Source organism: Cornus florida, unplaced genomic scaffold (assembly GCF_030987335.1).
Source record: "Cornus florida cultivar Cherokee Brave unplaced genomic scaffold, ASM3098733v1 CherokeeBrave_3.0.0_Hap2_Chr11, whole genome shotgun sequence".
Taxonomy (NCBI): Eukaryota; Viridiplantae; Streptophyta; class Magnoliopsida; order Cornales; family Cornaceae; genus Cornus; species Cornus florida.
The window spans coordinates 140,295,801-140,400,670 of record NW_026775581.1 but is presented as its reverse complement, the minus strand read 5'-3'; the positions used below and the strand labels follow the sequence as shown (position 1 = coordinate 140,400,670).

The 104,870-nt window shown below is 36.2% G+C and overlaps 2 protein-coding genes and 1 non-coding gene across 5 annotated transcripts; 1 reads left to right on the top strand and 2 right to left on the bottom strand.

Annotated features, from left to right (window-relative positions):
* Positions 1-24,135: 24,135 nt before the first annotated feature.
* Positions 24,136-24,242, bottom strand: LOC132287341 (small nucleolar RNA R71). The gene has a single exon (XR_009472999.1). It is a non-coding gene; the product is annotated as a small nucleolar RNA R71 (small nucleolar RNA).
* Positions 24,243-40,093: 15,851 nt separating this feature from the next.
* On the top strand, positions 40,094-62,021 carry LOC132286918 (acetyl-coenzyme A synthetase, chloroplastic/glyoxysomal). Of its 3 annotated transcripts, none has more exons than XM_059789351.1 (18): positions 40,094-40,762; positions 40,867-41,010; positions 41,944-42,099; positions 42,200-42,322; positions 42,427-42,595; positions 43,964-44,046; positions 50,301-50,402; positions 50,488-50,576; positions 50,689-50,779; positions 53,709-53,822; positions 54,339-54,415; positions 54,521-54,599; positions 54,682-54,750; positions 54,862-55,037; positions 55,185-55,241; positions 55,349-55,439; positions 55,533-55,631; positions 60,545-60,643. In XM_059789351.1, exons 1-18 carry the CDS (start codon positions 40,277-40,279, stop codon positions 60,626-60,628), a joined length of 2,289 nt encoding a protein of 762 aa, XP_059645334.1. In that variant the 5' UTR covers positions 40,094-40,276; the 3' UTR covers positions 60,629-60,643. The 3 variants fall into 3 exon arrangements, with proteins under 3 accessions (XP_059645334.1, XP_059645335.1, XP_059645333.1); XM_059789352.1 differs by lacking the exon at positions 60,545-60,643 and adding an exon at positions 61,740-62,021 and having other exon boundaries at positions 40,095-40,762; XM_059789350.1 differs by lacking the exon at positions 60,545-60,643 and adding an exon at positions 61,057-61,609 and having other exon boundaries at positions 40,097-40,762.
* A 13,427-nt stretch (positions 62,022-75,448) lies between these two features.
* On the bottom strand, positions 75,449-86,679 carry LOC132282845 (WD repeat-containing protein LWD1). Its single transcript, XM_059784653.1, has one exon. It carries the CDS (start codon positions 86,461-86,463, stop codon positions 85,429-85,431), a length of 1,035 nt encoding a protein of 344 aa, XP_059640636.1. The 5' UTR covers positions 86,464-86,679; the 3' UTR covers positions 75,449-85,428.
* Between the last annotated feature and the right edge of the window lie 18,191 nt (positions 86,680-104,870).

The following is a 104,870-nucleotide window of genomic DNA, read 5'->3' as shown; positions in this document are numbered from 1 at the left end:
GGGACCAATGGATGCGGTCTTGGACTTAAAAGAAGTCTTGTTGGGTTAATTAATAAGGGCCCATGGTTATAAATATATTTAAATAATTATATTTGCATAATTATATATATATATATATATATATATATGTAATTAATTAATAATGATTATGGAAGGATATATCTATAATATTTATTGATATATGTGTGTGTGTGTGTGTGTGTGTGGATATAATTTAATTAATTAATGATTAATTATGGAAGGTAATCTACATGTATATATATATAATATAATATGTGTGTATATATTTTATAGTATTTGATAATTATTATTTCTTTTATTTGGTAGTCCTACTAGGATTAGGATTTTGATTTTAATGTTTTATAAATTATACACATAAGGTTTAGGGTTAAAAGGTTTTTACGTTAGAAAAATAAGAGAAATAGAGAGAGAAGAAAATAAGGCTGACAAGGAGGATACCGGATCAAAGAAAGAAGACGCCGGAATTAGAAGAGACAATTAAAGCTTGAAGCGTAAGTTTCGTTTCGAAACCTTTAAGCAAGTTCTTCGCTATCTTTCCTCTTATAACTCATAAGAATTTCACCTTGAGTATCAAAATTTTAAGTTAAATTTATTGATTAAATGATGGTTAGAATGGAATATTTAAAACATGAATTATTATATTTTATTTTTGGAATTTTAGATTTTTATTGTTGAATCTATGTGTTGTATATTTTGTTTACATCAACTTATAAGCTGGATGTGATACCCTCGATTCTAGAGTCACGGGTGATCAAGTCCGAGCACAGATCCAAGGAATACCAAACAATTAAGTATGTAAATAAGCATAGAATACAAAAAGGATTTATAAATAAATAATAAATAAGCTGAAAAGAATTCTAAATAAAACACCCTCAAAAGTTATAAATTATTATAATCCATACTTTCCAAAACATCCAATACGTACAACTCGGGAATCCATCTAGTAAACCCCTAATAAAATCCCAATAGAAAGTAAAGAACTGAAATAAAAACCAAAGCTAAAACATAAAAAGAAATCCTACGTCGTCGGAAGAGTGAATGACCGTCTCTGCTCAGCACGAACAAGCTCTAAGACTAAAACCATCCGATACCTGAAAAATGATAGTGGGTCAGACCCACGAACAAGTTCTATTCTAACTACAATCCAAATAGAGACCCTATACGCAGATACATCCTAGATAACTCAACAATATCTATTTAGTCTATACATATATATATCCACACTAAAGAACTCTCACTGGACTACAAGGGGGGTCTCAACCTGAATAGAAGGTAACATGTAAAGCGCATCAGAGGTGGGCATGAGTACCTAGACCTAACAGGATATACCTCTAACATCATAGCCAGTTATACATCCCAATGCATATACGCTCCCTAACCATCGATCCTAAGACTCAAGCTCATATCGTGGTACCATAAATATATATTTAAAATCCTATCATATCCATCCATAAGAAATCCAGTTAGTCATTCAACTTGTTCAGCTAATCTGACTTAAATATAAGTAGGATTTTATTTTATAATCCGTTCCCTTATTCCAGAATAGGTAGAACTTAGCGTTTTAAGCTAATCCATCCCTAGCATGCCACCGTCCCATACCGATACATACAATCCACAACATCTATGTAATTGACAGAACAGAATTTAATAGTTCATCAATTAAAAATCCAAAACAAACATAAATAAAATTAAATATCATGTAACAGTCCATTAAATTGCTAAAATAAAATTAAGCAATAAAATCCCTTATATTCGTTAACAGCATGCCAAATTGTTTAAACTTTCATACTGTTCAATCCATTAGCATATAGATATAAATTATGCAATATGGGGTTTTATATTACTAGAAATAATGTTTAAAATCCTTAATATTAACCCAGAATAGTTCAGGAACCCCAAAAATATCAAAACAGTACTTAAAACCACGTCTAGTACACATTTAGGCATGAGAGCAAGCTCTTAAAAGTTGAGAGCCAGCTCTCAAGTAATGGGAGCTGGCTCCCCTACCTTGGGAGCCGGCTCTATGACTTAGGGAGCCGGCTCCCTCAATCCATGGAGCCAGCTCTCTCTCTCATAGAGAGCTGTGACCAAAAAAAACTTAGGAAGCCGGCTCCATTCCCTTGGGAGCCGACTCTGTCCCTGCTTCCTGTCATCGTCTTTGTCTCATACGATGTTAAAAACCCTTTATAATGTCTTAGTTTAAGTTCCTAGAGGTCCAACTATGTTCCAAGTCATCCAGAAAAAAAAATTATAAAACCCAGTACGCATCGTTACAAGAAATTTAAAACATGATTGAAACAAGTTATACAGAAAATCAATTTCAATCATTCAACACATATATTACAGTTTAAAATCTGAATTAACATGCATACTTAATCAATTTTAATATCCGTTTAGTTCCTGGAGACTACCTAGGCATACACAGAACACAGGTCAAAGGAAAAGAGCAAGAAATAGAACTTGCCTCTGATTTCAGTTTTGAAACCTTAACGTTGTCTTCTCAATTATTCTGGCAAATCCGAGACTGTCCTCAACTTCTTTATTGCTCCTGGTTCAACCCAGAATCAAGCTTCTAATACCCCTCCTCAATTCAGCCATTGTCTTAGCCAAACCCCAACTTTCCTCTCTCTGTTTCTCTCAACCCTTTCTGTTCATGAATATAATTTGTGTTTTAAACCCTAAGCAGACTTAATATGATATATATATATAGGCAACTCTGATAACCTAATTTTTAATTAGACTTAGAGAAGGAAAACAAAACTAAAATAAAATAACCAAGTCGGCTAACCCTTGAAAAGTATAAAAATCCTAGAATTGCATTATTCATTAAATAATAACTAATCCTAATTTAATTATTAATAATTTCTAATAATTAAACTAACCCAAAAATACATATATACCCATAGACATATGTATAATCATCCATTAAATCCATCCCATCCAATCACATCCTTAAAAAAAATGTAAAATAAAATAAATCTTTAGAACTACCAATTAAACTTCACATCATTACACAACAGATAATTCAATTAAACCACAAATTTCATAAACACAAAAACAATCATCAATAAACAATTAAACAATTTAAACAAATACCAAATAATCAAATAAGTGAAAATAAAAATGCACTAAAAACATAAAATAAATACCGAAACTATCATTTTAAAATTAGGGGCATTACACTGGATCTAAACCCAAGAGAGTTAATATGGGTTTCTGGAATTTTTGAGATTATTATGAAATTTTGTAAAAAAAATTTAGATTTATTTTATATTTTTCAAAATTATTTTAGTATTTGTTTTTAATATTTTGTTGCATAATTTTATAATTATATACACACCGGAGGCGTCTGTAGTATTGGCGCAACAATAGGGTTGTAATCCAGTGTGGGATGGCGCATGGAATGATGGTGCACGCTGATCTGGGCTGTTGAAAGATTTTAATATAAGTGGATCAATCCGGTGCATCGCGGCGCATTGAAATATGGTGGGCATGTGAATCTGGAGCATGGATTAGGTTTGGTCAACAGAAGATTGATCTAGTGTGGGTGTATACATGTGAGCTCAGGTGAAATAATTTACTGTGGGTGTATAAATGTGAGCTCAGGTGAGCTAATCTGGTGTGGGTCCATTTGTGTGAGCTTAATGATATAATCCAGTATGGGCGTGCTCACAGTAGCGTTTGAGCTCAGCCTATTATTTTGCATGTTTGTGGCATAAAATTGAAACGGTCATAACTTAGTCATTTTAAATCGAAATTAGGTCATTCTTGAGCTTAAATTTAAGAATTTTTCGTCCTCTTTCCAATGGTACCAATTTCATTATCAGATTTCTATCATACTAAGAGATATTTACATTTTAGTAAGAAAGTGTCGAAAAATTATTTAAACCGATATAGAGTATTTATGGGAAACCATTTATGTCAATATTTAGTAGCATTTAATTTGCGTAAATATCCTTAATTAATAGTTTGGTGATAGAAGGAGTTATATATATATATATATATATATATATATATATATATATATGTTTGTATATATATGATTTAAATAATCAAGTATTATTAAGGAAGGTGTTATACAGAATATAAGTGTATTTGAATATATCATTTAAGATTATTATTATTATTATTTTTATTTGGTATATAGTATGGTTGATTTAATCATAATAGACTGGTTATTAAATAAAGTGATATGCTTATAATTTACATGAGATGTTCTATGTATGAATTAGTTATCGTTGAGTCTAAAATTTGTACATAGTTGAATTGTAGGCATGGATAAGTTGTCATAGGCGTAAATAAATTGCCTAAATATTTGTATGAATAAAATACATACATGGGAAGTATGGATGAGTTGCTAATTAAATATATAAATAAATATATTTATAATGGCATGATTGATTTGCCAATGTATAAATAAATATACTTATAGAGGCATGATTGAATTGCCAACGTATAAATAAAAATACTTAAGGAGGCATGGTTGAGTTGTCAATATATAAGTAAATATATTTATAATGGCATGGTTGATTTGCCAAAGCGTAATTAAATTACTATGTGTTAGATGATTAAAATGTCATCCATGGTTATTGTATGTGTAAGTTGAATTAGGATTAGATATTCTTATATTAGAATAATCTAGTACTTACAGGTTAGTTATTATTTTATAATATTAATAAAATAATGTTTGTGGAGACATGGTCGATTTGTCAAGGCATAGGTATTGGATATGTGATTTAAATAAATAAATCATTATTGGGTTTTGAATTAAATATAATATTCTTTCGTTATAATTTATTGTTTAAATAATTAAACAACTGTCTAGGATGGAATTAAGGTTAAGAAAGTTTCTCTTTAAAAGAAAAGGAGATTTTGGATTGGTTTAGGCATGATTATGTTTTAATCATGATTTAATGGTTTTGAAAATAATGAACTTATTAATGGATATGATTAGTGTATTATATATAGTTAATTATATGTATGTGTATGATCGTATATTAAAGATAAAAACTTTATTAGGTTTGATTTTGATCAGAGATGATCTGCTTATTAGTTTTCAGAGGCCTGGTAGAGAGAGCTTGCTCGTAGGGTTTAACCCGCGATTTGTTTTTCAGGTTATTAAAAGTTTAAGTCTCAAGGTTGAGGATCCGCAGCTGGAGGACTTATTGTAATACCCCTAATTTTTAAATGATAGTCTTGGCATTTTCATTTTTTCTTCTATTGCATTTTTGTTTGTTATTTTATTTATTTGCTTTGTTTTGTGATTATCTGCGTAATTCGTTAATTATCTAATGCTTATTTAATTGTGTTAATTGTTTATTTTCTGTAATTGTTTAATTGGCTTCATTAATTAATTAGTTGGATTTTCTTTGTTTTTTTACTGCTATTATTTGCTACATTATTTATAATAATATTTGTTTTTAATTAATTAGTTAAATTGATAACTGTGTATTTAAGTTGTGTATCGTGACTTAAGGTTTAAGGGTTCAAAGTGTCGCCGACTTAGTATTAAATTAATTATGGTATCCATTTCATTCTTGGATTACAATTAGAATTAGGGTTGAGGGTTATAGGTCTATATATATATACGTATACGTTCTGCCCAGCGTTGAAACAAACCTTATTCCCGGAGTGAGAGGCAAAAAGAAACAGAGAGCGAAAAATAGAAAGGTTACCAGAGAGGTTCAAAGATAATTGGACGAGGTGTTTCTAGGTTAAACCAAAGCACTGGAGGAACAGACTTGCAGTTTAGGACACAAACGTATCATACAGAAACTGTGGAATTAGAGTTTCAAATTTGAAACTCAAAGGCAAGTTTTGTTCTTCTCTTTCCCAGGAATTTGTGTTCTGTGCATGTTTGGTTAGACTCCAGGAATTAAACTAAGTTTGAATTACATTGTTTAAACATGTTAAATCAGTTTCTAGCATCATTGGATTATAATCTGTTTCTCAGTTTTTACAAGTTCAATTTTTATATGTTTATCGTTGCTTTAAACATTGATCTGTAATTCAATTCATAGATGTATAACTTTGCTTTGTGATCAATCTGGGATGAGGATGGGGCCTTAAAACATGTAATAGAACTGAATTTAAAGACTGGAAACCACCGGAGTCGGAGAAAACACACACAGACACAGCCACGGCTCTTAGAAGTGAGAGCAGGCTCCAAAAATGGATGGAGCCTGCTCCCAAAACACAAGAGCCGGCTCTCACCTATCTAGAGCTAGCTCCCAAGGAAGGGGAGCCGGCTCTCCTTGTTTGGAAAAGGCTCTCTGAACTCAGAGCCTTCTCTTTCTCTAAATATTACGTATACTGAGTTTTAAATGCTCTGTTTGGCTAAGTCTGAGTTTCTGAAACTATTTAAAGGCTGTTGAATGATGTAATATACTGCTTAGGACTTATAAAATAATTGAGAAGCATGCTTACATTCAGGAATTGAGGACAGAACTAACATAAGTTTGAACAAGGGTCTATATGTGGATACTTGTGCAACTGACTTGTATTGCAGACTGATTTGCAAATTTGATTTCTCTGCATATTCTTAGGTATTTAAAACATATTTGCAGTTCTGTTATAAGCATCCTGTTATTTAATTACATGCATGCTTAGTTGGGATTAACTGATAATTAAATCTGTTATAAATCTCATCTGTTACGACACTGTTTGGAGGAGGAAATTTCATAGTTGGATTCTATCAAGTTAAAGGACTGGGATTTGTTTTCTAAATCTATTATTGGGTGCATGATTCAGTTTTACACATATTAAATTGTATTTGTGCTTATTTTGGAATGTGGTTGATAACTATTTAACTGTTTGGTCAACTGTGGCAAATGGAGGATAGTATGCACCGGTATGGAACGGTGGCATACTAGGTACGGATTAGTTCAGAAACTAAGCCTACCTAAACTGGATTGAGGTTCGGATTAACAATAAAGGTTAAGTCCGACTTCTGTTAGTGTCAGGTCAGTAAATAACTAAATGACCTATTTGGATTTCTGGGATGAATTGTTATACAGATATCAAGCCACTATATCAGATGGATGATATTCTGTATTACGAGGATACGGACTTTATATGTTTATGTTATGATGCCATGGTATGAGCTTGAGTTTCATTACCATGGTTAGGGTGCGTATATCGCCTAGGATGGATAGCTGGACAGTGGGTGCTGTTCCCTGGTAGGTCTAGGTACACATGACCACGTAATGTGCGATTTGCATTGTATCTCTACTCAGGCTGAGACAGACCTATTGGACTAGTGAGTGTCCTATAATGTGTAATATATATATATATGGACTATTCTAGATATTGTTGAGTCTATCTAAGACGTATCTACGTATCGGATTCCTGTTTGGATCGTAGTAGATCAAGACTTGCATGTGGGCCTGACCCACTCTTTTATGATTTTCAAGTGCTCGTCAGTTCTAGGGTTAGAGCTTGGTTGTGCAGAGCAGATACAGTCTTCTATTCCAGCGACTACGTAAGACTGCTTACTTATTAGCTTTAGATCTTATTTCAGTTATTTCATTTTACAGTTGGGATTTTTATTAGGGGTCCACTAGATGGATTCCCGAGTTATTAATTAATTGGAGGTTTTGGAGTTGGATTTTATATTCTTATTTTGAGGATTTTTAGTTAGAGTTCTTTTTAGCCATTTTTATTTACTTCTTATTATTTTCCTCTTGTATTCTATGTTTGATTTAAATATTAATTGTTTGATATTCCCTCGGGTTTGGGCCTGGGCCTGATCAACCCGTGTCTCGGATCCGAGGGGTATCACATTTATTCATTCTTTCAGTTTATTTAAAAGTAGGATATTATTATTATTTCATTTGATGTTAGTATTTAATAATGAACTTCTGGATAGTGGATTTTGGTTAAGGTGTCCTTGAGTTACAGGATTTTTGAGTTGTAAATTTTGGAGAATTATTAATAAAACTTTTATTTAATATATTTCCAGTTATTTATTCTTTTTACTTCTTTTTGTACTCTATGCTTCTTTTTGTACTCTTTTTACTTTTTTTTTTTATCCCTTCATTTTATGCACGGATTTGATCAACCCATGTTTAGAAATTAGGGGGTATCACATAGAATATCATCTGTGTTGTTGTGGTCTTCATCGTCACGAACGGCACTTCTCTTCTCAGGATTTTCACCTTCGAAGGTTATGGAAACCCTAAAAGCCGCCACTACAATCTGAGAACTCTAAAATAATATAAGAGAAAAAGGACAATTCTTCTGAAGCCTTGTGCCTTCTTTTATTGAAGAATTAAGGTTCTGGTGGGCTTTTAGGTCTTCTGACCCATCTTGAGTGAAATTAGACTTAAAAATGATAAATTCCATAACTTATAATTCCAATATGTCATGGATAGCTCGAGCTTTTTGGCATGGGCTCGAGGTTTGGAAGCAAAGCTCGAGCTTTCTTAAACATGGCTCGAGCTTCAGAGAATAGTGTTCGATCTTCACTTTTGTACTTAATCAAATTTCTTCAACTATTTTCTAAAGCGTCTTTTCTATCATCACTTAGAATATTTTTGGGTTTTTCTCCTTTTAACAATGTTCGATCTTCTCTTCATGGTGCTCGAGCTTTAGATGCAAAGCTTAAGCTTTTGGCTCAGAGCTCGAGCTCTGAGTGACAGTGCTCGCGCGATCCCTTGAGGTCCGGCACGAGGTCCTGGGAGCATGGCTTTATCTGAAATCAACTCTTCAATTTTTGATGCCTCAAACTCGAGCTTTTAGGCAAAGGCTCGAGCACCCTGAGGTAAGGCTCGAGCACCCTTAAGTAGAGCTCGAGCTCTGAGTTAGTTGAATTTCTTATTTTCCTGCGGAGCTCAAGCCCTGGCACTTGAATTACTCCAAACTTCACCATTTTGACTCTCGGCTTGCTTTGAATGACCGGCAACGACTCTGTAAGCTTCGATATCAGTCTTTTCATCATAAAGTCTCGGTTTTAACCATTTCTTTGGGAAAGTACCTAAAAACACTCAATAAACATAAATCAGTCTAACAATGTATAGAAATATCACTTTAGGTCTTAACATACATATATTTAGGGGTTCGAATATGCAATATTCAACGCTCATCATTACCATCACCACTACTACTACTATTATTAGATATTATTATTATTTGAATTAGTTTTTGATAATTTATGAGCTTTCATAAACTGTTTATAGGTATATAAATCCATCAAGCAACTAATCAAGCAATTCATTTTTGTTATTATTTTAAATATTAATGTTATTATTATTATTATTAGTTATTATCGTTATTATTATTATTATCATTATTATTATTTTTTGATACTTTATGAGCTTGTAGAAATTGTTTATAAGTATATGGATCCATCAAGCAATTTATTTTTGTTATTATTTTAAAATTTTATTATTATTACTACTACCACTATTGTTGTTGTTGTTGTTGTTGCTATTCTTATTGTTAATTCACAGGGGTTCTAAAAGTGATTCTCATATGTTGCAACTAAGCAATTTATTTTTTTATTTTACTATTATTATTATTAACACTATTATTATTATTATTATTATTATTACTAATTTTATTAGTTATTATTAATATTAATATTAACATTATTATCATTATTATTCTTATTGATTTTGTTTATTATTACTAGGCAAATTTTTGAGGAAAAAAAAAAAACCCTAAACTATTGGTTAGTTGTAAGATGGCTCCTGAAGGGTATTATGGATATTGTACATTTTTTATATATTATATATAACTTTTATATAAGTTAATAAGTTGGGGTATTTTGGTAATTTTGACCTTCTGGGCACTGAAAAATATAATTCGGTGATCGAGTGTGATGGCATTGGTTTTACAAACCGGTACGTCCTATGATGACCCGAAAGATAACCTGAAACGAATCCGAAATGCGGAAGCGAAAATATAAGCAAGGTCTCTAGGGAAATACATCATCCCTAAGACACCTAAGCAACCTTCCATGAGGCTATGAAACTCAACGAAAACGTAAACGGAAGCAAGGGCTGAAAATAGACTAAGTATGGCCCCAAGGGCAAAATGGTCTTTTTATACCGAAAACGAAGTCTCTAGAGACGTGTATCATCCCTAAGACATAAACGTGACTCCCTATGAAGCCATGGAACTCAAAGAGACAAGATACGAAAAACTAGGGTTGAAAAAGGCAATGTTTAACCTTAGAGGCAAAATGGTTATTTCCAAAAAAATTGTGGGTGCTACCGATCATATCATTGGATAGATAATGAAAAATTAACGAAGTTTGACTCAAGAATCCCCTGATTTGGAGTCCGAATGAAAAAGTTATGGCCAAAACAAAAATCGACGTCAATGCTGCCAACACAGGGCACCAGGGGCGCGCACTGGTGCATGCAGCCCCCTAACATGCCATGTGGGTCTGCACCTATTTTCCGACTTGAAATGCTATTTTGAAGGCTTAAATGACCTTTTTAAGAGAAAAAAAAAATGGTGAAGCGAAGCCCCCCCCCCTCTCCAAAAAAAAAAATATCATGTTTTCTATACGACCATATCGAAGGAAGTTTTAATTTTCGAGTGAAATACCCAAAATACCCCTTAGATCAGACTTTTTCATGAAAAAGTGCGCGCACCAGAAAATCTAGATCTGCGACTGATTTCGGACACTCAAACGAATTTTTTTGGAAAAGCACAAAGAATAAACCCCCCTTAAAATCATGTTTTCTAGCTGACCATGTCAAAAGAAACTCTCATTTTTGAAAAGAAAACCCCAAAATGCCCTTAAGACCAAATTTTGCATAAAACCTAAAAATGAAAGATGCTTCAAGTGCTCATTTCATGCAATTGTGGTATTTTGTGTAAGGTGAACATGCACACAAATGTAACATGCATATTAAGATGCGCTACAATGGCCCGTGACCTCAAAATACGCCTAATGCAAAATATGACATATCAAACCTTAAGTTTGCAAAATATTGCTTTTAAAGGAAAACATGAAACCAAAAATATATAAGTGGAAGCAAAAGACGTTTTGGCCCTTGGCCACACGTCATACATATACAAAGAGTCACAAAAAGTGTGCTTATACACACTTTACATAATCCGAATTGAAAACGACATGCTAAAACCTCTAATTTCATAATATTGTCTTTAAAGGTAAATTTCAATACCAAAATACATAGACATGAATAAAATGATATTTAGCTCTTGGCCACACCTCATACATATTAAATAAGCTTTAAGGAGTGTATCTCAGTACACTTTACATGTTTCAAAGTAAAAACGACATATGAAACCTAACTATGCGTTACAACTTCAAAAGTGAAATTTAAATATGCTAACACTTGCATATTCTTAAAATTACTTCAAAGTGCTTCAAATGAACATGTCAACCTAAGGATGTTGTGCATCTAAATAGAGTTTCCACACCTGAAATTATCCCAAACAACTAGGGTGAGTAAACAAGTTACTCGTAGGAAATAAACCTGTGTATAACATAAAGTTTTAAATGTTTTTGCAAGTTGATATAAATCAGTCCATGAGGTTCATGTCACCTAACGTCTATATTACAAGGGATCATCTTAAATTACCTAAGTGGTTGAAATGAAATACACAATATGCAAGCATACAAGATACAAATATGTTAAGTGAAATTTAATATACTCGAAATAAATATATAAGGTTCAAGTGTACTAAATGAAATTGAAAGCACAAGAAGCAAGTATACAAGGCTCAAATATACTAAATGAAATTGAAAACACAAGAAACTAATATACAAGGCTCAAGCATACTAAATGAAATTTAAATACACGAAGCAAGTATATAAAGCGCAAGTATACTAGATGGAATTTAAATATACGAAGCAAGTATACAAGCTCAAGTATACTAAATGAAATTTAAATACACGAAGTAAGTATACAAAGCACAAGTATACTAAATGAAATTTAAATACACAAAATAAGTATACAAAGCACAAGTATACTAAATGAAATTTAAATACATGAAACAAGTATACAAAGCGCAAGTATACTAGATGGAATTTAAATACACGAATCATGTATAAAAGCTCAAGTATACTAAATGAAATTGAATATGCAAGCACCAAAACACAAGCTACAGGTACTACCTAATGCGCACTGTAATGATGTAAGGAGAACTCGTACCTCTCATACTAGGACCAAGCCCTAGCCAAATCATTTTTCAATGTCTTTACAAGCTTTCTAAAATTAACAAGTTCATGACATATACTCTACAACAATGCATGAACTACCTACCAAGCACAAGTAGGGTGAAACCACATGTCATGACCCTGTCATTTCTCTTCCTTTCCTTTTTCCTGTTTTTACGGATTTTTTTTTTTCCGTTAATGTTTTCTTTTTCTGAGTTCAAGTTTGGTTCCTTCGTGTTGTCTTGAGTGCTTGGAAATGGCCTCCAACACTCTTCTCTTTTGAGATTTTGCTTTGTTTTGTGAGGACCATGTCATCTTCTCACTTTTTCGAGCATTTTTTTTTTTTTTTTTTTTGTCTTTTTCTCTTTTGTCATTTCCTTCACATAACCTCACAGTTTGTGCTTGGATTTGACTTCCAACTTTACGTACCTTCATTCCATTTGGTTTCCATGGAACGTGTGTCTTTACTTTTGTGGAAAAACACGTTGGTTGTTCACTATGTCCGTAGGGGTATGGATGCAGAGTTTTTTCGGAAACATTTTCTTTTCTTGGGATATTTTTCGTAAATATTTTTTAAAGATATTTTATTTTAGGATTTTTAAGAAAGTATCTTTTGGAGGATATTTTCATTTTGGGTAATTTGTGCAGTTATCCTTTTGTGGAGGGGTCTTTATGTAATTAACGAAAGTTAATGCCAAGTGTCCTATTTTGGGCTTGGATCCTATTATGGGATTTAAGTTCGGGTTTCAAGTTCGGGCTTGGATTTTGGTATTGCCACAAGAGAGTTTGTTGTTTCCCTCACTGTCCCCGTCATAATCCCGAAGTATTGTCGCATTCAGAAAGGTTTCATTTTAGTGTCATTTGAGATTTTCATCTCAAATCGAGGTAGGGGATGTTTTCATGTTTATACCTTTAGTGTTTTATGAGTTTTTAGGGTTTATATAACTTGTATGCATGTCTTTATATAAAATCTAGAATTTAATTTAATTATTCTTTGTGTGAAATTTAATAAACATAGTTGTATCTAGTGTGGAATTAACTTAAGACATGATATTAAATTAGGCCTTGACTTGCTCTTTGATATATATTAATTTGAGAATATTTGGATGAGTTTTGAAATCTAGAGATTTTAATTAAATGACTTAATTAATTTTTATTTAAGGGTTCCATTGATTTAATTAGGTATTTAACTTGATATATGTAATGATATTGACTTGTTCTTTAGCATATATTAATTTGGAATCATTTGGAGTTATTTTAAAATCTAGAAAATTTAATTATTTAATTTAATTAAATTCTATTTTATTATTCCATACCTTTAATTAAGTATTGATGTGATATATGTGATGACTATGATATGATCTTTGACATATATTAATTTGAAACTATTTGGAATTGATTTGAAATCTAGATAATTTCATTATTTAATTTAATTAAATTCTATTTAGTTGTTACCATTGATTTAATTAGGTATTGATGTTGTATTTATGCTTAAGTTATAAATTTGGAACTTGTAATATACTTACATGATGGTATACACATTATAAATTTAACATTTAATGTGCCATTGTAGCTTGAGGGCCTAGGGCCTATCTTGTGTGATTTCTATGACTTGGTTGTGCATGGTATTTGGCTAAGTGCATTGAGTATATATGATATATCTTGTTGCACAACTTATTGATTTTGGAAAGACTTAGGACATTATTCTTTTGACGGCTAAAGCTTGGCTTTGGTACGGGAGATAAGAGCTCTCCTTATTTATAGTGCGCACTAGGTGGTACCTTGAGGGCTAGTAACCCAAAATCACCAACATCTCGGTTTTATTCTGGATTCTAGGTCCAAGATATTTCCACTTTGGTTGATTTCGCAATTTCGTTTCCAAGTTGATAATATTGAGTATTTATAACTTTATATGTTGTATTGGATGTTCCAATTGTGTTAAATTGCGCAAATATTGTGGTTTATGCTAGAAATGCTCTGAGGTAGCTTAGGATGCTCCCTTAGTCTTACCTTGGACATAGACGTTAGGTGGCATGAACCACATGGATCGACTTATACTAAACTTGCAAAATTATTAAAACTTTAAGTTATACGCATGTTCATTTCCTACAAGTAACTAGTTTACTCACCCTAGTGGTTTGGGATATTTTTCAGGTGTGGAGACTTTGTTTTGGGATGCACAATATTCCTAGAATGGCTTGGTTTCATTAATGTGCTTTTATCTAATTTTAAGTACACGCAAGTGTTAGCATGTTTACTTTTAGCCCTTTGAAGTTGTAATGCTTCCTTTGGCTCAATATGTCGTTTTTATTTTAAAACATGTAAAGTGTACTTAGATATACTCTATAAGGCTTATTTAATATGTATGAGGTGTGGTCAAGGGCCAAACACCATTTTGTTCAAGTCTATGTATTTTAGTATTGAAATTTACCTTTAAATGCAATATTAAGAAATTTGAGGTTTTAATATGTCATTTTCAATTTGGATTATGTAAAGTGTGTATAAGCACACTCTTTATGACTCTTTGTATATGTATGACGTGTGGCCAAAGGCCAAAACGTCTTTTGCTTCCATTTGTATACTTTTGGTTTCATATTTTCCTTTAAAAGCAATATTTTGTAAACTTGAGGTTTGATAGGTCAAATTTTGCAATAGGCGTATTTTGAGGTCATGGACTATTTTAGCGCACTTAATTATGCATTTTACGTTTGCATGCACAATCGTTTTGGCACACAACACCATATTGCATGAAATGAACACTTGGTTGCTCTCATTTTCACATTTTTCTTAAAATCTGGTTTAAAGGACTTTTAGGGTATTTCTTTCAAAAAATAAGTTTCGGCCTTGACATGATCCCTTAAAAAAATGTCGTTTCGATCTTGAAAACTCCGCGTCAAATCTGGTTTTCTGGTGCGCGCACTTTTTAAGTTAAAAGTCTAATCTAAGGGGCATTTTGGGTATTTCTCTTGAAAATTAAAAACTTCTCGTAATACCCCTAGTTTATAAGGGATATAATTAAAATTTTATTATTTATTTTATTGTTTTTAGTATTTATTTTATTCTTTTTATGTGCTTACGTGGCTATATGTGAAATTTGAATTACGTGTTGTGTGAATTGACTTGTTGGTTTAAATTAATTATATGTTTAATTTGTATTTAATTGTCTAAATGGTTAATTGTTAAATTTAATTATTTTTTTTTATTGTATTACATGATTAAGTGGCATTGGATTGTTGAATTAAATACATTTGTACGTGTTTAAATGTTTTGTGAGTTTAGTTAAATAAGTTAATTAGGTTTAACTTATTAATGCATTTAAATTGTAATGTTAAATTAGGATTGTAGTCTGGTATCTCACGCCAACTAGAATTAGGGTTTTGTTTCAATCGTGGAGTAGGATTTGGCTTAAGGTTTCTTGATGCTTATATATATATAACAGTGTGACACCTAGGGTTTGTAGCAAACACAGACCCTATTTAAATTCAGAATCATAGAGAGAAAACAGAGAGGAACAGAGAGAGATTGTGAGAAACAAACAGAGCCACTTTGGTGAGGGTTTGGTCGTGGCTTGAAGGACAGACGTAGGAGAAGGGAAGATAGAGCAATAGGAGATTTAACAGTGATTTGGATCGCCAGAAAAACTTAGAATGACGGCAACAGAGTTTTGAATCCAAAACTATAAAAGCAAGTTCTTTCATTTCTCTCTCCCGTTGCCTGTGTTCTGTGCATCCTTAGACTGTCTCTAGGGTTTTAATTGATCATTAATTAAAGTTTACATGCTTGTTATATGTTTAACCAGATATCTGTATGCATGGAATTGTTCTGTTAAAGTTCTTGTATCTCTGGGTTCTAGTCTGCGTTAAAAGCATGTTAAACCGGTAACGACTTTAAATTACTGTAATTGCTTTTGATCACTGTAAACAACCCATGGGGATGCTACTACGATTAGATAAGACTTCTAAGTTTAGTATTGAAGAGAAATAGAGGGGTTAGAATGGCCGGAGATAGAGCAGACGGGCTGAAACGGAGTGCATCGGAGCAGGAGGCTCTCAAAGGAGGTGAGAGCCGGCTCCATAGAAGTGGGAGCCGGCTCCCACACATGTAGAGCCAGCTACAAGGGTATTGGAGCCTGCTCCCAAAGTTTTGGAGCAGGCTCTACCTCAAAACTCCTTCTTGATGTTGTTTTTGACGCACTGTTTTGAATTGTGTGAGGTTTGAACTATTTTGAAAATTTTGGGACTTCACAGAGGGATTAAAGGGTTTATTTTGGGTGTTATTAAGATCTTAGATTAATCATGGTTGGCCTCTGAGTCAGTGGGACGAACAGTATTAAATTGATAAACTTTCTATACTGTTAACGGATGAAAGACGGATTAATTGCTTAACTAAATTTTAGCAATTTACTGGGATTTAGGATGGTTATAAAATCTATTTTTAGATGTATAATAGGGTCATGTATCGATTAGACTTTTTCTGTGCATAAGTTGGATCTTAATTAAGGAACTAGTAAATTCAGTTTCATTAATTAAATAGGGGTGGTTATTTTAGTTATTAAACTGTTCTGTCTATCTTAGCAACTATGGATTAGAGCTATGGATTTTCTGAGTTATATTTTATCTTGTCTCAGATGTGTAAATTGACACTTTACTATTGTTGAGTTTGTTATCTGCTGGACTGTAATATGGGTTGATTGAACTGTAAGTTAGCTGAACTAAAGTATCGATGACAGGGATGGTATCTGGATTTTAACTTGATGAAATATTAAACTTTGTCTCGTTGAATACATGGATGGATTCTTGGTGTTTAGTTGATGAATTGTTTAAATTCTGTATTTAGCAACTATATGGATTATGTGGATTTATTTGATGTACTGCTTAAAATATTGCATCATTTACAGATCATATGCATGGTATGTACCGGTATGGGACGGTGACATACGGAGGGACGGATTAGATCAAAATGCTAATTCCAACCCAATCATACATATGGAATGGATTAACTAAAACAGTTAAATCCTATATGGTTTCATGTCCTGTCAACTAAAACAGTTGAACGACATATTGGATGGTTGTTTATATTTTATGTTAGTAGAATTGATAGGGATTTAATTTAAACATTTAAATCCTAATTTTATGTCGTGTCATGGCAACTAACTGTTGAGCGGCACTACATTGGTTTGGATGGGAATTTATATATATAAATCATGGTACAGCGATCTGAGCTTGAGTCTCATAGTCGACGGTTAGGGAGCGTATATGCAGTAGAATGCGTAGCTAGCTTTGTTGGTTGAGGTATACCCTGTTAGGCTTAGGTAGTCATGCCCACTCAGGTGCGTTTTTGCATGTTTCCTTCTATTCAGGTTGAGACCCTCAGCATAGCCTAGTGAGAATCCTGTAGTGTGGTTATATATATATATATATATATATATATATATATATATATTTACGGACTATATAGATATAGTTGAGACATCTAGGATGTATCTGCATATCGGGTCTCTATTTGGATTGTAGTTAGAATAGAACTTGTTCGTGGGCCTGACCTACTATTATTTTTCAGGTAACGGACGGTATCAGGTCTTAGAGATTGTTCGTGCTGAGCAGAGACGACTACTCACTCTACCGACGACGTAAGTGGTTCTTGTATGGTTTAGCATTGGATTCTTTTCCGATTGTTCATTTCTCAGTGGTGGTTTTATTAGAGTTCCACCAGATGGATTCCCGAGTTGTCTTAGAAATGGAGAAATTGGATGTATCAGATTAATACTTTAATTATAAAAAATTTATTCTGAGGTTTCAGTTTTGGTTTATCATTCTAATTTATTTTCAACAATTTATTTATTCCTGTTTTCTTAATTGTATTCTGTGTTCGTTTATTGCTAATTGGTTTGATATCCTCGGGTAATCGGGCGTGGGCCTGGCCAACCCGCATCTGTAAATCCGGGGGTATCACAGTTGGTATCAGAGCACTCCAGGTTCTAGTGTCCTTAGGGGTGTTTTCGTTATAAGTTTTCCGCATTGCGTCTCTTAAAAACTTAGAGCCATATTAGGAATCGTTGTACTATTTCTACAGTTCATTAGGAGGAGTTGATGTCAATTGAATTCTGTAGATACAGAGTGGTTGACACGAGGAGGAGGATATGGTTCAAGGCGAAAGCGATACGGACCCAAAGGAGTAACGGAATAGGTTGTCGAGTTCTTTGCTAAAAGCAGAACTTAGGATCGAAGGTTTAGTTCCAAGGTTGGCATTACTTATAAAGTATACGCCAAGGAAGGAGTAAGGTATAGGTGTTAGGTCACCGCATATCGGAGCCAACACAACTTCAGTTGTTCTAAAAAAAGAGACAAGCGAAGAGTAGGAGTTTAAAGAGGATCTTAAGGGAGAAGATTTCAGCGTATCCAAGAAAAGGGATATGGAAGTTGGAAGATGAATGATCGCATGAGGGTGCTCTCATTTACCAGCAGTATAGTAAATGATACTAGTAGAGTTGGTGTGAACCAATCTACATATAGTTAAATTTTCATATCATCTCCGGGAGTTATTTCAAAAGATACTCTACTGCAGATTCAGGAATTGATGGAGTTCTTATCAGAACGAAGACGTGATTTCATATCACATTCCGAAGCGTATGGGGATTAAGTTGTGACATTCTAAGTTGCTTTGTAAAGCCACGTTAGATGGTTTGCATTCCGCGTATAAGGAGTATGATGGTTAAGACTTTGAATATTTGCTTAGGCAAACGATTGTGCAGTTAAGCTATGGTTAATGGATAGGTTTCAAGGTTGGATGATTATCAACGAAACTACGAAATGAACTTTGGTGACCTAATTTGGCAACTTGAGTTCAAATGAGGGTTTCTTCTCTGTAATGGAGTATGTTTTAAGTAGAATTATATTTTGGTTGTTTTGTGTATTGTGTGTATCTACGTGTTTCATCTTTAATTGTTATGTGTTTCAGTTTTGTTATTACATGTTTATTTTTGTTAATTAGTCCGGATTAGGAGTATGGATTGGTTGGGGACATAAGTATGTGATCAACCAACTATTATTTTAATGATATAGGGTAATAGCGCTATGTGCGCTAGGATTTGGGAATGTATGGTCATAGGATTGGGTAGAAATATAAACTCCTAGCCAATCTATTGGACCTGGATATGCATCAATATGGTATGCTACTTGGGAAGGGATAGTTAAACTATCAACACGAGTCAAATAATCTACCACGATTAGATTCATATGCTCTATGCTAGGTAGGGATTCGTTAGTACAACGCTATAAAAAAATGGTAGTTGTTAATGTTTTGGGGATTCGTGAAGTTGTGGTAGGTATAGATCACTGTAATGACATTATGGTTTGGATGGAGGAGTTCATGCTGGTAGGTGCTTATTAGAATGACACCGAGGGAGGATAGTGGACTGATGAAATCTTCATCAGTCTATTCGTAACCACGACACTATTTACGAGGGTGTTATTTGGAGGAGTGGCTGATGTGCACTTGGAGGCAGAACCAAAGTTTCTACACTGTATACAATGTGGAATTTTTTTTAAGGTTATCTTTCATAACAATTAGTTGTTGCTCAGACGATGATGACTATATAGAGGATGGGAATAGTTTCAGATCAATTGAAATGAGACAATGAGTTAACTTGACACTTACCTATAATAGAGAAGTAAGGTGTGTTAAGGACAAGAAGGTGAGACCGAACACCTATATAAGGAAGCGATGCACGGTGTGTGTGAAAAAGGTCATAATGAGTTGACCTTCGATGAATGGATTTACCGGTTAATTTTATTATCGGTAAGGTTATCACTGACTGGGGATGCATGGATACAGTAACAAGGTTAGCTTTTGATAATGCTTTGATGTAAGTAATGGGTGCAGACTGAAGCTGGTGGTACCAGACCAGTTGATACTTTTTATAGACAAACGGGACGGAGGATATAAGGACCGAGATTCACATCTCTTAGTTCTTTATTCATCCCGGTGCAACATAAAATGTTTCATGGTATAAAGTAGTTGTTTGGAGGATCGGCAAGCAGAGGGACGTGGTAATTTGGATACCATTTCTAATATGATCGAGATGGACCATTCGAGATTACGATACCCTTATAGACATTTTCTATGTTCAACTGATAGACCCTTTTCACGGATTTGGATAAGGGGTTGCTAACTTTTACAAAAGGTCAGGATTTGGTTGGGATGTTGGTTCGTTACTTTATTAAATCAGCTAAATTCTGCTTTATTGCGAACTGGTGGGTCATCAGTTCGTATGCATAGAACGGATTACAAGACGACTTAGATGCCTCAATGTGGTGATTCACATTTTGCATTAAGTTCTGTCCAGGGGACAGGAATAGGGAGGTGGATGCTTTCAACAACTGATCGGATATTCATATCCTGCGATTCATTGTTGAGTTCACAGTGGCAGTTTCGTTTGTATAACAATGACACGGGCTATTATCATAAGAAATAAGGAAGTCAACTGCACATATTAGGGTTGATCTTCGTGAAGGTGTACCTTACTTAGTTAGAGCTTAAGGTACTGACGGGCGATTTGTCGTTTTGTTAGTGCTGTCAGAATGAATGCAATTTCACAATCGACACTTATTCTCAATGCCCTCGGATGGTTATCAGGAACATCAAGACATCAAATGTCAGTTCTAGTGATCCGGTTTGGGGACAGACATGTATATAACTGTCTATACGAGTAACACTTGTTAGAATGGTGGAACATGGATAACCGGAGATCGTTGAAGATTTTTACCACTGCCAAACTCAAAATGGGAGTAGGAAATAGTTGATTTGGGAAGTCTTCTATATCGGAAGCAAGGTGTGTTATTAAGGAATGTCAGTTTTTATATACTGCATTGACTTTCATGGAGAGTGTTTGATGAGTGCAGCAAAGTGCGTATTTAAACCCCTTAAGCTTAGTTATTTTATAACCTTTATCTATCTTATTTTACCGTCTTATATTGATTTCGTGTTATTTTTCATTTTCAGGTACTTATCCCCAAAATAAGCTAACTTAGCCAAATAAGAGCATAATTGAAGCAATTCTGGGATTAATCAAAGAAAGGAGCAAAGTAGAGCAAAATGAAGCAAATGGTGGAATTTCAACAACTTCGATCGATCTCAAGAAAAGTTCGATCGATCCAACTTTCATCGATCTCAGCACTTCAAGATGGATCTGAGCCATGTTTGTCCCTGTTCAAAGATCTCAAAAGTTCGATCGATCCAACTTCCTTCTTCGATCGATCGAACATTCTTGTCCTTATCCAAATGATTGATCTTATCCAGTTGTACCACCCTACCAACCGCTTTTATCCTTTTCCCAAAAATATCTTCAAAATATCTCAGATTTGTTTTTATCCAAAAAGGCGCCGCCATTGAGGATCGATCCAACTTCAGTTCGATAGATCTCAGCCATGTTCGATCGATCCAAGTCCAAGGTTCGATTGATCGAACTTTCTCCGGTGTGAAAAAGTTAAGTTTCCAACTTACAAAAGTTGTCCTTTATCCAATCATTGGTGAATATTTATTGTACGACCCCAGCTCATTTTGGTTGTCATTTGACCTACCTATATAAGGATAATGATTACTTTTTGTATCATAACATAGAGGATTATATTGTATTATCTCATATCATACCATACCTTAAAGAACTCTTAGGGATGAAGCAAAGAAGAGGAGGAGGCTAGAGACACCATTTGAGACTCTTCATCAACCAATGAGCAAATTTCTTCCATGGAGCTTGCCCTTGAGGGTTGGAAGGCATCATCCATGAGTGGCTAGACATCCTTTTGGGGCTAGAGTTAGCCCTAAGCATGCTTTCTACTTCTTGATTTATGTATTTTTGAAAGGATTTGTATTGTGATTCATGTCTTGACACTTTTATATATATAGATCTCGTTTATTCAATGATTTATGTGGTTTAATGCTTCCAATTGGTCATTTCATTCTATCCATACGTCTATGTATGCTAGAATAGATGTCCATATGTTTGTCTCTATTTCTTGTGTTATTGATACATGTTTATGTGTGTTGATGCTTTGGATCTAGACATTGTCAAGATATAGTGTTTAATGTCATGTTCTTGTGGTTTATTTGATGGTTCATACTCATTGCTTGATGGATTGTGCCTCTCCCTTAGTTTAATTAGTTTAATTTCATGTCATTAGCTTAGTTGTAGTGTAATTGTTAAATGGGAGGACAATCCATGCTTGTTGTTGATGTTCCATACTTATGAAAAACAAGTAACATGTATCTCTAACCTTGTGATATATTTAGATTGTGAGCTTAAAGAAAGGATTAATGGCTTAATTTGATTTGTTGTGCTATCCACCATGTTGTTTAGACAATATATGCTTAATTTGTCATCCATGCTTGATGAAACAACCACACACACACACTTCATTGCAATACATATTCTTCCCCTCATTAATTATTCATTAAAGATGTAAAAAAAGTTATGCTTAGTGGTGATCTCTAAACCCCAAGATCTCTCTCTTTTATTCTCTCTATTGCATTATTGTTTACCTTAGTTCAATTTGCATCTAGTTTAATTCAATGAACCAACCACTATTTTGATCACTCGACCTACTAACCCTAATTTTGATTCCCCAACCTAGTACGACAACTCAATCCCTTGAGACGATCCCTTCTCACTCATACTACATAGTATAGGTGTTAAGCGGTTTATAAATTTAAATTATGGTACCCACTTGACACTAATTTCCAAACTCAAAATTTTGTGCATTGTTTTGTGCACCACCCGAGAAGACACCATAGTTCTTGGTGCCGTTGCCGGGGATTGATTGATTGGCAACGTCGTATTTGTGGAATTAATTAGGAATTAGTACTGTTTTGATCGTGTCTTTACTTTGTTTTCAATTTTTGTTACTTATTGTGTCTGTTCTTGATTGACAAGGAGTATTGAGCTAGGAAGTAAGCAAAGGAGTTAAGCAAGCAAGGAAAAATGCTAAAAATCTAAAAATTTGCTAAGCTAAGCTATAAATTTGGAGTTGAAGTGTTAAAGGACCTTTGTGAGCTTTTCTTTACTCATCCCTTAGTTAAATCGTCGGCCCGCTTGGAGGCTTAAATTTCAATTCTTAGATAAATCGTGAGCCCACGTGGAGGCAATTTACTTTTCTTGCATATTGTTAAAGCATGGGAGTATGAGAACATTGTATGTGGAGGAAGTTTGTTAATTATTGATTTGTTGTGAAGGGGAAGTGTTGTTGTTATTGCTTGTTGTGTTGCATTGTGCATGCATGGTCGTAGATCATTGAGACCCACTCTTATCTCTTTAAATTTTCATCTTGAATCTATTGTTCGAAACCCTAGGGGGAGAGGTAGTTCTAGTCAATCCATTTCATCAATGGAATGACACAATGAGGACCATGTGGAGGATCTTGGTCACATAGACCAACAAGGCATCCTCCACCCTAATGTGCATCATGATAACATACAAGTTCCATTAGACATGCCAAGGCCATATGTTCATCCACTACAACAACAAGGCCAAATTCCATTGGGAATGCCAAAGCCAATCTATGCTCCACTACCGCCCATCATTCAAGGCAACCAAGGTGCCCATGTTATACCTCCAACTGCTAATCCTCCCCTTACTTTACGAGATCACTATGGGCCTAATGAATATAATGCACCCACATGCATTCAATTGCCACCATTTAGAGCATCATTATGAAATCAAGCCACAAACGATTCAAATGCTTCCTAATTATCATGGACTTCCAAGTGAAGAACATTACAAACATTTAGATGAGTTTCTTGAAATTTGTTCCACCATAAAATATACGGACATGCCGGAAGAGGTCTTAAGGCTTAAACTTTTTCCATTCACCCTTAAAGATAAGACAAAATATTGGTTTAACAATCTTAGGCCTTTTTCAATAACTTCTTGGGCAGAAATGAAACAAGAGTTCTTGAAGAAGTACTATCCAGTTTCTAAGACCAATGCCATGAGAACCTCAATTTGAGAATTTTCACATGGGAATGGAGAAACATTTCATAAGGCATGGGAACGTTTTAATGAATTACTTAGGAAGTGTCCACATCATGACACGCCCAAATGGCAATTAGTTCAATATTTCTTTGAGAGCTTATCGGACAATTACAAAGGCATGGTTGATGCTTCCATGGGTAGCTCTTACATTGATAGGCATGAGGATGATGTGTGGCGTCTTTATGAGAGCATGAGTGAAAATTCTTTGCATCGTACTTTAACTTCAAAGAATGGTAGAAATTCTAGTGGTAGGAAGAGCGTTGGCTTACATCAAGTCGATCACTCCAATGAAATTGCCGCCGAGATGAAATCATTATCTCAAAGGTTTGATCAATTTTTAATCAACCAAAACTCGGTGAATCAAGTATCTTCCTTCCCTAACCATTCTCATCATACATCTAATGAGACATGTATGACTTGTTCAAGTGTTTTACATTCTACTTCCAATTGTCACTATGGACATGTGCCAAGTGAGCATCATGAACAAGCAAATGCTGTTTTTGCTAATCAAGGGAACAATCCTTATGGAAATCATTACAATCCTAGTTGGAGGAATCACCCGAATTTCTCTTGGAAAAACCAAGGGGAGGGCTCAAACCCTTCCCAAGGCAGTTTTCAAGGAAAGTACATTTCACCTCCACTACAAGGCCAAGGTTCCCAAGGTTTTAGATCATCATATCAATCATAAGGAAACCAATTTTCAAATTCTCATTTTCCCAATCAACCATCATATTCCCAAGGAAATGTTAGAAGTCCCTCTTTTGAAGAGAAAGTTTAGACCGCTTTGGGCACTTTAGAGGCAAATACACAATTGTTTCATTCTCACTCTCAATCCATTGCTAAGTTAAAAACCCAAGTAGGGCAAATAACGAGTACTTTGAATGCAAGAAAGAAGGGAAAAATGCCTTTGAATGCCCCACAAAAGCAACAATGTGTTGTGGAGACTCATTCTTCATCGGAAAGTCACACAATAAAGCATGTCAATGCGGTGACTATCTTGAGAAGTGGAAGGATTATGGACAACCAAGTGGGTGTGTCCAATGGAGAGAGTGAACCGGTGCAACCACAAGTTGACACCCGTCCCGTTTCATATCGTATTCCTCCTTTATTGCATGTGCATGACCATATAAATAAGAATGTGTTGAAAAGTGATTTTGAAAAGAAAGACGTGCAAAATGATTTGAAAACTTCTTGTGTTGAAGCGACTTCAAAGAAAATTTCCGAAAAGGTTTTTGAGCCAAAAGCTCCATTTCCGGATGCCTTAAAAGGATCCATTTCAAATGACAAGCAAAAGGCCAAAGTCAATGAAATCATGGACGTGTTTAAGCAAGTGAAAGTCAATCTTCCACTTTTGGATGCACTCAAGCAAATTCCGGCTTATGCTAAATTCTTGAAAGACTTGTGCACTCAAAAGAAGAAAAATAAAAGTCAAACACCTAGAAAAGTGGTCTTAACCGAGCAAGTGAGCTCAATTTTGCAGCATAACACTCTCCCCAAGTTTAAGGACCCCGGTTCACCTACCACTTCATGCATCATTGGTGATCATATCATTAATCGGGCTCTTCTTGACCTAAGAGCTAGTGTTAATCTTCTTCCACACTCGGTTTATGTCAAATTAGGCTTAAGAGACTTAAAACCAACGTCGGTAGTTTTGTAACTTGCCGACCGATCAATCAAAAAGCCTAGGGGTATCATCGAGGATGTATTGATTAAAATTGATAAATTCTTTTTTCCCGTTGATTTTATTGTCATTGACACGGAACCGGTTCCAAATCCTAAGAGCCAAATTCCCGTTATCCTTGGCCATCCTTTCTTGGCAACCGCGAATGCCAACATCAATTGTAGGACGGGGATAATGAAAATCTCATTTAGCCATATAAAGGTAAAGTTGAATATTTTTAATCTAACCCCCAATTCATTTGACAAGCATGGAGAGATTAATGTTGTAGAAAAATGTCATGACCTTAAAAATGAAGGAATTGAGTTTTTGTGTGAGACCAAGGTTTCAAAAAATCCATCTTCAACCTTGAAACAAAAGAAAGTGGTTTCAAAATCCTGTTTTGAAAGGGTGTGGAAGCCCAAAGATTGTTTTGATCAAGGACCAAAAACGTCTTTTGAGCTTAATCCAACAAGTTATTTAAAGAACCATTTGTTGGGTGGAGTTCAAAGCACTTATCACCCCATTGAGGAGGGGATGCACTACAAGATGTTTGATCCGGGCTAAAAGAGCCCAACGTCTTACTAGAGACGTTAAAGACTAGCAAGACATTTTATAGGGTGTCAAAACCCTATTCCTCCCTCATTTCTATCTTTAATTTCATTTCTTGCGAAGTCTAGATACTTGTTTTTGGTTCATATCCATTGCTAGGAACTGTGATTAGGATTGCATGCACTTTTATGTTGTGATTGAGCATTTTGCATAAGTTCGATCGATCTCAGATGAGAGTTCGATCGATCGAACTTCGACCTGCATCCAACACTTAAAAAAATTTTCGATCTGCATCCACCTACATCCAAATCACCTCTCTGTCCCATCGTTCGAACTTATTCTCAGATCGATCATAAGTCCTCAGATCAATCCAAACTTCAAGTTCGATCGATCTTAAGTTCCCACACTTAGACAAATTTTTGAACCCAAAAACCTACATATTTTTGTTCTCTGTCAGATCGATCGAACATTTTGTTCAGATCGATCTCTATTTTTCATCTCATTGCTTTGACTTTGTTTGACTTTTTAATTTTAAAAATCCAAAAATATTTTCATTTTATTTTATTTTCCAAAAATCCCAAAAAGATTTTATTTTATTTTAAAAAATCCAAAAAACTTTTATTTTCATTTTTAATTTTCAGTTTTTAATTTTAAAAAAAAAAAAGAAAAATATATATATATATATATATTTTCAGTTTGATCAATCTGAGGTTTCAGTTCGATCGATCAAACTGGTTCAGGAAAGTTTTTTAAAATGAAACCGAGGGTTTCAAAATCAATTTCAAAGATCGATCTAACCCTCTTCCAAACCCTATCCCTCGTCGCCGCTGCACCCAATCTTCTCCATCTCCGGCGACATCTCCGGCGAGTTTCATCTCATCCCGGATCTCTCTCTCTCTCTCTCCTCTTGGATTTCGTATCTCACCCCTTTGAGTTTCCACTTTTCTCTCTTGGTTTCTAGGTGAGATCCGAATCAACCCTTTAGATTCAAACATCTATTTGCTTCATACTTGCTTTAAATGTTAGATCCATGCTCTTTTAATGTTGAAAACCTCCATTGATGAAGTTTGAAGCTTATTGTTTATATATGTATATATGTGTATATATGTGTATATATATTTTGTTAAACTTTATATATTTTATTGTATTTTGGGAGTATGGGCCTCGTCAGGTGAATAGATTGATGCTATGTTGTATTAATGGGCCCACGACCTAGTTCGTGAAGGCCCCGTGTCATCCACGTCACAGATCTGTGACTGTCCACATTCTTCGCAGAGTTCGATCGATCGAACATATTTCTCAGATCGATCGAGTGAGATCGATCGAACTTAGTTCCTTAATTTCTCAGATCGATCATGTAAGATCGATCTCACATTTTTTGTGATCGATCGAACTTCACAGATTTCATATATACATTTCCATGCATCTTATCTTATGTCCATGCTATCTCATTCATGCCCAATGCCTGTGATTTTCCACATTTGATGTATTGTACACTCTTACTGCTTAGCATGTTCACATCATATCACTATTATAGATTCATGTCATTAATTTATTTTGTTTATCTTACTTGACATACATGATTCTATTTTGTGCTTTAAATTCTTTATTCTGGCACTGACTTCCCTTGCAAGTTTTAAATTATTTTTCAGGCCATGGCTCGGGTCAAGACCATAGCTCGCGGACACTATCACCTCCGGGGCAGGCACACTTTTGATGACCAGGCCAGTCATTCTCATGCCCAGGACCCTATATAGGAGGAGCCGGCTGAGCCTACACGGTCTCCTCATTTTGACAGCAAGTTACATTCTGATGTTAACGCATCTCCTTCACACGGTGACGATGAGGTTGAGCATATACCATCTCCACTACAGCCAGCTCAGCCAGTCTGTGAGTTAGACCAGCCATTACGCAAATACTCACGCCTTCCAGTGGCGCATAAGTCAGTCTTTGATACAGATTTCTTTTCTAGATCGGTACTTACCCGATCAGCTTATGAGGATATACTCCGGCGAGGCCTTATAGCCATTCTTGCCCCTGTTACATACCTGGTATACCCGAGGCTAGTACGGATGTTCTTCCAAAACCTCCGGCCTGCACCACGTAACACGACAGAGCTGACGACCTCCATTGATGCCCACCTGATTTCTATCACTGTGGACACATTGTCCAGATCATGCCATTGTCCATTTGACTGCCCTCCCGAGCTACAGGAGACATATCCTAGGCTATACAGGCCTTCATATGCAGATATGGCCGTTCTTCTCACAGGTCATTATGCCGATGGCGAGACCTTCGCCACCCGCACCTATTTGTCAGATGACTTGTGGTTCTTTGACTCAGTCTTGTTCCGCAACGTCTTCATGGCCGGCCATAAGATTCAACGGAGAGGCGATTACTTGACAGCTCTGTACGCTTTCTATACAGGGCATTGGCTGTCTATCCCTGCGCTTATCTGGAGCGTGATGAGGAAGCTCTACGATAAGCACATCAGCAAGGAGAGGCCCAAAAGGGCTAAGTCTCTCCCATTTGGCCACCTCATCACCTAGATCCTGCTAGACCAGCGCTATCATTTCCATCCACAGGAGTACCCTGAGCGAGGATCTTGTCATTTCCTGAAGAACGATTGGGATAAGAGCTACAACGCTCTTATCAAGAGCCTTCAGGATGATGCAGCAGAGACGCTAGAGGAGTTAAAGGCTGAGGAGGCAGCAGCAGCAGCAGACCCAGCAGTGGATGACGCAGTAGTCGATTCGGCTACTGTACATATGGATATTGATTTGGAACAGCCTGCCGAGGACGCAGAGCAGCACTCTCCAGCTGGGTCACCCATTCACGATGCAGAGTAGGCTCAGGATCATCATTCTTCCGATCCAGCCACACCTGAGGCTCCAGCACAGACACCCGATTTTGGAGAGCGTCTTCAGGCTTTGGAGGATGCTGTCGTATCTATCTGCGCCGACACGGTCTCTCTCCGAGAGGATGCTGTCTCCATTAAAGCTGATATTGCTACCCTCCGTACGGATGTCATGACCGCATTCCGAGATCTATCCCGATACATCCGCGGAGCGCGACCTGCCCATCCTATCTCTTCTTCCTGATTTCTCTATCCCTTTCCTCCTATTATTTTATCTCACCATGTTTTTTATGCTGTTATACTATTTTTGCAGTCGTGTCTGTCAGCTCTGATACTGGATGTACTATATTTTGTCTTTATTTCTATATGTTTTCTGTATGGATGTCATATTTTTATATTTTTATTACTATCTGTTTGACTCCATCAGGTGCATCTCAGTGACTTCAGTAAGAGAGAGTATTACCCAAAATTTTCAGGACCACCCTTTTACCTCTCTCTATTTTCAGTTGTTATCCCATTTACACTTGCATGACCACTGTACACTGTTATTATCCCTTTTGTTATCTGATGAGTTTATCCAAGTGCCAAATTTCAGGACCACACAGTTAATCCCAAGTTTGGGGGGCAATGCCACCCACTTTAGATACTTCAGTCCCAGCCATTCTTTGCCTTCATTACACTGGTATACTCTTTCCTTTTGTTCTCTTTGCACATTGAGGACACTGTGCCATTTAAGTTTGAGGGTAATGATGCTTTGCAGTGTTTGTTTTTAAATTCAAAATTTTGAGCATGTCTTGTGTATTTAAGAGATTTTCTATGATTGGTCCATATTAGCTATGATTTTGATCTTTTGAGAACTATATTACTTAAAATTTTAAAATTGCATGACTTGAGAGTTCAATACTCCTTGTATGCCTTGTGGATGCCATTTAGGAGTAAATTTTTCAAAAAATTGATATCTTGCTTATACTTGTGGTCCACATCATCTTGATTTTGTGATTGTTTTGAGATTCACTCTAGGATTTTACACTAGCACAAGCGCACATTAGTATTCATTTGTGAGGTACATGCTTTGTTGATTATTGAATTGGTTATATCCCAATTGGGCTAGTAGTGCATTGAAAGTTTTCATTCTTGATAAAGGTGGATAACAAACCCTTTTCATTGAGTAGCCGGGATTCTAGCCTCATCAAGCACTGAACTTCTCGCGCCGAAAGGTGAAGGCCCCAAATTTTAGGTTAATAATTGAATGCTTACTAAAAAAATAAAAAATAAAAAAGTGAGGACTTCTCCCAAAAGGTGAGAAGTGTGAAATGATTAGATGAAAATTGTCTTGATTTGTAGCCTAGTTGATTTGAGCTTGTAAATCCGTAGGGGTGTTTGAACAACTAGTGCCCTAAAGCCGTCTAGTTTGGGAGTCATTGACCTAACGCTCAACCTCATGAATCGCTAAAAAGTTTAATAGATCAACACATTGCACCATACTTCCATCTTTGATCCTATAATAATAAAATAAATAAATAAATAAATAAAAAATCGAGTGAAAAGAATAAGCGTACCTAGAACAATAAAGTTTTAATAAAAGGTCCACTTTTTGTCTTGATGATCGATACTAGATTTGTGTGCTAGTTTGAGGGTAATGATGTGATCATTTCTTGTAATAACCCTAGTTTTCAAAAAGATAAAAAAGGGAATTTAATTTTGTTTTTATAGCATTTTGATTTAATTATGTGACTTATGTGGTTTAATTGTTTAGTTGATTTAGTGTGAATTTATTTTAAATTAATTGGTTAATTATTATTATGTGTTTGTTTATTTAATTGGTTAATTAAAATTATTTGTTGGTTGGTTTTATTTAATTGTTTAATTGTGATTAAATTTACTTCTCTGATTTATTGGTTTTAATTGACGTGTCTTTGGTATATTATATTTGGTAACTTTTATAAGTTGTTTGTGTCGTAGGGTTTTATTGATTTTGTATAATTAGGTCGCCGACTTATATTAGGGTTTAATTAAAGCCTATAGAGATACAGTTATAATCAGACTTAAGATTGGGATGCCTATATATATATATCCTGATACGTCTGCTAGGGTTGGGAAGAACTCTACTCACTTAATAAGGTTTTGAGAGGAAACCAAAGAGAGGTCTTGAGAGGAAAACTAGAGAGAAGCTTAAAGGGAAACAGAGAAGGTTTTGATGATAGCTTGTGAGGCTAAAGGAGAATCAAGGGGTTGGTTCTGGATAGAATCAAGAAGTCATAGTGGAGGGGAACGGTGGCCAGAAGAGGAGAACAATGTTGGGGTTGCCGGAATTTATAAACCCGGCGTTGAAAGGTTTCAAACCGAAACCTAAAGGCAAGTTTTATTCTATCTCCTTCCTGTAAACTTGTGTTCTGTGCATTCTCTATAGTCTCCAAGAATCTAATTTAATTATTAAAACGGATGTTTCTGCGTGACAGAGTCTCTATACAAATTTTAAACCCTTGTTCGCTTTTGAAACTATGAACTGTTGTGTTTTTGTTTTAAATTTTTGTCAATAATTTCACAAGGAAGTTTCAGGAGTTTCAAGGATTGAATGAACCTGAATTGAACCCTAGAAATGTAAGAAAAATTCTAGAACGGAGGGTTGAACTTCGCCGGACGCGAAGAAGACAAACGGAGAAAACATAAACTATTACGATTATGGTTTAAGCTTTTACTAAGTAATTCATGCTGGAATTAAATACATTTCTAGGCTTGTTAGGACTTAATTTGAACCTTAAAAATCTTTAACAAAGTTGGGACAGAGGATTAAGACTTGGCCGAATGCGAAGAAAGTAACACAGAGGAAGCAGAGAAGGAAAAACGAAGGCTGGAGAAGTGGAGGAGGCTCCACCCTTCAATGGAGGCGGCTCCATTGAAGTGGAGCCAGCTCCACAAAGTGTTGAGGCGGCTCAACCTAAAATTGGAGCCGGCTCAACCTAAAATTGGAGGCGGCTCCAATTTTTGTAAGTGCCCAGTATGTGATTTTTTTGTGATTTTTGTTACTCCAAGGGCTAAAAGGCAGTGCTGAACTTTGATGGGGGGGGTTCTTAAATGATGTTTATAACACATTAAAGACCTAGGCTTATTGGTGTAGTCTATGGGAATGGACATCATGAAATATAGAAAAAATAATATTCATGCTTTCAAAGAAGGAGGAAAATTTAATTGCTAGTTGTTTAGCAAATTAAATAGACTGAATTGAAAGGTAATTTTGGGATTTTATATCAATAATTTATATACAATTATTAAGTCCCAGGAATGTTGGTTTCTACTATAGTTATAGACATCATGAAATTTAGATACTAAATTATATGCTGTTAGGAGTAGTGGAAGTTGTAATTGCTAGTCTCGCTTTAGAAAACTAAATGGACTAGCATGGAGGTGGTTTTGGCATTCAAATAAAATATGTTCAGTTTATACTTCTGTGTCTAAATATATTATGCTCTGGATTTATATTTGAGGAGTAATAGACTTCGTGAAATTTTAAATACTAATTTGTATGTCGTCACGGAATATGGAATGGCTATATGTGAAATTTGAATTACGTGTTGTGTGAATTGACTTGTTGGTTTAAATTAATTATATATTTAATTTGTATTTAATTGTCTAAATGGTTAATTGTTAAATTTAATTATTTGTTTTGATTGTATTACATGATTAAGTGGCATTGGATTGTTGGATTGTATTACATGATCAAGTGGCATTGGATTGTTGAATTAAATACATTTGTACGTGTTTAAATGTTTTGTGAGTTTAGTTAAATAAGTTCATTAGGTTTAACTTATTAGTGTATTTAAATTGTAATGTTAAATTAGGATTGTAGTCTGGTATCTCACGCCGACTAGAATTAGGGTTTTGTTTCAATCGTGGAGTATGATTTGGCTTTGGGTTTCTTGGTGCTTATATATATATAACAGTGTGACACCTTAGGGTTTGTAGCAAACACAAACCCTATTTACGTTCAGAATTATAGAGAAAAAACAGAGAGGAACAGAGAGAGATTGTGAGAAACAAACAGAGCCACTTTGGTGAGGGTTTGGCCGTGGCTTAAAGGACGGACGTAGGAGAAGGGAAGATGGAGCAATGGGAGATTTAACAGTGATTTAGATCACCGGAAAAACTTAGAACGACGGCAAGAGAGTTTTGAATCCAAAACTATAAAGGCAAGTTCTTTCCTTTCTCTCTCCCGTTGCCTGTGTTCTGTGCATCCTTAGACTGTCTCTAGGGTTTTAATTGATCATTAATTAAAGTTTACATGCTTGTTATATGTTTAACCAAAAATCTGTATGCATGGAATTGTTCTGTTAAAGTTCTTGTATTTTTGGGTTCTAGTCTGTGTTAAAAGTATGTTAAATCGGTAACGACTTTAAATTACTGTAATTGCTTTTGATCACTGTAAACAACCCATGGGGATGCTACTAGGATTAGATAAGACTTCTAAGTTTAGTATTGAAGAGAAACAGAGGGGTCGGAATGACCGGAGATGGAGCAAACGGGCTGAAACGGAGTGTATCGGAGCAGGAAGCTCTCAAAAGAGGTGAGAGCCGGCTCCATATAAGTGGGAGCCGGCTCCTACACATGTAGAGCCGGCTCCAAAGGTATTGGAGCTGGCTCCAGGCTGATTGGAGCCTGCTCCCAAAGTTTTGGAGTAAGCTCTACCTCAAAACTCCTTCTTGATGTTGTTTTTGACGCACTGTTTTGAATTGTGCGAGGTTTGAACTGTTTTGAAAATTTAGGGACTTCACAGAGGGATTAAAGGGTTTATTTTGGGTGTTATTAAGATCTTAGATTAATTATGGTTGGCCTCTGAGTCAGTGGGACGAACAGTATTAAATTGATTAACTTTCTATACTATTAATGGATGAAAGACGGATTAATTGTTTAACTAAATTTTAGCAATTTAATGGGATTTAGGATGGTTATAAAATCTATTTTTAGATGTATAATAGGGTCATGTATCGATTAGACTTTATCTGTGCATAGGTTGGATCTTAATTAAGGAACTAGTAAATTCAGTTTCATTAATTAAATGGGGGTTGTTATTTTTTTTGTTAAACTGTTCTGTCTGTTTTAGCAACTATGGATTAGAGCTATGGATTTTCTGAGTTATATTTTATCTTGTCTCAGATGTGTAAATTGACACTTTACTATTGTTGAGTTTATTATCTGCTGGACTATAATATGGGTTGATTAAACTGTAAGTTAGATGAACTAAAGTATCAATGATAGGGATGGTTTCTGGATTTTAACTTGATGAAACATTAAACTTTGTCTCGTTGAATACATGGATGGATTCTGGGTGTTTAGTTGATGAATTTTTTAAATTCTATATTTATCAACTATATAGATTATGTGGATTTATTTGATGTACTGCTTAAAATGTTACATCATTTACGGATCATATGTATGGGATGTACCGGTATGGGACGGTGACATACGGAGGGATGGATTAGATCAAAGCGCTAATTCTAACCCAATCATACATACAGAATGGATTAACTAAAACAGTTAAATCCTACATGATTTCATGTCCTGTCAACTAAAACAGTTGAACGACATATTAGATGGTTGTTTATATTTTTTGTTAGTAGAATGGATAGGGATTTAATTAAAACATTTAAATCCTAATTTTATGTCGTGTCATGGCAACGAACTGTTGAGCGGCATTATATTGGTTTGGATGGGAATTTATATATATAAATTATGGTACCGCGATCTGAGCTTGAGTCTCATAGTCGACGGTTAGGGAGTGTATATGCAGTAGGATGCGTAGCTAGTTATGTTGGTTGAGGTATACCCTGTTAGGCTTAGGTAGTCATGCCCACTCAGGTGTATTTTTGCATGTTGCCTTCTATTCAGGTTGAGACCCTCAGCATAGCCTAGTGAGAGTCCTGTAGTGTAGTTATATATATATATATATATATATATATATATATATATGGTACCGCGATCTGAGCTTGAGTTTCATAGTCGACGGTTAAGGAGCGTATATATAGTAAGATGCGTAGCTAGTTATGTTGGTTGAGGTATACCCTGTTAGGCTTAGGTAGTCATGCCCACTCAGGTGCATTTTTGCATGTTACCTTCTATTCAGGTTAAGACCCTCAGCATAGCATAGTGAGAGTCATGTAGTGTGGTTATATATATATATATATATATATATATATATATATATATATATCTATTTACGGACTATATAGATATGGTTGAGACATCTAGGATGTATCTGCGTATCGGGTCTCTGTTTGGATTGTAATTAGGATAGAACTTGTTCGTGGGCCTGACCCACCATTATTTTTCAGGTAACGGACGGTATCAGGTCTTAGACATTGTTCGTGCTGAGCAGAGACGACTATTCACTCTACCGACGACGTAGGCGGTTCCTGTATAGTTTAGCATTGGATTCTTTTCCGGTGGTTCATTTCTTAGTGGTGGTTTTATTAGGGGTCTACTAGATAGATTCCGAGTTGTATTAAAAATGGAGAAGTTGGATGTATCAGATTAATACTTTAATTATAAAAAATTTATTCTGAGGTTTCAGTTTTGGTTTATCATTCTAGTTTCTTTTCAGCAATTTATTTATTCCTGTTTTTTTAATTGTATTCTGTATTCGTTTATTGCTAATTGGTTTGATATCCTCGGGTAATCGGGCGTGGGCCTAGCCAACCCGCATCCGAAAATCCAAGGGTATCACACTTCTTTTGACATGGTCATGTAGAAAACATGATTTTTTTTTTGGAGGGGGGGAGGTATTACTTCACAACTTTTTTCCAAAATATGTCGTTTAAGCCCTTAAAACCCCATTTGAAACTCAAAAATATGTGCAGGCCTATGGTATGTCAAGATGCTCATCAGGATACTCGTTGGCACCTTCGCAGGGCGTGCTTATGAGGGCCCCCATGGTGCTCTCCCGTGGCAGCCTTAACGCTCTATTTTTAAATGGCCATATTTCCTTCGTCCGGACTCCGAATCTGGTGATTCTTGAGTCTAACTTTACGTTTTTTTTCATTGTCTTTCCAATGGTGTGCAAGGTAGCACCCATTTTTGTTTTGAAAAGACCATTTTACCCCTAGGGTTGCATTTTTCCATTTTTAAAACGTCGCTTCCGCACTTTATCTCTTTGAGTCCCGTGGCTTCATGGGAAGTAACGCTTGTGTCTTAGGGATGATGTACATCTCTAGAGACTTTGTTTCCATGTGAAAAGATCATTTTACCTTTGGGGGCATACTTGGTTTATTTTCAATCTTTGCTTCCGTTTTCATTCTCGTTGAGTTCCGTGGCCTCGTGGAAGATCGCTTAGGTGTCTTAGGGATGATGTATATCCCCAAAGACCTTGCTTATGTTTTCACTTCCGCATTTCGGATCCGTTTCGGGTCATCTTTCAGGTCATTATAGGACGCACCGTGTTGTAAAACCAGGGCCGTCACACCACACAAACCATGTCGTAAGGATTTAAGTTTACAATGGCATACACCATGTCGAATCTTCAATGTGCGATTCGTTACATATGCAAATGTATACAATGTCGAATTTTCAATGTGCGATTCGTTACATGCTATAATGACATTATAATTCAGCCAAATCAAATTACCATCAAGTAAGCTACAAGTACTAAATATTCTACAACTTACTAACAAGCTTCCAAGGTAAATATAGTAGTACACAACAAAATACATTTATAGGAATTAACAAGTTATTAAATCAAATAACCTCTACATAATATTCATAAGCTACGCATGCTTTAAATTTCTAAATATTAATTAAACCAAGTTACTATCATGCAAGCTGTAACGACCCACTCCACCACATGGTATGATATTGTCCGCTTTGGGCTTGAGCCTGTACGGTTTTGCTCTTGGACTTCACCCCAAAAGGCCTCATACCAATTGGAGATGACACATTTACATATAAGTACTTCACCTTTCCTCTACCCAGACGACGTGGGACTTGTGCACTCGTAGCTCGCCAGTGTGGTAGCCTGACAATGTCTCGCACCCGCCCATGGCACACCCGTCCATAAGGTCATCACAATCCACCCCCTTTGGAGGCCCGACGTCCTCGTCGGCACACTTCCGGCTGAGTCAAGCTCTGATACCATTTGTAACGACTCGCTCCACCACATGGTATGATATTGTCCGCTTTGGGCCTTAGCCCGCACGGTTTTACTCTTGGACTTTACCCCAAAAGGCCTCATACTAATTGGAGATGACACACTTACATATAAGCACTTCACCTTTCCTCTACCCAGGCGATGTGGGACTTATGCACCTGTAACTTGCCAGTGTGGTAGCCTGACAGTGTCTCTCGCACTCGCCCACGTCACACCCGCCCACAAGGTCATCACAATCCAACCCCTTGGAGACCCGACGTCCCCGTCGGTATACTTCCAGCTGGGTTAGGCTCTGATACCATTTATAATGACCCACTCCACCACATGATATGAAATTGTCCACTTTGGACCTGAGCCCAGACGGTTTTGCTCTTGGGTTTCACCTTTCCTTTACCCAGGTGATGTGAGACTTGTGCACCCTTAGCTCGCCAATGTGGTAGCCTGACAGTGTCTCTCGCACCCGCCCACGGCACACCCGCCCACAAGGTCATCACACAAGCTACAATTACTAAGGACATAATAATCTAATAATAAGCCTTAAAAGTAACTTTATTATTATTATACAAGATTTCACCAACCCAACAACAAAATCTCTAAAATTTAGAAAGTTAGTAAATAAAACAATTTACTACAACATGTTATACAATATATAAATATACACTAAACATGCTTTTAAATCATAATCACATAAATATGCAACAAGTCCAAATTCATGATTTAAGCATAGAAACAATATCAAATACTTGATTAAATCAAGGGGACAATTAAATAGAATTTAATTAAATTAAATAATTAATTTCCCTAGATTTCAAAACTACTCCAAATGACTTCAAATTAAGATACGTCAAAGATCATGCCAAGATCATTACTAATATCAAGTTAAATACTTAATTAAATTAATGGAGTAATTAAATAAAAATTAATTAAATTAAATAATTAATTTCTCTAAATTTCAAAACTCATCCAAATAACTTCAAATTAATATATATCAAAGATCATGTCATAGTCATCACATATATCAAGTCAAAAACTTAATTAAATTATTAGAACCATTAAATAAAAATTAATTATTTTTTCTAGATTACAAAATAACTCCAAATGACTTTAAATTAACACATGTTAAAGATCATCAAGTCATGGCCTTAAATATAATCATATCTTAGCTTAATTTTCATGCAAGATACAACTAGATATCATCTTAAAATTTAGCTAAAGACATGCATACAAATTATATAAGCCCCAAAAATATATAAAACACTAAGCTTATAAACATGTAAACACCCCCTGCATCACTAGAGAAGTGTTTTTCTAGAATTTAAGGCAAACTTAGGAATTTCAAGAATTCAATCAAGGGTTATGTAGAGGAGGATGAGGGAAAGCTAAAGTCTTCCAAGGCTTAAACTCAAATGTCAAGGGAAAGTGGTTTAAAATCAAGGTTTAAGGCTAGGTTAGGAATTACAACAATGGAGGCTAAAATCAATGTGTATTTCTCCACTACCTAAGGGCTTGTTGGCCCAACACACACACACTTACACCACTTCTCTCTCTCATACACACACAAAACAAGAAGTCAACACTACCTCTCTCACACACACACTTTAAGAATTTGCACAAAATTCCCTCTTCCAAGATATTTCAAAATAAAGTTTGCAAAAAGGTCTTTTTTCAAAATATCTTGTAAATTAAATTGCAAAATGGTCCCTAAGACGAAAAATAATTACAAAATTTAATTACACAAAAACTCCACAAAGCAAAGATGTTTCCGAAGAAACTATGCATCCATACTCTTTACGAAAAAGTAAACAAGTAGTATATTTTTCTAAAAAAGTAAAATTACGGATTTCATAGAAATTAAATATTATGAATGCATGCAAAGTCGGGATCAAATCCTAGCACAAAAAGTGAGGTTACGCGAAGGAAATCGATAAACGGGAAAAAGATGAAAAAAGGAAAATGCTGAAAAAGAAAATGCGAAAATGATGCGGTCCTCTCAAAGACGTTATCAATAAAAAAGAAAAAGTTTCAGGAACTATTTCCGAGTACTCGACAACCCAAAGGGACAAAAACCTGAACTCGGAAAAGAAAAGAAAAAAAAATTCAAACAGAAAAAGAAAATCATGAAAGAAAAGAAAATGATTGGATTATTACATCAAGAGGGTCATTTTTACAAGGCTTTGTGTAAATGAGGGATTGATTTGGAACACAAAATAGTCCAAGGGAATATTTTTCACTTTTATGGTAGTCCAGGAGGATCTTTTGCATGCCTAAGTATTATTGAAAATAAATCTAAAGGGGCTTACTCATAAATCAGCAATATATATTATATTATTTCCTAAGTGCTCAACATTCAATTACTATAAAGTAGGTCTAGATTTATCAGGTTTTTTATTTTTATTTTATAATAATAATAATAAAAGTACACTACGTATAAAAATAAAATAAAAAAGCAATTATATAATTGTCAAATTATCGTGTACCCCCATGCTGGATCAATAGAATTCTGGGCCATTTAACAAGAAAATTACGGATTATAAATTTGTATTCTGTTTTTCGGCCCATTTCATTCCCAATTTTTTTTTTTTTTACAATTGCTTTTTTATTTTATTTTTATACGTAGTGTACTTTTGTTATTATTATTATTTATATATATATATACACACACATACATACTCTTGAGCAGCTCCTCCTTCAACAACTCCCTTCGGACCCTTCCTTATCTCACTCCTACAGTCCTACGAGTACTACTTTTTTGACTCTATCTACACAGGTAAATGGGAAGCCATAAAATACCTTTCTTGACCGTTATCTCTCCTTAAAATAAAAACTTTTGTTTATTCAATATACATCGCATCGTCCCACCATAATAAAAAAAATGTAAAAATAGTCAAGGAAGGATGGCGCTTTCCATTTCTTGTTCATGTCCTTCGTCTATTTTTTATAGTAGTAGTATAATTGGACTTCAAACTGCCTCGTTTCAGATTCAGATCTTTCTTAATTTCAATTCCAACCAATCGGGGCGGGTCAACGTGAAGCTTTCACGGGCCTCAAGATTTCCTACTCCGGCGGCTTCCTCTGTCAGATTTGGCAAACGAATTCATCTTAGTCACCATCGGATCATCAGCGGCGGCGGAGTGGTGATGACGATGGAGACTTCTTCTAATTCTGAAGGATGTTCTTCTAGTCCTAATTCTAGGAGGAATCTCACGACGTCGGATCACCTGCGGCACGTGGAGTCCATGGCTACACTGCCTTCGGGCGCCGGCAGGATACCCAGATTGAACGCCATCGTCCTAGGAGAGGCACTTGCCTCCGAGGAGGATGATCTCGTCTTCCCCAGTGGCGAATTCTCCCGACTAGCTCTCATTCCCTCTCCCCAAAAGGTCAGATTACACTTCACACTAACATCCATGATATATTATTACTCACCTTTATTAAGCTATATTATTATTTGCAACAACAACTTGCTGATGTTGGAAATCATCAGTATTTAGAGATGTATAGAAGGTCAATTGAGGACCCGGCTGGATTTTGGTCAGACATTGCGTCAGAGTTCTACTGGAAGGAGAAATGGGGCCAAGAGGTCTACTCGGAGAATTTGGATATCAGAAAGGGGAACGTCAAGATCGAGGTCTTTTACATCTTTCTATTTCCCGTTCATCTACCAATCCCACCACCCTTTTTATGTGCTCTGTTTTACCTTATAATGTCTGTCTTATTATTAGTTTGCTAGAATGAAAATAAAGGATGTCATATGCATATCTGTCTTATTATTAGTTGTGAATATGATATAGAATTTCTAAATGGAATGAAATTGATTTCTCTAGATATTCATCTTTATGAAAGAATTTTGGTAAAAGATAGCTGAGGAGATCTATGAGGAATAGTTAAATAGGAGGAGAGAGGAGAAGAAGAAGAAGGAAAGGGAGGAACGAGAGAGATGAAGAAAATTGAAGATGAAACTATTTGAGTTTGTTCAGATAACCGATCATGAAAGAAATAGGGAGGAGAGAGAGAGAGAGAGTTAGATTGGGTACCATGATGAAATCACAAAAATGTATAAGCGTCCCAGATGTGAGGGCAAACCTTTTATTTTACATTTCCAAGAACACCTGTTCTTTATCGCAAATAAGCTCAACCAAGGCTTTTTTAATACTGAGTTTCCTCCATCTTGAGTAACAAAAATTAACCAGAAGAAGGACCAAACTCTTTTTTTTTGGTAATAAGATTTATATTTTCTAAATAATTGAAATGAACCAAAAATATGAGTTGATGTAGTTTTAAATCTGTCAGGTTTGGGGTTAAGGTGATGTATATTACTACATGTGCTTAATCTGACCCGAACATTTTTCAGTGTGGCCCAATATGACCCTGCACCTAGCAGATTGGTATGATCCCTTCAGTGATAAGGTGAACTTGACGAGATTGAGAGACTGTGAGATAAATATTTGATTAAGTGGTAGCTTTGTTTTGTTTGTATTGTTGTGATTCTTTGATTAAATGAATTTTAGACAAGTTTTTCCAACTTATGGAATGTGCATTCCAACTTTCTTTTTCTGAGCAGTGGTTCAAGGGTGGTATCACCAGCATTTGCTACAACTGCTTGGACAGAAACATTGAATCTGGAAATGGTGACAAAATTGCTATATATTGGGAAGGAAATGAGCCCGGTCTTGATGGCAGTTTAACATACAGCCAGCTGTTGGAGAGAGTTTGCCAGGTTAGCTTTTGCCTCACCCCAATGCACAAAACACACACAGCTCATTTATTTGATAACAATTATAATAAATGAATTTTTGTTTGATTTATCTTGCCAACAGCTTGCAAATTACTTGAAAGATGTTGGTGTTAGAAAGGGTGACGCTGTTGTCATTTACTTGCCCATGCTTATGGAACTGCCAATCTCAATGCTCGCATGTGCCCGCATTGGTGCCGTCCACTCAGTATTGCTCACCAATATTCCTTGTCCTCCCCTTGCTTTCTTGTAATCCAATCTGTTTGTCAAACATGCAGCCATAAATGATTTCAATCTGGTGTGTTATTTCAGGTTGTTTTTGCTGGATTCTCTGCAGATTCTCTTGCCCAAAGGATCATGGATTGCAAACCAAAGGTTGTAATAACTTGCAATGCTGTTAGGAGAGGGTCTAAGGTCATCTGTCTTAAAGACATAGTTGATGCTGCCCTTGTAGAATCACACCAAAAAGGCATCTCTGTAGGTGGGGAAATTAAGTCACTTACTCGTAGCTTGAGTGTTGCAATCTTACTTTACTTTTATATAATTTAAGATGATTGGTATGCAATTCTTGTTAGTTAAGAAAGTCATGTTTCATTTGATAATGATAAAAAATATAGGCTCCGTAATGTATTTATTATGGAGCCTATATATATATATATATATTTTATTTTTTTAAATGATGTATGAAATACCTAGTTCTTCAACACAGGGAAACTACTTTAAACATGATATGAGTACTGATTGCTTTTCTTCTCTGGAATTGGTGTTTAGTTCATGTTTAATTGTTGCTCTGTATGTTAATATACGTGGCATAGACTGTCAAATTATGGTCTAAGATATGCCCAAGGCTTATCATCCAACAATAAATAAACCTTGCCAAGCTCAAATAAGTTCTGTAATTTCATATGCTTTGGCTAGAAGTACTTAATTTTCATAAAAACAATGGAAATGGCATAAAAAATTAAAATGCTGGACATGTTGGGAAATTATAGACCTATTTAGATGCAAATTATAGTTTGGCATCTTATTGATTGAATGCTTGGAAGGATTATGTGTTTTTTTTTCTTCTCCTGAATTGGTTAGTTGCATTAAAATAAAAAGAAGTATAGTACAGGTGAGGTAGGGGGCATACCCCCTATGATTTATGTGTTATTTGTCTATACACTTTACCAGACACTAATGTGTAATCAAAACGGAAATGCTAACAATTGTAGTAATAATTAAACAGTTCTTTATAATCAGGATTACCGGTACAGTTTCCGGGATAGGATTTGTGGGTTTTTATGATCGCAATGTGGGAAAAAATTGAGAATCTTTGGATTCTACAAAATGGAAAGAATCATTTTTGTTTTTAGAAAATAAGTTTTGGAAAAGTTAAAGTCGTGAGAGAAAATGAGATGCACTTAGAAGTCAATATGAACACCTGCAAAATGACATTTGTAAATTCAATTAATTGGAGCTAATAAGAAATAAAAAGAGAATGTGGTTGATTCTAGCAACTTTTAGATAGCATGTCAGGGCTTAGATCAAAATATTTGGTGTAGGTCTAACGTAATAAATGCTAATGAATGAATTGGAAGTTTAACACAATGTTTACAATATTTGAACTACGTGACTAACCAACATCTACAGCATATGGTTCAGGAAGATGTAACGTTATAAAATATAGCATGATACTTTACTACAAAATACAGACTTTTTTTTAGTTTCCGTTTGGATCAGCCCATTTCTCTGCAGATTATATATTAGTTATGCGGCTTTCTTGATTGCCTCTATGTCGGGTAATTTTGGTTAGTTCATTTACTTGCTTTTTCAAGATTCAAAGGATTTCACTTTCTTTTCCTAGCAGATGTATGCTTGACCTATGAAAATCAATCAGCCATGAAGAGGGAAGCTGCTAAATGGCAGGAGGGAAGAGATATCTGGTGGCAGGTTTGTAGACATCACTGCCTCTACTATATGCTGTTAATTCTATTATATTAATGCTTAAAGAAATGAGATTCTTCTCTTACCAAAACCAAAAGTTCATTCCTAAACCACGTCCAAGATGGAAGGTAATTGCAGTTTGGAGATTAAAGTCAATTTAGTGTCTTTTGTTTTATTGACGGCCTTTTGGCAAGAGGGCCTTTTAGCAGAAATCCCTTAATTTTGTGCATCAATACTTTGCCATAGTTGTTGAGGGTGAAATCTACGCGGTCCGATACGACACCGTTTTCCTGCAAAGAAGAGAATAGAAAATCGATGAATCTTGATGACACCGGTGTGGTATCTGCCAAGAGCTCTCCGACGATCAAGTCAGTCACCGGAGGTCTAAAAGAAAGGTAGGGATTTAATAATAGTTTTTTTTCGTACCTTTATTGACTGGTAGGATCTCATTCTTGTAGCCGTTCTCCCTCAGTTCATTTGCGAGATCAGAGGAGATCCGTTTGTGCGAAATCAGAGGAGATCCGTTTGTTGCTAGATTTGCCGGGGATATGATTTAACCCTTTGACTTTCTCAAATCGTGCCAAGGTTATCTTATCCTGTTGAACCACATCATACAGTGCCCGCGGGTATTGTTCACTGGAACAGTAACTTTTTTTTTTTTGCCCCCGGTTCCCTCGGGAGTAGTGCCCCCGGGGTATTGTTCACTGGAACAATAACTTTTTTTTTTTTTTTTTGGTACCCTTGAGTACTCTTCCTTTGGGTATTCTTCCCTTGGGCACTCTTCCCGCGGGTAAGTAGTTTTTTTTTTTTTTTGGTTACCCTTGGGTAATGTTCTCTTGGGTAATTTTTTTTTGGGTACCTTTAGGTACTCTTTCCTTGAGTAATATTCCCAATGGTTAAACAGATACCAAATCAAGGTTCTATTTTGGAAGGGCACGGATTCAAACCCATGGTCAATGACTCTTAATGATGTAAAATTAGATTTTTTTTTTGAAAATCCAATTTACTAGTTGTAAATTTTATGGGTTTCAATCAGCCCATCGCTTTGGCAAGGTAATAAATTTTACGAGCTTAACTCAGCTCGTCGTCCCTTTAATAAGGGAATTAGTTTTTACGAGCTTCACTCAGCTCGTCCCTTTAGTACAGGATATTTATTTACTATCCGTTATAGTATGGGGATATTGATTACGGGATTCATTAAGCCTGGATCCTTTTATTACATGACATTTATTTACTATTCCTTATAGTATGGGGATATTGAATACGGGATTCATTCAGCCCGGGTCCTTTTGGTACAGAACATTTATTTACTATCCCTTATAGTACTGGGATATTGATTACGGGATTCATTCAGCCCGGATCCTTTTAGTACAGGACATTTATTTACTATCCCTTATAGTACGAGGATATTGATTACGAGATTCATTCATCCTGGGTCCTTTTAATGAGATAAATAGATTATTATGAGCTTAATATTATCACATAGGTAGGTAACTGAAAACATAATATTTTATTGCGTAGAAATTGAGGGCCATCCATCTCATTGGTGATGGTGACTTTATTGGAAAATAAAATAACATGTGAAATGATGAACTGAGATGCCCCCAGGTCTTTATTCTGAATGACTTGATAAGGCTAATTCCAGCGGTGAGACAATTGTTAGTCGGTATACTTATCTGAGTCCTCCTCACGATATGTCCTATCGCTTTGACTGAAGAATGATTTCTTATAGCTAGTTTCCTTTTCATCCCTGATGAGAGGGGCTGACCTCTTCTTGTCCTCTCTTTCCTTTCCCTTCCATGCATTCATGGCGTTTTCAGCGTTCATGTGTTTCTGCGCTCTGATCAACAAGTCTGCTATGCTGGTGGAAGGTTCTTTAGACAAGGCGAACAAGAATCTGGAGGTTTGGAGTCCTCCTATGAAAGCGGTCAAAGCCACCTTGTTGTCCACCTCTTTTACCTGCAACATCTCTGCGTTAAATTGGGTGATGTATTCCCGGATCGACTCTCCCTTCTGTTGCTTCACGGTAAACAGGTAGGTGGCCGGCCTCCTATGCCTCTGACTTGTAATGAAGTGGTTCACAAATTGCTTACTCAATTCTTTGAAGGTGTTGATGGTTCCTGGCTTCAGCTTGTAACTCTTGCTGATCCCTTAAGTGTAGTGGGAAAAGCTCGGCACATGATTTCGTCTGACACGGCGTGTAAATGCATAAGAGCTTGAAAGGTCTCCAGGTGATCGAGGGCATTTTTGGTCCTATTAAAGCTTTCGAACGGGGGCATCCTGAACTTGTTAGGTAGGGAGCATTTCATAACAGCGGGGTTGAATGGCAAGTTGGTCCTCTGCACCAGGTCATCTATGGCGGTAGGACCTTTCCTTTTCATAGCCTGCATTACATCTTCCATTTTCGCCTTGAGATCCTCGATCTATAGGTTGAAATAGGTAACTTTCTCTGTCTTTTCCTTAACACAGAAGGTTGTGCCTATTTGAGACTGGGAATTCTGCAGGGGCGGGGAAGGAGGTTCTCTATGTCGGTTTCCGACTTGGCTTTGTTCTGCCTCGAACTTGTGAGAAGGATTGTTTTCTCGGTCCTTCTCGTGTTGTCCCCCATCATTCAGATTGGGAGGATATGGGTCGGACAATTCTTGTTGAGGTGGTGGTCCCGTTGGGATAAGATGTTGCAGGATCTCTGCATTTTGTTGGATCAACTGGTCCATACCCTGATTAAGAGTTTAGACCTGTAGTTCTAACGCTGCAAGCCGTTCCTGGTTATTCGGGACATCTGGGTGTTCACCTGACCCTTCTATTTGACTGGATCCTTGCAACAATGTTTCTGTTCCAGTTACCATACCGAACCGCAAGTGCATTTACCCAACCGAGTAATTGATTTAAGGGAATTGTCGTTTCCCACAGACGGCGCCAACTGTTGAGGGTGAAATCCACACGGTCCGATATGACACCGTCTTCTTACAAAGAAGAGAATAGAAAATCGATAAATGTTGATGGCACCGGTGTGGTGCCTGCCAAGAGCTCTCCGACGATCAAGTCAGTCACCGGAGGTTTAAAAGAAAGGAAGGGATTTAATAATAGTTTTTTGTCGTACCTTTATTGACTGGTAGGATCTCCTTCTTATAGCTGCTGTCCCTCAGTTCATTTGCGAGATCAGAGGAGATCCATTTGTGCGAGATCAGAGGAGATCCGTTTGTTGCTAGATTTGCTGGGGATATGATTTAACCCTTTGACTTTCTCAAATCGTGCCAAGGTTATCTTATCTTGTTGAACCACATCATCTTATCTTTTCCTTGATAATGAAATATTATCATTCTTATCTAATGAAAATATTATTGTTCGAAAGTAAAAGAGATTTGGCGGCTGGTCAACACTTAGTTGCCTCTATCGCTAGGTCAAGATATGTTAGGTTTATTTTTCCCTATCAATAGTGTTGTAAGGGTATTCCACCGGAGTAAAGAAATGGCAATTAGAAAATTGTCTTTAAATTATTACTTGCACATCCATGCTATTCACTTAGTGATTTAATTTGTATTTGTGTACTATGCCATGCGATGCATTATGGAATTAAGAAGCTAGTCTAGTGCAAGAGGCTCCTGCCACTTCAGGTCTAGGGAGGGTTTGATGACTCAGGCTTACTTCCGTAAGCGAAGAGGCTGTTTCCTCTTTCAAACCCATGACCTCTTACTGTTACGCCTAGGGATGGCAACGGGGCGGAGTTGGGATGGAGTTGGCTAAACCCTACTCCGCCCCATTAAAAAATTCGTCATACCAATTCCGCTCTAACTCCGAGACGGGTTTATAATTGGTATACCATCCCCGCCCCTACTCCGGTTGACAAAATACCAACTCCGCCTCGCATACTCCGTTTAATTGCGGTAAAGTTGAAACTGTTGAATTAATTCCTGGACTTGGGACAGAATACTAAGATCTTGAATCTTTGAAGATTGAATCACGTGCACAATTGTAGAATTTTAGTAAGTAGTGATTCTAGCGAATATTTAGTCAAAATATATTAATAAACACTTAAATTATATATATATATATAATCGGGTCGGGGCGGGGGTGGGGGCATCACTAAATCCGCCCCCGCCCCAAACCCGCTTCGGGTTTTCAATTCTTTTACCATATCCGTCCCAAACCCATTTATGGAGCTACCAAATCCGCCCCATTAGGAGCGGAGCGGGGCGAAAACCCAGCGGGTTGGAAGAAATTGCCATCCCTAGTCACTTACGCCAAGGCTGGCCCTCACATAAGGGAATTGTGGTAGAGTTTCCATAAATGGATAGAATTCCATACTCTGGCAATAATTTATATGGTATTGTGATTTACAAATGCCTTGTAGGATAAATGCCACTAAACAAATCCTTTGTCCTGACTATTAGAATTGGCTTCATGCATCATTTTTTCATCTCGTGGAGTATAGGTCCTTCTCAGTTGTCCTTTTATCTAGTTGTTCTTCAACCTGCTCCATGTTGATATTTCACTAGTACAACCAATGATCTGGACATGTCCAAACCTACTTAACGGGCCCCCTAATTGGTGCTGCCTAGAACCTCTTCCAAAATCTACAAATTACCAATTTTAACCTTTCTTGCTGTTCAACAAACTGAAAATCCATATTTTGGCCATGCTTGTTTGTGCATTATTTTTTAACAGACCAGAAATTGTGCTATAATCCATGGGTATTTTTCTTGTTTACTTGTAAATTTTCCAGTTGATCTGATAGGCACATGCCAGTTGCACATCATTTCAGAATTTTTACTCCACTTTTTCTGTTCTTTTAGTAGGTGTTGCTCCACTTTATTTAGCGTTATGGGCTACAGTGTCTTAATTCTACACCTTGATTGTAAAAATTATCCTCTATGGTATCTCTTGGTCATCAATTTTTTACTATCTAACCATTCTGTAAATTCATTTTGAGCGCTACTTTTCTAAGAACGTTTTTGTTCTAAGACGTCTCTTTTGATTCTAGCAGCATTTACCCCTATTCAGGTTTATCCATTCAATGATGCGTCATCAAGCAGTATATACTATTGGATATGTTCCTAGGTTTTATTTAATTTATTTATTTTATAGTTGAGCCATCATTTGTATTAATAGGCATATTAGCTTATGCTTGCTCAAAATCGATAAGGATTATTTGGAGGTCCCATTTTAGCTTCAACTTTTTCTCACTCTTTTTCAAGAAAACCTACGCGGTACATTGTTCGTCGCATCTGCAATGAGTTTTAGTCTTTTCCTTGAAATTTAGACCTCTAATTTAACAAAATTTTCCTATATTCTTATTTTGTTTAGTCTTTAGTGAATTATTTACTCACAAAGTTTTATTTATAACAAATTGTGTCGGATGGCGAAGGCTGGATTGTTCTTTCATTCTTTTGTATGGGCATTATATTGCCTTTTGCTCCTAACATGCCATTTCCTTAGATGTCAATTTCTTATCAAACAACTTTATTAACTTGTATTTCGCATCTTTTCTATATGCTTTTAATCCTTGAATGGATAACATTTTGTTTCACACCCTTTCTTCTCTTCATCTTTCTATTTTTCGTGCATACCCTACACCTAAGATAGCATAATTTCACAGGAATCTGTTTTCCCTAATATAATGACATAGCCTAATTTCAGAATAATACCTTTTTTCCTAATATGACCAGGAACTTCTTGAAGTACCTCTTCCACTTCTCTTTATTTTTTTATCATTCACTAAACTCTGCCTTATTTTTTTTAGTTAGTGTGGTCTACTCCTCATCCATTGTACCTGACTAAAAGACATTGCATGCTTGGAATTTAGCTTATGAATTTTTGGACTTCTTTCTGTGCATTTGTATCTTGAAAACTTTTCTCATTACATTTGTTTGCCATAATTTTTGTTTCAACGCAGTATAAACTTTTAAAGTCCACTGTAGAATAATGGCCCTTTTCTTTTTCAGGTTTTTTGACATCATTTTTTTTTTTTTTTTGGCGACATCTGACAGAGATCATTGACTTTCACATATATTAGTTTACCCTAGTATTTCTCCCTTTGGATCTTTCATTATTCTCGTGTGGCAGCAATCTTATGCTATTAGTTTCAGCACCCACTCCTTGAACTTTTATTCCCCTCTCAAACTGAATAATCTCTTAGTGTGCATGATTGATACCATTAACTTTAGTTGCATGATGTGGCTCTCTCCCAACATGATTTGTATCTCCTTTCCTAGTAAATGAGTTCACTCAACTTTTACTTGTTTGTCATGTCAATCTTCCAGGATGTTGTTCCTAAATATCCAACTACATGTGCTGTGGAGTGGGTTGATGCAGAAGATCCACTCTTTCTGCTCTATACCAGTGGGAGCACTGGAAAGCCAAAGGTATCTAGGTCTCTGAATTAGTTAACGTTCTCTTCTTCATATTATTTTACATGTGTTCTAATGTAACCTTTTCATCAATAAAAAGGGTGTTTTGCATACAACTGGGGGATACATGATATACACTGCAACAACATTCAAGTATGCATTTGACAACAAGCCATCAGATATATACTGGTATGCTGGAAAAGTTTAGTCATCATTAATGTTTATGGAGCTTCCTTATTGGGGATAAGATCATCAATTATTAATATTGATGCAAGCTGACATTTTCTTTTCTTTGTTTTAGGTGTACAGCTGACTGTGGTTGGATCACTGGACATAGCTATGTTACTTATGGACCTCTACTTAATGGAGCAACAGTTGTAGTTTATGAAGGGGTAATTAATCGAGAACTCATTAATTTGCTTAGTCTGTTGGATAATTGCATTTATTACAGGAATTATATTATCATATTGATTTTTATTTAGGGTGCATATGGTTCAGTGATTACCCCCACTTGTCATAATTAGGAATCAAACTACAAATAGACATTGGTATAGTATATATAGTATAATGTGGTATGATTGATGTGAACTTAGCATCAGCACCCTATAGCCATTTTTTAGTATCATATAATTTATGAAGATTAACTGACTGAATAATATAATTTAATTATATTGACTGTAATGTAAGCAACAAAAAGTAGAAATTTATATGGAACTCTTTGATCAAAGAAAAAGATATACCATGTTTCTTTATATATAATATAAAAGTTTCCGGTCAATAAAAAAAAGAATATGGAAATTTGAAAGTAAGAATATGGAAGTTTGAAAGTATTTTATAGATTCACAAATCTAAAGCACAAAATGCAATTTCAGTGCTTCCAGCATCAAGTATGCTAATATATGTTGTCAGTCAATGGGATTCCAATCCTTGCCTTATATTAGCTAACTACCAAATATAAAATAAAATCAAAACAGGAAAGCTGCTGAAAATCAGAAAACTAGTCAAAAAGGAAAGCTGATGAAAATCAGAAAACTACTCTTAATAAGGAAACTTTCAAAATATGGAGAGTTTCTGAAAAACACAAATTCCACTTGCAGAAATTTGAAATTCTGCCAGCATCAAACCCCGTGATCTCCATGTGCTAAAACAATACCTTTAATCTAGTCATTGCTTGAATCAGACCACACGTCATGCTGAAACTGGCATTGATTATTAGCACGTTGAAGATGGCCACGTTCATTTCCAGCCCTTTCATGGCTGATTCACACAACAACTGCTGTTGTTGGAATTCTCCCATAGTCACCACACGTTCTCCTTGATCACCGTCCATGGAGAATGACTCTAATACCATCTTGATGCAGCGGATCAATGAAAGCAATTAAAATAAGTAAGAATAGCAATGTACTCTTTAAACACTCGAATCCACAAGAAGAGGTTGAGAGAAACTCTCAATTTTCTGATATTGATAAAAGTAATAATTGATCCTAAACTATTACAATAGCTTGTATTTATAGGCCTAAGCAAATCCTAAACTATTATGGAAATTAAGACAATGGGAACTTTCTAAAACAGACAATGAAGACTTTCTAAAACTGACCCAAAACTATTAAGGAAAAACATTGAAAAGTTCCTAAAACATACTCTTAGCTATAAGGTAATTAAAAACAACATCAAAAAGGAAACTAGAAAGCACTTCGGAAAAGAACATTGTTCACGCACCTTTCATTTTTGTACTACATCAATATATGCTTGTGTGATGATGATGCTTCCGTGTGTGATGAAAGAGAGATTTAATTCTCAACAACTGGTCAAAAGATGGTTGGAGGGAGTTAATATCCCGAACAACTGGTACGAGAGCCTATGGTGGGTCAGAGCCTGTGGTTGGTCCTGAAAATTAAAGTCAAAGATTGGTTGTGTGAAGTTTGTCAGAGCAGAGGTTGATTGTGAGGTGCTATGGAGGATGATGGCACGAATGTATGATGATGGTGTGAAGAGTGTGTAGAGAGGTTTGTTGCTTGAGCTATAAAAGCAACTGTTGTGGATGAGGGGAAGTATTATTTATGGGCTACCATGAGGGAGTAATCATGCATCAATGGGGGATGAGTGTATTATTGGTGAATTGCCATGCGTGAGCAATTATGCACCAATGGTGAGGAGTTGTTGATGGAAGGAAGGGAGGAAGGAGGAAGGATTGTGGTTCGAGGTGGAGAGATCTTTAGTCGAGGTGGAGCAATGGAGGAGTTCTTGAAGACGGAATTTCAGCAAAAGTGGAGATTGTTGGGTTTGTGGCTCAAAATCTATGTGTGAACATGGTTCTGAAAGAATTAGACCCGTCCAACTTCTGCAGACCAGTCTGACGTTGTTGTAGACTAAAGATTGAGGTGCTGGTGGAATTGGATTGGTCCAAATATTATGGACCGGTCCAACGGGCTTGATATGCGCGGGAGATAGTTCCTTTTTTTTTGTTTTGGAAGGTTGAAGACTTGTGGTGCAAGGCTGAAATTTGTGGAGGAAGTTGTATCTCATTAGGCTGTTATTTTAGAGTTGAAAATTGTTTTGGTAACTCTTTGTTAGGCAAGTTGCGGGAATTCTTGTCCAACAAGGAATTGGGTTCTGAGACTCTATAAATAGAGATGGGGTTGAGAGGGGAAGAGAGAGAGGGGAAAGATGTAGGGGCTGGAAGGGTGAGTGTTGTGAGGAGAGGGGAGGGTGAATGAATGAATGAGTGAAAGAGAGTGTGGGGTTTTGACATTTATGGTTGTATATTCTCTTGCTTGATACATAATAGTGAAATCTCTCCATCCATGGACGTAGTCCCAATTTGGGTTATCCATGTTAAATATTGTGTTGTGCCTGTATGTGGATGATTATTAACTCCATATATGCTTATGTGATGATGATGTTTCCACTATGTGTAATGAAAGAGGGATTTAATTCTCAACAACAACTGGTCAAGAGATGGTTGGAGGGAGTTAATATCCCGAACAAAAATAATACTTGTCATTCAGGAAAAAAATAATAGTAATAATACCATTTAAAAGAACAAGCTAAGAGACAAAAAGGCAAACCAAAACTAAAATGGGATGAAGTAACAATAAAAGACCTTATTTACCACAAATAAATAAATAAAAGACCTTAAGAAATTAATTGTAATATGAAACACTACTCGCAATGCAGAAGAGTGGACGAAGAGAATTTATGTAGCTGGCGTCATTCGATTTGGATCAGTGGCCTTCATTAATTATTCTTCTTTTTTTTTTGGTAAAAAGGGACATCGATGTGACTATGCCCTTCAATGACATGTCTGTATATTTTCTGCAGGCACCAAACTATCCAGATCCAGGACGATGTTGGGACATTGTTGACAAATACAAGGTGACAATATTCTATACTGCCCCCACGCTGGTGCGGTCTCTCATGCGTGATGGAGACAAGGTAAGAAATTTCTTTAACCTTACATATGTTGGTGAAAAAAATGTGAAGTGGTGTTGTTGATTAAGATTTGTTCCTACAGGTTCTCTTTAATGTTGGTTACTCCAATGTTTACTTTTCTACAGGCTCATAGCTTCTCTAGCTCCACTATTTCACTTCTCACTACCTCCATGCATGCCCTTTGTTTTGTCCTTTTTACTTGCAGCATTCAATGGAAAGAGGTCCTTCCTGAATGTAACCAAACCGTCTCAGCGAGACTCTGTTCTTGCATCTCCATAATCTACCATTGAAGTTAATTATCCGTGCACAGTTTTCTAGCCCAAGCTGCATTTTCGTATTCTTCATCACATTTCGTCCAATTAGAAAATCATAATATATAGATTTATCGATTTCATGCAAGCATAATAGTTTTGGGTATGTTTGAGAGTGAAGAAAGGAGAGAGCACCACAGTGTAGGAGCTTTTTTTGTGGTATATATCATAAGTAATATACTAATTTTGAGTGTTGTTGATTTTGCAGTATGTCACCCGCTATTCACGCAAATCCTTACGAGTCCTTGGAAGCGTAGGCGAGCCTATTAATCCAAGTGCATGGAGGTTCCTACCTCAATTTAAGAAGTGTGATGCAACTATATTTTTTAATGTCAAAAAGAAAATAAACATTTTTTTTTGGTGTGTGCTTGTGCGTGTGTCTCTGAACAGGTGGTTCTTCAATGTTGTTGGAGATTCAAGGTGTCCCATATCTGACACTTGGTGGCAAACAGAGACTGGTGGCTTCATGGTAGTTTTGTTTTCTTTATTTATGTTTCTTTTTCGCATTAACAACCATGGATTATAACACAGTTCTGCATTGTTGCTTACAGATTACCCCTTTACCAGGTGCCTGGCCACAGAAGCCTGGTTCTGCTACTTTTCCTTTCTTTGGGGTTCAGGTACTTGCTGCAGTCTGAATTATTAACACATTGTCTCCACATACTAGTGTATTTTCCCCCCATTAATATTGTCTTCTATCTCATGGGCTTGTTCTTTTTATTTGCGTGCAGCCCGTGTTAGTAGATGAGAAGGGTATTGAAATTGAAGGTGAGTGCAATGGATATTTGTGTGTGAAAAGCTCGTGGCCTGGAGCGTTTCGTACGCTTTATGGGGATCATGAAAGATATGAAACTACATACTTCAAGGCATTTCCTGGCTATTACTTCAGTGGTGATGGCTGCAGCAGGTAAATTATTACTAGAAAATTTGTGATCTTTCTCATTAATAATGTCTGATCTTTCTGATGCTTTTAAATGCTGCTTGCGCTTACCTGAAGCACCACATGCTTTAAGACTAAGTTTTTTCTAATGAGCTAGTGTCAATTTTGTTTCAGGGACAAGGATGGATATTACTGGCTTACTGGAAGAGTTGATGATGTTATCAACGTGAGGTAATAAAATGGTGCATTGTTAACCATTTCGTCAGCAGGAAGAAAGCATGCCTATATTCCTCAGACTTTGTTAATGTTATTTATTTATTTTTTTTCAATATACACAGTGGACATCGTATTGGCACAGCAGAAGTGGAATCTGCTCTAGTTTCACATCCCCAGTGTGCTGAAGCTGCTGTAGTCGGCGTTGAGCACGAGGTACTTTTATGACTTAAGTATGAGCGTTTGTGCGTCTGAAAACTTTCTGGCAATTTTGTTTCAATCATGTTTCGTACTTTTTTGTCTGTTTAGGTTAAAGGACAGGGCATATATGCGTTTGTTACTCTGGTGGAAGGTGTTCCTTACAGTGAAGAACTCCGTAAAAGTCTCATACTTGCTGTCAGAAACCAGGTATATATCAATTCAGTGTTTTTTACAAAAAATCTTTTCAAATGTATATGATCTAGATGCCTTATGGATGGAATTGGTTTATAAGTATGTATTGCTGTGATTTTTGTTCCATTTGGTTTGCTAGTAGTACCTTGTGCATATTAGACTCCCTTTTTGTTTTCCTGAAAAATCTGGTACTTCAGATTACAGCAGTCTTATTGCTTAATCCTTAGAACGTTCAGGACTCCATAGTACCTTATTTTATCACAATTTTATGCATTTTGTTCAAATATATCGAGTTTTCTTGTTGGGTGCAGTGCTAAAACCTCAATTCATCTTGCATAGAGGCTGCCTGATCTAGGACAAGAGAGCTGCCTTAAATAGCTAAGAACTCAAACAATTCAGAGTCTGAAAGTTCTAACAACTACGGCTGAAATTTGGAGGTTTGATAGTAGAAATGTAGGAAATTAAGGAGAATAGAATAAGAGCTGCCTCTTGGCATCACACCAACAGGGTGAGAAACAGATTATGGTTCAAGAGAGAGAAAGGATTTGAAAATAAGAAAAAGTCTATTGGCATCACACCAATAGAAAACAAAAACCTATTGAAATCACTCCAACAGGGCCTAGGTATCACACCTAGAGAAGGCTTCACACCCTCAAAATTTGTGAATCACTCACAAAGAAATCTCAAAAGATATTTTTGTTCATTCATTGACTGCCTCACCAATATTACATTCTACCCCTTTTAGAACATTCTGTGAGTGCAACTCATTACCCTTGGAGTACCCCATAATTAAAGTAATCAAAAGTTGACTAACATAATAAAAGTAATCGCCCCATAATTGAGGAAATCAATACTTGACTCTAGGATTACCCCATAATTAAGGTAATCAATACTTACCTAATAGCATAATTAAAGTAACTAAAAGTTGACCAAATCTCCCAATTATTCAAAACTCCATGTGGACCCATATTATCTGTAGCCTATGCCAGCTTGAATCTTAGAATCCTCCTTTTGGCGCCTTTTATACACCTTTACAGATTTTTGCCATTGATCTCCATCATTTCTCTCCGGCTTGGAAAAACTCGACTCCGATGAGTTAAAGGGATAAAATTGCTCATAAAGGCTGGACGCTAGATATTGGAACTCACTATCAGCAATCCAAGTACAATAAAAAATTGGGCAGTCCCTCCATGTAACAAGGAACTTCTGATAACCACTCTGAAAATTAGCTTGTGCTTTGTGACTCTCATTGCTTATTGCAATCTTCCTTTGAACTTCAGCATGAATATCTTGGATATGCTTACTTAAAGCATCTGTTTCAGCATAGGGTGTGCCTCAATTGGTAAAGGTACCAAGTCAATTGGCTTCCTAGGTTTAAAGCCTATCCCAATCTCAAAGGGGCTGCGCCCAATGGTCCTGTTTACAGAACTGTTGTACCCAAATTCAACAATAGGAAGAATTTGATCCCAACTAGTGATATGGTCACCAACAAGAGAATGAAGCAAGTCACCCAAGCTATGATTAATGACATAGGTTTGGCCATCAGTTTGTGGGTGAAAAGAAGAATTTTTCAGCCTTCTATTCAGCAACTTCCATAATGTCCACCAAAAATAATTCATAAAATTCATATCTTGATCAGAAACAATGGTGTTGTGCAACCCATGAAGCCGGACAACGTCTTGAAAAAGAAGTTTGGCAATGTGGACAACATCGAAAGTCTTAGAATAAGAGATGAAGTGCTCCACTTACGAAAAACGATCCACAACAACGAATATGGCATCATGTCTTTGACTTGGTGCAGGCAACACGAGCAAAATTACCTTCTGACTCATCAACCTCATTTTGACATCCACTTTGCTGCAATTGTGAAATAAAGTGAGTACAGAATACATCAGTTGTACCATGAAAATTGGATATCTGGTACCATTCCGCAAATAGTGCAGAAATCTGATCATTAAAACCGGTAGGATCTGCTTCCTCAGACTCGGCATTGATATAGTTGACCCTGCTTGTAATAGCATGGTCAAAGCCTTTCTTTTCTCTGGATTGCTTGACCCTGTCACCTTTGCCAGCAGCAAATCCAGCACGAACTGCGACATTAGCAGTAAAATTACTTGCAATCTCAATCAACTGTTATAAAGACTCACGAGATCTAGGTTTATTTGCAAGCTTTGCCAAGGCCTCAACCAAATTGGGAAGTGCTGATACACTTACTCTTGATTCTTGAACCAAAAAAGTATGTCGAACAGATTGCAAACTCTGGAGCAGCTTTATTCCTCCCAACATCAAGAACCTTTGCCATGCTTTATTCTGTTAGGTTCAGCAAGTCCTTGCGAATAAGGCCAAGTTTTATTTGTGTTAAACTTCCTCTCCTCTGAATAAATCACTGGAATAGAAATACCATCTACCCAAGCCACTTTGAACGGTTGTAGACGTGGTTGGATTGAAAATTTGAGGCGCTTAATTGTGGTTGTGGAGACAACACTTGTGCAGCCATCACCATCAATAATAGGCCTCCGAGCTTGGTTTCCACAACGAAGTTGGATCCGAAAATTAGATGTGTGCCACCTATCTTCATCTTCAACTTTAGGGTCTTCAAGGATGTGCCTCACAACGGAGATGGAGGAAAAATTCTCTTCGTCTTCTTCGAGATGATCAGTGTTGCATGTCTCATTGTCAAGCAGGTTCTCATTATCCTTGCTAGTCACCATACTCTTTCCTTCAGGATCAGCCATGTTATAATGAGATGAATTTGATCCACCATTTGGAAGCATTGTTGTAGTCCGTTTGCTGTGGGTTCCATCACTTGACTTCTTTGTAATATCTCCCGCGGCATCATGTGGCTCATGATGATTCACCTCTGAAGTATTTCTTGGAAACTCCAACATGGGATGTAGTGGTCAATCAGCCTTCAAATTACACCTTTGCTGAGAGTTTAAAGGCTGTTGTTGCTCGCGGTTTCTGCCATCATTAGTACCAAATGCAGATCCTTCTTCAAGGGCTACCGATTTGTTAAAAGGCCGCAAAATTCGAGCTCCTATCTCATCGCATTGAGCATTCAGCCCTTTAAGTTGTTCCAGAATATGTGACAGCAACTCAATCTCTTGATTATTATCCAATCTTTCGTTTTCCGATCGTGTAAACATAATGTCTACTTAGGCTCTGATACCAAAAACTAATGTAGGACAAAGAGAACAGCCTTAAATAGCTAAGAACTCAAAGAATTCAGAGTCTGAAAGTTCTAACAACTAGGGATGAAATTTGGAGGTTTGATAGTAGAAATGTAGGAAATCAAGGCGAATAGAATAAGAGCTGCCTCTTGGCATCACACCAAGAGGGTCAGATAAACAGATTATGGTTCAAAAGAGAGAAGATTTGAAAATAAGAAAAAGTCTATTGGCATCACATCAATAGAAAACAAAAACCTATTGGAATCACTCCAACAAAGCCTAGGTATCACACCTAGAGAAGGCCTCACACCCTCAGAATTTGTGAATCACTCACAAAGAAATCTCAAAGAGATTTTTGTTCATTCATTGACTGCCTCACCAAGATTACATTCTACCTATTTATAACATTCTGTGAGTGTAGCTCATTACCCTTGGAGTACCCCATAGTTAAAGTAATCAAAAGTTGATATAACATAATAAAAGTAATTGCCCCCATAATTGAGGCAATCAATAGTTGACTCTAGGATTACCCCATAATTAAGGTAACCAATACTTATCTAATAGCATAATTAAAGTAACTAAAAGTTGACCAAATCTCCTAATTATTCAAAACTCCACGTGGACCCATATTATCTAGCCTATGCCAGCTCGAAACTTAGAATCCTCCTTTTGGCGCCTTTTATAGACCTTTACAGATTTCTACAATTGATCTCCATCACTGCCCCTTCTTGAAACCGCTTACTATGAGAAAATAGATCATCCATGCATTGCTTGTTACTAAACCAAGAAAATAAAGAACTTAATTTTCCCTTCTAGTACTGTGAATTCTGGTGACTCCGATATTACACGTCTACTTCCCAAATAAGACGTGGAATGAGAGTTTTTTAAACGTTCAATCTCAAGTTGTAGTCATATGCAAAATATTAATCAGATTGAATATTCAATTATTATTATTATTTTTTTTTGATAAGTAGATTGAATATTCAATTATAAAATCACATTTTGACATTAGTAGCATGGTAAACTGTTTGATGGCCTCTCTCTCTGAGTTCTCATTTGTCACGACTCACACCTCTATGTTCTATGGGTGTTAGTGAATGGTATGACTATGATGCCAACTACACTTAGGGCTGTAAATGAACCAAGTGTTCGACGCACAGCTCGGGCTCGGCTCGACAAGGGATCAGTTCGTGTTCATTTGTTTAGTAAACAAACTGAGCCCAAACAGAATTTTCAAGCTCGATTAATAAATGAGACGAGCTCAAACAACTACCTTCGCAGCTCGTTTGTTCGTGAACACACACACATATATATATAACCATGTAAGTAGGTTAAGAAGGCTTGTGAGTTGTGAATCATTTAACTTCATTGAACTCATAAAAAGTCCAAGCCCAATCCAATCCAACCCACTCATTCCATATTACTTTATCCATACAAGTGCCCAGTCCGCAAGCCCACATCCCCTATACCAGATGTGCTCTTCTATTTAACTCTTCTCATCTCCAATCCGTTAATCAAGTTTTCTTAGTATAAATAAGTGGCCAAAATGCAGTGCAAGTTGCATAATGCCAAATCAACTTGAGTTGGAGTTGCTATAGGGCGCGTCCTTGACTCCATTCTATAAGAGGAAAGTAGGGAGTGATATTTTAGAAACCCCATCTGAGAATAATTAAGTGCATGTCTGCTCCTTAACAATCCAAATAATGGAGTTATTTGCCTAGATTTATATATTCTGAAGCTTTGTGACTCATATTTCAGATTGGAGTATTTGCAGCTCCTGACAAAATCCATTGGCACCTGGTCTCCCAAAGAGGAGTAGTTTTGGTGTCAGTTCCTAAATAAATCATTAAACTTAAATATTCTATGATAACTCCTAGATCTGTGGAGATTTGATGTCAGCACTCCCTTCTCTTATTGAAAATGCATATTTTGAGATATTTCGACATACCCCTGATTTGTGTAAATCGTCTTTAAATGGTAAAATTGAGTGGCTGAAATTTAGTGCAACATGTGTGTGTGTGTGTGGAATTAAGAGGCTGAAATATGAAGCATCATATGTAATACAATGTCAAATCATTGTGGTATCAGTAAGAAGAAAACAGGGAAGTGGTATTTCAGAAAACCTCAACTGAGATAATTAATCTCATGTCTTGCTCCTTGGCAGTCCAATCAATGGAGTTATTTGTTGAGATATTTTTATTTAGTACTTCATATTGATTGATACAAACAGTATTAAGTTATATTCTGAATCTGTGTGTGTCATATATCAGATTGGTGCATTTGCAGCTCCTGATAAAATCCATTGGGCACCTGGTCTTCCGAAGACGAGAAGTGGAAAGATAATGAGGAGGATTCTTAGGAAAATTGCTTCTAGGCAGTTAGATGAGCTAGGGGACACAAGCACACTTGCGGATCCAAATGTGGTTGATCAGCTTATCGCATTTGGTGATTGTTGAAGTTCCAAATTGGTGATCGCATTTGGTAATTGTTGAAGTTCCAAATTTTGAGTTCAGAGAAGTGACTCGGTTGGAGCATCGTCAGTTAAATTCCCTACATACCAAAACTTTTAGCTCTGTTGAGTGAATAAACAATAAAAAATATTTGGTGTTCCATGCTGTTGGTGTTCCATGCTGTTAGCTCTAGCAAACTTCTTATCACTATGTATTTTTGTGACTGACATAATATAGGCAGGTTTATATTTTCCAAAGCCACTAAGAAAATGTTCAACTCCTTGTAGATGGCAGTTACAGAGTTGGAACTAGTGAAAAGAAAATTGCAGAAGAAAATAATAAAAATCCGGATGCAGAATCTTATTTATACTGAGTTTTTCTTGCATTTGTAGTCTTAGTAGTAATCATATTTTCCAATTGAATGTTCTTTTTGGGGAGCTAATTATCAAATATTACAGACTAAAATTTTCTAACTTATTTTTATTTTTATTTCCATTGGCAAGAGGTTGGCATGTGAGTACGGACTAAAATCCTCTCCCATTGTGCATCACTAGCTGGAGGAGACCGAACAGTTAATGTTGTGCAGGAGAGGATTTTGATCATGCGAGTACAAGCTTCGACGTGTTCATGTCATGAATTCTCACAGACCTCTTTTGAGATTTGGTGATATTTCCCGCAAGATCACCACAATCACCCTCTATTGGTGTCTAATGTTCTCGTTCGTACACTTTCAATTGGATCAAACTTTGATACTATTTGTAACGACTCACTACAGCACATGGTATGGTATTGTTCGCTTTGGACCCGAGCTCGTATGGTTTTGTTCTTAGGTTATCCCAAAAAGTTTCATACCAATTGGAATGTATAAATCGTATATGATGTGGGATTGTGTACCTCTAACTCGTCCAGTGTGCTAGTCTGCCAGAGCGTTTTGCACCCATCCACGGCAAACCAGAGTTTTTTGCCACTGGGTTACCACAGTCACCCTCCTTTTGGGGCCCAACGTCCTTGTTGGCTACACTTTCGGCTGAGTTAGTCTCTAATATCATTTGTAACGACTTACTCCACCACATGGTATGATATTTTTCGCTTTAAACCCAAGTCTACACGAGTCCTTTGGCGATGTCTTTGACTAGTCGTCATACTCACCATATGCTTTCTCTTTCGCTAATAAATGGACATCACTATGGTCACCAGCTTCTTGGATTGATTGGGTTGATGGTGGTAGGTTTGTGTGTTGTGATTCTAGGTGGTAATGTGTGGTTTTGAGTGAAAAGAGTTGGCTTGTTTGAATCTGGAGATAGGTCGACTCAGATTTAGGGTGGAGGTGGTGGTTGTGATGTTGGACCTGGGTGGATAGAAGTTGGAAAGCGGTGAAGATGAGATATTGGCAAACAATGACTGAGGATAGAAGTTGGAAAGTGGTGCAGATGGAGAATTGGAGATGGTGGCAAACAATGACTAAAGTGGTCCAGCGATATGGTTACAAAAGCCAGCATTTCCCACACTATTGGTGGGACGATCAAGTGTACTGGAGATAGTGATGTAATCTCGCTAGCGGATTTCACACTACTAGAATGATCATGTGCACAAACGAGGATAAATGTTTGTTGTGCCTTGAATCTAATGAAAAAAGTTGACTAGAGAGAAGTTTGAGATTGTTATGCCTGTTGTTTGTCGTGCAATGGAATTCTGGAATGATTAGCATAGTTGATTCGAAGGATGTGATAGGGTTAGTGTTACAGTGAAGTGTGATAGGTGGAGATGACGATACACTATGATCGGAGGTGAGAAAGATATTTGGAATGTGGTAATGTTAAAAATGGCGTAGAAAGTGGCTCTTGAAGGAGGCATTTGGGTCCCTGAGGGTATCCACACCAGTCTCTCTGAATTTTGACTCTCTAAAAATGTCATTTCAGCTTTTTTAAGAGCCACATCCACAATTTCAAGAGTTCGTCAGCAGCTTTCGCTCTCCAGAAACAGGCACTCCATCAGGCTCTTCGGATTTTCGCTCTAAAAAAAAAAAAAAAAAAATTAATAATATATTTTTAAATATTTTCCTAATGGCTATATTTCTAACTGCTATATTCCTAACGGTTATATTTTGTAACGACTATATTTCGTATACTAGAATTTTATTATGTAATGGTTTTTTAATATTTAAAATGATGAAATTGTTTCTCACGACAATATTTTTCAATCAAACAATATTTTTGCAAATTATTAAAAAAGGTTAGGATTGATATTATAACTTTAAATAATACATTATCCATTATGGATTAAAAAAAAAAAAGAAATAATTAAAAATAACTTAAACAATACAATATCCTAAATTAGAATAAGAAAATAAATAGACCAAGGATAAAAAAATCCTATGGGAACTTTGAGACGGATCATGAATGTAAAGATTTCAATATCTCATTTTATCGCGCAATAATCCAAGCTTTTCCCGCTTCTATTGGTGCCAAATTTGGATATGTTAACATGATGTCCTTCTCTTTAGCTTTTTGTTTCTCTTGAATCTCTAGCTGCCTCGTCTTTTCTTTTTCTGCTTTTGTTACCTCTCATGCCACTTAGGCATCTTTCATTTTCTCCTGACGACCCTCATAACGGCATTTAAGAGCATTAAAATTGGTAACGAATGAATTTTGCAATTCAAATGCTGAAGACCCTCATAATGGCATTTGAGATCATTAAAATTGGTAACGAATGAATTTTGCAATTCAAATGCTGAATTATTTTTTGTTCGGTGTTGCTTCGCCCTTTTTTTTTCCTGCTGGTCGTTGTAGTTGTTGATATACTTCCACACCGGGTGAATCATTTTTCCCTATGTGTGGTGATTCTTCAGTTGAAGCTCCATCTGTCGTGGCTGCTTGACTTGACGGAGTAGATGGTAATGAGTGTCCAACAAACTCATTAATGTCAAAGTCAAATTCACTATTCTTTTTTGGCAGTTTTTTCTTTTTCCTTTTTCTACTTTTTCCAACTTAAATTCGCCACCTGTTTGTCTATAAAACAGGTCTTTAGCTGCTATCATTTACACGAAAAAATTAACAAAAAATTAAAAGCCGACTGTTTAAAATATTTACGAGTTTTATTTAAATAATAAATAACTCACCATATCATCAGCGTTGAAGCCGCTGGGACGATTCATTTCGATGTTAATCATGCACCCGAAAAATTTGCTGATTTTTTTTTGGAGGGTGGACCAACGATTCATCAAAGCTCCTGGATTTCGGGAAGTTGGAACACCAATATGTTGTACATAACATTCCAGGATTCACTCCCATAACTTCTTTTTACTTTGGTGTGCCCCCATAATCGCATTAGAGGTAATGGACATCCATGACCAGCAAAAAGCCTCATTTTTGACCTTGGACCAATTTGAATTTTGGATAATCGGTTTTTTTGTCAAAGGTTGTGAGTTACTTGATTGTAGAACATTAGTACCACAATATTGATGAGAAGGTTAGGATGGTTGTTGAGAAGGAAATTGAGATTCTCCTCCATAATAATTAGAATATAGTTCTGGCTATGAAGGCAAATCGATATTGTTTTTGGAAAATAGCAAAAACTCATCGTTATGAGTTGAATTGGGTGTTGTAATAAAACGGATGTTGATGATCTATAGAATCGAAATGAGTTTGAAAATAATAGCTAAGATTGAGAAAATAGAAGAAGAAATAACTTGAATAGTAGATAATAAGGATGGGTTAGATGTGATAAATGATGGTAGGAGTTGAGGTAGTTATAGAACAGAAATGATTTTTTAATTTTTTTTTTTTTTTTCAAATTATAGTCGTTAAGGCATTGTTTGTGTCAACTAAACAGTACTTTAACGGTCAAATGCACTATTTGTGGCAGAAATTTAAAACTTAAAGCAAAAAAAGTTTAGAAAAATCAATTTTTAAGGGAAAAAAATAAAGGTTCTAAAATTTTTTTTTTTTGCCCAAATCAAAATTTTTTTTTATTGGACAAACAGTGCCTAAACAATTTCTGTTTTATTTAATGAATTTTATTTTATTTTATTTTTAAAAAAATGAGTTCAAGATAACCTATTTTTTTGGTTTTTTTTCCAAAAAATCAAGCTGCCAAACAGTGCCTTAAGGCACTATTCCTGACCGTTGAAGCCTGAAATTTAAAAACAAAAAAAATAAAAATAAAAAAAAAAATAAAGCTTTGCCCAAAACGATGTCGTTTTGACAAAGAAAAAGACAAAAATAATAATAATAATAATAATAATAAAATTAGGTATTCCACAAACCAGATTGCGAACCTATGCGGGCTCGCCCAATTATTGCCAGCCCGTTGCAGGCGCGTTTGGATTGCTCCTCACAGAAAGGGCCGTTTGACTAGCCTGGAAGCTCTGAGTGCCTAAGAATTTAGAGAGAGATGATATCAGATGCCTTTTTTTTTCCTAATAAGGGCATCTTTATCATTTTTGGAAGTCGGCTCAATGAGACTACTGCTAGTAAATTGGCTAAATTGAGTTGAAATAATTTAGGATAGAATATTAATATTTTGAAATTTAATACACTTAATTGTCTTTTAACATAAAATAGAATCTTTCATCGTCCCATTATTGATTATACCCTTCCACTAAACATTTATATTTCTAAAATAATTACTCTGTATATTCAAAAAACAAAAAAAAAAAAAATACTTCCTTTGTGCCAAAATAAAAATGAAAATAACAATATTAATAAATGTTCCTTGTCCAGCCTCTTTTTCTTTTCTTTTTCATTGGCAAGGCTACACATACAAACTTTGGCCCTTGTACAACCTTCAACATTGAAACAAAATATAAAATAATCGGTTAATTACACTCACATCCTCTAAAGTTTATCTTATTTACAGTCAGATGAAAGTTGATCAATTTTTGAATAATGACACTCCTCGGATTTGGTTAAGTTAACAATGACACCCCCTTTACCTCTGACATAAAATAAAATGATATTTTTACCCTTTGACTTGTGAATTGACTAATTTAAATAATAAAATTATCATTTTAACCTTTTTTAAATTATTACACTTTGATGAAAAAAAAAAAAAAAAAAAAAAAAAAAAAAAAAAACCTTGCCCACTATCACCCCCCACCATCACCCACAACCGCCACCACTATCACCCCCCACCATCACCCACAAACAAACAATGACGTGAGGGTTCATTAGTAATGAGTAGTTTTCAATAAAAAGCCATGGCAATTTCTAATCCATCCCACCCCTCTTTCTCTCTCTATACTCACATACTTTCTCTCTCTAAGATACAACCCATTTGGGTTGGAATCATTAAATCCATACACTCAAGATAAATCAGTAACAAAAGCATGAACACCATATATATATACACCCATATTATATATAGACACACACAGCTCAGTCTAGATTAGAAAACCTAAACAATTTGATGCCACCTACCTTTCCTTTGCCCCGATAGAATTATCAACTAATTTGTCATAATGGTGAATTTATGAATCAACAGGGGGTGAATTGGTTCTTCTATAAACTTTTTTTCTTTGTATGATCAATGCAATGTGATAAGTATGATAACAAATTCAACAAGATTCCACACACACTTACAAGACTCAGTGCATTTACAAGGAAAACCCTCTTAATAGGAAAAACCTTGGTTCTTGGTAGGGGTGCAACTTGGGTCGGGCAACCTGAACCCAGCCTGATTTTTTTTGGGCTTGGGCAATCATTTTTCAATTAGGGTTGGGCTTGGGTTGAAAAATCTCAACCCAAATTTAATTAGGGTTGGGCTTGGGTTGAAGTATTAGCAACCTGAGCTAACCCAAATCCGAATTCTAATATTATTTATATATATATTTTTTACTTGTAAATACATTATATATAATATTTAAACTATGATTGCCTTCTTTTTTTTTCAACTTCCTTTGTTAAATCTTAACTTATTTATGTTAACATTTAGGATAATTAATTTTCTAAAATTTTGTTTGTAATTTATTAAAAATATATAAAAAATCTTTAAACTTTTTTCATATTTAAGAGTAATTTAATCTAAAACTAATTCAAGATAATATTAAATTTTTGGTGTAAAGATTAGCCATAGGACTAATCCGAATTAACCCGAAGTTTTAACCCAGAATCTAAGTTCGAGTTGCAAACCCGAATTTAAAAGTAAAATGATGGGTTGGGCTCAGGTTGAGGATAGGGTTAGGGTTGGGCTTGGGTTTAGCATTTCATAAGGTGGGTTGGGCTCAAGTTATACCTCAAGCTTGCCCAACCCACTCGAGTTCTTCGTCTCAGCCAATAAAATCTCCATTAGTTGTATGCAAGTAGTTACACAATCAGTTGTCTTACTCTCTGCACACACCTTTGTATAGGATGAAACACTATCTTTCACAGTTTTTACACACACTAGCAACACAAAGTGCACACTGTACTCCCTCTGTCCACAGCACCCTTACTTGGACCAAATGAACACTCGCAGCTCATAACCAATATATAAAAAGGTTTACAATCAATAATACTTAAGCTGTAATACAAGATTAGAGTGAGAAACAAGCTTAAAGTATCAACACAGGCACCCTGTTTTCATTCTGCTAAAACTAGGGTTAGAGGGGTAAAATTGAAATTTCGTGTCCCACAAACTCATAGATGGGATCCACAACCTTTTATCTTTATTACAGACATGCTTAGATGATAATCAAGATGAATATAGCATGTGTATACAAATATTACTCAACAATAGGCTTAATTCTGCAGAAATTTCAAAACTGGGGTTTCACAAGGTCAAAAACTGTATTGACCTTAATATTGTGCAAACCTCAACTTCAATAACCTTGATTCAGCTACAGAAACTTGCTAAGATGATAATAATGCACCTCATAACAAGGTATAGTGATAATAAGTTCAAATCAATAAGCTAAACCAGAAAAATAAGTTGATACACAGGTTTGAGACATCAAAATCAAATGCAGCTAAAAGATGGTCATAAACATGTTTTCTATAGATGTAAAATATGAAGTTACACTTGTCTCAACCTTGTACAAGCTCCACAACAAGCTCAAACCAAACTTAGACCACCAACACAGCTTCTGTACCAGCAAAAATCACAACTATAGCCTCCATTTGATCATATACACTTGTGAATTCTCTGAATGGTTTTTTGAGCTTAAATCAAGATTTCATCATTACATATAATCTCATAAAAGTGTATTCATATTTAGCTCTCAATTAACTCTCATTGTAGCTCACTTTTAGGGTTCACTCAAAGGCTTAAACCCTAGAATGTTAATATATATATGTATGTATATATATATATATATATATATATATATATATATATATATATTACTTTATCAATACAAATCCCATCTCAAAGAGGAAATGTATGTGTCACCGTTATCCATTCATTGGCCACGGAATAATTTGTAATTTCCTTATGAATGTACCATTATACCCCTGCCACCTTTACAGAAAATATCTTCAATATGCATGCTCATTGACAACCTTGTGAATGTATATGTATAAGAATGTATTGTAATACCCCTAATTTCTGGAAATTTATTTAAGTATTTTAATTGCATTTTTATTTTATTATGTAACTAGCTGGTTATTTGATTTTATATTTAACTATGTGTTTATTTGATTAATTTTTTTATTTAATTGTTTTATTTGGGTTAATTTAAATTAATTGAATTAGCTAATTGTGTATGTGCATTCTTGTAATTTATTTCATGTGTGTCACCAGTATCCATTCATTGGCCACGGAATAATTTGTAATTTCCTTGCGAATGTACCATTATACCCCTGCCACCTTTATAGAAATTATCTTCAATATGCATGCTCATTGACAACCTTATGAATGTATATGTATAAGAATGTATTGTAATACCCCTAATTTCTGGAAATTTATTTAAGTATTTTAATTGCATTTTTATTTTATTATGTAACTAGCTGGTTATTTGATTTTATATTTAACTATGTGTTTATTTGATTAATTTTTTTATTTAATTGTTTTATTTGGGTTAATTTAAATTAATTGAATTAGCTAATTGTGTATGTGCATTCTTGTAATTTATTTCATGTGTGGTGTGTTTATGTAATTCAAGTTGTTTTTAAATATTTAATTGTTTTAGTTAAATGATTGCTTATTTTATTTTTATTTTATTTTAAAAGATTATGGATTTGGGTTATAGCCCATGGACTAACTAGATGGGTCTTGGACTATTTGAGTGGGATCCTAAATGGGTTGGATAGTGACCCATTGGGATATATATATATATATAATGTGGTGTATATATGTATATTGTCATTATGTTGTATTAAAATAATTATTTATTATTATAATTAGTTATTTTAGATTTGTCAGACGTATGTTAGGTCTAGGATATATGTAGTGTATATATATATATATATATATATATATATACACACACATATAGAGTAGATCTAGAAAGAGAAAAGAATGAAAAGAAAAGAAAAATGTGAGGAAGAGAAGAGAGAGAAAATGTGAGGAAGAAATAAAGAGAAGAAGAAGAAGGTCTACTCGTGGGTAGATCGGATCAGCGGAGTGAACGACAGTAACCTGAAGGCTGCCGATGTTAGAGAAGAAGAACAAGGAAGAGGAAGTTTAGTTTTCGATCCAAAAGCTTAAGGCAAGTTCTCTGTTCTACACTTCTTCCTTAGATCTGTATTCTGTATGCCTTAAGTATAACTTTAGGAGTTGTTAAAGGATTATTAAAATATGTGTTCATGTTTAAAATTGATCTAGAACATAGGTTTTGTGGGTTTAAGTTCATATTTGTCTTTGTTAAATGATTTGGTAAATTAATGGCTTAGATCTACTTTAAATTACAGGTTAAATTGATGTAAATTCGTTCATGGATGTTTATGGGACTCAGTAACATGCCTTAGGACCCGTAACAAGGAAGAACAGGGCTAAAAGATGAGTTCTCGAGCTGTTTCTTAAAATAGCGCTTGAACACTATAAGGACAGGGCTCAAGCGCTAATGTGTAATTTTAGGCAAAAGTGCTCTATTTGGCTTCGTATTGATTATTTAAGGTCCCGAACAATATTTAAGGATTGATGGATTTTAATTTGGAGGAAATTGATTTATTTATTTATTAATGTTCTTTTTAGTGATATTATTTCTTTATTATTTATCTTTTTGTATTCTGTGTTCGATTAAAATATTAATTGTTTGGTATTTTCCTCGGTCTCGTGCGCGGACTTGATTAACCCGTGTTCCGGATATCACAAACTTAATCACTAAGCAAAAAATGACAGCTTGCATATTCTCATACAAGGACAACAGTACACGTGTTACAATAGTTCTTAGCAATTATGCATTGACCAAAATGCCCTTACAGTGACATTGCCAATATATATAACCTTCTACAGCTAAAACCGTGATCACTTAATTAACCTATGAATTGAATCAATTCATCACAATGTACCATCATACACAAATGTATTATGATATAGTACATGTGTGAAAAGACCTAATTGCCCCTGAAAAGCTCTGTATCAAAATACCATTGTCTGTATCTTCCTGAGATGCCTGCAGTAAGAGTCTTCAAGACAATGTATCTTCCTTAGGTCATTTGGATAGTCTTCTCAACACTATAAAATGACCAAGCTACCCCTGTGGATCAATTGAATGCACTGTTCAAGCTAGAAACACTTGGAACTCAATGTAGAGAACCTGTGATAGACTTTTTGACATTTTAAAAGGGCAAACCCTAATTCAAATATGGGACCAACAATCTCCCCCTTTTGCCTTTGAATGTCAAAAACAAAATATCCTTGAATATTCACAAAGCACTTAAATAATCAACAATGCATCAATAGAACAGTAATGAAAGCATTTTCAAAGGATATATATATCATTGATTAAGGTCATTTTCTCCCTTTTTGACATTAAAAGTCAAAAGGTGAAAGGATCAACAATATTAAGGGCTAGAAGAGATTAAGAACAGCCCTGAGAAGATATCGGAGAGTTAAAAACCTATGTGGTAACAATGGCATGGTTAAGATATCTGCAAGTTGGTCTTTTATTGGCAGATATGTAATGTTGATCAGCCATTTTTAAACCCTATCTATGAGAAAATGGTATTTGATATCAATGTACTTGTTCCTCCAATGCAAAATATGATTCTTGTTAATGGCTATAGCACTTTGATTATCACAGTAGAGCTTTGGAGGACTTGAGAATGGAATACCAATGTTTAAAAGAGTTGTCTTCATGGAGAGTAACTGTGAACCAGCTTGTGAAGTAGTTATGTACTCACCTTCTGCAGTGGAAAGTGACACTGTGTCTTGCTTCTTGCTTAGTCAAGAGACTATGTTTGAGCCAAGAAGGTAACAATAACCTGAAGCACTCTTCATATTAGGTGAACCACCCCAATCTGCATCAGAATAAGCTGTAATAGAAAAGGAAGGTGAATAAAGATAGTAAAGACCATAAAAGAGAGTTCCTTTGACACATCTGAGGATTCTTTTAGCAGCTTGTAGGTGAAAAACCCTTGATTGCTTTGAAATCTTGTCACTAAACCCACTGAATACATAATGTCAGGTCTTGAAGCTGTGAGATATAATAAACTACCAATGATGGACCTGTAAAGAGTGGAAGGAACATTTTCTATGGTACACAAGTGTAAACTTTGTGTTAGGGCACAGAGGTATGGAGACAACCTTGCTTTCAGCCATATTGAACTTTTTGAGCAATTCAGTGGCAAATTTCTCTTGAGAAATGAAAATGTCACTGGAAGATTGTTGAATTTGAAGGCCTAAAAAGTACCTTAAAGTGCCAAGTATGGACATTTCAAACCTTGTCTTCATAAGGTTTACAAATTCAGAGGTTAAAGAGGAGTTTAAGCCACAGAACATGATATTATCAACATAAATTTGCAGAATTAGGAATTGATCTTGATGTGTTATGACATATAAGGTATTATCAACCTTGCCTCTGAAAACCTTTTTCCACCAAGAAGCTATGCAGTTTCTCATACCAAGTTCTACGGGCTTGTTTAAGACCATATAAGAACAGGCTGGCAAACATTGAACAATTGTGGAAGTTTCAGATTGGATGATTTAGAACCCATTTACCAATCCCTTTTTATTCACTTGCATTTTCATTCCTATCATGGCGTTTGTTGCACCGCCAAGGTTACCAATCCTCTCCTCAGTCGACACACCTAATCGCCCCTTTCCTATCATACATTATACAGACGAATACATATATCGGTAAGAGAATTTTAAAAAACTGGTAACAGATTACAAAATAGTATATATCATTCCAAAGACATGCAATTTATTTTGAATGTTTGATATATAATACATATATTTCATATAATATATTTTGAATGTTTGATATATATATATATATATAATAGACATATACATTTTTATATGTAAGAATTTATTGATAGCAGTAGATTTGTTGTGGAGGGGAATTAGGCAATGGCAGGCGGGTTGCCGATGTGAGAGTTGTGGTGGTGGAAGAAAGGTTGCAGTGGGGTTTTTTTTTTTTAAAAAAAAAAAAAAAGACCCAGTTTCATGGTGGTGGGAGGTTAGTTGTCAGATCCAGTCTCATAAGGGTTTGATGGTAGACTTGTAATTTTTAGGACAATTGTATGTCTATTATTGTATTTTAAACAAAGCTAAGGTAGTTGAATCAATATATAAATACTATTTGACTGGAGAGAGGTTGTTGAACAAACAATCCTAAACTTATGGAAGGTCGAAATAATAAAAGTCAAACGGTCAATTTAAGTGTAATATGATCAAATCTCAGGAGAGATTAGTGTAATTTACCCAAAATTGTTTGTAGATTGGTTATTCAATCAAGTTGCGATAAAGGATTTTGGAGAATGAAGTTATATTCTTGGATTAAACTTTTGAGCTTAAGGACGGTTACACCGGATCACTGGGTTTGGTTAGCATACCAACGATAACCTCTAATCAAAAGTAACTTAAGTTATTAGGTGGTTAACCCTCAACCCACACCACACTCATATACAGTACTGAGATTCTCAAATGTTTTAGAGGTTCTAGGCGTACTTTAAAATTAAGCACCAATCCGGCTCTTTAGAACCTTATTTGAAAAATAAAAGGTTGCATTTTAATAATATATTAATATTAAATAATATTTATTTAAAAATCATCCTTGTGAAATTCAAAATTATTAATTAAATTATTCTATTTAAGTTTTGTTAAAATATACAAATATATAATATATATATATATATATAAATTTATAATAACAAAAATTAATAAAACTAAAAAATAATTAAAGAAAAAGAACAATACCTACAAATTATTCAATAGAATAAATATGAGTCCAAATCGAGAGTAATGTGTTTTTAGTGGAGGGAGACGAGTTGTTGAAAGAGGACCACTTTCCTAAACAACAGTTAAATATATATTTAATATTTATAGTGGATATAACTTACTAAAAAAGAAAATTTTAAAATGCTAGAGAGAGAGAGAAAAAAAAATTTATTTAAGAATATAAATTTTTAGGGCCAATATTAAAATTTTGTACGAGGAGGAGAGAGAGGAAGAGATAGATAGGAAAAAAAAAAAAAAAAAAAAAAGTGTCATTTATGGATATAAATATTTAGGGGCCATATTTATGTATTGACTAGGGTTTAATTAAAAAAACGTGAATGAAGAGGATAGAGAAGAGAGAGAAAAATAAAAATGTTATTTTAGAATATAAATTTTTGACGTCCACTTTTATATTTTGTAGTCACGGTATTAGTCGCGTTGGATTGATTAGGGTTTGATAAAGATGATTTATTAGTGAATGTTGATGAATTTTATTAAAAAAATTTTATATCATGTAACAAAATCAATTATTTATTAATGAATGTTAAATTGCTACCATTATTAAAAATGCTTTGTATTCTACTTATGAAAATAATGAATTAAAATAAACTTGATTATGATGATTTAGCAAATATAATGAATTGTTTATAAATTTATGTTATTATCGTTATTAAAAATGATTAGTAATAATTCCATTTAAGAATTTAGTGATTAAAAATAAATTATGAAAGAAATTAAAAACTAATCATAATATGCATACATATGAGAATTAAAAATATTATTTTATATACATACAAAAATAAAATAGGCATATAATAAAAAAAATTTATAATAAATTATTATTATATTTTGTTTATAATAATTGCAAGTTAAATGGTCATTATTGAATAAATATGAAAATTCTCCAAATTGGAGAACTATGTATCCATGTGTGAATTATGATGGATTGAGGGTGAAGCAATATTGTAATTATGAAAGGATGGTTGTGATAATTTTGTACAAAGGATTTTTTTTTTTTTTTTTAATTTAAAAAAAATGCATTCCAGAGAGTTGTATCACATGCCCTGGGCCCTCTGCTTGAAATTCGTTCAACAGAAGGCAACCAAAAAATAATAATAATGGAGACTGAATGCAATTCATCGAGACGGTAGCCCCGACGACACGGACGAGCGCATGAAGAAGACAACCTCATGAAAAAGGCCTCCTTTTTGCATCTGAAAATTAAATCCCGGAGAATTGTGGTTTTTTTCCTTCTTGTTTTTCATTTTTTTTTCCCTTTCTTCTTCTTCTTCTTCTTCTTTACTATTCTAGATTTCAGATTCTAGATCTGAGGATTTCTTTGCTTTTCTGTAAATGGTTAAAAAAGGGAGTGTTGTTTCATGCTTGGACCGGTTCGTCGGAAAATCGGCCGATTCGTTCTGAAGCTGTTGGTTTTTATGCGAATCCGTAAAATTGGCATGTAACGTCGGTGGCCGCCAATCCGTGACGAATTGGGAACCATGGTTTTAGGTAACGGGTTAACGCATTTAAAATGGGTATAATTAAAGAGCAAAAAAAATTTTAAACTTTATTTAAATTTTCGAATAATTTCATTGAAGTATTTAAATAAAACCTCCTAAACTATCACATTGCATAATACTTAAAATTATATTTTATTAAATGATCAGATTTATTAGAATTTAGGAATATTAAGAATTTTGTTAACACTCCCTTAAATTTAGCCAAATATTACATTAAAATACCTTTTAAAAATTACTATCACAAGTTTGTTTCGTCTTTCACTCACACCCCAATTGTTACACACCCCAATTGTTACATGTACTTAGTGTTAGAGATATAAAATGACTTCAACTTTGTCAAAAGAACTTTTAATTAAAAAAATTAAATAAAAAAACTAAAATATCCCTAAATATTTTGAAAATTTATAAATTAAATTATATATCTTTATTGCTTCTTTTACATATGGGTAGTGATACTCAGATCGACTGTTTTGGCCTATTTCTTAGGCAAAATCCAATGTGGCACTGGCAATGAACCTAAAAAATAGAACAAGTGGGTTTATTCCGCAGTCGTCGACACTGTCAGCGCCGGAGCCAACTTATGTCCTCAGTCATCTTCATCCTCGCCGGACAACCACACCAACCAATCAACTCACGACGGAAATCCATCCTTGCTTGCCGCTACTGTTCAGTTCCTCATTGCATTCTTCAACGCCGACGACAATTCACGTTGGTGATCCCACTACACCGAAACCATCAGTTCGTTGACCCATCCACGCAAAGACCAATTTGGAACTGTAACCCAATGTTCTTCGGAGGCGACCTCCAAACCCGGTCCATCGTCATTGCTGACTTCTCCATTATCGGCAGCATCATATTCACCGGCTTTCTGCCTAAGCCATCTTCTTCACTTAGAAGAAATTGCTCATTATTTTTTGACTTTTTTTAATACCCATGTCCTGTAGTTATTATGTGTGTGATGTACATGATGGGTGTTTGTGCAAATATGTATATAATGTATATGATGGAAGAGAGAAGTTCATCAACATCGGCACGGACACCACCATCCATCGATTAGAGTTCCGCTGCCGACACTACCATCAATTGATCTTGACACCCGAGCTCAAATCTGGAAGATGAATGGATTGCACGCACGCATACACACGCTTTCATTTTTGCCAGTTAGACACCACCTAAGTTTCTGCCTAACAAATCTGCCAAATCCATCAGCGTAAATATCATTTTTCTTTATATATATATATATATACACTCTCCTCCCTCCCACCACCAGTGCCAAATGCAAATCAAGCCTAAAATCACAGCAAATCAAGCCATCTGAGGTAAGCAAAGCAACATAAGAGGCACACCAATTTTTGCACATTCAGAGTAGATCAAAGTTTAAATTGAAATTTGTTTTATTTTTAGCAAGCAAATCATTGACTAAACAATTTATGGGTGAAGTGCAAGAAACACCCTTAATGTATACTTTTGGTAGCATTTTTGCCCCCTATTTGAAAAACTGTGCAACCCCCTTATTATTTTAACATTGTGCGAAAATACCCCTTCAAATAGAAATCTGACCTAAAATAATGTTGTAATGCCCATTTTTCCCTTTTACTATTCCGAAAATGCCCAAGGAAGTTTTGTGTATATATTTTTTTTTTCCTTGATGGGTTGGCCCGTTTCAATCTAGGTCAAACCCAGATCAAAGTGGGCTCACCCACACCTGATCCCAGCAACCTGGGACCACGTGTTCTCTCCACAGCGTTGCATTCCTTCTCGCAACCACCTCCACGCCGAGAAAATCTCCGGATGCAGCATTAACATCTCAATCCTTCTAACCCAATCGTCTCCGCCGCCGCCGCCATTAAGAGACTCCAACACCGTTGAGTAGATCTAAAGCCTATTGATGACTCACTCGAGGAACGATAACATCCCACCATCTATTAATCCTTCGTTGACCTCGTACACCATGTGTGGTGAAATCCGCTGGAGAACAATCAAAATTCTGGCGCCGACAAGTCAGAGGACTATCGGAGATAAAATAAAGACTATTTTCTCACCACCCATGAGTCTGATTGCTTTGAACGATAAGAATTCAAAGGTACGAATCGAAACGAACTTGATATTGAACCCATTTCTCAGCTCACGAGCGAACTGACCCAGATTGTCTCTTAACCAATCCCGATTCGATTGGCACTGTGAGCACCTCGCTACAATGGCTTCAATCTAACATTTTTTCCATATCGTCGCCGATCAAGTCCAATACATTGCCCGTAGGGAACAAAATCTTCCACAAAGATCCATTCTTCACTCCATTTTTAGCCCCTGCCATTGTCAACGTATACCAAACTCTTCAAACACCAGGCTGTGATAAGACAATCAAGCGTTCTTCGCCCCATTCAGCGTGTCCATATTCAGATCGCTGCTCTCTTCAGCACTGTTGTCTCATTCTTCGCTGTCTCATCACTGTTGCCGGAGTATTCTCTGGCTGTTGTATTTGTCATCATTGGAGCTTCCTTCAGTCACCGTCGGTTAGAGAGAGGGGGGAGAGAAAGGGAGACCCCAGTTAAAAACAAAAACAAAACAAAACAAAAACAAAAGCAAAGCACATGTCAATGGCTGCTGTCACGTCGGCTAATTAAGGTGAGTACAAGTGGTCGGGATAGAGGTGGTAATAATTTAATAAAGCTTGAGAGAGAGAGAGAGAATGAAACCCCAATACTTCCAGACCTGAAGTAACTAGAACAAAAAAATCCTCTTCCCCTCATCCTAAAGTAAATTTTGTACACCCGAGCACTTTGCATGATAAGAGTAAAAGCTACCACTCGCACCCAATACTGTTGCCTGGTTGAACCTTGCACAGTTGCTCCATCATATTGTGAGACACACCCATACACCATGCCTCTCACTCCAGCCTGTTACAGCTGGGAACAATACTACTATGAAATGCCAATATTTCAACCAGCAGTTCAGTTCAGACTGGCAAAAAATGTTGGTGATTATTTCAGTGATGAGAACACATCTGGTGATTATTTCAGTCCGTATTTCAAACGGGAATCAGTGAGTTTGTTAACACAATACTTAATGAGTTCTGTTCCTCCTTTGTTCAAAGAATCATAAGATACCTTATTCTAAATATTAGTTCTTTGCTACCATTATGTTCATTATTTCCTTTCGTATTTTTGTCTCACCTATTGGGGTTTCTTCCCTAATCTTGACAGTAGTGATCAACTTTCTAAAATAAAGGCAATGGAGGCTAAATGGAGGCCATAACAAAAGAACTAAAGGCAATCTGATGTGGAATTCATATCAGTAAAGGAATTGTCCAAGATAGTTGGAGTCATTTTGAGGAAACTAAATTCCATTTTTTGAGAGGGGAACGAAGATGAATTTTGTCGCAGAGATGGGAGAAGGCGTCCTTGCACACACAAAGAGGACCTTCACCCTTGTAAATCCTACTCTTGTGAGAAGTTAATAACTGATTTTTAATTTTTTATCTTCTTTAATTTAATAAACATGGTAAACACACATTAGAAGACTATAAATAAAGATCAATCATACAACGAACACCAAAAGTACGTGGAACAAACAGGTCAAATCCATTGTAAAGGAAGGTACTACGATCCTAGGTATCATATTCTAAAACCCATAAAACCACCTAATTACCTTATATCAAGACTCATCCTTTCTTTTAACAGGATGCCTTACTCTGGTGGGCAATAATTTTTATGAGCTAGTTAAAATAATTGCTAAGAGTACTTAACTTCTTGAATTGGTGTTTATCCAACAATTTAAGCCACAAATTGATATTTCAATTCAAACATTCCATCTTTGTGTAACCTCCATCTTGGGTGCTTTGTTATCGTATAATATGAAAATTCAATCTAAAAAGGGCCAGAAGTATCCAAACGGAGACTGGAGGATGAATGTGATGCCTTCCACAAGGAATATTTAAGCACTAATAAGCAACAAATATTAGAAGGAAAAAGATTTCCAGAGTCTGAATGGCAAAAAAGAAATGAAAGGAGGAGAGACTAAGAGAGTGGTGTAGTTTCTCTACCTCAAGGTTTTACTGAAAAAATAAAGTGATTCAAAATGCAAGACTAGCCAAGAATTTGACAAACACAAGCTCTGCATACTCCTCAACATCAACCAACTAAAGCACTATCTTTATGTAATGAGTTAATATTTCCTCGCGATAAAATCCTTCTGTCTAAAATGTTAAACCCAATATATATGGCTCAATCATGTTGAATTGGATTCTGAGCCATATTAATCATCACAGTACAGAGCCAACGGATTGGAAAATTGCCTAAATCCATCCAGAGCATTATAATCCACAAAAGTTCACAAACTCCATCAGTGTATATTTACAAGGTGCCTCTCCACTGCATTTTCATGTTGTGTATTTGTTACTCCTCTAAGATCCTAATTTTAACCACTCATCTTATAATGCCCGAAAGTAGCCTCCAATCAGGTCCCATCAACATTAATAGAAGTCTCTATACTAAAGGAAATTGTTAGGTTCTCGAACCGTTACCCAAGCCTCTAATTATGTCAAAGTGAGTTCTGAATTATACCTAAAAAGGGATGAATAAACTTTCATGGAAATTAATTTTAAAGTTTATCCATCTTCGGGAGTTATGTTGATTGTGATTTTAATTTTAGCTTATATAGGATAGTTCTTGAATCCAACCATCACATACATAATCAAGCATCCATAAAAAGTAAAGGAAGAGTAGAGGAAAAAAAAAAAAAATTACGTGGAAAACACTAAACAGGAAAACCAGGGATTACACCAACCAAGTTACCTCTTGAGACAGACTGACAAACTTTCCACTCAAGTCTCTAGGCCGTCTGTCTGCTCTGTTAACAGAATTTGCTCCTCAAGAATCTGCTTCTCCAATGTTTTGTCCTTCCTTTTGCTTGAAATTCTGATTGATTTAATGGGAACACCTCCATAAGTTGATGAATTCTTCCTTGATTAATATGATGGTGTCTAAGGAAATCCTTGATTGCGTAATGGGGATTTTCTCACACAAGGATTTTTTTCTCACTAGATGATTAGAGAGAGAAACTCATGTTGTATACTCACTACAACTCCATATTTAAAGGCTAATTTATACGTTTCGTTAAGTTGAATCCTTATAGAAATTTGTTTTGAGAGAGTTCCCAAAAATAAACCTTACGTTTATTTGATTGATCAGGGCATTGATTAACACCTACCGTCAAGCGACTTGCTCGATCAACCAATCAGTCGAAGCATACTGAATCCCAATAAAACAATTTCTGGAAAAATTCAATCGATCCACCTATCGATTGATTGATCAATCGAACTGCTTCACACATACCATTTCCCAACAAAAACTTACTTTTTAAAACCTACTCAAAATTCATTATCTTGATAAACAAATAAAAATAAAAATTGTTAAAAACAAGTTTGAAAGTAGGTTACGTAAAGTCTTTTTAGGTTAAATTACATGTACTGTAGATATTTGATTAAGGATGCAGATTTCTCGTCATGTTCTTCGCAAATCTTGTCGGCATAGCCTTTGAAGATTATACTCTTAATTACTTGTGACACTTTGACATATTTCCACCAAAGTTTTGAGTGTGAAGTTGCCAACACATGACTCGATGACTTGTATGCCTAACAATCCTCCCTTTTGACAATTCCGAAACAAAACCCAAATAGTACATATATAAGAATGACTGACTCAACCTAAAAGCCTAATCACCCTTACATGTACATATATAAGAATAACTGACTCAACCTAGAATCCTAATCACCCTTACATGTACACACAGAAATTTTAAAAATATCAGTTTGATCTAATCAACTTCTAAATGCTCTTTCTATTGTCTGCAAAACACAAACAGAACAAACATACCAAAGCAAAGTACTATCCAATAAAGCAATATGGTATAGAACACGTGCAAAACTCAGCTTTATAATATCAAATGGCTCAAAACACCTCTCTCCCCCTTATAACTCGTATATCCACTATTTCTCTCCCTTTTGTTACGGAATTGACAAAAATACGTAGGAAAAACACTTAGGAGAGAGACATAAAACAGAAAGCAAAATATATAAACTAAATACTTTAGCAATTTTGAAATTTTTTATAAAAGAAAAAATATAAGAAGGTTTAGTTTCTCTTTCTTACTATGATAGCATAATGACATTTCGACAATAAAACGACTCTAACAATAGTATGAATCAAAGCATTTATTATTATCAAAAAAGAAAGTTCCAATAAGTTGAAGTCACTTTTCAACCATTAGAAAGATCTTCAACTTTATCCTGAACTAACTTATCAACTATATTGATTTAAGTCTCAACAATGTATATGTCACTCAATGATTAGATTCATAAAGATTCCATGCGTTAACGCGAAAAATTATCATATATGACAACCATCATTTACTCTAAAAAGTTTAAGTTGTCAGAAAGGATGTAACTTCAATATTTATATAATAACGGCCATTTACTCTAAAAGCTTAAGCTGTTAGAGAGGGTGTAACTTTAATATTTATATACTCTAACACGGCCGTCATGTGTGGCTTTCTTTTTGGTCCAAGACATGTTTTCAATTTTAATTATCAGGATGAAAGTGCGGTCTGAACTCAAAACCTTAAGCTTTGATACCATGCTAACCATCATCGACTCTAAAAACTTAAGCTCTAAAGATGGTGTAATTTTAATATTTAAATACTAACAATATGCAACCACACCAATAGTCTTCCTAAGGTATTCAAACCTAATTGAGTCTAATGATTTCATCAAGATAACTGCCAAATGATTTTTAGCTTAAATTTTTTCTAAGCTTATTAAGTTTTGTTCCACAAGTTCACAAATAAAGTGGTGTCCTATGTCTATATGTTTAGTTTTAGAGTATAATACAGGATTCTAAGAAATATTTATAGCACTTGTGTTATCACAGAATATACACATGGTGCCTTGTTTTATTCCATGATTTGCTAGCATTTGCTTCATTCATAGGTGTTGTATAAAACAACTTTCAGTTGCAATGTATTCTACCTCTACAGTGAAAAGAAAATTGAATTTTTTCTCTTGCTAGATCAAGCAACTAAGTTTGTGCCTAGACAGATACATTCACCATAGGTGATTTTTCTACCATCTATTGCCTAATCAACATCAATATACCCCGCTAGTTCACAATTTGAATTAGATGAATATCGCAAGCCATATTCTAGAGTGTTGGAAATTGTGTCTCAAATTCCTATTCTAATTAGGATTCCATTTTTGAGTTGTATTATGCTGGGTGATTTTATTTTTTGGAAAGTTTGGCCTCTTAAGGAATTGTATTGTCCAACAAGGAATTGCATTTGTAACTCTATAAATAGGTACATATATTGTGGGTTGAGACTTATGAGAATGAGAGAGATGTAGTCTCATGAAGAAGTTGATTGGTAGAGGTAGTATGCAGGTTGGTAGAATAAGAAAAACACCGGTGACACTGGTAGCGAGGAGATAGGATCGTGGAGTGGTACATGGTGAAAAGACATTTACGTGGTGTTGGTACTCTATTATTGTAATATCTCTACGAATCATAGTGGAATATCTTCTCATCCATAGACGTAGGCCGGTTTTGGCTGAACCATGTATATCTTGTGCTTCTGTGTGATTGCTTTGTTGGCTTTCAATGGATTTAAGTATTCGCGCGGTTTCGCTGCCCCAACAAATTGGTATCAGAGCCAAAGGTGAAGGAGATCTAAAAAACACAAGAAATCTCAACATGTACTGCAACGAGCTTCGGTTGTAGGTGGAGTCAATCGGCTTGGTTACATGGCATGGAGCTCGGGTAGTCAAAGTGGAGCTTCGAAGGTTTGACTGATCAAGCAACGTATAATGTGGATAATCGGAGTTTTGTAGAAGTATCATCAAGATTGAAGCTCTTAAAGAATTGTCTTCTTCAATGCCGTGGAAGCGGTGATTAGCTAGATGGAATTTGAGCCAAGGTGAAGATTGCGGGAATTGTGTCTCAAATTCCTATTCTAATTAGGATTCTATTTTAGAGTTGTATTATGTTAGGTAATTTCTTGTTTAGCAAGTTTGGCCTCTAAGGAATTGTCTTGTCCAACAAGGAATTGTGTTTATAACTCTACAAATAGGTACATATGTTGTGGGTTGAGACTTATGAGATTGAGAGAGATGTAGTGTCATGAGGGAGTTGATGGGTAGAGGTAGTATGCAGGTTGGTAAAGTAGGAAAAACACCGGTGACACTGGTAGCGAGAAGATAGGCTCGTCGAGTGGTACATGTTGAAAAGACATGTACGTGGTGTTGGTACTCTATTATTGTAATATCTCTACGAATCATAATGGAATCTCTTCTTATCTATGGAGGTAGGCCGATTTTGGCTAAACCATGTATATCTTGTGTTTATGTGTGATTGCTTTGTTGGCTTTCATTGGATTTAAGTATCTGCGCAATTCTATTGCCCAACATAGAGTCCCGTTAACATATCTTATTATTCTCTTAACAACCCTTAGATGCAACTCTTTAGGATTAGCTTGATACCTAGCACATATATCAATACTGAAAGCTATGTCTGGCCTAGTAACATTTAAGTAAAGCAAACTTTTTATACTTTTGCCACGAGAATCTTTACTTAACTTAGCATCCACACTCATTAGAATACTAACAAGTCTGGCTAATTGTAAGCTAAACTTCTTAACTAATTCTCTAACATACTTAGATTGTGAGATGAAGATCCCATTATCAAGTTGGTTAACTTGTAATCCTAATAACAAAGTTAACTCACCCACTATGGTCATTTCAAAAGTTTTTCTCATTTGTTCCGCAAATTCATGAATAAAATCATTATTAAAATTTTTTATGAATCAAATTTTATCACACCTCATTAAATTCTAACAAATAAATAGTGAGTTTTTTTATACCAAGTTTTAGGAGCTTATTTAAATCCGTATAGCGCCCCTTTGAGCCTATACGCATACTCGGGGTGTTTAAGATTTACAAATCCCTTAGGTTGTTCCTCGTAAACCTCTTCATATCATTCAAAAATGCACTTTTCACATCTATTTGGTATAACTCGCCCAATTTCACCATGTAAAAGAGGTTCTATTATCCCTGTTTTTCTACCGAGTGTGTGCACAACAAAACACACACCTCCTCTTTTAAATTCTAAACAATAATTGATGTGGAGGCCCATGAGATTGGAGATATCACTTTTATTGTAGAGATTGAGAATTACTAATTCCAAGACATGTGCATATACACTTTATGGCCATGTAATGAAAATAAGCCTTTGAGCAATATTAGTGTGATATACTCATATACGCTTTCTCTTTCTAGAATTAGGGTTTTGTGATCTCATCTCTAAGAAGCTCCCCCACAAGCATTGAGCCTCCAAGTTCATCAATGGAGGCATATGGTTGATTCCTAAAGGCAAGATATCAAAGTGAAGGTGGTGCTCTAAGGAAGAAGAAGGAGGCTAAAGGGATCTTCATAAGGGTGAACATCCCTTGGTGGAGTGATATGAGACTTTCTCAAGTCTTGATGTCAGTATTCTATCTCCTATATGTGAATTCTCTTTTTCTAGCATGAAAATGACCTCTACACATGAATCAAGGTTTTGGAAAGAAAAAGCCCTCTTTAGATTTTTGAAAATCTCCATTTCCTTAACAATAGCACCATTTTAAGCCTATATGCATAGATGTTCACAATCTACAAATCGGTTGTTCCACATAAACCTCTTTATGTAGTATACCATTCAAAAATCCACTTTCTACATCCTTTTAGTATAACCTGGCCAATTTTCCTTGCAAAGAATGTTTTGTTATTCCTGTTTTTCTAGGGGATGTGTGCATACAAAAACACAGAACAGAAACAACACATAAAAGAAACAAAAATATTATATATATATATATATATATATATATGAAGGAACAATTACTCAAGATGACGTTGGTAAACTGGAAGGAAGTGGTTAGACAGAAGAGAAGACATTTCTTTTCTCTATTGAGGAATAGAAAATAAATTTGATCAAACAATTTCCAATCTACGGATTCAGAGAGGTTTTTCTAATAGGCATCAGGCACAGTGCCCTGTTTCTAGTGGACAAGCATGCATTACATTACCTAGTGAGAACTAATTTTTTTCCTACTGAATCCATTAGTGAAAGTGCCCTGCCAAAGAAACCCCCTAACTTGAAAAGGTCAAAAGTTAGAAAGCCGAGGATGGACGGGTTTTATAATCATTTAACTAAAAGGCAGACTGTTCCACATTAGAAATTGAGCATCTCCGTGAGAAGCTAAGATAATTGTACCAAAAAGAGATATCACATAAATCCTAAAACAACCTCATTTCCCAACAGAGATACAGATAAGAGTAATAAATATATAGTCATACCCTCAGAATCTGGAGCTTGGTTGAGAAGGCAATAGCAACCCAATCAGGCTGGGACGAGGACCACTGCAACTGCTCAATTTCGGCTCCAGCAGTGTATGCCAGAATCGGATCCAATCCACCCTCGATGGGTTGCCCCATGGAAGACAAGTCCCAAATCAGCGCCTGCGAATCGTCGCCGGCAGTGCATATGTGGCAAGAGCTGTGGGGCGCCCAGGCGATGGCATTGACGCTGGCCTGATGCCTCTGCAGTTCCACCACCGGGAGCGTCGGGAAGCGGATGTCGAGCACGACCACCTTGGCGCTGTCCATGATGATGGTGGCCATGTACCTAGGGTCCTGCTTGTTCCAGCCCAGGCGGACTAGCGGAGTATCGGGCTCGGAGCTCTCGTAGATGATGGTGGAGTGCTCCTTGTCTCGCAGATCGAAGACGCGGACGGAGCCGTCAGCGGAGACGGAGGCGAAGACGCCAACGCCGCCCCAGGCGATGTCGTAGACCTCCTTGTCGTGGGCGATGAGCTGGGTGTCTACGGCCTCTCTCTCGATGTCCCAGATGGTGCAGGTGGTGTCAATACTGGAGGTACCGATGCGCTTGGGCTCGGCCTCGTTCCAGTCGAAGGAGGTGAGGGGACCGCAGAAGTCGCTGTTGCGGTTGTTGTTGAGGAGGCTTTTGATCTCGACCCGGTCGTCGGAGATGCGCCAGACTCGGAGGAAGTCGCTGGAGGTGGCCAGGAGGTCGGGCTTTTGGCACTCCTTGTCGGGGATGAAGATTGCTTTGGTGGGAGGGTAGGGGTGTTCGAAGGTGAGGTTCGGGTCGGAGCGGATCTCCCCGTTGGAGTCGTCGAGTTGAACGATCTCGACCCGGTTGGGGTACTGCTCCAGCAGGCTGGCGATGGCGAGACGGTACTTCTTGTCCCGCCGGACGCTCCAGTTCATGGCGTATATGTGCCAGGGGGCCTCGTAAGTGTAGATCTCCGATCGTCTCTGCTGCTCGTCTGACCCATCCTGGTTCGGATCGCTACTCGCCCCCATATTTCTATCTTATTTACTTTACTCTATTCACAGTACTCTCTCTCTCTCTCTCTAATTTCCCCCCTTCTCCCTCTCTAACTGATAATCATGATATACTCCGTTTGTGTCAATCTCACCTTTTCCTCATTTTTTATTTTTGTTTCGTCTCCACAGACTATATGCCGAAGTGGAAAGCAGACTTTTGAGCACATACCAGGATCTTTCCAGACTTCTGTGTATACTTTACCTTTGTACCCTGACGTTTTAAACTTGGGAAAATTACTATTAAGTCTGATTTTTATTAGAAGACAAATAAGTTCTAAAAATATTTCATAGCATGGAGATTTATGTATATATATAATTTTATGGTCAAATTACATAAAGTACCCTTCAAGTTTTCATCTCGTGCATATTATACCTTTGTGGTTTCATTGACCTTACACGCATATCTCCATTTGTGAGCTGAGCGTAAAACCAGTTTGGGATAAATTATTTTTTGACAAAACTAATCTTCTTGTTGTGAGAAGATCAAATTGTCCAATCATGTCACCTGAAATTACGTTTTTTCCCCGTCAAAAGTACCCTTCTTCCATTTGGATCACTTGACCTACTTATTATCATTACCATAACCACTTGAATATCAATATCGCCATTGTCCCCCATCTCTCTTTCTCTTATTACTGAACATTGCTCCCTCTTTCTACTTCAATAACTTCTCTATCTAATTTATTCATCAAGGAGAAGAGTGCAATGACCCAAACCTAGGGGTCCGAATCATTACTTGGGTCCTTACCCGAACCCGAGGTCAACTAAGGGCTTTACAGTCAATTCTAAGGTCAATACACAAATAAGTCCTCATTAGAGGATGTGTGGTATATCATAGCATTATGAGGTAGCATGTGAATGGTCATGGAAGACAAAGAAGTAGGAATAAGGTGAATACAGGAACCGGTCAAAGTGTTTATGGCACACGTCAATTGGTTTGGCTAAATCAGTCGACGTGTACCAATTTCACATTGGCTGGTTTAGCTCACATTCCTCAAAATCCACACTGACTAGAAGTCAGTCGACGTGAAGTTGCAAGGCGTCGACCGGTTTGGGGGAAAATGGCATTTAAGGCCTGCAACTTCTGGTTTAAGCCCCCGAAACATATTTTAGTCCATTTATACATCAAACATGGTCCAACCCTGCTCTAAAACCATACATTTAACAATTGACCGGTCCTCTTTTACAAGGGTCGCGATACCAAGTCAAGCTTGAAAGTTGTGTGAGAATTTAGGAGGTGGCCAAGTTTTACATTTATAGAAAGCCACTACTACCTTTCTCTATATAAAATATAGATAGGGCGAGTAGGGATCGTCCCGAGGGATTTGATGGTGTATCGAATTGTGAAACTATGGTAATTAGGGTTAGTAGGTCGAATGATCACACAATTGTTGATTGATTGGTTGATTATACCAAATGAGCTAAACTATAATAAAGCAATGCAATAAGATAAAGAGTAAATAAGAAGGAAAGGTCTTGGGGTGTAGAGATCACCACCAAACAAGACTATTCCAAACCATAATCAAGTGACTAATGAGGGAAATGAATGTGTTGCAACAATGTTGTATGTGTAAAAGACATTCAATTGGTAAGGGTGACTCAACAAGTGCAAATTGTCTCAATCAACATGTGTGAGGGCACAATACATCTATTGGTAGAGGAATATATTGTCTAAACATCATGTGAAGATAACAAAATAACAATTCAAGTCATTGAACTTTTCATTAAGCTCATAGTCCAAGCAATCCATAAGGATGACTTAGTTAAACATGCATTATCTAAACATCATGTGAGAGGTACAAAATATCTATTGGGAGAGGAATAAATTGTCTAAACACATGTGAAAGATACAACATATCATAACTAGTCATTAATCCTTTATTAAGCTCAAAATTCCATTACACCACAATATTAGAGCATATGCTTCTTGCATTCAAAAGCATGGAACATCATAGAACAAGCATGAATTGTTTCCCCAACTAACACTACACTACTTAAAAGAGAAGCACAATCCATCAAGGAATAAGTATGAACCATCTAGAGACATAACAAGAGCATTACATTAAGAATTTCATATTTTGGCAATCTCAAGATTAAAGGCATTAATACACATAGACATGCATCAATAACATTAAATCTAGAGATGAGCATCTACTCTAGCATACATAGACATATAGATAGAGAAAATGATCAATTAGAAGCATTAATCCATAGAACTCAATGAATAATCAAGATCTTCATAAGTTCAAGAATCAAAATATGCATTACAACACAAATCCCTCAAAATTACACAAGATTAGAGTATAGAAAGCATGCTTGGGGCTAACTCTAGCCCCAAGAAGATGTCTAGCCACTCATGGTAGTGATGATCCAACCCTCAAGGGCTAACTCCATGGCTGCTCCTTGTTGGTGAAGATCTCCTCCAATGGTTGCTCTAGCTTCCTCCCTTCTTCCTCTCCAAGAATAGCCTCCAAGATGATTTTCAATGTATGACAAGAGACTCTAGAACCTCCTCCAAAAAGTGTATCATATTCCTTATATAGGTAGGTCAAATACACCCTATGATGAGTTGTGGTCGTGCAAAGCATATTCTCCAATGATTGGGTGAAGGACGGAATAAATGAGCTGGACTTTAACTTTTCTCGCTGGAGGAAGTTCGATCGATCGAACCTTAACTTGGATCGATCGAAGATGGGTTCGATCGATCGAACTGCATCTTGGATCGATCGAAGTGGTCTGACTCCTCCGGATAAGGACAAGGCTGGGATATTTCGAAGATATTTATGGGGAAAAGGACAAAAGTGGTTGGTAGGCGTACAGCTGTGGATAAGATCAATCATTTGAATAGGACAAAATAGGGTTCGATCGATCGAAGGTGATGTTGGATCGATCGAACTTGGAATTTCAGCAAAGGCCAAGGTTGGATCTATCGAGAAGTACTGTGATCGATCATAGATGTTCGATCGATCGAACTCTAAGTTGGATCGATCGAACTTTTCAGCTGCACAACTTTGATTCCTTTTTGCTCCTTTCTTTCTCCACTTTACTCCCTCCTTTGGTTTATCTCAGAATTGCTTCAATTAAGCTCTTATTTGGCTGAGTTAGCTCAATTTTGGGATTAGTGCCTGAAAATATAAATAACACGTAATAAGTCTAAAGCGGCAAAGTAAGATAGATAAAGGTACTAGAATGCTTAAGCTTAACGGGTTTAAATGCGCACTTTTCAGTGCTCATCACACCCCCAAACTTAAATATTGCTAGTCCCTAGCAATGAACTAAGAAGTAAATGAATGAAATGAACAACTAAACAAGTATAAACTGGAAAGCAAGTGAAATGATAACACCATTTTCGTAGGGAACACGATTGCATTTAGCATATGCAACAAGCCTTTTAAACCCCTAGGTTACCCCTAGTGGACGAGTAAAGTCTCGTGAGGGTTTCCAGAAATGGTACCCACAAACATTAAGCTCATTCTTTCAAAAGAGGCACCAGTATTGCAAACAAGCATTGGGAGAAAACTACCTCAAGTATGCAATTTTTCAACCGTTTCTAAGCAATCTCCCAAAATTTCAATATCAAGCAAGCAAATATGGTCCTCCACACATCAAGAAAATAATCATGAAAATCGAAACAAGTCTAGAATCCATGTGAGAGGTCCGGCATCAAGTGTGTTGCTATCTTAGCCAACTAGAGAAGTAATCACATCCTTACCCTCAAACTAGCACACAAATCTAGTCCCAATCATCAAGACAAAAAGAGTGGACCTTTTATTAAAGCTTTATTGTTCTAGGTGCGCTTATTCTTTTCACTCTATTTTTTTTCTTTTCTTTTTTATTTATTTATTGAGGATCAAAGATGGAAGTATTGTGCAATGTGTTGATCTCTTAAGCTTTCTAGAAGATTCATGTAGCGAGCTTTAGGTCAATGACTCCCAAACCAGATGGCTTTAGGGCATTAGGTGTTAAGACACCCCTACGGACTTACAAACTCAAATTAACTAGGCTACAAATCAAGACAACAACCATCTAATCATTTCCTACTTCTCACCTTTTGGGAGAAGTCCTCACTTTTATTGCTTTTTGCAACTTTTTTTATTATTATTATAATAATCAATTATTAACCTAGAGTTTGGGCCCTCCACCTTTCGGCGCGAGAAGTTCACTGCTTAATGAGGCAAGAATCCCGGCTACTCAATGAAAAGGGGTTGTTATCCACCTTTATCAAGAATGAAAGCTTTCAATGCACTACTAGCCCAATTGGGATATAACCAATTCAATAATCAACAAAGCATGTACCCCACAAATGAATGCTAGTGTGCACCGGTGCTAGTGTAGAATCCTAGAATGAATCTCAAAACAATCACAAATTCAGGATGATGTGGACCACAAATGCAAGCAAGATATCAATCTTTTGAAAAATTTACTCCTAAATGGCATCCTCAAGGCATACAAGGAGTATTGGACTCTCAAGTCAAGTAATTTTTAAATTTTAAGCAATATAGTCCTCAAAAGATCAAAATCATAGCTAGAAATAGACTAAGTATAGAAATATCCCTCAAATACACAAGACATGCTCAAAATTTGAATTTTAAAGTAACACTGAAACATACACCAATACCCCCAAACTTAAACTGCACATTGTCCTCAATGTGTGAAGAGAACAAAGGAAAGAGTATACCAGTGCTTTAGACATGAATGATCGGGATAGAAGTATCCAAAGTGGGTGGCATGGCCCCCCCAAACTTGGGATAAACTGTGGTCTTGAAAAGTTTACACTCGGATAAACTCATTAGATAACAAGATAGGATAATCAGTGCACAGTGGACATGCAAGTGTAAAATGGGATAAATAGAGAATAGAGAGAGAGGTGTAAGAGTGGTCCTGAAAAATTGGGCAGCACTCTCTCACTGAAGTCACTGTGGTGTACCTGATGGAGTCAAACATACAAATATGAGATATTAAGAGACATCCATAATCAAAAAGCAATATATAGAGAATATAAAGTGCAGGTACATCAATAAAATAATAAAGCCGACAAACCTGCCGCAAAGGATAATAGAGTAACAGTGACAGAATAATACAGATCCAGAATAAAAGAAATGAAAGCATAGAACAACTGGAAGTGGAGTCTCAGGAGGCCTGATCGTGAAGATCTGCAGTGGCTGGAGGTGCAGGTGCGGGTGCAGGTGCAGGGAGTCGACTGGAGAGATCGGCAAAGCAAGCCATGACATCCGCCCTGAAAGAGGTGAACTCAGCTCGGTGGGCAGTGATGTCGGCTCGCATGGCTGCTACGGCATTTTAAAATCCTCAAATAGTTCAATCGATCGAATCCGAACTTGGATCGATCGAACTATTTGCTCTCCCAACCTTCTTTTTTTTTTAGAGAAAATCAAAGGAAATTAAATTAATGAGATGCAAATTTCGATCGATCGAAGAGGATAAAGAATATACAAGTTTAAGGGTTTAAGAGTTGACACGTGTTGGAACCTTGGATCGATCGAACTTGGAATTCGATCGATCGAACATGAAAAATTTTGAAAAGTCCCGAGAGCATGCATTTTGGAATTTGGATGCAGGTCCAAAATTTTTTCTAAGTGTTGGGACTCATGATCGATCGAACCACATGTTGGATCGATCGAAATGGTTTACGATCGATCGAACTTTTGAAAATTTGGAGATCCCGAGAGCATGCATTTTGGAATTTGGATGCAGGTCCAAAAATTTAAATAAGTGTTGGGTGCAAAACGAGAGCTGGATCGATCGAACCAATGTTCAATCGATCGAACCAAAACTTGGATCGATCGAAATTATGCCTAAATGCTCAAAATGACTTGAATGCTCATGCAATCCCTTACTCAGTTCCTTCCAATGTATATGAGCCACAAAAACAGTATCTAGACTTCACAAGAATCAAAATGCAAGATAGAAATGAGGGAGGAATAGGGTTTTGACATCTTACGAATTTTGGTGCTAGTCTTTAACGTCTCTAGCAAGACCTAGGGTTCTTTTAACCCGGATCAAAGATCTTGCAATGCATCCCCTCCTTTTTGGGATGAGAGATGTTTTAAGTTCCACCCAACAAATGGTTGTTGGAAGAACTTGTTGGATTTAACTCAAAAGATGTTTTTAAGTTCTTATCAAAATCTTCATCAATATGTTCATACACCAGGTCAATAAGATTTGCAGCCTCTAAATGTCTTTGAAAGACTTGACCCTCTATGTATGGTTTCAATCTTTGCCCATTCACCTTGAAGATGTTCCCCTTCTTCAAGTCTTGTATCTCTACCGCTCCATGCGGTGCAACCGAGATAATTTCATACTGACCTTCCCACTTGGTTCTCAATTTGCCGGGAAAGAGTTTTAACCTAGAGTTGAAAAGCCAAGCTTTTTGACCGGGTTCTAAGGACTTCTTCACAATATGCTTATCATAGAAGGCTTTGGTTCTTTCTTTGTAGAGCTTGGCATTATCATAAGCATTGTGCCTTAGCTCTTCCAATTCACTCAATTGAAGTAGGCTATTCTCTCCGGCTTTGGCTAGGTTAAAATTGAGCTTTTTAACTGCCCAGAAGGCTTTGTGTTCTAGCTTAACTGGAAGATGGCAAGGCTTCCCATAAACAATTCTATAAGGGGACATGCCGATGGGAGTCTTATATGCCGTCCGGTAAGCCCACAAAGCATCATTTAGCTTTCTTGACCAATCTTTCCGGGTGGTGTTAACCGTTTTCTCAAGGATATGCTTAATTTCCCGGTTAGATACTTCAACCTGTCCACTTGTTTGAGGATGGTAGGGAGTGGCTACTTTGTGAGTGACGGAGTACTTAAGAAATAATTGTCTCAAGAATTGATTGCAAAAATACTTTCCTCCATCACTTATCATAGCCCTTGGCATACCAAAACGAGCAAAGATATTGGATTTAATGAATTGAATGACCACGGAGTGATCATTCGTTTTGGTAGCACAAGCTTCAACCCACTTAGAAACATAATCAACGGCAAGAAGAATGTATTGATAACCATATGACATAAGAAATGGACCCATGAAATCAATGCCCCAAATATCAAAAATTTCAACAACCAATATATTGGTTAATAGCATCATATCTCTTTTAGACATTGTTCCCATCTTTTGACACCTCTCACACGACTTGCAAAAGTTGTAAGCATCTCTATGAATAGTGGGCCAAAAGAGCCCACTTTGAAGAACCTTTAGGGCGGTCTTCTTTGCACTAAAATGCCCACCACATGCAAGTGTGTGGCAAAACACTAGGACACTTGGGATTTCACTCTCCGGAATGCATCTTCTCACAATTTGATCGGGACAATAGCGATATAAAACAGGGTCTTCCTAATAGTAATTCCGGATGTTGGCAAAGAAACGATTTTTGTCGTTCTTTGACCAAGAGGTTGGAAGCTTGCCTATTGCCAAATAATTCACAATATCAGCAAACCAAGGCATTATTCCATTTGAGACTTGAAAAAGTTGTTCATCCGGGAAGGAATCATGAATTGGAGGATTAGGGAAAGGCTTTATTTGTAATCTAGAAAGATGATCAGCAACCACATTTTCGGTGCCCTTTTTGTCCTTGATTTCAAAATCGAATTCCTGGAGGAGTAAAATCCATCTAATCAATCTAGGTTTTGTTTCCCTCTTTGTTAAAAGATGTCTCAATGCAGCATGATCAGAGTAAACAACAACCTTAGATCCTAGCAAATAAGAGCGGAACTTATCAAGAGCATATACTACAGCAAGTAATTCCTTCTCGGTGGTGGAGTAATTCAATTGAGCTCCTGAGAAGGTTTTGCTTGCATAGTATATGGCACAAGGGAGTTTACCTACTCGTTGGCCTAAAACTGCCCCCATGGCATAGTTAGAAGCATCACACATAATTTCAAAGGGCAAAGACCAATTAGGAGGTTGCATGATAGGAGCAGATGACAATGAAGTGCGCAATTTATGAAAGGCGTCTAGGCATGCTTGATCAAAGACGAAAAGAGTATCCTTGGCAAGAAGATTGCACAAAGGTCTAGCGATTTTGCTAAAGTCCTTGATGAAGCGGTGATAGAAGTCGGCATGACCTAGAAAAGCGCGAACTTCCCTCACCGTTGAAGGTAGGGGTAGTTCAGAGATGAGTTCAACTTTCGCCTTATCTACCTCAATTCCTCTTCTAGATATGACGTGACCCAAAACAATTCCCTCTTGAACCATGAAATGGCTTTTTTCCCAACTAAGAACAAGGTTTGTTTCACGGCATCTTTTAAGCACTAAGTCCAAATTTTTGAGGCAAGCATCAAAGGAAGACCCAAAAACAGAAAAATCATCCATGAAGACCTCAAGATACTCTTCCACCATATCCTAAAAGATAGACATCATACACCTTTGAAATGTAGCTGGAGCATTGCACAAACTAAAAGGCAAATGTGCCAAATGGACATGTAAAAGTGGTTTTCTCTTGGTCTAATGGGTCAAGGGCCACTTGGTTGTAACCGGAATATCCATCTAGGAAGCAATAGTATTGTTGCCCCGCCAATCTCTCTAAGATTTGATCAATGAAAGGTAAAGGGAAATAATCCTTTCTAGTGGCGGCATTCAATTTTCGGTAATCAATGCACACACGCCATGAGTTGGCGGTGCGCTTAGAGATTTCCTCACCTTTCGCATTTTCAACCACAGTAATTCCCGAATTTTTGGGAACTACTTGTGTAGGACTCACCCATTTGCTATCGGAGATTGGGTAGATGATTCCGGCATCCAAAAGTTTCACTACTTCTTTCTTAACTACCTCTTTCATGTTAGGATTCAATCTCCTTTGGGCATCCCTAAAGGGTTTTGTATCCTCTTCCATGAGTATACGATGCATACAAATGGAAGGATCAATTCCCTTAAGATCCGCCACACTCCACCCTATAGCTTCTTTGTTTTCTTTAAGTACATTAAGTAGAGCATTTTCTTGGTCCTCATCTAGGCTTGAAGAGATGATAACCGGAAGAGTGTCATGAGGACCTAGAAATGCATACTTAAGATTAGAAGGCAAAGTTTTTAGCTCAAGAGTTGGTGGAAATACCAAAGATGGAACTGGAGGAGTACTAGAAAGTGAAGGAAGAGGTTCAATTGGAGTTTTCCATGGTGGACAATTCAAACTTGCTACGGATTCCATTATATTGCTTACTTCATTGATTGAATTTTCATTATTAAACCCACAACTCTCATACATTTCAAGAAGACATGAGGCAAGATGATCATCGGATAAAAAAGATGAGAGATCATCCTCAAGCGGTTGTTTCATGATCATTGTGGGAATTGATTCATCAACAACCTCATCTAACACATCAATAACATAACACTCATCTTCATCTATGGGATGTCGACTTGCATTGAAAACATTGAGTTTGACCAACATGTTGCCAAAAGAAAGATCCATGATTCCGGACCTACAATTGATAGTGGCATTGGCGGTGGCAAGGAATGGTCTTCCCAAGATGATTGGGATTTGGGTAGTGGGATTAGCAACCGGTTCGGTGTCTAACACTACAAAATCAACCGGAAAGTAGAATTTATCTACTTTGACAAGGATGTCCTCAACCATACCCCTAGGTGTTTTGACGGATCTATCGGCCATTTGAAGCACCACCGAGGTTAGCTTTAACTCATTTAACCCCAATTGGACATACACAGAATAAGGAATCAGGTTAACACTTGAACCTAAGTCAAGAAGAGCTCTACGGATCTCGTGATTTCCAATTACACATGAAATGGTTGGAGCACCGGGGTCTTTGCATTTGAGTGGAGTATTTTGTTGAAGAATGGAGCTCACTTGCTCCGTGATGAACACTTTCTTAGGACCTTGTCCTTTGTTCCTCCTCTTTTGTGTGCAAAGATCTTTCAAGAATTTGGCATAAGGCGGCATTTGCCTAATTGCATCTAAAAAGGGAAGATTTATGTTCACTTGCTTGAAAACATCCATCATGTCAAGTATTTTCCCATCTTGCCTCTCTTGAGGTGAGGTTTCTCTCAAAGCATAAGGGAAAGGAGCTTTTGGCTCATGACATTTTGGCACTTGAGAAGATGATGAAGATTGAGTATTCCGATTTGGAACATTCTCATCCAAAGAGATAGGTATGGAATTGGAATTTTGATGAGTGACAACATTTGGTTGCACCGATTCACTATCCTCCTTTGGCAACTCAACCTTATTGTCAACTTGCTTACCACTTCTCAAAGTAGTGATTGTTTGTGTTTGAACTTGTGAGGCATTCTCCGATGTAGAGTTTGCCTCCACACAAAATTGAGCTTTTGGGTTCCTCTCGGGTTGACTAGGTAACTTACCCACTTCCCTTATATTCAATGCATTAGCTATGATCCCGATTTGGGACTCTAGCTTTGATATAGATTGAGAGTGTGAATGCAACAAATTTGTGTTCTTCTCTAGGCTATCCAAAGCCATTAAAACCTTATCTTCAAATGTAGAATTATTATGAAGTGCATGAGGAGAATGATGCTCCGTTTGGAATTCATACATTTGAGGATGTGAAGAATTATTCATTCTTTGATGATATGAAGGAGTGAACCCTTGAAAACTTTCATTTCTCTTGTGAGGTGGAATGTACTTGTTTTGAAAATTCTGAGCTTGAAAAGAATTTGGATGTTCATTCCACCTTGGAACATAACCATTGGAATAGGGATGAGCAAATGTAGCATTGACTTGTTCATAGTGTTCATTATAAGCATGTCCGTGGGGACAATCAAAAGTAGTGTGCAAAACACTTGAACATGTCATACAAGGCTCATACATTTGAGAGGTATGATGATGAGGATATGAATTGTTAGCCGGTTTTTGATTTAACAAGAATTGGTCAAACTTTTGAGAAAGAGTTTTAATCTCGGCTACAATTCCCATTGAACTCTCTATTTGACAAACTTGAGAATTTTTCTTCTTCTCTTTTCTTTCATGGTCAATAAAATTTTTGTAAAGAGTTTTCGCTCATCTTCTCAAAGAGTTGCAAATGTCATCCTCATGTTTCCCAAAATATGATCCTCCACATGATGTATCAACAATGTCTTTATGAATGTCGGATAGGCTCTCATAGAAGGATTGAACCACTTGCCATTTTGGAATGCCATGATGTGGGCATTTCCCTAGCAAGTCATTCAATCTTTCCCAAGCCTCATGTAACTCCCCTTCTTTTTGAGAAAAAGTTCTAATTGAAGTACGCATAGCATTGGTCAAACTCATGGGATAAAACTTTTTTAAAAATTCATTTTGCATTTGCATCCAAGAAGTTATAGAATTTGCTTCCAAAGTATTGAACCAATGCTTTGCCTTGCTTTTGAGTGTGAAAGGGAAAAGGAGTAGTCTAATCACTTCCTCCGGAACATTCATGTATCTAATGGTGGAACATATTTCAAAGAATTCATTTAGATGCTTATAAGGCTCCTCATCATTTAGACCCTAGAAAAGTGGACATAATTGAATAGTTTCGGGCTTGATTTCATATTGATTTGTCTCGAAATTAGGCAACATGATACAAGAAGGTGCATGGTATACATGGAGATCATAATAGTTACGAAGTACCATTGGAGGCATTGGAGCTTGAGCTCCGAGACCGTATTGGTCGGGAGGGAGGTTTTGCATGAAATGCGGGTCTAGGTAGCCAAGATTACCCTCTAAGTTTTCCATGTGAATGCCTAGAGTGAATGATCAAGTAAAGACTACAAATCACAACAAAACAATCAAACAAACACTTCTCCTCCTCAACAAGTCAAATATCAATAACTTCCTCCATATACAATAATTCCCATACTCCTATGCTTTCAATGATATGCAATGCCACCACGTGGGCCCCCGATTTAACTAAGGAGATTGAGTAAGAAGGTCTCACAATGGTCCTTTAGCACTTCAACTCCAAATTTAAAAGCTTAGCTTAGCAAAAACTCTTCATTTTTATCAGTATCATTTTTTTCTTTTTGTTTGCTTTGCTCCTTAGCTTTGAAGTTCTTTGCTAGCTCCTTGCTCAATGCACCTTGTTAATGAAGAACAAACTTAATAAGTAATCAAAAACAGAAAATAAAAAGAAAGTAAGGACACGATCAAAAGAGTACTAATCCTAATTGAATTTCACAATTCGACGTTGCCAATTTAAAATCCCCGGCAACGGCGCCAAAAACTGACCGCTCCTCTTTTACAAGGGTTGCGATACAAAGTCAAGCTTGAAAGTTGTGTGAGAATTTAGGAGGTGGCCAAGTTTTACATTTATAGAAAGCCACTACTACCTTTCTCTATGTAAAATATAGATAGGGCGAGTAGGGATCGTCCCAAGGGATTTGATGGTGTATCGAATTGTGAAACTATGGTAATTAGGGTTAGTAGGTCGAATGATCACACAATTGTTGATTGATTGGTTGATTATACCAAATGAGCTAAACTATAATAAAACAATGCAATAAGATAGAGAGTAAGTAAGAATGAAAGGTCTTGGGGTGTAGAGATCACCACCAAACAATACTATTCCAAACCATAATCAAGTGACTAATGAGGGAAATGAATGTGTTGCAACAATGTTGTGTGTGTAAAAGACATTCAATTGGTAAGGGTGACTCAACAAGTGCAAATTGTCTCAATCAACATGTGTGAGGGCACAATACATCTATTGGTAAAGGAATATATTGTCTAAACATCATGTGAAGATAACAAAATAACAATTCAAGTCATTGAACCTTTCATTAAGCTCATAGTCCAAGCAATCCATAAGGATGACTTAGTTAAACATGCATTATCTAAACATCATGTGAGAGGTACAAAATATCTATTGGGAGAGGAATAAATTGTCTAAACACATGTGAAAGATACAACATATCATAACTAGTCATTAATCCTTCATTAAGCTCAAAATTCCATTACACCACAATATTAGAGCATATGCTTCTTGCATTCAAAAGCATGGAACATCAAAGAACAAGCATAAATTGTTTCCCCAACTAACACTACACTACTTAAAAGAGAAGCACAATCCATCAAGGAATAAGTATGAACCATCTAGAGACATAACAAGAGCATTACATTAAGAACTTCATATTTTGGCAATCTCAAGATTAAAGGCATTAATACACATAGCCATGCATCAATAACATTAAATCTAGAGATGAGTATCTACTCTAGCATACATAGACATATAGATAGAGAAAATGATCAATTAGAAGCATTAATCCATAGAACTCAATGAATAATCAAGATCTTTATAAGTTCAAGAATCAAAATATGCATTATAACACAAATCCCTCAAAATTACACAAGATTAGAGTATAGAAAGCATGATTGGGGCTAACTCTAGCCCCAAGAAGATGTCTAGCCACTCATGGTAGTGATGATCCAACCCTCAAGGGCTAACTCCATGGCTGCTCCTTGTTGGTGAAGATCTCCTCCAATGGTTGCTCTAGCTTCCTCCCTTCTTCCTCTCCAAGAATAGCCTCCAAGATGATTTTCAATGTATGACAAGAGACTCTAGAGCCTCCTCCAAAAAGTGTATCATATTCCTTATATAGGTAGGTCAAATACACCCTATGATGAGCTGTGGTCGTGCAAGGCATATTCTCCAATGATTAGATGAAGGACGGAATAAATGAGCTGGACTTTAACTTTTCTCGCTGGAGGAAGTTCGATCGATCGAACCTTAACTTGGATCGATCGAAGATGGGTTCGATCGATCGAACTGCATCTTGGATCGATCGAAGTGGTCTGACTCCTCCGGATAAGGACAAGGCTGAGATATTTCGAAGATATTTATGGGGAAAAGGACAAAAGTGGTTGGTAGGCGTACAGCTGTGGATAAGATCAATCATTTGAATAGGACAAAATAGGGTTCGGTCGATCGAAGGTGATGTTGGATCAATCGAACTTGGAATTTCAGCAAAGGCCAAGGTTGGATCTATCGAGAAGTACTGTGATCGATCATAGATGTTCGATCGATCGAACTCTAAGTTGGATCGATCGAACTTTTCAGCTGCACAACTTTGATTCCTTTTTGCTCCTTTCTTTCTCCACTTTGCTCCCTCCTTTGGTTTATCTCAGGATTGCTTCAATTAAGCTCTTATTTGGCTGAGTTAGCTCAATTTTGGGATTAGTGCCTGAAAATATAAATAACACGTAATAAGTCTAAAGCGGCAAAGTAAGATAGATAAAGGTACTAGAATGCTTAAGCTTAACGGGTTTAAATGCGCACTTTTCAGTGCTCATCAACAGTCTACGGCTGTAAATAATCATTCATATATACATAAGATCATACAAGCTTTGTACATAATACATGATCAAAACGAGCTCGATTATATACAACATATAGCAAAGTTGGACTTCATAACATTTTCATATCCCGTACTACATCAAATATCTACAGTGGTTACCAAAAAAGCAAAATGATCCTTCTAAAACCCGTCTAAGCTTGTGCAGGAACGTCGTCCATCACTTTTTTTCCATGACCTGAAAAATATAGAAGAATGAGCACAATGGCCCAGTAGAGATGGCCTAAATGGCATCTCCTAAAATTAAGTAGATGAATACATGCTTAAACATGTCAATGAATAGTGTAAGAGAATAGGGATCATGTCAAGATTACACATCATTGACAGTTAACAAATAACCTTCCATTAATCATTAAAAACGAATGCAATGCATGTAATATCTTATGCAATGCATACCACGCACACATCTTCTCATGTCCACAACCACAAAAAAAAAAACGTACTAATTAGCCGAACTTTGATACCCTCGCCGTCCCTAGGGAGAATCTGCTAGTCGTCTCTGGTAAAAGGTGACTCCCAACTACTATTTGGGGCCCGAGTTCGCTAGATTACTCACGGGTACCCCCCGTGTCCCTATTAACTAGCTAGCACCGCCGGCAAAGGAGTACCCCTTCAACTACCGAGTTTGAGAAAAACATCTCCTCAACATTTTTTTTAAAACTTTACCATATCACATTCTCAAATTCACCTCACAACATACCCAATGCTCATGACAATGCAATGTCAAGCTTACAAATATGTATAACATGCTTTAATATAGCCTTCTTTTAACAATTCACCATTTGCAATTCTAACTTCATTACATTTATACATAAACCACAAACCAATGGCAGAATTTGACAATGAAGTAATCATGTTGAAAACATTACAATACTTGGAACACATAGTATGTTATATACATAGAATTTCCATTTAACTTACAAAGTCTCAATTTAGTGCATATCAAGTAGTCTATTTGCATAGTTCATCACATAATTCAACACTAACAAGTCACTACCAAATTAGTCTCAACTTAGCATCTAAGAAGTAGGGTAAAACATAAATTCAACTACTAATTTAAAGGACTATGCAAATTAGACATCCCTACCTTTTAGAACCTCAAATCTTAACCTCCAATAAGAGCTAATGTCCACCAAAGGAAGGCCTAAAGACATCAATGAAAAGAAGAGGACAAGAAGAACAAGTTTTCCTCTTGAAGCATCAACCAATTCCCACCTTTAAAGGAAATTTCGAAAATCCAAGGAGAAGAAATGGGATTTATTTTGATATCACTAGAAAGCTCTCATCAAGTGGAGTAATTCTCCCTTTTATGGCATGGCCAAAAGCTCTCAAGAAAGTGACCAAAACAAGCTTCAAAAACAAGTTTCAATGGTGTTAAAGAATGGAGGAAGAAGGAAGAAGCTGCTAGAAATGAGTGGAGAATTCTATAGAAATGGAGTTGATATAATGTCCTCCACGCGGGTGGTCAAGGCTTGACCAAGCAAAAGACTAAAATACTCCTTTAACCTTCAAACCACAACATGCCATAACCATGCCAAATACCAAATGTAACCCCACATATAATATAAATAACGTATAAAAACATTTAAATAAGCCAAGAAAATAATTTCGCAATATGCAAATTCGGGCATGGGACCCGCACAGGACCTTTCGGATAAAAAATATGAAAAATGCAAAAATGACCAAAAATGTATTTCTAAGAGTCCTAAACTCAAAGAAATACTCAAAATCACCTTTGGAATCCTCGTCGCATGCTAACCGATGCATGACACGCAAAACGAGGCACAAAAAATAAAAAATAAAATGCCAGAAAAATGGAAAATTGTAAAACATCACAAAGAGTCTGCTACTGAATCACATATATGTATATATCATTGAAGGCCTACAAGCTCCATGAGCGGAAGTGCTATAAATTAGAGTTTAAGGTGAGATTGACCCAAACTTGAAAACCCAGATCACCAAAAGTGGCAAATAACAGATACTCAAAATCAAAGATGGAAAATAAGTGTCTTTGCATGCGTGTGTACATATATAGGTATATATATGAAATTTTATGCATGTATATATATATATATATATATTTTGAATCAAGCGAGACCCACCCTTGACCATGGAACTACAAATGACCACATGGTTAAGTCTTGATTTTAGAGAGAGAAAGAAGTTTAGAAAGAGGGAGAAAGAGAAGGCTTCGACCGAGAGGAAGAAAAGAAAAATGGATTTCATCTATTTTATTTGGAATTGGACTTTGTTATAGAAGACAAAGTTAACGAGCTCGATGAGAGCTACAAAGTGATTGAAGCAGATTTCTATTTGGGCCACCTTGAGGATTTTCGAAATTTGGGAATTTTTAGGACTTTTCTCATCTTTTGAGGTAGGGTTCTCTGAACCTCAATTCTTTTGGTTCTTGTTAGTTATCTCAAATGTCTTGTGAATATAGCATGTTAAAATTATAGACTATGTTTATGTGTGAGAGTTTTTCTATGAAAAGCATGATGGGTGTTTCTTATGTGGTAAATGTGTTGTTTTTCTTGTTTAATTGAGTTACTACAAAAATGTATACTTGAATTTAATGAATACATGCTTTACATGTTTAATATGATATGTTATATAGTTGATGATATGAGGATTATAGTGTTAATTTCTTTCCAAAGCATGCAAATGTGATTGTAGTTTGAATATATGAAATTTCATAGCATTGAAATGCATGTAACATTCATTCATGGCATTAGACAAGAAAATGGAAATTGAATTTTGAAAATAAAAGAAATTATTTAGGGGAAAAAGGTTTTGGAAAGAAAGGATTTGGAAAGGTGTTTACGAAAACTGAACGAAAAGGAATTGCCTTGTGTTCGTGGTGTTAATGGGACCTAGAGAGAACTAGGGAGACTGCTCTAATGTGGTTGAGCTATCTAGGCCCCAAATGATGCTAATGAATTGCCTTAGGTCAGGGATAGTTAGGTAATCATTCTCTCGTGGCGTCGTGGAGTTGCCACAGGCCAGGTTGTATTAACGGTTTGAAAATTGTTGCGATTGAAAAAGGTTTTGGAAATGGGGAGCGACATTTTAATGCATGGGCATTGCACTTATTATGCTTGGATTGTATGTGGAGGAGTATGTTGATTTATTTTCCTAAAATAAGCATGATCCCCCCTCTATTTGCTATTCTTTGTTTGGATTCACGAGATCATTAAGGAGTGCGTTTTAAGCAATTCCTACTGACCCTTTGTGCTCACCCCTTTATTATTATTTCCAGGGACTGGGAAAGAAGTTATGGGCGATCTACCACCTCAAATGTGATGACATTAAGGATTTTCTTTTGTCTACGTCATGCCTCGTCTATTAAGACTTGTAAATTTGACTTTTGGACAAATGTATTATTCATGTGTCTATTTTGTTCCGAACTTGTACGTAATAGAGTAATAGAACTTGTTTTGCCCTTAAATGATGTAACCGGATCATTTTTATCACATGTGATGTATTGAACTCGTTTAATGTTTACGTGAATGCATGAATGCCAAATGGTGGTCGTATTTGATTACATAAGTGTGGTTGAGACAAGTTTACATCTTGTTTAAGCTCACAAATGAGCCCCGTTGGGTATAGGACCTTAGAAACCAAAAACCTGCATCGTTTTTCACCTCCCAGGGCTTATTGGCCGGCTGGTGAGGAAGATTAGCCGACCGATAGTGCAAATTGATCGTAGACAAAGAGTTGGGTTTTCAAATCCATTGTTTCATCCAGCTAACCAACACCGTCAATCGACCGACCCTCCTGTTTAGGCTGTCCGACACAGGGTTGTCAGGCACAATGATAATCACTTTGTTGGCCAAGAAAGCTTGAATAAGATTCTTGGATGCAATGAAGAGAAGGTAAGGGGGGGCGAACTGAACCCGATTGTTACTGTCGAAGAAACGACACCACTTCCACACCGAAGTTAAACAATGCTAAAGGAAAATCCGTTGTAGAAGAATATCAACGAATTTGTTTAAAACAACGGCGAGTAGAAAATTTGACACAAACACTCGTAGGTCTATGACCGACCTAGTGAGTTTTTCCTTCTTATATGTGAAAGTACTTGCCCACCGGGAAG

Coding starts and splice junctions, on each gene's coding strand:
- LOC132286918 (XM_059789350.1), top strand. CDS start 40,277: ATGGCGCTTTCCATTTCTTGTTCATGTCCTTCGTCTATTTTTTATAGT. Junction 42,100..42,199: donor TGTTGGAGAGAGTTTGCCAG/GTTAGCTTTTGC, acceptor TCTTGCCAACAG/CTTGCAAATTACTTGAAAGA. Junction 50,780..53,708: donor CAGTTGTAGTTTATGAAGGG/GTAATTAATCGA, acceptor TATTTTCTGCAG/GCACCAAACTATCCAGATCC.
- LOC132282845 (XM_059784653.1), bottom strand. CDS start 86,463: ATGGGGGCGAGTAGCGATCCGAACCAGGATGGGTCAGACGAGCAGCAG.